This window comes from Ochotona curzoniae, unplaced genomic scaffold, assembly GCF_017591425.1.
Source record: "Ochotona curzoniae isolate NIBS_2020 unplaced genomic scaffold, NIBS_Ocur_1.0 contig_66, whole genome shotgun sequence".
Taxonomy (NCBI): Eukaryota; Metazoa; Chordata; class Mammalia; order Lagomorpha; family Ochotonidae; genus Ochotona; species Ochotona curzoniae.
The window spans coordinates 25,990,829-26,094,766 of NW_024466512.1; the positions used below are offsets into that span (position 1 = coordinate 25,990,829).

Below are 103,938 nucleotides of genomic sequence, written 5' to 3' on the forward strand. Positions count from 1 at the left end.
GGTTTATTAAAGCTAGCGATCTGATAGTTTTTATTCCATACTACTTGCAATCCTTGTCCAGTCTCCTGTCAGAAGGCTTCATGGAACTATAAAAGAATATTGAGCCTTTGCCGCACATAAATAGTATTATTCCAGCCATAAAGATAAGAGCAAAGAGAGTACAGTCAGGAATGCCAAGACCACTGGAGATGCAGCCGAATCCAGGAGGCATCCTTCCTTGAATCTTCCACCTCGGCCTGGTCATTTCTCACGCAGGATCCACTGGAGGTGGCGTGACAGGGTTCCCTCCCTGAACCCAAGCTGCAGCAGGCATCACATCCTTGGTGTTCTCATCGGAGTCCATGACACTGAAGCCTTTCCCTAGACAGACTAAGGTCTTTCACGTTTAATTTAGGTGAGAGTAAGGGGACAGGTCCTGGCAGTGTCCCCTTCTACCCTCTCCCCATGGCATTTTATCTCTACTTTCTGGTCAGACAACATCTTCTCCCCATCCTCCTGGACCACCTTGCAGACCAGGCCTTGTGATCTGGAAGGGAGGCGGAGGTGGACGCGTTCCACAGTGGCTGTTATTCCTCTCCCTCAGTCAGCACAAGGGAAAGGAGTGAGGAAGTTTTCTCCAGGTTCTCCCCATCCTGCCTAGAAAATCATGGAGTTCTGGAAAAAAAGCCTGCAAACAGACAGGACCCTTTAGTGGGAGAAATGACCCACCTAAGAACTATCAAAGCAGTCCATATACTTACATGATAGTAATTATTCCCAATTCTAATTGAAATACATAAATGCTAAGTATAAACATGTAATTTGGCCCTTTGAAAATTTTAATTATGATGAAAACATAGATTAAAAACACTAAATATATCATGATTTAAATATCCAGTATCTTTTATACAAAAAAGTCAAGTAATAAACTAAATGGTAAAAGATTTCCTCTTAAAATTCATGAGCATACTATTACTCTACAACTTCTTAATTGCATTGTGTTGCAAACTTGCTTATGTTTTCTGAAATTCTCAAGTAGCTTTCGAAACTTAGATTATTAAGATGTGGAGGTTTAAAATGACCAAAAGAAGGAAAACCTGTCTCTGAGGAAAGTTCAAGGTAGTTACTGTCAACAAGACTTTTTTCTCAGATGCGGACTATCCATTCCAATTTTAGTATATGTGCTGCCGAAACAAGCACAAGATGAGGAATATTCGTGTAAATCAACCATGATGGAAGGAATACCTCAACAGGGTGTAATTATAAAATACTCAGTTAATTGAAGTGCAAAGCATCGAAATCTGTGAAGCAGCACTGTCAGTGCCGTGGCATTATTGGGACTAAACTGTCACAAGAACTGACATTTTTATTGTCTTCCTAGCCATGAATTTAATGTAGAGCTCCGCTTAGTTTTCTTTCATACTTGTCAGAAATATTACATAGTTTGGTAGATTTTTGCACTGTTTCAGATTGATTCTTAGTTGATGTTTTTCATGTACTTATTAATTTTGTTACCTACTTTCTTATTTTATAACTTATTGTTACTGCAATGGGAATATGACATTACATGGGGTATTTATCTTTTTCACTTATCTTTCCTCATTCCTACATTACTGTATAGTCTCATAAGATGATTCTTCTTGTAGTCTAAAGACTACTTTTAACCTAAAAACTCTCTTTGTGTGTGTCTGCTAGTGATTTTTAATTTAATCTTTGTTTTCTAAATGCATTTCTATCTTCTTCTTTTAGGTTGGTTTGTGAATTTAAAGTATTATTCGGGCCTGGCATGATAGCCTAGTGGTTAAAGTCCTTGCCTTGCATGTGCCAGGATCCCATATGGGTGCTGGTTCTAATCCCAGCAGCCCTGCTTCCCATCCAGCTCCTTGCTTGTGGCCTGGGAAAGCAGTTGAGGACAGCCCAAAGCCTTGGGACCCTGCACCGCATTGGAGACCTGGAGGAAGCTCCTGGCTCCTGGCTTCAGATTGGTGCAGCACTGGCCATTGTGGCCATTTGGGGAGTGAATCATTGAACAGAACTCTTCTCTGTCTCTCCTCCTCTCTATGTATCTGACTTTCCAATAAAAATAAATAACTCTTAGAAAAAATTATTGTTCCGCTTTCTATGATTTCCATTATTTCTGTTGAAAAGTAAGGTGAACATCTTATTGTTACTTTTGAAGGTAGTATCTTTTTAATCCATATTTTTGTAGATTTGAGTAAAATATCTTCAAATGTTAAGTTCTTTTTGTTTTTCGTTTGAGCTTATAGAGTTTTAAGTCATAGATTGATAACTCATTCATTTTAAAAACTGAAATACCCCATTATCCCCCATTTTCCTTCTGGGACTCCTATTATACATGTATATATTTTTTTAAAGATTTATTTTTATTTTTTTTCTATTGGAAAGGCGGATATCCAGAGAGGAGAGACAGAGAGGAAGATCTTCCGTCTGATGATTCACTCCCCAAGTGAGCGCAACGGGCCGATACTATGCCGATCCGAAGCCAGGAGCCTCTTCCAGGTCTCCCACGTGGATGCAGGTTCCCAAAGCTTTGGGCCGTCCTCGACTGCTTTCCCAGGCCACAGGCAGGGAGCTGGAGGGGAAGCGGGGCTGCTGGGATTAGAACCGGCGCCCATATGGGATCCCGGGCGTACAAGGTGAGGACCTTTAACCACTTGCGGCACCGCACTGGGCCCCATGTACATTTTTATCACTCTGCCCCTATTGTCTCTTAGATTCTTTTCTGAATTCTCCACAATTTTTTATTCTGTGGGTTTTTGTTGATGTTGATATTATTAATTAATTAATTAATTAATTAATTTTTGTAGACTTATTTGAAAAGCAGTTACAAAGCGGGTGGAGAAACAGAGAAGGAGAGATCTTTGGTCTGCTGGTTCACTCTCCAAATAGCTTCAATACCCAAGTCTGACCAGAGCCCAAGTCAAGAGGCTAAATTCCATCCAGATCTCCCATGTGAGTAACTGGGGCCCAAGCACTCGGACCATATTCTGTTCTCATCCTCTCATTTATGTCCTCTCCAAATATATGCAACAATTAGGGTTGGGCCAGGCTAAAATCAGAAGTCTAGAACTCCATCTGGGTTTCCCACATAGGTGGTAGGGACTCATGTACTTGAGCCATCACCTGCTGCCTCCCAGAGTGTAAGTTACCAGGAAGTTGGGTGAGAAAAAGGAGCCAAGACTGAAACCAGGCACTCTGAAAAAGAATGTGGCCATCTGAGGCAATGACTTAACTACTTCACCAAATGCCCAACCCTTATACCAGACCTTAACTGACAATCTATTTTTTTCAGTTGATGAAGCATATATTCTGTCGTGTATCATCTACTGTTAAATCTATCCATAGTTTAATTTATCCATAGTTTAATCTATCCATAGTTAATTTCTATTACTGTGTACTTTGCAGATGTAGGATTTGAACTTATTTACGCTGATGCTTTCCTACTTCCTTAAATTTGTTGAACTGGGCAATATTTGTTTTGTTTTATTTTTCTTCTTTAGTGGTTTAGAACAATGCTGTTTCTAACCTTTTGGGTGCATGTTTTCTTAACAAAAAACCCAAAATTTATAAGAATCCAGAATAAGCCATCACCTGTGACACCAGCCCCTCATATTGGTTTGAGACCTCGCTGCTCTGCTTTTGATCCAGCTCCTAAATTACCTGCCTAAAAAAGCAGTGGAAGATGGCCCAAATACCTAGGTGGAGACCAGGCTCATACCTCATGTTTGACTCCAATCCTCTACTTCCAATCTGGATTCCTGCTAAGGTGTCCAGAAAGGTAGCAAAGATTGCCCAAGTACTCGGGCCCTCGCCTCCCCTATGGAAAATCAGGATGGAGTATCAGGCTCCTGGATTCAGCCTAGCCCAGACCTAGCTGTTTCAGACATTTGGGGAATGAACCACAGATTGAAGATTTCTCTTTCTCTCTCTTTCTCTCTTTCTTTTTCCTCACTATCCCTCTTCTTGTCACTCTTTTTCATACATACATACACACACTCTCACTCTCACTGTCTTACTCTTTCAAAAAACATGTATTTTTTAAATTCTCAGAATTTAAAACACACCTTCATGTTTTTCAATGTCAAAATGTATGCATGTATTCACAAAAGTGTTAATTTTTCTGTAACTTAGATTTGAGGAAAAGGGAAGAATTGGAGAAAGGCTAACATTGCTTTCAGTCTGCCATCTTGATCAAATCTACTGGCTAAATTTCCAGCCACATATTGAACTCCTTTAATGTAAAACACAGACAGCTACTCATATCACATGATCTAATCCAGAAATCTCTACTTCCAAGCGATGTCATATTGAAGTATCTCAATGTAAGATATGGTCTCTCTATTATACCAGGAAGTAAAAGTGCTATGTAGTAAGCATCTCTACTTTCAAATAAAAGTAGGACTCCTGATGAAAATTATAAATACACCTCTACATTGCCATACTAGTTTCTTTACTTTTGCCTGTACTTACCATGTCATAATACATTTAAACATCAGGAAGTTAAACTTGTAGTTTTTATTAAGGAATATTCTACTGTGATAGTATGGGGAGAAATGACAAGAGGGAAAAATGGCAGGAGGGAAAGATGGGGCAGGAATAAGGGGAGGGGAGGAATGTGCCCATATACCTAAAAAACTGTATCTGGCCCAGCACAGTAGCTTAGTGGCTGAAGTCCTTGCCTTGCATATGCCGGGATCCCATATGGGTGCCAGTTTATATCCTGGCACCCCACTTCCCTTTCAGCTTCTTGCTTGTGGCCTGGGAAAGCAGTCGAGGACAGCCCAAAACCTTGGGACCCTGCATCCACGTGGGAGACCCAGAAGAGGCTCCTGGCTCCTGGCTTCAGATTGGTGCAGCTATGGCCATTGCAGTTGCTTGGGGAATGAATCAATGGACAGAAGATCTTCCTCTCTGTTTCTCCTCCTCTCTGTATATTCAACTTTCCAACAAAAATAAATAAATCTTAAAAAAAAATAATAAAAATTAAAGGACTATACAGGAAAATGCATGTCAAATGCTTCTAAATGTGCCCAGCATATGATAAGCACTGAACAATATTTGGCTGTTGTCACACACACACACAAAAAAAGACTGGGTCTCCATATTCAAATTGGCATCTGCATAACACATGCATAAATTTTACTCTCTTCAAAATCATCTTTCAGATTTTAATGTTATATCTCAAAAATCTTAAGAGCATTAGAAAGATTGCCACAAATACATAACAGCAACATAAATCATGTTTCTGCTTAAGTATAGAGATTGAAAGAAAATTCTAACTTTTCTAAAATATCTTAATGTGCTTAAATTAAAAATAAGAAAAAGAAACTGTGAAGTATTTATTTCTTATCATGCAATTCTGATATTACTTCAAAAGATTAAACAGATCAACATGAACAAATTCAGGAATAATTTAACAGTGACTGAGTCAGTTTAAACTACAAACTTTGCAATCCAAAATAATCTCTTCTTAGATATACAATAGAAATTGTACTGCAAGAAATATAATCCTGAAATTAATCAAAGAAAATAATCTTTGATTTTTCTTTTATATTTTCAGATATTTAACTCACATCTAACACGGTCTACTCACTGTTGAAGGTGTGGGGATGCATCTGTAAACAAGACAAAACAAATCCCTGCTTTGTAGAGTTTATTCTAAAATACATGCAAGTAGAATGACCAAACTTGCCTTTTCCCATAGAAAATAACAATAAAACAGGTAAGCACTTTAATATCAGATACAAAAATGCATCTCTGATGTCATTTCACTCTCCTGACACATAAAAAATGTTAAAGAATATTCAGAACATAGAGATGTGCTTAGCTACCAACTTCAAAACATTGGAAAAATCAAGATCTTGTTGAAGAGTGGGAGTTAAGTCAAATATCCTAACACTCACCTGCTTAAGTGATTCACTAAGAAAGGTTACACTTTAGGGGAATACACATTTTAGGTAATTCTAAAGAAGATTCTGATAACCCAGAAAGAATCTGAATCTATACCCCAACACTAAGCAATCGAAATAACTGTAGGGAAGATACGAGGTCTGACAGGAACAAGTCCTTCGACTCTGATTTAAAATTTTTAAATTAAATAGCCTCTCAGCCATGCCAGACATATTCCATGTAGCAATAGCCTTGCACAGCCTGCACGGACGTGCCATCACAAAGACACGTGCAAAGCTAGAAAACTGCTGCATGCCACCTGCTGCTCCAAGAATCAGACGCCCATCGCTCCAGGACAAAACCAAGTGCCCTTAGAGTGGGCTTCAGATAGGCGGTTCCTAAGAGAAAACGAGTTTTCTCCGCTCTTCCATGGCAGCTCTCACCCCTGAGTCTGTTTTTCTCTTCCTGGAAATATTATTTTTCTTCCTCCGTTTTCCTTCCTATCTCCTCACATGTCCCCTTTTCCCAGTCTTCATTTCTCTCCTTTTACTACTCTTCCTTGCATCCATAACGTAGTCCATCTTTAATAATTTTGAAACATTTATGCAAGCTTTGACATTTTTCTCAGCGTTAAATTATTTTGGGGTTCAGATTTAGAGGAGCCGTTTGCTCCCGTAAGGGAATCCTCTCTGACAGCATTATGCTTTCGCAGAAAGGGTTTCTCACCGTGAGAATCCGCGGTGGAAAAGATGTGCAGCCCCAGCTCCAGCCTCTGCTGCTTGCATCGGCCCAGGGCGGGTTCCTTCGCCCTCGAGGCCTGAGCCGCTGCCCCGAGCGCCTACTGTCACCTAGTGGACACAGGCCGCCAGGCTCCCTACACCCGGCCTGGTTGCCAGGCGACGGAGGCTGTGCCCGGGCGGGCGCCCCGAGGACGACGCTCGCTGAAGGATACGGAAAGAGCTGAAAGAACTCGCTTCCTATTGGCTGGGGACGGCTGGGCGAGCGCCCTGAGCCAATGAGCAAGAGCATGCGGATGACGTGGGACGCCAGGCGACCCCTCCCACCCATGCTGTAGCAACGCGCCTGGAGACCGCGGTGGTTCTCGTAGGACCCCCTCGGCCGTCTCGATTGCCCTATGTGCACCCGGCAGCTCGCGCTTCTGCAGGCGTTCTTCCTGATGCTCCCCCAGGGCGGCCAGCCTCAGCCCTCTTCCTTCCCGTCTGAGGCAGTGCCCACATCTTGGGTCCCGGCGACAGGCACGCCGGGCGAGACCGTCCAGTCCTCCTCTGCGGGGACTGCGGCGTCCCCGGCCGGGCCTGAGATCTCTACGACGAGTTCCACCCTGGCGACCCCTTCGGCGCCTGGGAATAAGACCGTGGACCTCTTCCCAGGTGAGGGCAGGATGGTGGGGTGATACTAACTGAACAAAGTATAGAAATGGCCACGAAGCGAGGTGTGGGGCTCTCGAAAGAGGCTGGGGGGAGTCGTGGTCCTCATCCTGCTCGCCTTGCGTTCTGTTGTGCTTCCCTAGTCTTGCCGATCTGTATCTGTGACTTGACCCCTGGCACCTGCGATGTGAACTGCTGCTGCGATCGGGACTGCTACCTTCTGCACCCGAGGGCCGTGTTCTCCTTCTGCCTTCCCGGCAGTGTCAGGTGAGCCGCGGGACGCAGCGTGACTCCTGAAGGAGCTTGGGGGTCCACAGAGGGCAACAGCTGGGCGTTAGTTAGCCTACCTGGCCCTTGTCCCCACTTCCGCTACTAGTGTGCTCGCTTCTTTTTTTCCAGCTGCGCCCTTTGTTTTCCTATTCTCTAGAGCTGAGTTGTCCAGAACAGGACCTGCGTGTTGCCCATCAGCTCTTCAAGAGCTTGTCTCTGACAGGTGACTGACATCTTGGTCCCCCTTTGGCCTTGTAAACATCTTCTCCATCCTCTCTCATAGGTCTTCAAACTGGGTGTGTATAGACAACTCCCTTATCTTCAGGAGTAATTCTCCATTTCCTTCAAGAGTTGTCTTGGATTCAAATGGAATCCGCCAGTTTTGTGTCCTTGTGAACAACAGTGAGTAGACACATGTTGGCTGTACTTGTATAAGGTTTATTGCAAACTAGCTTTCTCTTTGGCCTAACCTTCCCCCTTTTCTTTTGTTAACCTTTTATTTTTTGTGCTTTGAGAGTATCTCATTTTCCCTCTACTATCATCCCTTTCTTGCCCTTGCTGTGTGTTATTAGGGACATCTTTGCAATTTCTTGGTCTGCATTTGGACCAGAGAACTCATGCAGCACTTTAGTTTTGATACTTACAGTCACTCTGCTTGGCTCATGGAAGCCAGAGATCCCAGAGCCCGCACTTGCCCCCTTTTCCTTTGAGGTAAATGTTCTGTCAGGTGGTGGCAGCAGATTCAGAGTGTGAAGCTTTCAGATGAACCATCAGTACCGTCTGATTCAGAGCAGTGGTTTTCACTAACGTGCCTGCACATCACACTGAGATCCTGTAACCATGCAGGTCTGACTGTGCTGATCTGGGGACCTCCCCAGTGATTCAGGCACCTCACGATGAGTAGTCTGAAGGTCCCAGCATTGAATGATGCACTGACTTCAGGCTCTGGGAGAAGCCTGAAAATTAAGATAATTAGGATGATATTCAAATCATCACAGAGGCTAAAGGTCAAGCCTATATCCTGTGGGATCTTCACTAGTTTGCAGTGATGCAGGTCTTAATGATGCAAAGAATGAAACTGGCATGGAGCAGTTTCTGCTGGGTTCCATCTTCAAAGGGTAGGAAAGCCTGGTGTGGCAATGCTGAGTGCCGTCCTTCATCTGTCAAGCAGGAGACAGCACCAGGTTCTGTTGCTGGACCTCCTGGTGCAGAAGGGCCCTAAAGAGATGGTAGAAGAGCATGGGCAGATTCATGCAGGTCGATAACAAAACTATAGGGTTGTTACAGCACATACCTTTTGGAGTACCTGAAGTCTTGAATATAAGAATTGAAAGGTGAAAGGAATAAAATACAACAATCCATATAGTTGATCGAATTTTAGCTCATCTTAAATAGTGATTCAATTAACAGCAAATGAGTTAGAAGGTGATAGAAATCAGGATTGTTATTCCTGGAGTGCTGAATGAGAACCTTCTGGGACAGCGTTCTGTAGCTTCATTTGTGTGATATTGATAACAGTAGATACATTACTTGACATACTTTGAGCTCATTCTTTAGTGCTTACACACTTTATGTATATAATACTTTAAATTTTAAAAATTGTTAGTTATTTGGCATGTCTGGTAGTTAAAAATAAATGTTCATCTTGATCTAAATCCTCTTTCTTTTAAAAAAAAATTAGCAAAATTGAACTATTTCCAGAAGCTACAAAAGGTCAATGCGTCCAACTTTGAGGCCCTGGCTACAGAATTCGGAGGGGACTCCTTCCCTTCAACAGCCCCAACCCAGGCACCGCTACCTTTTTACAAGGTGAGCCTGGGGAAGGCGGTGGGATTGTTCAGTTGGGCTTCTCTCCTCACTGTATACAATTGCCCAGAGCATATCTGTGGTAACACCCTACAAGGTAGCCTTTCGTCAGCTCTGTTGGAGGGCAGCACTGTCCACATGAAAGCTATTAGCCTTCATTTGCACTTTTTTCTCAGGTGTGGTTCATTCTAGTCCCACTGTGAATAAATATCCCCACTGTCTTATGCAGGCTGGGGACCCTGTTCTGACGTACTTCCCCAAGTGGTCTGCAGTAAGTTTGCTGAGGCAGCCTGCAGAAGTTGGAGCTGGAGGACTCTGTGCTGAGAGCAATCCTGCAGGTGAGTCAAGGCCAGAAACAGCAGCCTTCTGTCCAATTTAATGCAAACTGTTTCATTTACTCTCTTGATTACTTGTGTTCTAAGGTTTCCTAGAGAGTAGAAGTACAACCTGCACTCGTTTCTTCAAGAACCTGGCAGGTAGTTGCACCTTGGATCCAGCCCTCGATGCTGCCTCTTACTATAACTTCACAGTCTTGAAGGTAAGTGTCTCTTCTCACTCTCTCTGTCACCACTGTGGATTTGAAGTCAACCCTGGGTTGTGGAAGGAACACGAAACGGGAAGTTAGACTCAAGAGCTACATAAAAGGTCTTAGAAACACCTAAGGTTTCCTAGGTTTCCTATCATTTGAAAAGAAGATGACAGAATTGGGAATACAGACCCCAGATAAGAACTTATCACCCTCCTGATTAATGGAATTGACTTGGGGGAACAGAAGGCTGGCCCCTCACTATTCACCAGACTTCGTGCTTTGTCTATTACATAGAGCTCTGCCCCTCCCCCTCTCCCCCCAGCCAGCTCCACTCTTTGTCATTTTAGTGTAAAGGGTCAAGCAGAAGACAGGAAATATATCACTCTAATGTATTTTTTTTTAATACCAAAGCCTATGAGTAGTAATACAAACCACAAGATCCTGGTGATTTTGTGACAAGTATATGCACACTTTTGTCTCTCTTGTGTTATTCCAGGTTCCAAGAGGTATGACTGATCTGCAGAATATGAAGGTATGACATGGTTTATCAGGAAAAAGAAGAAAGAATATTTGACCTCTTTACATCTGAGAAAATTTCAGTCTAGATTATAATGGTGAGATAAATGTAAGCATGGTGTATCACAGTTAAATATGGGTCTAAAACATGGTTTCCTAAGTGTGTTCTATGTCATTAACAGCCTCTTAGGATAATCAGAATCCTGAAGAGTTTGGAAAACATTGGGGTAAATAAACACTGTATTGAGGGTGGTCTTCTTGGAGTCTTTAAGTTCCTAAAGAGAGTTGCTAATTTTTATGAGGGGAGGATTGAATACGTTATTTCTAAAAATTTACTTAGGCTATGGAAGCCTTCTTCTGTATCCAACATTGTTGGATGTAAATATCTTGAGAAGTGCTGATTTAGAATGACTTGAATTTTAGTTGTAGGCTGGAAACAAGAAGGACAGGGGAGGGAGGACCGCAGGGAAAGCAACCCCTCCTGTAGCTGGCAGAGAGCAGCGCAGCCTTCCCTTGGAGCTGACTCGCCTCTTTCCTGTGCTAGTTCCAGGTGCCGGTAACACTGGCCTCTCAGGCTGACCCTCCTTTCTTGGCTGGCAACACTTGTCAGAATGTCGTTTCCCAGGTAGGGATGCCAAACTCCGGTTGTGGACTGCAGGCTGTGTGTCAGCATAGCCCAAAGAACCTCATCCTCCGTGAAGTGGGAGCCTGACCCCACCAGAATTTTGCATAACCTAGAGTCTGACACTTCAGGAGTTGAGCCCATTGTCTTCTTCCCTGCCATGTTTCTGTCATTTCCGTTGTATTGTCCCCTACTATTTCAGGTTCACTATTTCTGACTTCTTCAATCTGCTGCTGATTCTTACTGGCTGACCAGTAAGAATTCTTCCTGCTGGGCCAGTATCTAAAGACTTTAGCTTATTGGCTAAAGTCTTTGCCTTGCATGCGCCAGGATCCCATATGGAAACTGATTCTAATCCCAGCAGCCCTGCTTCCCATCCAGCTCCCTGCTTGTGGCCTGGGAAAGCAGTCAAGCATGACCCAAAGCCTTGGGTCCCTGCATCTGCTTGGGAGACCCTAAAGAGGCTCCTGGCTTTGGATTGGCTCAGTTCTGGCTGTTGCAGCCTCTTGGGCAGTGAATCAGCAGATGGAAGATCTTCCTCTCTGTCTTTCCTTCTCTCTGTATATCTGACTCTCCAATAAGGTCTTAAAAAAAAATACCCCTGCTGACAATATTTTTTGTTGACAGTAAAATTGAAATGAATTAGCTTCTGTTGCTTGTTCTTTCAATCTCACCTAAAGAAGTTAGAATTTCTTACAGATTGATAATAAATTTATGGTTACCTTCAGTTGCTTGTGTGTCATGTACCCCAAGAAATTATTCCTATTTATCTTCAGACATTGGGTGAGAGTCAGCCAAGTTTCCATCACCTCAGCTTCTGCTTTTACTCGTTTTCCTCTGTCCACAATCAGATTTCTTCTTCCCTTTCAGTTCTTATCATAAGCCCATCTTTCAGAAAGCTCCATCCAGTGTTTTTTCACATGGAATTGTAATGTGAAGTCAACATTATGTTCTCATGGTATTTACATTTGACATTTTAAGGATTATATTTGACTTTCCTCCATTCTAATAAAACTCTTAAAGAAGATAATCTTCTGTTTTAAGCATAATCAGCCTAGTAATTTATTAATTGATTCTTGTTTTGCATTTCAGGTCATCTATGACATAGAGACCAATGGGACTTTTGGAATACAGAGAGTCACTGTCAGCTTTGGTCAAACCAACTTGACTGTGGAGCCAGGAGCTTCCCTACAGCAACACTTCATCATTCGTTTCAAGGTTAGAACCCTTCTCCTAATTGGGGATCAGAAGGAAAAGAAAGACCACCTTAGAAATGGTTTCTGGGCTTCTGTAATACATGCTACATTGTCTCTGATTCTGTATTTGGCATCCTACAAAGCAAGACTTCAGTTGTACAACTGTTTTTTGCAGTAGTTGCTTTGAGTCTTAAATTCCTCCAACATACAACATAAATTCTCTAGTTTTTCTCACATCTTTGTGCATTCAGTATTTTATTCATCTCCAAATTCCAAATTCTCTTCCAATTTACAGTCTTGATCACCCCCTGTTCCCTTTGATTTCTTCTTTCCTTTTTTGAACCCAGCAGAGTTCTTCTCGATGTTAGCTTCAGGCCATCAGCCAAGCCCTGTGTGTCTCAGAGGTCATCTCTGCAACATCTGTAGTTAATTAAAATATATATATTTTTAAATTACATGTAATGGCCTTGATTTCAGCAACATTGAATATAGCCCTAAATTGGCGGTATTTTTAAAATAACACTTTAAATGTATTTTTCTTATTTAAAAGGCAGAGAGACAGATCTTCCAGCCCCTGGTTCAGTCACCAGCTGCCTATTACAGTGATGTCTGCGTCAGACCAAAGCCAAGAGTCCAGAACTCAGTCCATGTCTTCGCCTTGAGTGGCAAAGACTCAAGAACGTGAGCCAGCACCCGCTGCCTTGCTGGGATATGCATAAGCAGGAAGCTAGCTCAGAACCAGGCACTCCTGTAAAGGATGCAGGCACCACAAGTGGCACCCTCCCCTGATGTTTGAAGAACAAATCATTAGTAAATGTTTGGTTACAAATCATTAGTAAATGCAGCATATGATGGATTTCAACATTTTAGTGATTAGGAAAAGTGAAATACTGAAGTAAAATCTTCTACAAAATGTTTTACCTGCCAAGAGTCCAGATTGTTCGTTGTAGCTCACTGGGTTGCCTGAAGTAGGGTACGAAGCACAGTAGTGAAGCAAAGTGCCTCATGCTTTGCTCCAGAACTGACTTTCCTTCACTCTTGCTTCAGGCTTCTCAACAAAACACCGCTGCTGCTCCGCCTGGACCCAGAAGCGGGAATCCTGGCTTTATTGTTGGGAAACCGCTGTTGGCTTTAACTGGTGATATAAGTCACTCAGTATCCTTTTTTGTTGTTGTTTTGTTTTGCTTTTGTTTTGTTTTGTTTCTAGGGGGCCTGTTAACAGTCTAAGAGGAAAAGCTGCAGCATTTAACCTTTTGAGTTTCCAGTTCTTAAGCTTTCCTCCTTTATTAGGTATTTAGCACTTTCTTTACCAGGCTACTAATATAATAGTGTCTCAAATGTTGATGAAAGACCTTAATGTTAGACTGGCCACAGGTGAGGTCTGGATTGACTTTTGTTGGTTTAATGGTATATGATGAATGATTTTACAAAAAATGCTCCTTGTTCCTGTGCTTTTTAGTCACTACAGGGCAAAAAATTGTGATTGAACCACATCCTGATATTACTCAGGTATAGAGTGTTAAGGGAATGAGGAGGCATGAGTTTCCCAGTCCTTCTTACTTGTTTTTCAGTTCTGATCTCCTTGATAATCACCTTTCTACCTCAGATGACTCTCTTACAGAGCCAGGGTAATGGAATGTGCTCTATTAAGAGACATGAAGTACAGTTTGGAGTGAATGCAATATCTGGATGTAAGCTCAAGTAAGTCTTGGCTTCCATGTAACCTCCCACATTTTTGTCTCTGCTTGTAGGGAAAATGCTCATACGGTAATGTTTGTTTTGAACCGACAGCTCAGAAAGCTCCTTAGGAGTAGTCTCTTAACACCCTTGCTGAGAGTTTTCTGACAGTCCTCAGCACTTAGCAAGGGTGGTTTCCTCCATTCGGCTTCATCTTTTCATTGCTAATGAGCGGATTCATATACTGATGTGCTTACGTTATTATGTCCACTCTGGACTCCAGCTTGCCTCGTGTTAACTTACAGGCTGTCGAGGGTGGGCTGCCCCGGCCTGCAGCGGGAGATTTATCAGGCTCTTCACGGACAGCCACGAGCGGAGTACGTTGCCATCTTTGGTAATGCAGACCCGGCCCAGAGAGGAGGCTGGACCAAGATCCTCAGGAGGAACTGCAGTCTTTCAGTAAGGAGAGTTACTCTCTGACTATGACTGATTTTACCCCATAGTGAATTACCGGGAATAAGGTTAAAGCCATCCTGTTTGCACACATAACGTGGGTCATAGAAGGAAGGGTATAAGTAAATAATCATGTCCACTTGAAATAATTATCTCAGGCTCGGCTTACACATAACTCATGCTTCTTACTTGGTTAAAGAAAAAGAAAAAGAAAAAAATGAGAAACTCAAGAGATTGTGGTTCAGAGTCACCCTATTTTTTCAAATATTCTCTCATTTGAATATTTTGTCAGCACAGATTTCATAATTATACTCATTACTACACTCTTCAATGTTACTCTCTCTGTTACAAAAATTTGGTTGTATATTTAAATAAAAATACATGAACAGCTGCTTAAAAATGGAAACTTTATATATCATCCCTGCATCTTGCAATTAGTCCTGCAAAAGTATATCTGTTTATACCAGAAACTTTCTTTTTTTATAACTATTTTTTAAAGATTTATTTATTTTTATTGGAAAATCAGATATACACAGAGGAGGAGAGACAGAGAGGAAGGAAGATCCTCTGTCTGCTGATTCATTCCTCAAGCAGCCGCAGCAGCCAGAGCTGAGCTTATCCAAAGTCAGGAGCCAGGAGCTTCCTCTGGGTTTCCCACATGGCTGCAGGATTCCAAGGCTTTGGGCCATCCTCAGCTTCTTTCCCAGGCTACAAGCAGGGAGCTGGATGGAAAGCAGGACTGCCGGGATTAGAACCTGCGCCTGTGGGGGATCCCGCCACGTTGAAGGCAAGGACTTTAGCTGCTAGGCCATGGCACTGGGCCCTATAACTATTTTTTTAAAGATTTACTTTTATTGGAAAGTCGTATATACAGAGAGGGGAAACAGAAAGGAAGATCTTCTGTCCACTGAAATACTCCCCAGTCTGAAGCCAGAGGCTTCTTCCTGGTCTCCCACGCTGGTGCAGGGTCCTAAAGCTTTGGGCCGTCTTCGACTATCTTTCCAAGCCACAAGCAGGGAGCTGAATGGGAAGCAAGACCACCGGGATTAGAACCGGTGCCTATATGGGATTCTGACATATGCAAGACGAGGACTTTAACCACTATGGCTACTATGCAGGACCCATATAACTAATTATTAAAGATTTATTTTTGTTTGAAATACAGATTTACAGAGATTTGCTGGTTCCCAAACAACTACAACAATGGGAGCTAAGCCAATCCAAAGCTAGGAGCTTCTTCCGGATTCCCCACTCAAGTGCAGGGTCCCAGGGCCCTGTGCCATCCTCCTCTGCTTTCCTGAGCCACAAACAGGAAGCTGGGTGGAAAGTGGAACAGTGACACAGTGGAATAGTGCTCATATGAGATGCTGGCACTTGAAGATAGAGAATTGGTATATTGAGCCATGGCACTAGCCCCATATTTTAGAAACTCATGGCTCCCTGATGCCTTCAAAACAGACTACATGAAGCAGGCATTCCCCTTGCTGGTTAAGATGCCCACATCTCATGAGAGTGCCTGGGTTTGATTTCCAGCTCTGGCTTCTGATTCCAGCTATCTTCCAATGCAGGACAGTCTCTCTCTTTTTTTTCCCTCTACCTTTCAAATAACATGAAAACAGTTTTAAAAAACAAATATGACCATTTAATATGTGGTAACTGTGGGCAGCCATTGAGCAATTGAAACATTTGCTTCTTCTTTACCCTGCTCAGGCTGTGAACTGCACTTCTTGCTGTACCATACCAGTTGCCTTGGAGATCCAGGTGTTGTGGGCTTACGTAGGCCTTCTGTCCAATCCACAAGCTCATGTGTCCAGAGCCCGATTCCTGTACCAGTGCCAGACAATACAGGTAAGTCACAGTGCATAAAGGACTCTTGCAAAGCCTAAAGTTTCAGACAGTCAAATTATGTTACCAGTCAATGTTTGTTTAAAGTGAGCTGACACAATTAACTTTATCCTCTCTTGTCTGTTACTGAAACTAATCTGATGACAGTTTCTACTTTTTGCTAGATTTTAAAGAAACTTCCTGATATAAAATTATAGGATCGGTTAACTTGTTTTAAATAATCCTACCTCTGTTACCATATTGTGGATTCAGCTCCAGAAAACAGTTTCTGAAAATGTGTGTTGAATGTGACTGTCACATAATTAGCAAATATCTCTGAACATGCTAATTGTGATTAAAGTAATTGCTGTGACTAGTTTGTAGTCATCAATTCTTGGTTGTATGTGCTGTACTAATTAAATGCTTTCAATCTGTAGTAAGCATTTAAACATACTGTTGTATTTAGTGTACCCCTTCAGATTGCTTTGGCATCTGCCTTGCTTTTAGAACCTAACTCTTTAGTTGTTTAGAAACATGGTATTTTCATTTTACTTAGAAATTACTAAGTCCTACTAAAATGGATTGTGTGTAACTTGTATCTAAGTTTATTAACTTCTTTTTAACTAAGGAGTTTTAAGTTTTCTTGTTTGTTTTTTAAGCTAATTTGAAGAGGAAGGCAGATAGCAGAACACAGAGGGAGAGGAGAGGGGCTCTCCCATATCTGGTTCACCCCCACCAATGCATTGCCACCAAAGCAAGCTGGGAACTCAATTCAGGGAACCCAGTCACAGAGGCCATCACTGCTACTTACAGAGTCTGCATTTCTGAGTTCCTGTGTTGTCTAGAACATACACAGAAAGATGCCCCCAGGATTGTTCTTTGATTGTCTTAGACATTGAAGCCACCTGGTACCCCTTTCTTGTCTAGGTATTTTAAACAGTCCCTTTTGTATTACATAGCAGAGGTTAGCTTTCCGCTTCCTACCACCATGCATACATGTACCACCATACAGTCATGTAGTCTGACTGGCCTAAGAGGGTGGCAGAATTTTATCTGTCTTATCCATAACTAAATGATGAAGGAAAAGTTAGTTGTATTGCACTTACTGAGAGGTGATAAGATGTATATAAAACTGTGTTCCTTTATTTAGTATGTGGAAAGGAATTTGCAAAGGTCATTTTGAGTATGCAAAAATTTTTACTCCGTTAAAGCTCATCTCCATTAAAGATGCCATGTGTCCATGTCAAATGCAAACATTGCTTTCTTTAGTCATTTTTATCATCTGTATGGAAAACTTTTTTAATCTCTTTGATCTTCAATGGAAAATTTCCTCCTAAAATCACATACATTGTCTTTTTTAGGATTTGTTTGTTTATCTGTTTGAAAATCAAAATTACAGAGAAAGGGAGAAGCAGAGAGAGATCATTCATCTGCTAGTTCGTTCCCCCAATGGACACAATGGCCAGGGCTGGACCAGGCTGGAGCCAGGAACTTCATTCAGGGCTCCCATGTGGGTGCAGCAGCCCAAGCCCTTAGACCATCTTCCCTTGCTTTCTGTAGCACACTAGTAGAGAGCTGGTCTGAAAGAGGAGCTGCCAACAGTTGAACCCATACCCATATGGGATGGTGGTGCTGCAGATGGAAGCTTAAACCACTCTGCCACACTCCTAAACATAGTTCTGTTTGTCTTTATGCATTTATCATTATTTTATCTTTTCTGGTTCATATCACAAGTACTCCACTTCCCATTCACCTCCCTGCTTGTGGCCTGGGAAAGCAGTCTAGGACGGCCCAGTCTTGGGACCCTGCCACCTGTGTGGCAGACCCAGAAGAAGCTCCTGGCTCCTGGCTTTGGATAAGCTCAGCTCCAGCCATTGTGGCCACTTGGGGAGTGAACCAGTGGATGGAGGATCTTTTTGTATCTCCTCCTCACTGTAAATCTGACTTTCCAATAAAAATGAATAAATCTAAAAAATAGATATAAAATGAAATAATAATAAAATAAATCTTGAAAAATGAAAAGGCAGACTAGTTTGGGAAAAAATATTTCTCAATATATTATCTGATAAAAAGCCTGTATAGAATATAAAAATTATTTCAATAACTAAGTAGTATAAGGACAAAAACTAAAAAATGAGTAAAAGATTTTAATGTCACAAACAGAGATAAATGGCCAATAAACATAAAACATATTCAACATAATTAACCATTAGAGATATTCCATTGAAACCCACAGAATATTACTACATGCCTGTAGAATAGCTAAAGTCAAAGACTCACAACTATGTTCCAAGAATGTTGAATTCACAAATGTTATTATTAAGAAGGAAAAATGTTCACAACCTCTTGGTCTTAAATTTTTAACACTGCGTCTTCCTTCTGACCCAACAATTTTACATTTATTTATCCCAGAAGAATTAAAACATACTCCCCAGAAAGATGTGTATAAGAAAATGTGTAACAATCTTTTGATAATGTCAAAAAAATGAAAAACAACCCAAATACATATCATCGGGAAAATAGAAAATGACAATGTATTTACATGATGGAATTCAACTCAGCAGTTAAACATATAATAAATTATTGCCACGCAAAACAGGAAAGATCCCAAAAATATTCATCTTGAGTGGAAGAAGCCAAACACACACACACACACACATTATAAGATTTCATTTGTGAAATACAAGAACAAGCAAAACTCATTATTACTGATAAAAGTCAGAAAATGATCACTGTGGGTGAGGGACAGAGAACAGTCTGGAAAGGGACCCAAAGGGACTCTTGAGATGATAGACATAGTCCAGGTCTAGGTTTGTATTGGCAAAGAGCATATATAGCTCTCAAAACTCATTGAACTAAACATGCTAGGTGTGTATATGCTATTGTTTATAAATTATACCCTTAATAAAAATATTAAAACCAAGAAAAAAGATGCACAAAAGTAAGAGGGCAAGCCACTGAAGATATATTTAGAATGCATATATTTGAGAAAGTTCTTATATAAAGAACATAGATCAATAATGTGTTACACACGTGAGCGAAAGATTAATTTGCTGATGTGTGTACTCTGAATACATCCATAAAAATGTAAGTCTAAAGGATACCGGTCACAACTTTTTAACAATATGAAATTAATATGAAATAATTGAACATTGTGATTACTGGGTTAGGCTTTTGGCCTAGCAGTCAACATGGTACGTGTGCCTGGGTTTGAGTCCCTGTTCCAGTTCCCAGTTTCCCCTCCCTGGGAGGCAGCAGGTAAAGGCTGTAGTCGCTGGGTCCCTGCCACCTACACAAGAGACATGGACTCAGTTCCCAGTTCCCAGACCTCTTTCTATCCGTCACTTGCTCCGTTGCTGTGTTTCTTGCTGTGTCTATGTCAATTTCTTCATCTTGAATAAAAAATTTAACACTGCACTGTAACTGTAAAGATGTAATAGAATATGTGCATATTTCCTATGGCTGTAGCCGAAGTCTAATCAGAATGTATGTATTACTAACAAAGTAAATCTTATTTGCGGATATAGGATTTTTGCTCCATTATAAACTGAACTGGAGCAAATAAATGCCTGAAATATTATGAAGTTTTATAGTAGAATTCTTGGTGGTAATTTCTAAAGTAAACATAAAGTAGTATAGCTTATAGTAGAAATAAATTAAGTCAACCATACATAACAGGACTAGATTAGTAGAAAAGCAGTGTGCTGACTTGGCAATGGATCTTTTGTCTTGATGAAGACAACAAGATGACTGGGCTGTGAAGGCACTTTTTTCAAGGTACTTCTTGCTGTGCATGCTAAACAATGAACTCTCTAATTTTGCCTATACGTAAGGTTAAAACTGCAAACATAAAAACTTTAGATGTCAGATTTTTAATGTTGAACATAACTCAAAGACTTCATTTAGATACAAAACAGCAACAACAACAAAAGACTTATTTGCCTTATTTGAAAGTTAGTGTTAGAGGGAGAAAGCAGTTTCCATTCACTGGTTCACTCCCCAGATAGCCACATTGGCTGATGATGGACCAGCTGAAGCTGGAAGCCAGAAGCTTCTCCCAGCTGTCCCATGTAGGTGCAGTTGCCCAAAGACTTGGGCCATCCTTCACTGCCCAGGTCATAAGCAGGGAACTGGACTGGAACTAAAACTAGCCAGGACATGAACTGACACCCATGTAGGATGCTGGCCGTGCAGGCAGAGGTTTGGCTTCATATGCCACCACCACACTAGCCCCCAAAACTTCATTCTTCGTGTGATACTAAAACTCAAATTCTTTTTTTTTTTAAAGATTTATTTTTATTATTTTTTTTTATTGGAAAGGCGGATATACAGAGAGGAGAGACAGGGAGGAAGATCCTCCATCCGATGATTCACTCCCCAAGTGAGCACAACAGCCGATACTATGCCGATCCGAAGCCAGGAGCCTCCTCCGGATCTCCCACGCGGGTGCAGGGTCCCAAAGCTTTGGGCCGTCCTCGACTGCTTTCCCGGGCCACAGGCAGGGAGCTGGAAGGGAAGCGGGGCTGCCGGGATCAGAACCGGCGCCCATATGGGATCCCGGGCGAGGACCTTAACCACTGTGCCACCGCGCCGGGCCCTAAAACTCAAATTCTAAAATGAGTCAGTGACATTTAATATTATCCAGTGACTTGATAAGTCCAATTTAAAGCCTTTTAACGGGAGTATCTAGTAACCTACCTTTGTTTCAAACCCCCTCACAATTATGGAGACAGATAAATGAATAAATATTTCCTATGAAATAAGTATGTGTCTGAATGAATGAAATATACCTTCTAGGTATCTTAATTACAGTGTGGCCAGGAAGGATCAAAGATCAAATGGACCAATGGTCACCAATCCACTTGATAGCCATCACATATGTTCCTTGAGATTTTTCAGCTGTTATTATATAGGTCCATATCTCCAAAAGTACCTTTCCTTCTTTGTCCTTTCCCACTAAAATCCTGACTTAGTCTGGGCCATCTTCTATGCCTAGAATGACGTATAGATGGGTGAACAAGATGTAACTATCATCCCTGGAAGAGGAGAGGCAATTCTGAAGTGAAGTTGGAGCAGCTCTAAGCATTGCTATAGAAATTCACCAGGAGGCACTGGTGTCCTAAACCTGGCTGGGTCCCGAGGGCTCTGGAAAGTAGGAAGAATTCAGAAGAATGACAGGTGGCACAGGGAGAAGTTGGGGGGAAGGTCAGAGATGCTAGGTAGTGTTTCATTTGGGCATTCCACCAGGGCCTTTCACATTTCCTACATGATACTCTGTGGACTAGGCCTAAGTGTGATTTTGCGTTTTGCAGTTCCCTTGTATTTATCCCTCCTCCCATTTTTGATGGAGATTCCCTAAGGCTTTCTTCCTTTTCTGTTTTCCTGATGCCAGCCCAATGCCTTAAGGGACAAAAAACCAGGCTCCTAAGTTGTTGAAGCTAGAAAACCCTCCTTATAGTTCAGTTCCCCTCATGGTAAATAGTTGTAAAAGGTATCAGATTATTTCATAATTCTGTGAATTAACCAGGCAATACTACACGTGTTTTTTAAAGTTTTAAAAACAAATATGAGAAAAGAGAATCTGCTTAAATATACAGTACCATATCCCCCACCCTCCTCATCTCCAAAAATGTTTGTGCCTTCTTAATTCATGCCGTTTTCTTCTGTGTTTACTTTGACATCCAAGCAATGTGTGTAGTTAGATCCCAAATCATCATTTTCAGAGGGAATGCAGTGACTTCCTGTTGTTAGAAGGGTTACTATCAGCAAAATTATGTTCCCAGAGCCTGTTGCGGACTGGCCAAAGACCCCAGCAGCGCCTGTGTGTATCATGGTGAACAAAGGTGAACTGCGAACATCTTCATTTCAGGTTTCACAAGAGAGTTATGAATGGTCAAAGTATCGTCAAGTTTGCTTAGTGAGCACAGTGGGGGTTCATTCAGATAAGCCTGATTCCAGTATCTTCAAACTATGACCATAATACCAAAAGCCTGTTTCTTAGATCAGATTCTGGAGCCAGCCCCACAAAATCCCTTCTCTTGGCAACGCCTGTTCAGTTTGACTTTAATTGCTGAGTGGTTAGGGGTGGCTGTGAGTTTGATTGCAGATTTTCTAAATCTAGATAACTGAGATCTTTGGGTTTTTTTCTCCACTGAAATTTCTGCAATTTATTTTTTTTTAAAGATTTATTTTATTTTCATTGGAAAGGCAGATTTACAGAGAGGAGAGACAGAGAGGAAGATCTTCCATCCGATGATTTCACTCCCCAAGTGAGCGCAACGGCCGATGCTATGCCGATCCGAAGCCAGGATCCAGGAAATTCTTCCGGGTGCAGGGTCCCAAAGCTTTGGGCCGTCGTTGACTGCTTTCCCAGGCCACAAGCAGGGAGCTGGATGGGAAGCAGGGCCGCCAGGATTAGAACCGGCGCCCAAATAGGATCCTGGGCATGCAAGGCGAGGACCTTAACCACTTGCGCCACCATGCCGGGCCCAATTTCTGCAATTTAAAAAGAGTAGAATTCATCCACCCCTTGTACTGGTGGTAGATATGCACTGTAATGTTTGAGAGCCTGGAGCCTTCTGAGAACTGATAGGTTTGAGCTGCCAACCACATAAACAGCAGCAGTTCTATCGTCTGGCTTGGTATCAGACAGCTCCCCAGCGAAGGAAAGCTAGAGTTGGTCTTAGGGAGAGGTAACTATTCACAGTTCTGGCATCTTGGACTATTGCTAAGAAACTTGTTTCCTTGACTCATTCAGAAAGAACTACATAGCCAAGAAAAAAAAGTGTGCATTGCTTAGAACAATTTGGTTTTGGCTTTTCTTTAGGGAAAATGAAAGTCAAGTTGGAAAGCCATATAACAGATACTGAGTACTAACCGACTGTCATTTGCTTTCTTCCTGCAGGATTCCGAACAACTAATGGAAGTTTCTTTGACAACTCTTGTGAATTTTGTGGACATTACCCAGAAGCCAGAACCTCCAAGGGGCCAGCCCAGAGTGGACTGGAAATTACCATTTGACTTCTTTTTTCCTTTCAAAGTAGCATTCAGCAGAGGAGTACACTTACAAAAAGGTTCAGGGCCCCTCAGCCTTATTCTGTGCCTGTTACTACTTGGAGTTCTCAGCTTAGAAACTAAGTGAAGGACGAGATTAATTTGATTTCAGTTTTCCCTATGGGAAGCTCTGAAACAGCCTGCTAATCCTGGCTCAGTAGAGCCTCACCCACTCATGATGAGGAGAGGACATTTGGGATAATAGAGCTGAAGGCTGCTTTCTGTATGAAAGTAATCAAAATGCTCCATCCATCATAGCTGTCTATGGAGGGCTCTGCAGGCTACCAGCTATACATCAGTCTCTACTTCTCAGAGAAGGCAGGGAGCCATCCTCAGCCCACCCAGTTGGGTTATACCCAACTAAAGGCTTACAGGACCTTTATCCACCTGCTCACAGGCACAGTCAAACCCAGCAGACAGGAGAACGTGCTCGTGCTGTCACCCAGATTGAACCCAGAAATGACTGCCTTCTGGGTGCCCAAGGAACTGTTCGGGTGGAACACTGTTGGCTATATAATCTGTCTGGTTCCTTTGCCAACGTCTGGCCACACTGTTTGCCCAGCCATGAGTGAGGAAAGCAGTTCTTCTTGCTCAGTTTCCACCATGAATGTGGAACCCCAGCTCCCTTTTCTACCAGCAAATGACCCTCCACCTATTCATCTCTGTTCTTTCTTTTCTTTATTTTAATTATGCAAAATAAAACTGATTGAAAACTTTGTTGCACTAATTCCAGGAGCACAGAAGTTAACTGACTGCCATCTTTTGGTTATTTTTTTTAAGTGTGTGAAGTTTTTTGTTTTTATTTTGTTTATTATAAGTAACACAATAGCATTCTGATCAAGGAATCTAAGTTCTCTTCCTGTGAGAATCACTGTGAAAACAACAATGTTGTGGTAGTGCCATTAGTAGTGATTTCAGCATTAAATCTACATCTCAGCCTAAGGTAATTGCCTTGTCTAACTAGCCAATTCAAAACTTTAGCTTGCAGGTGTTAGAAAAAACAGCAAAAATAAACAAACAAAAAAACTGCCTCTTTAAAAAAAATTTATTTGAAAGGAAGAGTTACAGAGAGAAAAATATCTTCAACCTACTTGTTCACTTCCCAAATAGCCACAACAGTGGGACTGGTTCAGGCTAAGGCCTGGAGCCTAGAACCCCATCCAGGTCTTCCATGTAAGTGCGCTCACTTGGGGAGTGAATCATTGGACGGAAGAACTTCCTCTCTGTGTCTCCTCTCTGTATATCTGCCTTTCCAATAAAAATAAAATAAATCTTTAAAAAAAAAAAGATTCTTAGTCTCCAATTGCTCCAAAGCCATTATGTGCATTTAACATAAGTAATACTATTCCTCAAGTATAATATACTTATAAAAGTATCATTTTAAATAAGTGTGACATGTTTTAAGTATATTCAGTAATGCAAGTCACTATATTCCAGAATGTTTTCAGTATTCTAGAAAGAATGCCATGTACATCAGTAGTCACCTTCAACCTCCCTTTTCCCTCCAGTTCCTAGCAGTCACTAATGCCTTCTTAGATATCCCTCTACTGAACAGCTCATATAAATGGAATCATACAACATGTAACTTTGTGTCTGGCTTTTTAAATTTAGGGTAATCTTGTCAGGTTTCACACCTGTTGTAGTATTAATCAGTACTTTACTCCTTTTTATAGCTGTATCACATCCAGCACATTGAATTCCATATTATATTACTTGGCAGTTGATAGACATTTGGATTGTTCCCATATGTTTGGTTTTTATTAGTAATGCTGTTAGAAACATTCCTGTAGAAGTTTTTGCATAGACTTCTCTTGGGAATACACATTGGAGTGGAATGGCTGTGTCAGGAGTGTATGAGGGTTCCAGTTTCTCCACATACTATCCATCAGTTGCTGCTGCCTTTTTAATTTTGGTCATGCTAATGGGTATGAAAAGATCTCTTGTAATTGTGCCTTTACAAATTGAGATCTCATCCCAGAAATCAGCAAGTCTGTTCTTTGTTGGAGTATCCCCCTCTCCCCCATTCATTTCCTGTCTGATTACAAATGTTTAACACACTTCAGATAAGATTTTATTATCATCTTATTTTCAGTCACTCTTCTTAGACCTTCAAAAATTATTCTTTCCATGCCTAATGAACACATTAGGTTCTCCACTTATTTTTCTTTGAAATCAAAAAAGCCATCAGTAGAACAATGTCTTATTTCATTTTCTTTATGCATACAAGGAAGTTTAGCCATTTGACCTACTGCACAAAATGTCCCTATTGTAATCATGTGTTCAATTTAAAGAGCACATTTTTTTAAGATTGATTTTATTTATTTGAGAGGCAGAGAAGTAAGGAGAAAGAGATCTGATTGACTCTCCAGATGGCTGTCCCCGCCACCACTAGGCTAGGCCAAAGACAGTCTGGAACGCCATCCTGGTCTCCCGAATGGGTGGCAGGGATTCAATTGTGCGAGTCAACTTCCGCAGACTTCTCAAACTCATCAGCCAAGAGCCGAATCAGAAGTGGAGCAGCCAGGTCTCAAACCAGCATCATAGGGGATGCCAGCCACACATGTGGCAACTTAACCCATGTACTACAACATGGGCCCTAAAAAGCAAGTTTAATTTAAAAAGGATATGTATGATTTGAGTAGAATGAAATTAGAATTCTACTCAAACTGCTACAGGTATGTGAAAACAGGTACTCTCAAATACTGTCAATATGGTATAAATTGGCGGAAGTATCAAGAAAAGGGCAGGTGGTTATTAGATATGTATCAGAAACCTTAAAATTTGCCATAAAATGGCTCAACTATTCCAGTTACTGGACATTATCCAAAGAGCAGAAATGTCTGCTAAGCTATGGTATGTGCATAGATTGGAATGTTGTACAGCCATCAGAAATTGTACAGACCTTGCCACTACTGCTGTGGAAGCACTTTTCATGATCTTGTTTAAAGGGAACAAAATAGTATAAATAGTGCATACACCCTGTGCTTCTGGTTTTATGAAACATTTATGTATATGTACTGAAGTAACCAAAAGTCTTGGAAGGCTAAATGTCAAAAATGAGGCTTTTCAGGCTGGCATTGTGGTATAGCACATAAAGCCTCCACCTGTATTGCTGGCACTCCATATCTGCTGCTCTACTTCTCTTTCAGCTCCCCACTGATGGCCTGGGAAAAGCAGTGCAAGAGAGCCCAGTGTTTGGGCACCTGACAACCACATGGAATACCTGCAAAAAGTTCCTGCCTTCTGGCTTCAGGCTGGCCCAGCCTTGGCCATTGCAGCCACCTGGGAGTGAACCAGTGAAGGGAAGATGTCTCTATGTCTGTAGGCCCCAGTCTCCCAAGGGTTAACTCCATAGCTTAGCTTGTTTCTCAAGGTGTAACAGGATGGGCAATGTTGGCCTGATACATTTAGCCCCTAGCTTGACAGCAAGTTCCCTCTTCCCTGCCTCCCCTGTTTTAAGATGCCCTCGGGGGAGCTTAGGTGTTGCTTGAGCATTGGGAAAATATTGGGAGGAGCTAAGCAGACTAAAAAAGATGTGGATTGACTTTGAATAAATGGCATTCTCTTTATAAGAATGACCCACTGTGTGTTGTCTATTTTTTAACCCTAGTCCCTCCGCTCAGCTGGGGGGGGGGGTGCGTAATGCAATGACCGGGCATTGCCAACATATGTCTGTCTGTCTCTACTGCTCTGTAACTCTAATTTTCTGCTTGTTGTATCCTGTTGAGCATCCTAGGTTTGTTGTTTAAAGTAATAGTGCCCAATTGCAAGTTACAACATAATCTGTAATATTTTATAAAAATGCTGACTCCTATGCCCCACCCCTAGACACTCCAGGCCTTGGAAGTGGAGGGTGTGAGTAGGGGGGGTGCATTCTAAGAATCTGTGTCTATTTTTTGTTTTTTAAAGCTTTCTTAGTGCTTCTGACATATAGCTTGGATTATGAAACTATTAAATGGTGTTGCTTAGTGCTATTGAAATTGGTTTCATTTAAACATTTGTGCCACCACTTGCCAACTCAAGAATATAGCCACCTTTCCTCTAAGCATTCTCAACATTCCAGCTTCTGCAGAAGGGGCCAGTGGGCCCAGCCTCCATGCTCATGTTCCATGCTGACCCTCCACCTCTTCCAGAGCTGACTGAACCAGAAAGTCCTGCATTATGCTAGGCTGTTGAAGACAACTGATTAGGAGAGGACAATGGGGAGCCTGGCCAGTGTGAAAGCCAAAGCCAACTGCAGCCCTGTCCAGGCACTCCCTAATCCTCCAGTTTAGATAACAGATGGGAGTTCCCACAGCCTCAAGTTTAGATAACGGATCAAAGAGAGTTGCCAGTTAGAAAAACATTGTTTACCAGTAAACTCCCTCATGCTGTTAACATGTAAGTTACTTCCTGCCTCTAACCTGCCTTCCTTTTGCCTACATGACCCTCAGTCTTTAAAAGTGCTTTGCTGTTAATAAACCTTGGTTGTTGACCATCAGTCAGTATGATTATCAGCTCCATGCACAAAGTCCCTTACTGCTGGACAGCAAACACTAGGCCAGCAAGATTTTGACTCTTGGGAATTTGAAAGTAAGACTAAAACTAGATGTCAGCCAGGAGCAAATCCCAAGAAGAAATGTTCAGGGTTGGGGAGACTTTTCCACCAAATGTTCACTAATAGAAAAATCCTTTTCTAAGATATTAGAAAAAGAAGCAGATGAGCACAGATTAAGTGTGAACAAGCTATTTGAAGATGGAGGGCAGTCAATGTCCACCACTCTCCAGTTCCTTCTCCCTCCCATCTCCCTTTGAGACCCAATTTTGCCTCCTGCCTTTGGAGACTGTCACTCCTTCCAGTCAATTCCCTTGTCTGCATGAACTTCTGTTAAACAACATGCAACTAAGGTAACCCTAACTAAAGACAGCATCTATAGAAGTAGTTGTTGACTATTTTCGCCACAAACCCAACATGCCAGACACAGCAAGCAAGGCACAGGAGAGGTCCTTTATTTCAGCAGGGAGAAAGCAGAGAGATAGAGACAGACTAAACAGCAGAGTAAAGAGGGAAAAAAAAGGGAAGAGGTATCTTTATTACCTCGAGGTAGGTATGGGGAATACAAGATCAGGGATTGGCAGCTGCAGCTGTAGATGGACACCAGGGATAAATGCCTCCAGGGATTGGTGCAGCAGGGTCATCAGGTATGGGCATCATAAAGTGCAGGGATTGACGGAGAGCAGTTTAACCCAAAGGTCAAGAAGCTTACTTAGGCAAGTGGCCTAGGGGGCCAAGACCTAGGAGATTTACGGTAGCACTGGGTAAGCAGCTGTTCAAGGTATTTGAGTTAGTGCTGGGTCCAGTCTTTGGGCCACTGTTCCAGTCACTCCTTGCATTAGTCCTTAACTGTGCATGTGTAAGACTAACTCTAAACGTTCCATTTACCATGTGACTTTCTGTTCACTTTGTCTTGCTCCCATCTGCTGAGACAGAGTTTAAATCTCTCTAGTGAAGAAACAATCCCATTTGTTTATGGCGACTGAATTACTTCCGTATTGTTCCCCTTTCAGGTAGTCAGTGTGTCTGCTATCTTTCTGTTTTGCTTCCCAGCCCCACTGCTGCAACCTTTTTTTCCCAACCAGCATTTCTCACTCTTGCCTTTCCATTAGGATAGCCAAAACTCCAGCTCCTACCCTTCTTGACTGACATGACAACGATCACACCATTCCAGAACATTAGAAGTCACAGTTCTCTGTCTGCAGCTAACAAAATTAAAAACCTTCCACACACCACAGAAACCTTTTGACAAAGCAGAATCCTGGCCTGCCCTGCTGTGTGGCACCTGCACTGTCTGAGGCCTCTGCAAATCCAAATCCCTCTTCTTCATAGGAGGCTGCTTTCAATCATTCAAGACACATCTCAAATGACAATTGGCCTTTTAAATTTTTTCCTTTTTTTTTTTTTTTAAGATTTAACTTTTATTGTAAAGTCAGATATACAGAGAGGAAAAGAGACAGAAAGGAAGATCTTCAGTCTGATGATTCACCCCAAAGCAGCCACAACAACTGGAGCTGACCCAAAGCCAGGAGCCTCTTTCAGGTCTCCCACATGGGTGCAGGGTCCCAAGGCTTTGGGCCATCCTTGACTGTTTTCACAGGCCACAAACAGGGAGATGGATGGGAAGCAGGGCTGCCAGGCCATATGGGGATCCTGGTGTGTGCAAGGTGAGGACTTCAGCTGCTAGGCCACCATGCCTTGACCCCTCCCCACTTTTTATTGGAAAGGTCAATTTACAAAGAGAAGGAGAGAAAGAGAGAAAGAACTTCCATCTGCTGGTTCACTGCCCAAATGGCAAAAATGGCTGGAGCTCAGCTGATCTGAAGCTAGGAGCCAGGAACCTTCTCCAGGTCTCCCACACAGGTGCAGGTTACTAAGGCCTTGGGCTATCTCCTGCCACAAGCAGGGAGCTGGTGGGAAATGGAGCAGCCAGGACACAGACTGCTGCCCATATGAGATCCCAGCATGTACAAGGTAAGGATTTTAGCCATTGAGCCATTGTGCTGGGCTGGACAACTGGCCTTTTAATGCCACTGTGTCATCTCCGAGCAATCCCTCTTCTAGCATGTATCCCACTCTGTTGTATTGCTCATATACCCGTAATAGTATGAGCCCAGCCAGGGAGAGGATGATGGTTTCCTTTACATGCAGCTGTCAGCCATAGCAAGTGCCAGAGCAGAACATTACAGACTGAGTGGCTTACAGACATTTATTTCTCACAGTTTTGGAAGCCAGGAAGTGAAAGATGAAGACCCAGGCATCTGGTGATGACTTTCCTCCGTCCCCACCTTGGTAGAATGCAGAGAACAAGTTGGATGTCCTCCAAGGAGAGGCCAATCCGCGGGCACAAGTCGTCTTCCAGCAGCACAAACCCGGACGCTGTTGCCCGGAGGAGTCAGTTTCCAGTACATGGGTTTGGGGCGATGCATTCGGACTAGTGCAGGAGCCAATGGCTAATGGGGTGGGAGGCATGAACACACAGGCTGGAGAGCGTCCTCAGGGACACAGGACAAGTTCTGTCCCCTGCGTCCAAATCCAGTACTGCCTATGCCCAACCCTCGCCTGCTGCACAGCCCTGCAAGTTCATGCAGAGTTCTCTGGGCTTTCATGTTTAAGGCTAGATCTGCATTCACTTTTGGAATAATTCCAACTGTCAGGAAATACATTTTAGAAGGCAACGTCCTTACTGTCGCCTGGGCTGAAGGAGCGCTGGACTAGGATTGGGGGGAAGGGGGAAGATTCCAAATGACTAGGGGGAAAACCATTTAGCCAGTTGGCAGGGAGGAGGGGTGCTGTGGACCGGTCCAACACGCTGACTTTGGAGGTCTGCCCGGGGGGGGGGGGGGGGTCAGGCTCCTTTCCTGCCTCCCCGGAAAGCTCGACCTCCCCGGGGGAGGGTCGGCTCCTAGACACCCTCCAACACCCTAGGCCCCCAGCCTACGCGGATGCTCGCCGGCGCCTCCAGCCCCGCCTCCCCGAGTGGGCCCGGGCCTGAGGGCGGGACCCGCCACGTGGAGGCGCAGCCCGGATTCTGGGAAGCCGCCTACGCCGTTGGCGCAGCGCAGCCCCAGACCGGCCCCTCGCCCCCACGTCAACAGCGGAGGCTCGGCGGCCCGGATTTACTCTGTCGTGGCTGACGCAACGCCTTCGTGCGGGACGTAGACGGAAGAGAGAGGCGAGTGAGCTGGCGCCAGAACCAACCCGGCGTGGACAGTGTCGGACTGCTGGGCCGGGGGCGGCGGCGGCGAGGCAGGTACGCGGCGAGCAGCCGGGAAGGAGGGCGAGGCGCCGGTGCTGCCTTCCACAGAGGGGCTGAGGGGGCGCGGGCAGAAGCCCTCGGTGGGCTTGGGTGCTGGCCTCCAGGGCCGTGAGGTAGCGCCCAGGCGCGCTTCCGTCCCGACCTTGCTGGCGGCCCTTGGGGACGTCCTGGAGAGCGACAGAGCCTCCTCAGACTCCCGCAGGCTGCTCCTCGGCCTGGAAACAGCCTGCAGCCTGCGCACCTGCCCTCGCGGTGGAGGTGGTACAGGTGCACGCTGCTTTGTAACCGACCACAGGGCGGGTGTTGGGCATCGGTTCATCCTACTGAAAGCCAGGCTTCTTCGTAGCCAGGGCCTTGGCTGTGACCACCTTTTGCAGTGTGGCATATGGCATGTGATAGAAGGTGCCTTTCTGTGCATCATGGGCATCTACAGTGCCCACCACCAGCACAGCTTCTCCTCCTGCGCAGGTCAGTCAGTGCCCCTTGGGCTCCCAGGTGGTGAGGACGAGCTTTCTCAGCGCTCTAGATTGGTGAGCCCATGTGCTGCGTGTGTTCCTGGGGTTTGCTGGGACCGAGCAAAGTTCAGCTGTCTGGCTAACTCAAGAAGATAAGAACCTTCTGCACAGAAGGGGTGAGGAGATGCTTGTCCAGTCCAAACAGGGAAACTTGCGGCAGCTGATGATACTCCGTCTAGACACACACACACACACACACACACACACACACACACACACACACACACACACACACACACACACACACACACACACACACACACACACACACACACACACACACACACACACACACACACACACACACACACACACACACACACACACACACACACACACACACACACACCCTTTGCTCCTGGGGATCGGCCACCTTGTGTTTGAGGGTAATAAACTGGCGGGGCCAAGGGTCTGGTGCCCTGGGACAGTGGTCTGCACCTCCGGAGCTCTCAGGGCCAAGAGGCACAGAAGGAGAGCTCGCTTGGCTCAGCTCCGCATCAGCCTACCTTGTAGTGAACCTTAAATGCTTAGGGCTTGCTTAGATAAGAGACCTGTGAACAGTGGCTAGCTACGCATGTGAGTATACTCATCTTGTGATTATAGCCTTGGGAGTCTGGGCGTGAGTGCTGCGTCCTGAAGGAAATAAATAGCAAAGGAGGAGAATGACTGACACGCATCCAGCATCGGTTGTACCCAAGCACTTTCAGTGCATTCTCTCATTTAATTCTCACAGTAATCACACAAAGGCTTCACTGCTGGTATCCCTGATTCGCAAGTGAGGAAACTAAGGCTAAAATTAAGTAGCCCTCTTTAAGACACATGGCTAGCAAGGACAAAGCCAAAACCCAAATTGATCCCACTCCAGAGTCAGTTTTCCCCTTCCTGTTTGCCATGCTGTCGATGGGGGGAGTGAGCTAGTTAAAAGCTGACCTGTAGGACCATGTCTGACCAGAAAGGCTGCAGTTGCCAGACAAAATTTCATGGAGGAGGTGAAACCAGAATGCTGGGGTCTGTGCAGTGGGTGTGGATGACAGGAAGGTGTGTGGAGAACTGTTCCCCTGCAGGCAAGGCCACAAGGAATTTCCCGCTGCATGACAGGGCCCACAGATGTCTCTGCAACCACCTGAAGGCAGTCCCACCTCCCTTTGCATGGACACCCCACCACCCCACTGAGAATTCTGTAATCTCTTTAAGCATTGTTTGCCATTGCAGGGTTGGTTTTTTACTATCAATGTGAGCCTGGAAGTTGATGTTGCAAAAGGGCCTTTTGCTATTCATGCTGTCTCTGTCTCTGCTGCCCCCCCCACCATCCTCAGTCTTTAGCTCCCTCCTTCTGTGATGCATTTCCTCCCTTAACTGATTCAAGATTAAGTTGTAGAATGAGGATTGTAGTGGGAATGTGTTACTGATTGATATGCGCTGCCTGTTGAGAACAGGGTCAGGATGGATAACATCCTGCTTTAAGGTGAAACAAATGGCAGAGCTATCCTTAGAAACACCCACTTGACTGTGAGGTAAAAAGTCAGTGCAAGAGCTTGTCTGCTTCTGTGTAAATAAAGGGGACAGCTTTCCACGCATTGTCCATTATGATCATGAAATCGCAGTGGTCCATTTCTTTTCTCTCTACACCTACTCTATGCACCCTTCTTGTTCCAAACTCGGCTGGAGCTGGACTCCATCGCTAGACTTAGTATTACTATTTGCTCACCTTAGTCGCTGGCTCTTTTCTAGGTATGCTGAAGAATCCACATGTAAATAATTGCTTAGCGATCACTACTGGAGGAATTTATATAACAAACCACAAACACAGACTGTAGGCTTGGAACATCCTCAAGTTGTGCAAAAGCTGCGCTCAGCAGAGGCATCATTGCACACTCCACTGCCTACCAAGTTTTGCATGCCTGCTGCCACGTGGTTTACAGCGATACTCCCTGCCTATGCTGCTCCTGTTGCAGGATTTTTGACTTTGAGTATGGCAGCAACCTCAAATTCTTGTCTCGCAGGAAAGAAGAATTTTCCTGCGGACACAGTTTAGTTTTTTTTTTTTTTTTTAAAGATTTATTTTTATTATTTTTTCATTGGAAAGGCGGATATACAGAGAGGAGAGACAGAGAGGAAGATCTTCCGTCCAATGATTCACTCCCCAAGTGAGCGCCACGGCTGATGCTATGCCAATCCAAAGCCAGGAGCCTCTTCCGGGTCTCCCACGTGGGTGCAGGTTCCCAAAGCTTTGGGCTGTCCTCGACTGCTTTCCCAGGCCACAGGCAGGGAGCTGGAAGGGAAGCGGGGCTGCTGGGATTAGAACCGGCGCCCATATGGGATCCCGGGCGTGCAAGGCGAGGACCTTTAACCACTTGCGCCACCGCGCCGGGCCCCACAGTTTAGTTTTAACGCAAGATTTATTAGAAAAGCTGAGAAGAGAAGACTCCCGTCCTAGTGACGGGAGGGGGTTTTGAGATAGAAAGGACCCTTACCTCCTGCCATAGTGGCAGGAGGAAAAGTAAAAAAGAACCCTAGTGCTCTGTCATAGTGGCAGGAGGAAAATGAGAACCCTAGTCCTCTGCCATGGTGGCAGGAGGACAAGAAGCCGAACCCGTATTAAAGGTGGGGAATGCACCTTTTAAAGGTTTCCCTCAGATGTTTCTCCATGAACAAAGAAAATTCCTGATTTCCATGGTACCTGGCCTTGGGACAAAAGGTCACAGAGATACCAGACATAGGACATTCCAGGCCTTAGGCTGATGTATATTACTTCTTCCTGCTCTCCTTTTTAATGATAAAGAGATCAGCCTGAGGCCCTCCCACAATGGCCAGAGGTGATGGCCAATACTTCAGGTGGGGAATTGATATGCTAATAGCACCCCTGTCCCTTGGAAGAAATGTGCTCTGGTGAATCCAAGACATGGTGGGGAAATTCTCTTTTACTTGGGGACCCAGAATACCCTAACTGCCTACTACCTGCTCTAACGCCTCTCTCACTCCCATTTCTCTGCCTTTTGGAGTAATGCATGCCATCCCTGGCTTTCGTCACTTCTTCTTTTACAGTATGATTTTAGTAGGATTACAATTATAAATTGTTCTCAGAGTAAATATGGCAAGGAGCCCTCTACAGTGTTGTGAGATCAAATGATCTTTTCTTTGCCTAAAACCTCAGGTTTGACCCAGAGTGGGAAATACCTAGAACCATCATGTTCTCAATGGTGAGGCTTCTAGCCATGTTCTCATCCTCACTGGGATGTGCACAGGAGCACTTGACAGTGGAGCAAAAGAAAATGAACTGCCTCAGATTTTTCCTGATTTGCTTCTCTAAAATACATTTTGCAGATAATTTTGACCAGTGACCGCGTCTCAGCATGTTGAGTCAAGTTTATCGCTCTGGGTTCAAGCCCTTCAACCAGCGTCTTCTGCCCTGGGCCCAGTCCACAGCTGTTTCCAGATCTAGTAGGTACCATAGGAAACATAAGGATGGGGGGAACTTTGATGGTGTGTGTATTTCAGTAGATTTTTCTTTCTTTTTTATCTTTTTGAAGATGTATTTATTGTTATTGGGAAGTCAGATATACAGAAAGGAGGAGAGACAGAGGAAGATCTTCCATCTGCTGATTCACTCCCCAAGTTGCCACAACAGCTGGAGCTGTGCCAATCCAAAGCCAGGAGCCTGGAGCCTCTTCTGGATCTCCCACATGGGTACAGGGTCCCAAGGCTTTGGGCCGTGCTCTACTACTTTCCCAGGCCACAAGCAGGGAGCTGGATGGGAAGCAGGGCAGCCAGGATATGAGCCAGCACCCATATGGAATCCTGGCACATGCAAGGCAAAGACTTTGGCCGCTATGTTACTGCACTGGGCAAGGTTTTAAAAGGGGCCCAGTTTGTCGAGGTGGGCAGTTAACCCCACAGTTAATACTCTCATATTCCACATCAGAGTACCTGGATTGGAGTCTCAGCTCCAGCTCTTTGCTCCACTTCAGACCCTAGAAGCCAGCAGAGATGGCTCAGTCATTGGGGCGCCACCACCCACTCAGGAGAGCCAAAGTGCAGACATGGCTCTGGGATTCAGCTCCGGCCATTGTAGGCATCGGGGAGTGAATGAGAGCTCCTTTTCTCTGTCTCTCAAGCAAATAAAAAAAGATTTTTTTAAATGTGTCTTAGTAGAATTGGACAAAAGCAGGAGGCAGCCTTCTACTGAAATATTTGTCAACAAGGTATTCTCCAGTCTTTTCCCCCACCCTCCAATTTTCGTAGACTATGTTTCATTATTGTTTATTATTGTTTTTGTAGTTAGGTGTTCAATTTTAATAATAATTCTCTTGCAGCGAATTCATACAGAGATACCCCGTGCTCTTCGTGTGGTTTCACAAGCTGTGTCAGTCAGGGCCGTTGTCATGGATAGGATCAGGACACAGAGCATCTGCATCAAACCAGTCTCTCTCATGCTTTGCTTCTATGTCCATCCCCTCTTCCCTGTCCTAGCTACAGTAATCAATTCTGCATTTTTATCATTTTATCCATCCAACAGTGTTCTATACATGAATCTACACTATGTGACTTTAATTCTGCCTGATTCTCCACCCGGTTCCTTTTTATTACTGAGTACTACCTAATGCGGGGTGGGCCTGTCAGTATAACTACTTGCCCATTGAAGCATGTCTGGGCTTTGGTCCATTTGTTGGCAACTGTGAATAAGACTAAACTTTCAAACACAGCTTTTTGTAAACAGAGTTTTCAGCTTTCTGGGATGAATACTCTGGAGTGCAGTTGTTGAGTCTGGGGGTAATCATATAATTTCTATAAGAAGTTATTTTTGTGGGCCTGGCACTGTAGCATAGTGGTTAAAGACCTCACCTTACATCCACAGGGATCCCCTATGGGTACCAGTTCATGTCCCAGCTGTTCTTCTTCCCATCCAGCTCCCTTGTGTCCTGAGAAGGCAGTCAAGGATGGCCCAAAATCTTGGGACCCTGCACCTGAGTGGGAGACCTGAAAGAGGCTCCTGGCCTCTGGCTTCAGTTTGGCTTGGATTCAGCCATTGCAGTCACTTGGGGAGTGAGTCAGTGGATGGAAGATCTTCCTCTCTGTCTCTCCTCATCACTGTATATCTGCCTTTCAAATAAAAATTAATAGATCTTTCAAAATATTTTTGTAAGGTGACTGTACCACTTTATATTCCCTCCAACAGTGTGGGATGCTCTACTTCCTCAGCATCTTCACCAGTATTTGATGCTGTACATGCAGATTTTTTTTTTTAACAACAGTTTTTTTATTGGACTATAATTTATAGGTCTGATAGTTCACCATTCCAAAGTGTACAATTTAGGCATTTTTAACACAGTGCATCCATCACCACCATGTAATTCCAGAACATTTGCATCACCCTCAAAAGAAATTCCCCACTCATTAGCAGTCACTTTCCAGGCCCCTCTCTCCCCAAGCCCCTGGCAACCACAAATCTACTTTCTGTTTCTCTGGATTTACCTGTTCTGGATGTTTCACATAAATGGAATCCTATAATATGTGATCTTTTATGACTTTTTTATAATTTAGCATGATGTTTTCAAGATTCATCTAGGTACTTAATTTTTTTATATAATTATATTTATTTTAAACATTTTTTTAAGGAGCAGGAAGGAACAGAAGTAGAGCTTCCAACTTCTGGTTCATTTCCCAAGATGCCTGCAGTGGCTGGAGCTGGGCTCGGCCACAGCCAGGTGCTGGGGACTCAATCTGTGTCTCTCACATGGAGGACAGGAGCCCAGTTACTTAAGCCATTATTGCTTTTTCCCAGGGTCTGCATTAGCAGGAAGCTGGAATGAGGAAACAGAGTCAGAATCAAACCCAGCTATTCTGGTGTGAGACATGGAGCTTAACTGACACACCTTCTGCCAAGTTCCTTTTCCTTGCTAAGCAATATTCCAGTATGAAATCATGCCACATGTTGCTTGCCCATTCAGCTCAGATTTCTTTTAAATCTGACAGCTATTTGGCGACTTACCTTGTAACTTTTTTTTTTATATAAGATTTACTTTTATTTTTATTGGAAAGTCAGATATACAGAGAGGAGAGAGAGAGAGGAAGATCTTCCATCCACTGACTCTCTCCCCACAAGTGACTGCAACGGTCAAAGCTGAGACAATCCAGAGCCAGGAGCCCTTCCAGGTCTCCCACGCAGGTGCAGGATCCTAAGGCCTTGGCCTGTCCTCAACTGCTTTCCCAGGCCACAAGCAGGCAGCTGGATGGCAAGCAGGGCTGCTGGTGCCCATATGGGATCCTGGCACATGCAAGACAAGGACTTTAGCCACTAGGCTACTACGTTAGGCCCCCCTTGTTTCTCTAAAGAATATTTGTTTATATATTTGAAAGGAAAACAAGAGGAAAGAGAGATCTTCCATCATTAGTTTGTTTCCAAAAATGGCTGTAACAAACAGGTTTAAATCATGCCGAAGCCAGGAGCCAGGAAATCCAGCCAGGTTGTCCTGGTGGGGACAGGGGCCCGAGTACTTAGGCCATCTTCCTCTTCCCAGGCACATTCACAGGAAATGGATTGAAAGCTGGGACGTAAGCTAGCATTCAGACATAGGATTCTACATTGCAAGCAGCAGGTTAGTGCACTGTGTGCCACAGTGTTGTCCCCTGCATTGTGACTTTAGCTTGCTTTTCAATCAGAGCTAATAATGTGGAACTGCATCCTGTGCACCTGTTTGCCATCTGTATATCCTCTTTGGTGAAATGTCTGTTCATGATTTTTACTCATTTGTAACTTCTGATGTTTTCTACTTTTGAAGTTTAAGGATTCTTCATATCTTCTAAATACTAGTCCTTTGTCAGCTTATATTATTTGCAAATATTTTCTCCTAATATATGGGCTTATCATTGCATTCTCTCTTTTTTAAGATTTATTTATTTTTTTATTCAAAAGTCAGATTTACAGAGAGAAGGAGAGACAGAGAGAAGGATCTTTCATTTGCTGCTTCACTGCCCAGGTGGCCACAGTGACTGCAGCTGAGTCAATCTGAAACCAAGAACTAGGAGCTCCTTTCTGCTCTCCCATGTCGGTGCAGGGTCCTAAGGTTTTGGGCTGTCCTCAACTGCTTTCCTAGGACACAAGCATGGAGCTGGATGGGAAATGGAGCAGCTGGGATATCAACTGGCTCCCGTATGGGATCCTGACACATGTAAGACAAGGAGCTAGCCACTGAGCCATGGTACTGGGCCCTAGTTGACTGATTTTTAGAGTATACTTTTAGGATCAAGTCTAGGAACTTTGTGTATAGCCCTCATCCCTGAAGGTTCTCTGTGTTTGATTCTGTTTTGTAGTTTCTTCCTTTCCATTTAACGCTGTGACATATTTTAAATTCTTTATAAAGTAGATATAGTTTCATTCTTTTGCCTGTCATCAGTTGCTCCACTCGTTGGAGAGCTGTTCATGGCATTTTGAGTTGGCCAACTCCTTGATTCACTGAATTCTTAGCAGTGTCTATCTTCAAGCCTCTCTGTGAGCCGACTTACCTACTCTGCTTATCTAATTATGATTATCACCACCCAGAAAAATCTATTTTCCATTAATTTAAAGAATAATGTAAGCAAAAGGCTGGAATGTGAAGATCCAGAGCCTGGGTACCTTGGGTTTGGAAACTAACTCTGCTGCTTACTAATTAAATAACTTAGTGGTCTGAAACAACAGCTATCTGTTTAGGTCACACATCTGTGAGCCAGGTTTTGGACTGGGCTCACTTACAGTGTATCTGTGTCCGTGTCAGCTGTCAGATTGACTCAGGGCTGAATTCTGGGGAACAGGTGCCCTCCACTGGGAAGATTGCCATTGTTCCCTCTGGCTTCCTGCCCCCAGCAGGCTTTCCTTGGCTTTACATAACTTCAGGGTTCCCGAAACAGCAAGCATAGAAACTACAGGGACTCCTAAGAGGTGGGGTCAGGATTTATACACTATGCTGCTTACATTGTTGCACTCAAGTCACAGATCCAAGGGTTTGGAAACTTCCCCCATTGCTGGGAGCAGCAGCCAAGTATCTTATCCGATTTTATAATCTCATAATATTGGTGAATTACTCAATTTCTCTGGGTCCCATTGTCCTTGGTTATAAAACAAGAATTAGGACCCGATGCAATAGCCTAGTGGCCAAAGTCCTTGCACGCCTTGCAATGTCCAGCATCTCATATGAGTACCAGTTCTAATCCCAGTGGCCCATTTCCCATCCAGCTCCCTGCTTGTGTCCTGGGAAAGCCTAGGATGGCCTAAAGCCTTGGGACCCTGCACTCGTGTAGGAGACCAGGAAGAAGCTCCAGGCTGCTGGCTTCAGATCAGCTCAGCACTGGCCATTGCAGCCACTTGGGGAGTGAACCAATGGATGGAAGATCTTCCTCTCTGTCTCTCCTCCTCTCTGTATATCTGCCTTTTAATAAAAATAAATACATCTTTTAAAAACACAAGAATTAATATTGATAACTCATAGTAATATCTAGCACATGAGGCTTAACTCAGAAGAATTGAGGTCAGATGAAAATGGCGGCTGACGCTTTATAATGCCGCTTGTTGAACGTCCGCTTGGTAGCAGTACTTGTTTGTGCATTGTGTGTTGACCCGTGCCATCCCCCGTGATAACCTGCTGTGACAGGCACGATAAGGGCAGGTAGCTGGAGGATCTGAAGTTCCAGCTCAGGCAGCCAGGCTCCAGAGCCCATACCTTAACCCTCTGGCAGCTTCTGCCTCTACATACATGGTGAGTGTCCCTAGTAGTACTGCTAGTGTTGGTATATTTTTTTCCTCATTCACAGGAAGTACTTTCTGATGTGGCATCTAGATTTTTACATTTTTGTATCCAGACTTTTTCTGGAGCCTGTGTCTTGTGTTCAAGGAACATGGTGAGCAGAAGAGTAGGAAAAAGAAAGGCAAAGTGAGAAGACTTGGCAGCGGACACAGATGGAGATGGAAGGCCAGGAAGAGAGGGAGAACTCGGCATCATTGCCCTTTCTTGTCCAGGCTTGAAACAGCCTCAACGACTGCTGAGATGAGGACCCTGCTGCTTGTCCCTTGGAGTATCGTCTGTGCGGTGGCACTTGTGACAGTGGAGTGAAACCCCAGCACACCATGCCGGCAACTGTGTGCTGTCATGAAACTCGTTATCTCCCTGCTGCCTACAAGGGTTTTCCTAGGGACTTAGTTTATAAAAGTTTCGTAGAATAATAGGCTGGGTCTCTGCCTGCAGTGTTGACATCAGCTTGAGTCCCAGCTGCTCCACTTCTGATCCAGCTCTCTGTTTATAGCCTGGGAAGGCAGCAGAGAATGGCTCAAGTCCTTAGGACTCTGTACCCATGTGGGAGACTCCGAAGAAGCTCCAGGCTTCTGGCTTTGGCCTGACTCTTCTCCAACCTTTATGGCCATTTTGGGAGCAAACTAGAGATGGACAATCTCTCTCTCCTCTCTGTGACTCTGCGCTTTAAATTAAAATCTGAAGAAAAAGAAAGTTGAGAGAGGAATAGTTGAGAAGCCTTGAGTTTTTCTAACCATCAAGAACTTTTTAGTCCTCAGTGTGAATTTTGACAAGTAGAGCATACTGTGGAACGTTTAAAATACTCCCCAAAGGGGCTGGCTTTGTGGCACAGCAGGTGCAGCCACCGACTTAAGTTCCTGTTTGAATCCTGGCCACTCCACTTCCAGTGCAGCTCCCTGCTAATGTGCCTAGAGAATCGGCAAAGGATGATGCAGGTGTTGGCCCCCACACCCATGCGAGCAGCCTAATGCAGTTCCAGGCTCCTGGTATAAGCCTGACCCAGTTCTGACCATCACAGCCATTTGGGGAGTGAACCTAGGGATGAAAAGGTGACTTCTCTCTTCTCTCTCTCTAACTGTGCCTTTCAAATAGATAAAATCTTTTTTCTTTTGAGCCCGGCGCGATGGCGCAGTGGTTAAGGTCCTCGCCTTGCACGCTCAGGATCCCATATGGGCGCCGGTTCTATCCCAGCAGCCCCGCTTCCCTTCCAGCTCCCTGCCTGTGGCCTGGGAAAGCAGTCGAGGACGGCCCAAGGCTTTGGGACCCTGCACCCACGTGGGAGACCCGGAAGAGGCTCCTGGCTTCGGACCAGCATAGCATCGGCCCGTTGCGCTCACTTGGGGAGTGAATCATTGGACGGAAGATCTTCCTCTCTGTCTCTCCTCTCTGTATATCTGCCTTTCCAATAAATAAATAATAAAAATAAATCTTTTTAAAAAAATATATTTTTTTAATTAATTTTTTTTTATTGTAAAGTCAGATATACAGAGAGGAAAGACAGAGAAGATCTTCTGTCCAATGATTCACTCCCCAAGTGGCCACAACAGCTAGAGCTGAGCTGATCTGAAGCCAGGAGCCTGGAGTTTCTTCTGGGTCTCCCACATGGGTGCAGGGTCCCAAGGCTTTAAGCTACCCTCGACTGCTTTCCCAGGCCACAAGCAGGGAGCCAGATGGGAAGCAGGCCCACTAGGACACAAACCGGCACCCTTATGCAATCCAGGCACTTGCAAGGCAAGGACTTTAGCCACCTAGGCTACTGCACCAGGCCCTCAATTAAATAAATTGTTTGAAACAAAATACCCTAAGAAAGTCAGGGTCAACGTGAGAGAGTCAAAGGCATTGGTCATTAAGAAACTCAGAAAGCCCCAAAGCTGAGCCCAGACCTCCCGGGACTTGACCTAGTTGGTACCTACTTGTTGGTAGATCTGACCTCCTCATGAAGCTTGACAGTCCTTGTCAACTACTGTGACCCAGCTGCTCACAGCCCAGCCAGAGTGACCCTTGGGCTGTGGTTGGTTTTTGCCACTTGATCACTTGGACTGTCATGCTGGCCTCGTCCTGTGTCCCTGAGGTGCCCTCTCGGGCTGCCCCACCCTCCCAGGACAGGACAGGCCTGTGGAAAGGACAGACATGTGGTCCACAGCCCTGATCACTGAGAGCTGCCGAAGGGATAGGTGATATTGGGGTCATTCTGAGATGTGTGGACAGCCTTTCGTAAGCTAGGTGCAAGCCACATGGAGTCAGTCTCCCTTGCCAGCATCTGTCCATCAGGTCTGCACCTGGGCAGTGTGGACTTGACTGCATGTCCTGCATATGGTAATATCCCTGAGGACTGTGTTGATGCACCTAGAGAGGGAGAGATCCTGTGCCCACCAGCAAGCAGTCCTGCGGTCCTGCGGTCCCTAGGACTCTCCCCAGCTGGAAGGGAAGGTCCTCCCAGGGTGCCAGGCCCCGGCTGTGTCCCGCTCAGTGGTCTCTGAGCATCTTTGCCCCCAAACCAGCAAGCCTAGTGTGTATCTGCACAGACAGGAAACAACAGCCACTTAGATAAAATGGTTATTTAAAAAGAAAGAACCCATAACTGCTTTGTCAAAAACCTGTCGGGGTTTTTTTTTTTTTTGCCAAGATTTGTGTGTAAAGAAGGCAAGAAGGGAGAACACACCATGCTCTTCCTGTGCAAGAGAGCTTCTGCCTGCCTCCCCCACCACTGATACAGGATGGAAAAAAGGAATAGAAGCCAGATCGTGGTTAGGGGAGGGAACCAGTGGCCGAGAGACAGAGGCAGCAGGTCCAGGAAATATGTAACTAACACCTGGACCACAGGGATTCTGGTCAAGTTAGTTTCTCTGTAATAGCAGAGTTATGAAAACCATGCCTGCCCGAAGGTGACTGGACTGATTGTTCCAGCAATCCACTCAAATATCTGTCATTTCTCTCTGATGCCACTGAGGATCCATGGGAGGAAGCTGCCAGAAATTTAGTCCTCCTGAAGATTGGCGCCCCAGCAGGAAAGTAGCCAGTCCAGGGCTACTGGAACAGCTCTGAGAAGTCCTTAGGGGCTACACTCCTTCCTTGGGCTTCACTGCTCCTGATGCGGTTTCTTTGCAGTCCAAAATTGATGAAGAAGATGATGATGATTTATTTGTGAGACAGACGCAGAGCACTCCCATGCACTGGTTCATTCTTCAGATGCCTGCAGCAGCACCAGACCAAGGACTGGAGCCGTAAGCCAGGAACCCCTTCCAGGTCTGCCACGTGGAAAGCGGAAGCCCTGTGGCCTGTTTGAGCTCCAGCCTTCTTGTTCTTGTTCCTTGCAACAGGGCAACTGAAGGGAAGAAGGAAGCATGCCTCCTTGTAAAGAAGTTCCTGGAAACCCAGCCTTAGCTTTTCACGCGGATCTCTGTAACAAGGAGTTAGTCCTGTGGCCGTGTCAGCTGAGTGCTGGGACATGAAGGCTGGGACCTGTGGTCTGATTGGCAGCAGCGTCCCCAGCTGAAACCCTGGGGATCTGATCATTTGTGAGGATGGATGACAGCCGGGGGGATGTGTGTGTGACAGTACAACGGACCTCATCTCTTACCTTCAGCTATTACGGTTGTGGTGTTTGGCATTATGTAGATATAATTCACATCTTTGGTGAATAATTTTTTTTTCCACCTTGAAATCTTTCATTGCATTGTAAGAAAAAGAATCAGGGAAGAATTGCTCAGGGGAGGTGTCCAAAAGGAAAGAAACATGCAGCTCCAACATTTCTTCCCTTCAGAATATCTTCTTTTACCCTCACTCCAGACATCTTAATTCATGCCTCCATGTCAGATAGTGACTTATTTTGTTGTTGTTATTAAGTGTCTCTACAAGCACATGTTTTTTTCTGATTGTGAAACACTGCATTTTTATCATATAAATTTGGGAAAATTAAGAAAGAACAGAGAAGAACTTAAAAAAAAAATCACCTTAAAATGCCATCAGTAGGGCCCGGCAGCATGGCCTTGTGGCTAAAGTCCTTGCCTTGAATGCGCCAGGATCCCATATGGGCACTGGTTCTGGTCCTGGCAGCTCCACTTCCCATCTAGCTCCCTGCTTGTGGCCTAGGAAAGGCCTAGGAAAGCCTTGGGACCTGGCATCTGCATGGGAGACCCAGAGGAGGTTTCTGACTCCTGACTTCAGATCAGCTCAGCTCTAGCTGTTGCGGTCACTTGGGGAGTGAATCATTGGATGAAAGATTTTCCTCTCTATCTCTCCTCCTCTGTGTATATCTGACTTTACAATAATAATAAATGCATCTTAGAAAAAAAATATTTATGGGTCCGGCATTGGTGGTTCCGTGGCTAAATTCTTGCTTTGCACCCGCTGGGATCCCATACAGGTGCCAGTTCTTGTTTCAGCTGCTCCACTTCCCAACTGCTACCTGTCTGCAGCCTGAGAAACCAGTAAAGGAAAGTCCAAAGCCTTGGGAACCTGCACTCACAATGTGGGAGACCCAAAAGAAGCTCCTGCTTCTGCCTTTGGATTGGCTCAGCTCTGGCCGTTGCAGCCACTTAGGGAGTGAACCAGCGGACAGAAGATCTTTCTTCTCTCCTCCCTGTAAGTCTGTTTTCCAATAAAAATTAATCTTTAAAAAAGATTTATTTTTGTTGGAAAGACAGAGCTATAGAGAGGATAGAAATCTTCCATCTGTTGGTTCACTTCCCATATTGACTGACTGACAGAGCTGGGCTCATCTGAAGCCAGGAGCCAGGAGTTTCTTCTAGGTGTTCCATGTGGGTACAGAGAGTCAAGGAAGGAAGCCATTTGCACATTAGCAAGGAAATGGGTCAGAAGTGGAGCAGCTACAGCTTGAACACCCAGATGTTCTGCCTATACCACAAGCAGCAGCCTTATCCAAATTGCCACAGGAAAGAAATCATTTTATATTTTCCTCATCTTTTTGTAGCCCTTTAGACATGTAAATGAGACTAACATGAACATTTTCCTAAGTTATTAAAAATTTTAAAAATGAAAATTTATCTTTTTCCCTAATTTCTAGCCATTTACTCTGCTTCTGGGTCCTATAACCTAATGGTGAACCGGCTTCTGATACTTCTCTTTGCCCACTTCCAATTTATTCCCTAAATATCTGAACATGGAATTATCTGAGCAAAAGATGTAATGGTTAAAGCTTTTGTTACATTTTATCAGCATACCTTTAGGCAAGTTTCTTTCATTTTTACTCTTCATCAGCTGTGTTTGGGTTATGTGTGGTATAAATGCCATACAGTATAAGAATTGGAATGTGCTAGACAGATCTTTTGGTAGACTGGTTTCATACAGTTAATAATAAAGCTTTTTTTTTTTTTGTAACTAAACTGGTTAGTTTTGTGTATACATCTTTATTTAAAAGTTGTATTGTGTATTTTTTTCTTGTATTTGTCTTTGGGGACTACAGATCGTGTCCAGCCTTCAGCTATCAGACATGTTCGTTCTTGGAGCAACATCCCCTTCATCACTGTACCTCTCAGTCGAGCACATGGAAAATCCTTTGCCCACCGCAGTGAGCTGAAACATGCCAAGAGAATTGTGGTGAAGCTTGGCAGTGCCGTGGTGACCCGGGGGGATGAGTGTGGCCTGGCACTGGGGCGGCTGGCTTCTATTGTTGAGCAGGTAATTACCAAAATTATGCTGAAGTAAAATGGAGCTTTCACTGTATTAGTTCAGGCTTCTTAACTTATAAAAGTAGTGTTGTTTTGAGGGTGATAGATTTAACCCAATCTGAATTTTTTTTTTCACAGTGTAGATGCTAGTAAAAGAATAAAGGATTTTCAAAGCTGAGAGGATTGAAAATGAAAGAATGGGAAAAGATACTCCATGCCAAAGGAAATTGAAGTAAACGGGAGTCACTGTAGATAGATATAGTCACTGTAGATATAAACAGACAGCCATCTATATAGTATATTGTTCGCTGTCCACTTGGTCCACAGAGCCGATAATATCACGTGTGGACTACTGACTGACTGATGGCCTATAGATGAAGTTTATTAGTGGCATCAGACTTACAGACTGAGGGGCACATAGGATAAGGGGGAGGTGTTGAACTTGTCTAGGGACCCATCAGTTGTTTCCACACCCTTGTTTGGAACTCTTGTTTTATATATCCCACCAAGTATTCTCATTCAAGTGCTATTCACTCAGCTGTTCTCATACAAATGTTATCCTATCAATTGTAATCCTGTGCTCACCTACCTTCTAGAATCACAGTGTCCTACAGTATATTATTTGTGTGTGTATGTGTGTGTGTTTGTAAAACAAAAGACATTTTCAGGTAAAAACTGTTAAAAAGAGAGGTCACTATATAATGATCAAGGGCTCAGTAAACAAGATATGGCTGTCATGAATGTGTATGCACCTAATGCCAGAGTACCTAGTTTTACAAAACAAATGTTAATGGATCTAAAAGCAAACATAAACAGTAATTTTAGGCTATGTCAACAGTCTGCTTCTGTCAATAGACAAATCAGCCAGACCGAAAAACAGAAACAGCAGTTAATTTGAACGATTAGACCGAATGGACCTAACCGGCATTTACAGATTACCCCATCCCGTAGCCACAGAACGCGTTTTCGTCAGCATGTGGAACATCCCTGAGGATAGACCAAATACTGGGCCATGAGATCATAAGATGTGTGACTTATGATCACAATGGAATAAAGCCAGAATGTAACAGTCAGCACAGTGACTTGTCAATGTCCTTCCTGCATGGCAGGTGTCGGTGTTGCAGAACCAAGGCCGAGAGATGATGCTAGTGACCAGCGGAGCCGTTGCCTTTGGCAAGCAGCGCTTGCGCCATGAGATCCTTCTGTCTCAGAGTGTGCGGCAGGCCCTGCACTCGGGGCAGAACCAGCTGAAGGAGATGGTGAGTGCTGTCTCTCCACACCATGTGACAGGTCCTCAGATCATCTTCCCTCAGTCCTAACCACACCATAAATGATTGGTATTTTGCAGGCAATTCCAGTCTTAGAGGCACGAGCCTGTGCAGCTGCCGGGCAGAGTGGCCTGATGGCCTTGTATGAGGCCATGTTCACCCAATACAGCATCTGTGCTGCCCAGGTGAGATGCGGGGGTTCACCAATGGCTGTAGGACTTGTGAGGAGAGTTCTTAAGCAACTAGGGACTTAGGAATAGGACTGGAGTCAGATCGCCACCGATACTTCTGACAATGGAAAATGTTGGGTGTCTTCACTTCATCACCCCTTGGCTTCAGGTGTGGTTCCATATAAATATAAATATAAATAATAAATATAAATATATGCAATTACTAAGTTAATATACATTTTAGTAATTGCAGATAGAAGACCATTATCAGTGTTATTTGAAGCTCTCTAACAAGTTGTTTAGAAATTAAAGACTTAAACAAGCACCTTGACTTATTTTTTTCTTCACAGACAGGAAGCTGATTTGTGGCTCAGCAGGTTGCCCTCATCCAAACAGACTTTTCTTATTTGGGGGCCACATCTCTTTCCTCTGCAGTCAGATCCCCTTGTTCACGAAGCTTCTATAGCAACAGGTCTTTCCCAGGGCCTTTAGACCTCCTGTGTCTGTGTGTTTGCTTTCATTGTGTGACCCTTAACCAGTGTTTGTCGGGGCCTGTGTGTTCACTTTGACCAGTCCTGTTTCCGGCAGAGCTAAACATTTCTGAGAAGGAGGTCATGGTCTTTCCTTATCTTCCCTGATACCATCAGTTTTTTTATTCTCCATTCCAGCAGCTGGCACAGACAAGCTCCAGAAGGTTTCTGTCAAGTGACTGAGTGCTGTCTTTGCCTCAGCTCTGTTACAACTCTGTCTTCCTCCCCTACGTGTCCTGTGTCATTAGGGCTGCTGCTTGGCTGCCATGTGCTTCTCAATCGCTGTTGCCAGTCCCTGGCTGGGGCCTTAACTAGAGCACTCGTGGTTCAGCACCACAGGGATTTCATGAAAATCAGGGTTCACTATTACTTAGTTTCTTGACATCAACCCAATGTACTTTTGTCTCTGACTGAACATTATCTAACACTGATTAGTGCAGGAAAGCAGAACTGCTTATTGGCCTCCATAGCCAGCTCTACCTTGGAGTTCCTTATGCTGATGCCCTCCCTGGACCGATGTAATGTCCTGTCTTTTACAGCTTGGGAACTAGCTTTTACTGCATGGAACTAGCAGTATAATCTCTCAAACACAATGCTTGTTAATTCTAGCAGTGATCAGCTTCCAGATCAAAATGGTGATAATATAAACTGATTCCGTTTTTCCTAATATGTATTTCCAAGAAGCATAAGCCATCCGTTTACTCACACACCAATCATTTAAGTGGCTGTTATGGCCCAACCTCTAATCATGCTCAGATGTAGAGATACGAGTAATTAATGGGTAATCACTGGTCCCCTTTAGTATCCCCTGAAGTTTTCTTAGTTTTTGTAAATAGATGAGATTTTGGTGGCTCTTTGAGAATTAAAGGATTTTACAAGAAGTCTTCAACTTCTTTAATGAGTTTTCCAGGTGATTATAACTCCTTTAATTTCTGAAAGAATTGGGTAAGTGACCAAAGAAATTTATCTCCTTCTGATATATGTGGAATCTCGGAAGTCTAAAATTGAACTCCCCTGCTCTTGGCTTCCTTGTATGCCATTCTGTGGAGGCTGATTCTGTTCTTCCTTCCTGCATTTTCCATATTCATCTTTATAGATTTTGGTGACCAATTTGGATTTCCACGATGAGCAGAAGCGCCGGAACCTCAATGGGACACTACATGAGCTCCTCCGAATGAACATCGTTCCTATTGTCAACACAAACGATGCTGTGGTCCCCCCAGCTGAGCCCAACAGCGATCTGCAGGGGGTAAATGTGGGTGAAGTATCCGTAAGGTTAAGCATGCTGAAGACACTAACACCACGCTGTGCTGCATGTACTAACACAAGCTCGGCATTGGCACAGGGAGGCGATGGGGAGAGAAGCTGGCATGTTGGAGCAGGGGCTGCATAAGCTGCTCTAAGGTCAGGGAGCCTCATTCAACGGGGTGAGGTGCTGTCATGGTGTAAGGTGGCACTGTGAGCATGGCTTGTATGTTCCAGCGGGTAGAAGGCTTCCTGTTTGGGGAAGAGGTTAGTTACCTGTAGATATTCTGTATTGCAGATAGAGGGGGCCTTAAGTGAGAGCTGTCATCCACATGTTTGGGGTCATTGGTTTTACCTGCTGAAGAACTGCTGCATGCTTCCATGACTCTGTTTGCACTGCATAGCTCACTCACTCAGGGCTTTTACTTGCATTCTAGGTTATTAGTGTTAAAGATAATGATAGCTTGGCTGCACGTCTGGCCGTGGAAATGAAAACCGACCTCTTGATTGTTCTTTCAGATGTAGAAGGTACAAAGTAATGCTTTTTCCCTTTATGTATGTATGTATGTGTGTGAGCACATGACTGTCCCTCTGTCTTTCTGATCTTTTTTATTTTTTCACTGTGGGTCATTTTCTGTATATGTGTATGTGTGTGTGTGTGTGTGCATTTGTGTGCTTATTTTCTAGACTCTGTGGTCTGAGAAGCGATTTTTATGACTCAGAGGGTGGGCAAACATAGGAGATGCAGTTCAAATGGAGAAATGTTATTTTCCAGGTGCTTTCAGTTTGGCTTCTTTTTTTTTCCCTAATGCCTTTATTGAAACATAACTCACATACTGTACAATTCAACTATTTAAGATTTGCAGTTCATTGACTTTTCATATATTCATACAGTTGTACAACCCTAGCCATAATCAACTGTGGAACATCTTTATCATTTCAACAAGAAGCCTCATGCTTACTCCGTTCTTCTTCCTGAACTTCCCAGCCACAGGCAGTCTACAGTCAGCTTCCTGCCTTGATAGTTTTTCCTGTTCTGTGTATCAATGGAATCATGAATTATGTAATCCTCTGGGGCTGACTTCTCTGATTTAGCATGTTTGAATAGCATGCTATGCATGCATCAATACTGCATTTTTTTTAAATGGCAAGAAAATATCTCACTCTGAACATTTTTGTTTGTCCATTCATCATCTGAAAGACATTTGGGCTCTTCCATGTGATATTGCTATGAACATTCACGTACAAGTTTTTGTGTGGATACGTGTTTTAATTCACCTAAGAGTAGAATTCTGAGTCATGGGTAACTATTTAAAAATGTTAAGAACTACCAGACTCTTTTCCAAAGCAGCTGCATCATTTTACATTCCCACTAGCAGTGGATGAGGGTTTTAATGTGACCACATCCTTGCCAACACTTACCACTTTGTTTGAAAGTCAGAGTTACAGAGTGAAACCAAAAGATCTTCTATCCATTGGTTTCCTCCATAGTTGATTGCAAAAGCTGGAACTAGTCCAAGCTGAAGCCAGGAACCAGGAGCTTTTTCTAAGCCTCGCATGTAGCTAGCAAGGGGCCCAAGCACCTGGGCCATCCTCCACCTCTTTTCCTTGGCCATTATCAGGGAGCAAGATCAGAAGTGGAGCATCTGGGACACAAACTGGTATCCATATGGGATGCTGGCATTGCAGGTGGTGGTTTTACCTGCCATGCCGCAGTGCCAATCTTTTACTTTGTTTTTAATGCAAATATCAAGGTCAATTGTTTAGATTGACACCACTGTAGAAAATCTAGGCCATATGCTACCATATTCTTTTTGTGAAGATTTATTTATTTTTATTGGGAAGTCATATTTACAGAAAGGAGAGACAGAGAGAAAGATCTTCCATCTGCTGGTTCACTCCCCAAGTGGCTGCAAAGTCCAGAGCTGAGCCAGTCTGAAGCCAGGAGCTTCTTCTGGGTCTGCCACACAGGTGCAGGATCCTAAGGCTTTGGGCCATCCTCTGCTGCTTTCCAGGCCACAATCAGGGAGGTGGAAGGGAAGTGGAGCAGCCAGGATATGAACTGGTGCCCATATGGAATCCTGGTGCATGGATGGTGAGAACTTTAGTCACTAGGCTACTGCACAAAGCCTTGGCTACCATATTCTTTTATGAGGGCTATTGAAAATGTTCATGGAAAATATGTATTACAGAAAGCTGTGTATAATGCTTCTCAGCCTTTTGGCTAAGATCAAGTGTACAAAACTGTGTATGAGTATTAAAATTCGGGGGGCAGGCATTTGGCACAATGGGTTAGATTGCCATTGGGATGTGTACATCGATATTGAGTGTCTGATTCAAGTACTAACCACTTCTCATCTAGCTTCCTTTTAATGCTCATCCTGGGAGGCGGAAGATAATAGCTCAAGGAGTTAGTTACCTGCCAGCCACAGGGAGACCTGGGTGGAGTTCCAGGATCCTGGCTTCAGCCTGGCCCAGCCCGGTTGTTGTGAGCATTTGGGTAGCGAATCAGAAGATGAAAGATCTCTCTGCCTTTCAAACAAAATGAAATAGATAAAAATTAAGAACAAATTTTGACCACCTAACAAACTTCCGTTTTAATTCTATTTTGCATGAAAGAGAAAAAGAAATCTTTCATTTACTAGTTCGCTCCCCACTCTCCAGATCCCCTTCAATAGACAGGATTGGAATAGAGTGGGACCAGGAGACTCAGTGCGGATTTTCAGCCTAGGTGGCAGGGACCCCAGTGCTTGAACCACCAGCAGCTACCTCCCAGGGTGCACCTTAGTGGGAAGCTGGAATCCAAGGTGGAGCCAGCGCTCGAACCCAAGCACTCTGATATGGGATCCAGGTTCTCAAGCTGCATGTGTAACACCTCACCTGATGCCTCTACAGAAACCTGACACACCTTTGTGTGCTTTTGATTCCTCTCTGCTTCCCCTTTGCTCAGTGCCCCTCTGACTCCACTCAGACTCTACACTCTCCTTACTTTCTCAGGTTCTTCTCCTTTCATTTTGGCCCATATAGTGTGTGGTAGCTGTGTCCTGAGTAAGTCCAACCTCCAGCATCCCCAACATGCTGTTATACATTTCTAGGATATTGTAGGAACTCTGTTTGATGCATGGTCTAGGCCCACAGCAGGTTAATATGGACACGGAATTTTAATTTTGCACTAAAACAGTGTGACATAGTGACAAAGGCTGCTTACCAGAGCCAAGGATAAATACAGAAAAATTAACCTTCTGTCCACATTGAAGTTCAGATAGCAGTAGCCAGAAGAAGTCTAGGTACCCTGTATGTCTGCTGTCCTTTGAAGTCTCAGCATCAGAGTAGCTAACATGAACTGTGAGGAAGGCATTTGGCTAATCAGCAGGCTCTTACTGAATCTCTGTGAACAGATAGTGTGAGAGGTGCTTTATGAGTGTCCATTTATTCAGTCTGTGTAGCAGTCCTGCAAAGTAAGCTGGTGAGCCCTGCATACAAGTGAAGCTATTCTAAATGAAGGTCAAATCAGTTACATGGAACATATGAAGTCACACAGCAAGTTCTTGCCAGAAAGCAGTTTCACATCTAAGTCTATTCAGCTAAAGAAAAGGACAGCCCTCCTTCCATTCAGTACTGCCTGGCAAGGCAAAGGATATGAGTTTGCGAGATCTATATGTAAAACCCTGTGTGAGCTAGATGCAGGTATACCAAGTAGATGCAGCTTTACATGCCAAACTTGGTCATTGGCAGGTTTGTTCTCTTACTGCTGATTACCTAGTTTTCGATTGAGTGTTGACCTTCAGAATAATGTTAGGATTTTAAAAATTCACTCACTAAGCTGCTGTAAGGGTAATAGAATGGCCAGAGGCCCGGAATTCTAAGAACCCCTACACATCCCTATGGAAGGGCTGGCTTAATTGAACCTCGAGCAGCCTCAGCCTCCTATGTGAGCTGTCATCTCCCAGCTCTGTGCCCTGCAGAACTGTGGCGCGCTGGCTGAGGTGACCTGATGCAGAGAGGCCATCTTCACCTCCTGGTGGTTGCTGCTCGGGTTTGGCTTGTATTTCCCTCTGCTGCACACTGACTTTCCCCCTCCCCCAGGGAGGTCATGTGTGTAGCACAACTGTTAATGAAAGATTGAGAGTGATAGCCAAGTGACAATCGCAGGGAAAACAATCATTCCAGACCGAAAATGTCAATGCCTCAACTGTCCTGCAGCTGGCTCCCGGCCCCAGCAGGGCTTCCCTGGCTGTGTCCCCCTTAGGTCTTGATTGGACTCCACCTTCCCAGAGCCCCCTCTCACTGCCCTCTATTCCCTCTCCAAGGCTCCTGCTTGCTTTTGTTCACTGCAAAGTGGTGAGGATTTTTCCTCCTGATCTGTCTGCACATGTTTCATGTCAGTTACAAAAGGCATGTGGCTTCATGTGATAAGTTCAGACTGATTGCTCAGAGTGTGAGTTCCCCTACTGATTCAGTATCTCCTTAGCCAGTCAGTCAGAAAGTGGGGAGCATATAGGAGTACCTGATTCAACAATCCACCCAGTTTGCAAACAATAGTAGTAAATAATAGTATGTGGCTGCTGTACTCTTCCTTCCATAGCCACTCTTGTTTTTCAGTTCTGCGTTTAAGATGCAACATCATAAGTAGCAGTGGCAGAGGTGGGGACAACCTGCAGCCAACTCTGGGCTGATCCATTGTGACAAGCGTAGGCCATGGTCTTATTTGGGAATTGCTTGGTTATTAAGCTCATCGTTTCAATATTCATTTATTAAGGTGAATACCTTGGAGCTGGTTTTGGGTATGAGTTACTTGCACACATCCCTTTCTTCTCCAGCAAGAGCAAGTGATAATGTAGCAGAGTCCACCCAGATGAGTAAAGCCCAGCATGACTGGCAGCTGCTGGGGGGGGCTCTTTCTTGGGGAACATGCACTTCTGTCACAGCAGTAAGGTGACTCTTGTCTATTGCCTAGGCCTCTTTGACAGCCCACCGGGGTCGGATGATGCAAAGCTCATTGATATATTTTATCCTGGAGATCAGCAGTCTGTGACATTTGGAACCAAGTCTAGAGTGGGAATGGGTGGCATGGAAGCAAAGGTAAGAACTGGGATCCTTAACTGCTGTAGCAATTGCCAGTCCCCAATGTGTTTTATCCTTTTTATTTTGTGGTGGAGCGCTAGCTCTTTGGATACGACGCACCTGCACACTTAAATATATATGTGTCTAAATGCAAACCTAAGGAGTTTTATGTACATGTATTTGTCATATCTGCCTATTTGTTTTTACTTGATGCTATGTAAAGAGTATATTTATTTTGTAAATTCCTCAAGGACAAGGTTGATTTATTTTTTGTAAATTATACATCCTCTAATATTGTCAGCCCAAATATTACTCGAAATTTTTAAAGAATTTCTTTCCCATTAGCTGTTCTCATAAGTTAGACTTTCAAGATATGTTATCATTCACAGCAATAGTGGAGATGAGGTCAGAAGTTGTTAAAATTACTCAGGTTCAGCGTATGGTCAAATGTCAGGCTGTTCAGGGAACTGTTTCTAAACTGAAGTGCGGTGAGCACAGAAGCTCTGAGTCCTGTGCTAGAGTGTTAAAGAACTCAGTGATAAGAAGGGGTTGACGAGCTTAACATGGGCAGCACTCTCCAGGAGAAGGCTGTGGAGGGTGTGTGTGTGTGTGTGTGTGTGTGTGTGAAGCACATAGCAGAGAAGGCTGTGCAGGGTGCCTGGGTGTGTGGGGAAGGCAGGGGAGAAGGGTGCAGCATGCTCCAGGTGAAGGCTAAGGAATGTGCCTGCTGTGTGTGTGGATGTGTATGCATGCATGTGCCAGGTGTGTGTGTGTGTGTGTGCATGTGTGCTCACATGAGTGTGTACATGTGCTGGGTATGTGCCTGTGTGTGCATGCACACATGCCTTGGGTGTATGTATCTGAGGGGAAAGGTGCAGCACATTCCAGGAGAAGGCTGTGGAGGATGTGTGGGTTTTCATAGTCTCTGAGCTATTGGAAACATCGTGCTTGCTGCACATCAAATTGCATGATGTATCGCTAGGTCTGAATCTCACCTATCACCATAGGTGAAGGCAGCCCTCTGGGCTTTGCAAGGTGGCACTTCTGTTGTTATTGCCAATGGAACCCACCCAAAGGTATCTGGACATGTCATCACTGACATCGTGGAAGGAAAGAAAGTTGGCACCTTCTTTTCAGAAGTAAAACCTGCAGGTAAGTAGTCCTAAGGTCCCAGAGCCTGGGAATGTGAGCTGGTGACACCCTGGTCCAGGAGGGACTGAAGACAGAACTCTCAAATGTGGGTTACAATGATGTGCTGATGCTGTGAGATTCAGTATTGTCTTGAATGCTATATGCAAAACTGGATATTGCTTTGCTCTTATAAAATTCCCATCTGGCCTGCTTAGTGAGGCCTGCAGTTCTGTCCACAGTCACTTGGTTAAAAAATGTGAGCATCTGCAGTGGACATTTGGTCATTTGGATAAGACACCTGCATCCCACATCAGAATGTCTAGGCTTGATTCCTGGTTCTGGGTCCTAATTCCAGATTCTTGGTTATGGTGACCCTGGAAGGCAGCAGGTGGTAGCTCAAATAGTTTAACTATGCAAGAGACCTGGATTGAGTTCCCAGCTGTGGCCCAGCCTTGGCTGTTGTAAGCATTTGAACAGAGAGCTAGCATATGGGAGCTCTCTCTTGCTCCTAGAAAAAATATCAGCATCCATTTCTTCACGAAGTGCTTGCTATTCCTATGTTGGATGCCAGGTATTAATAAGCACTAGAGCACCTAAGATTTAGTATGTGCTCCCCACAATTCATGAGGGGTAGCATTCCCCTGTAGGCTGCATTCAGAAATGGGAGCACATTAGGAAGTATAAGCCAGAGTAGAACTGAGAAACTTGCTGGGAGATGTAAAGTACAGTTGATCTTCCAAATCCACAGGTTCCATGTCCGCAGATCAGTCCACAGCAGGTTGAAAATATTCAAAGAAGTAATACATCTGTACCAAGCATTTACAGACTTTTTCTTGACATGATGTTCCTAAACAAGAAGGTATTTTACAACTATTTACTCAGCACATGTGTTGTTAGGTGTCATGAGTACCCTAGAGATGGTTCAAGTATGCTGGGAGGATGTGTAGGTTGAATGCAAAGATTGCACTACTTTACATAAAGAACCTGAGCATCTGGATTTGGGAACCTCAGAGACTCCTGGAACCAATCCCCAGGCTGGTGTCTGGGCTACTGTAGAAATACAGATCTGTGTTTATGCCTGAGTTAACCTGGCATATGCTTTTGCCACTTTGTTGGTTAGAGTAATCCCTGAATCTGAGACAATCACATCAAGAGACTAAGCTTTCCTTCTATATATGTAATGAACCTGTATATGTGCAAGGATAGGATAGAACTAGGCTCATGTGGTGTGATGTTTATACCTGTTCTCACAGGCCCCACTGTTGAGCAGCAGGGAGAAATGGCTCGATCTGGAGGAAGAATGTTGGCCACTTTGGAACCTGAGCAGGTAATCCTGACAGTTTTATATGTAACTTTCAGGGCAAGAGGACCAGTGCAATGGCATAGCAGGCTATCCTCCTCCTGTGGTATTGGCATCCCATGTGGGCACTGGCTCATGTTCCAGCTGCTCTGCTTCCAATCTAGCTCCCTACTTTTGGGCTGGGAAAGAAGAGCAAGGTGGCCCTGGTCCTTGTGCCCCTGCACACACATGGGAAGTTCCTAGCTCCTGGCTTCCAATCAGCTCAGATCTGGCTGTTGCAGCCATTTAGGTAGCAAACCGAAGGATGAAAGACTTACCTGGGAAATAAACTACCTAGGGAAATTTAAAATGTAAAGATGTGTTCATGACACAGAGTGCTGGCCCTATGTCACAGGCAGGTTATATAATTCATGCTACCCCTACCCCAGCACTCAGCTATGACTCACTAATTGCAGTAACAGGAGTAGATTTAAAAAAAAAAAAAGAAGAAGAAAAATAGGAAGAAACTAATGGAGGCTGACAATGAGAGAGGAAGGAAAAAATAAGGAGAACCAAGTAGTGATGATCTTGGATTCAGGATCTGAGAAGGATTTGGTACTGTCAGCAGAGTAAATGTAAAAACCTGCATGTGTTCTTCTCAGGTTAGCATATCTGTGTGTTTTTTCAATGGTTCGCCTTTCTTCTAGCGAGCAGAAATTATCCATCATCTGGCTGACCTGTTGACCGACCAGCGTGATGAAATCCTGTTGGCCAACAAAAAGGACTTGGAGGAGGCAGAAGGTAAAGACCAGACCATTTAGATTAGATGTCCTGGAGAACTTCTGTTGTTTTCATTATTTGTTTTGCTAATAATAGTGCTCGTCTGCCAAAAGACAAGCTTGTTGCAGAGAAATTTTATATTGCTATAATTTGTTGGTAGCTGGTGTTAGCTTCAGACTGCATATACTAACCTCTCTTTCTATACTCATACCTCTTCCTCCACCACCCTCCACCCAGATGCTTTAGAACAGCTGCCACTGGGGTTTTTCCATTTCCTACAGGTCATAAGCTCTTTCTGTGGCTACTTCAGGACAAGCAGAGAAATCCAAGAAGAACCCCATTGCTTTAGACATTCAGCTAACAGCAGCTTCATTGAGTGGGGTCTTCTGTGTGACCAGGTATTGCAGGAAGTACTTTCCAGGCAGCATCTCCTTTAATCTTCACCAAACAGTGAGGGAGCTGCATTTCCTAGCTCCATTTCCCAGAGGACACTGAAGCTCAGAGAAGTTGTCATTTGCCTGAATTCTGTGGCCAGTGATGAGCCCCGCATTCCAACCCAGAAAGGACAATACATAAGGAAGAGAAGCAGGAATTGCTGGAGCAGCTATTTGGAAAGGGAGTGGCAGAGGGGCTGTCTCAGTTGGCTGCCCAGCATGAGATCTTTGTGCATCAGCACCAAGTGTGTATGCAGGTGCTCATGCAGAATCACTGAGAAGGCAGAACTCGTCTTGCAGGGAGCTCAGAATGCAGAATCTGCAAGCTCCTAACTCACCTCTCCTTTTTCATCACTGTAAAATACTGGAGTTGCTCTTACGGACATTTGAACTTCCTTTTCTCTGAAATAAATATCCCTCAGCTTTCTCTTCCAGGTTAGTGTATTTCTTTCAGAGGAGTCTTCTGGGGTGTTCTGTGTTACTGTGATTCCTGAAAACATTTTTAAAATGTTTGTTTTTATTTACTTGGAAGTCAGAGAGAATGAAGGATCTTCCCTCCACTGGTTCCCTCCCCAAATGTCTGCATTGACCAAGACTGGGCTTTGTCAAAACAAGGAGCCCAGAATCTTATCCAGGTCTCCCACATGGGTGGCAAGGGTCCAAGCACCTGGGTCATCAAACACTAACTTCCCCAGAACATTAGCAGGAAGATGGATGGAAAGCTGAAGTTTGAGGGAACTGGAACCTGCATTCTGATGTGGGATGTAAATATGTAATTCATTGTGCACTAATGTCTGAAACATTTTGAACCATTGTTTAGAACTTCCTCTAGAGTAGATACCTGGTCTTTGAATTTGTTACCATTGGAAAATCATAAAATAGTTCTTGAGGACTAGATAATGTCCAATTATTTTTTATTTTTTTTTAAGATTTATTTATTTTAAAAACTTTATTTTTATTAGAAAGTCAGAGATATACAGAGAAGAGGAGAGACAGAAAGATCTTCCATCTGATAATTCACTGCCTAAGTGGCCACAGTGGCCACAGCTGCACCAATCCGAAGCCAGGAGCCTGGAACCTCTTTCAGGTCTCCCACGTGGGTAAAGGGTCCCAAGGCTTTGGACCATCCTTGACTGATTTCCCAGGCCACAAGCAGGGAGCTGGATGGGAAGCAGGGCCACTAGGACACAAATCGGTGCCCTTATGGGATCCTGCCACATGCAAGGTGAGAACTTTAGCCACTAGGCTACTGTGCCAGGCCCTATCCATTTATTTTATCTATGTAAAAGAGTTGAAACTCACAGAGACTAAAGCCATTGCTCATGCTCATAGCTTGTTGGTGGCAGAACTCCTAATCTAAGTTGCACCTGCCTAGAAACAATGGCACAAAGTCCGGGGTGTTCATGAACATGGTACTCTTCCTTCTGGAAACTTATTCCAAGCAAATATTTCAAAAGAAGAAAACAGCTCTGTGTGAAAATAGATTCTTGGGCAAGGCAGTTTATTGCACAGAAAATCTCACAGCAGCCTTAATGTCTGATAACATGGGTGTGGCTAAGTGCAGCAAACCTGTATGAATTCAGCGGAATATTTTTCAGTAGTTAGAAATGATTTTTACATTGTGGAAAACACACTTGCATAGTGGAGTGAAGAGCTATAATGTAGTATTTAACATGCACAATTAAAACCTGGTTTCTAGCACATGAGGAAAAGTAAAGAAAATGAATTAATTCATATAATTTGTAGAATAGTGGCATAATTTTTCTTTAATATAAGATTAGTTCTTGACATCCAGAGTGAAAAATCCTTTCGTTTATCTTGCTGAATATGAGTATTAAAAAGAAAGGAAAAGTTTTTGTGATTTCATCTTAGTTTTGACTGTCATAATAATTTGTGGTGGGCCTGACGTGGTGGCCTAGCAGCTAAAGTCCTCACCTTGAACATTCCAGGATCCCATATGGGCACTGGTTCTAATCCCAGCAGCCCTGCTTCCCATCCAGCTCCCTGCTTGCGGTCTGGGAAAGCAGTCAAGGACAGCCCAAAGTCTTGGGACCCGGAAGAGCTCCTGGCTCCTGGCATCGAATCAGTGCAATTTTGACCATTGTGGTCACTTGGGGAGTGAATCATTAGACAGAAAATCTACCTTTCTCTTCCCTCATCTCTATATATCTGACTTTGCAATAAAAATAGATAAATCTTTAAAAGTAAGAAGAATAATTTGTAGTATGTGATTCCAAATGGTTTTTCTACATTTATGTGCAAGTATTTGTATGATTATACAAATGTCATTCAAAGACATGGCAAATGTATGAGTAAATGACTGTACATATGGAACATATTAACATGTACCTCATTTATATGAGAATATCTTAGCACATATTCTCATATCTAAAGAAAATCTAGTTCATGAACCTAACATTTTTTCAGAAGAAAACATCTGTTATGACTGTCATTATAAGAAGATAAAGTAACACCAAAAGGTAAAATAGAGGTTAGGCTGTTTTAGATGCCTGGTGCCTCCCTGTGCACATGTGTACACGGTATTCGTAACATCCAGGAAGTCATGCATGCTGTCTTGCAGTTTTTCACAAATTCTGTCCTAGTCACCTTTCCATATTATCAAACGTAGGTAGCTGTACAGGTTTGCACTGCTGTGGCGTAGCCTCCTGCCTCCGTTCTTGGGTAACATCAGGCTCCTTCTCGTTATGAAATGCTCTAGTTTGGGTACAAGCAGACCTCCTCACACAAATGATCGACTTCTGGCTCTGAGCTGGCACCGGCAGTGTGTTGCACACAGCTTTGCCATGCTGGCATGCTGTGCCGTACTGCCCCCAGTCCCACCACCACCCCAGGAAAGCTCTAGAAATAACCCTACATTGTCTTCCGGAGGCACCTCAGTTCCGTGTCCCTGTCTGACACAGTGCCACATGGTCAGTAACACATCAAGATGTTCACGTTGGAGTCTGTGGCCTGCCCAGGTCCGCTGCTTCATCCTGTGTGTTCCCCCCTCTCAGGGCGGCTCGCAGCCCCACTGCTGAAGCGTCTCAGCCTCTCCACATCAAAGCTCAACAGCCTGGCCATCGGACTGCGACAGATTGCAGCCTCCTCTCAAGACAGCGTGGGCCGTGTCCTGCGCCGGACCCGAGTTGCCAAAAACCTGGAACTAGAGCAAGTGACTGTCCCCATTGGAGTCCTCCTGGTGATCTTTGAATCTCGCCCTGACTGTCTACCTCAGGTGGGTGTGAATAAGGGCCTGCTGCAGGAGGGCAGGGCTGGGGTTCAGAACTGGAGGGAAGTCTCCAAGAGACAAAGAAAAAAGACCAGAAAGAGGGAGGGAGACAGAGAGGTAATTTACGTTCTTGGTTCTTCCAGGTATACAGAGTAGGTCTTGCAATGTTCATTGAAGAAACTGAACTTAAGGAAGTTAGTATTCCTGTCACACTCATCAGAGTGGGGCTGGGACTGGAGCCTAGATCTACCTGCCACACGGAGTGCATACCTGAGCATGTGCTACGCTTCACTCTCTGGCCTCCAGGCCCTGCTAGCCATCTACAGAGCTGTTTTTCTGATAGCCGACTTAACCCACATATGAAAGACCCCTTTGTCATCCGTGTCCCCAGAGGCTTCCTACACATGTGTGTGTTAGGAAAAAGCTTTCAGTAGTCAGTGAAAACCGTGATGCAGCCCTCTTTAAGGAGGTCAACATGTTCCAGGCTTGTGTTCGAGAACCAGGCTGAGAAAAACAAGATGACATCAGGGGTGGAGGGTGGCTTTGCTTTGTTGTCCTAAATTCTCCCAGAATTCTGAGACTGTTCCCCTGCTTAGACTGTCCAGAAATAAGATACCAGCTCTTTCTTTGCAGGAGCTCTAAAGTTTAAAAAGGATATATGTAGTATTTATAAACATACTGATTTTTTATTTGAGAGGCAGAGAGAACTCCTCTCCCCTGGTTTACCCCCCAAATACCATAATGGTTGGGGCTGGGCAAGACCAAAACCAGGAACTGAAAACTCAATCCGAGTCACCTTTGTGGATAGTAGGAACTCGGTCATTTGAGCCGTCATCTGCTTGTGGCCTCCCAAGGTCAACATTAGCAGGAAGTTGGAGTAAGGAGCCAGAGCCAGGTATCAAACTCAGACCTGTAACATCTAAGCTGAATGTTCATGTCCAGACATTCTGCTCTATTTCAAAACAAGAAGCTGACTGCTCTGCCTCTTTCTCCCCAAACCTCCCTGTGCTTGCCCAGCAGGTTCTGCAAAGGTTAGCAGGAGCTCTGGGCTTCCCAGTTGTTAGCAGCAGAAAAATCCGAGGGCTAGACTCAGCTGTGGGGACAGGTGCCGCCCAGCTCCATCCCAAGTCACGGAGAGCAATGCTGTCCCACAGAGGCAGCTGGGTGCCCTGTTCTCTGCCATGGGCAGGATATGGAGAGAGGCTGCATAACCCTGACCACTGAGCTCCAGTTACCTTGTTACCAGTGTTAAGAAAACCATGCCCTTGAGTTCCTAAGTTCTAAGTGATTCTGTTCTGGTATCAACTCATCCTGTAAGCTGTGTGAGCTTGGGGAGTTCCCAACCTCTTTGACCTTCAGTGTCTTCATCTGTAAAGATGAAGATGAAATGGGTGCTTAATTCACTCGGGTGCTGTGAAGATGAAGCAGTCAGATAAAGTATAAAGTGTTCACATGTCTCTGTTTTTTCTCCCCTTTGATCCACTGCTGTCCCCTTTGATCTGCAGGTGGCAGCCTTGGCTATTGCAAGTGGTAATGGCTTGTTACTCAAAGGAGGAAAGGAAGCCGCACACAGCAACCGGATTCTTCACCTCCTCACCCAGGAGGCCCTCTCTATCCATGGAGTCAAGGAAGCCGTACAGCTCGTAGGTCACTGAGAATGAGCCCGAACAGGCCTGAAGGGGCTGGGTCAGGTCTTGGGGAGTTGGCAGCAAAGCTCAGGTCACATGTGGCCACTGTACATCAGCAGAAAGGCACGACTGGAGTGGTGGCAGGTCCTTTGAGCTGCAAATGTTCAGTCACTGTGCAGAGCCAGATGGGCAGCTGGGGGCTTAGGAAGGCCACCCCATTCAGCCACACCCTGGCACTACCGAGCAGCAGGAATGTAAGGTAGATCTATTTTTTAGGGTGGCTGAAGAAGCCGGGCTATAGCATGAGTCCTGTATTCTCCTTGGGGACAGAATGATTACACATAAATAGGATGAGATAAATTTTAAGAAAGCATGTCCTGTGCCATCAGCATGTGAAGTACAAGACCATGCTGTTCCCACTGTGGCTATTATTCTGTTCCTTTATTTTAACTGACCACCATCTCATTCTCCTCACGTGTCAAATCTGACAAGTAACAGCTGTGATTTGTTGATGACATCAATAACCAATGTACCTTGCGTCTGTTTAATTCTTACTTCACCCCTACAAAGAAAATACCAGTAAATTATTAGACCCGTCTTCTGGATCGGGAAAAATAAACTAGCTCATTCGGTCACGTAGTTTGTTGAGAATTGGACCTAAGCCAATCCAGATCCTTTCCTTTTTTCATTGGGGCCCACTTGTTCCATCATACCAACGTCACTTGGCTCCTAACAAGATCCTGAAAACCTGCTGCATCATGTGCTTAAAGATGAGAACTTGAGATTCTTTTCCTTGGCAGTGTAGTTGTAGTGGGAAGAGCACAGACTTGAAGGATTCAAATCCAGCTCTACCATGTTATACCTGCTTCTGCTGCTGTGCAGCCTTCATGATCCCTGTGCCCAGGTGTAACCTACAGTGCCCTTAACTTCCTCGGTAGCACTTTGTGCCACGTCTGGATTTCTGAAGTGATCTGCCCTGTGTAATGACTGTGAGTGCCCCTGTCTTGTCATCCCAGCTGTTCTCTGAGCTCCGTGAAGGCAAACAGTGTGTGGTGCACCACACCAGGTATGCGGAGCTTGGTTAGCGTTAGCTGGGTGAATTTCTGACACCCAGTATCACTGATTTAGTCCTGTTTTTTAGAGGAAGTTTCACAGTGCCCAATCTAGTTCTCAGTCCGTGCAGGAAAGGAGACTGTTCCCATTACTTTGTATGCCCGGAGATGTCTTCCATATCTTTTCTTCCCGGCTCAGGTGAACACAAGAGAAGAAGTGGAAGACCTCTGCCGCCTGGACAAAATAATAGACCTCATCATCCCACGCGGCTCTTCCCAGCTGGTCAGAGACATCCAGAAGGCTGCCAAGGGCATCCCGGTGATGGGGCACAGTGAAGGGATCTGTCACATGTATGTGGACTCAGAGGCCAGTGTGGATAAGGTCACCAGACTGGGTGAGCTATGTAGCAAAGATAAAGGATTTCTTAAATCCCCTGTGACTCCAGATCATGTGATGGAAGCTACGTCTCTGCTATTTCTCCCACAGTGAGAGACTCCAAGTGTGAGTACCCTGCTGCCTGCAATGCCCTGGAGACCTTGCTAATCCACCGCGACCTGCTGAGAACACCCCTCTTTGACCAGATCATTGATATGCTGAGAGTGGAGCAGGTGAGACACATCCTCTGGTCTCTGACTACCAGGGCCAGCTCCCATGCCCTTTAAGGCAATTTAACAAATGCTATTTCTGTGTATCTGCTGTGTGCCAGGTTCTGTGCTGAGTCCAGAGGTAAGAAAAGCATGCATACCTTACCATGCCCTCTGGCCACACGTGACACGCAGGGCTTTACGGCAGAGTGGAATGTGTGACACAGGGATCAGAGCTGATGCCGACCATGTGGCAGCCTGCTGAATGGGCTGTTCTTGCAGGCTTTCACCCAGGCAACAACATTGAAAGTTTTTATTTCTGAGCACACATTCTTTTTTGGATTTTAGTGGCCTGTTCAGAAATGTTTTCAACCCAAAATGTATACGCATTCATACCCTCAATGAAACAGTTTTTAATTACCAGTATTGTTGTAGTCCATACGGTATTAATGGGGACACAGTCTGCATAGTATCCTCTCTGGATTGTGCTCCTGCCGTGACTTTTATGTTGTAAACAGGCCACAGATAGTACATTTCAGATATAAATTTATGCTCTGTCCATCCTAAATTCATGATTGCAAGAAAATAGATGCTCTGAAGGCAAAACTTTATGCACAGGTGCATTTTAAGTGTGTGTCTCCTCCCTTCTGTCCTGTGTCCGGAAAGGGAGGCTCCAGTCAGCAAATAAATGTGGCACAATCTCCAAGAGCACCTGAAAAAATTAGGGGCTGATGCTGTGGCACAAGGCTCAAGCCACTGCTCTGCAACATGGGCTTTCTTTATTGGAGTGCTGATTCAAGTCCCCAAGGGGTCCAGGCATGAACCCTGTGCTGGGGGGTAGGGTGGGTTCTCAGGGAACAAGGAGGCGTAAGTGGGAAGTGCTCTGTGACTGGGACCCTCAGAGATCAGCCACAGGGTCTTTAACATTTCTCCAGCCAGGAATGGAACTGGTATGAGAGCTGAGAGCTAATAGGAACCCAGGAATAGGACCATAGTGATAAATCACTACAATTTGATGGTCTCAAAAACCCCATCAAGTACTGCCTGTCTCTAAGACTTCTCCAAAGTGTGGGGAATGAAAAATGCTCCCATGACACCTCCTCCTCTCTGTATGGTTCCTGTGCCTGTGTCTACGTGCTCATGAGATGGTCACAGTCAAGCAGTCATGCTGGTAAAACACCAGAGGTCCAGGGCTCATGTCTGTAGCCCAAAAATGCCCAGCACATTCTTGCATTCAAAGGCCTGCTTCAGTCTCTGGGCTGGGGTTTTGCAGGCTCACACTGGGACATGCAGGCTCTTCTTGCTGTTGGATCCTAAGCTTTTTTCTTGTTTTGTTTTTTAACTTTTTCCATTTTTTTAATTATATTTTTGACAATCTTTGCATAGTTAATTATGGTAAAAAAAAAAAAAAGTAACAAGGGCTACAGGAAAATGGGTAAGACTATTATTTCCATATTGTTTCTTTCATGTATCTGAGGTAAAGGGGGATTTTAAGGGAGAAGCCTCCCCCCAGTCTCCCACCCACCCCAGTTCCCGATGTGGGGCATGCTCCAAGGGTCTTGCTCAAGTGGTTTTGATAGTTCAACAGTTATGAATTGCTGCCAATCTCACCACTCCAAGCATGATGCAGTCGTTGGAGAATCCACTGATTGACGTAGTCCCATCATAGAGTCTCCGTTTGCCCAATTTTTCACTGCCAACATAGAGCTGAAGTGGCTGATTGACTTGTTCTGTCCTCTGTCTTTTCATGGTTAGGGTTCTGAGACCGGCAGTTCGATTGGGGGGATCCCCAAAGAAACTTTGAGGTGTTCCCAGACCAGATTCTTGTATGTACTAGCAAGTACAGGACCGGGCACAGTCTATCGCCCTGATCAGCTGGTGGTTGCAACTGCTGAGTTGGTTCTGTTTCCAGCCCTGTCTTCCACTGGAACCAATGGGTGTTGCAGTCCAGCCTGGTTCTGTCCAGCACATACTTGGCCCTCACATAAACCAGTGGGAGCTGCAGCCTAGTTGGAGCGACCCACAATAACCCCCACCAGGCCTGCCCACTGCCCTGGTTTGCCTGTATGTGTAGCAGACTAGTCCAGTCTGTCCCATATCCCATGCAGCTCTCATACATGTCAGTGGGTATTAAAGCCTAGTTCCATCTAACCAACTCAACTATCCAGCCTTCACGGATGTTGTTGAGTGCCTCCATCTAGCCACCCAGCCCCTGTCCTAGTTTTCGTGCCCTCCTGTGGGAGTGGCAACCCAAGAGGGAGGAGCCTACTGTTTCCCTCTCAGGCCATTCCCACCCCCGGATTATGCACTCTCCAGGTTGTTCTGTGGTTTAACTTGCCAGAATTAGCCCCCAGTGCCAACTTCTGCCAGCTGATGCTGTGGCTAAGCCCAAACAACCCTCACCCACTCTAACTGTAGTTTGTTCCAGTAGGAACAATCGCCCCAGCCTGGCTTTACCCTGATCTAGTCCACATGAGGCCCACAGGTGTTATAGTCCTGCCTAGTCTGGTCTGCCCCTATCCCAGCCCATGCTCTCCAGCGGGAGTAGCTGTCCAGCAAGGGAACCCCCCCCCCCACCGCCATATTCCCCCTGCTGGCTCTGCCCCCTCCCTTCCTTGTTCTCATACTTGCTGATTGGGCACTGTGGTCCCTTCCAATACAGACAACCTCACATTGGCATTCCATATTGTACACTAGTCTTTGTTGCAACCGAACCTGGCTCGACCCACACTATTTTGGTGCTTGGATTTGCCAGTGGATGACGTGGACTGATTCAGCCTGGTCTGCACCTGACCCATGCCAAATGTATGCCAGTGGGAAACTTTCCATGGCCTATTCTGGGCTGTTTCCTATCATGCTTCTTGCGCTTACCTGCAGGGACTGTGTCCTGCCAGAGAAGTTGCCCAGACTCCTCCATCAGAACCTCTCCCAATGCCATATTTTGCACATACCAGTGGGTCCAGGAGCCAGCCCTACTCAGTTCACCTCTTGTCCTAGCAGGAACAGTGGCTTTTCCTAACTGGCCTTCAACCCAGTCTGATTCTTGCTGTTGGATGTTTCAACCCAGCCACAGCTCGTCCATACCCACATACAACTCACACATGGCTCAGTAGGGGTTGAGACCTAGCCTAGTCTGTCCCACATCTATCCTGGTCCTCCTAGAACACCAGAAGCTGTTGGAGTCTGGCCTGGTTTGGTATGTCCTCTCCCAGTCCACACTTGTGCCAAGAAAGACTACAACTGTTTTCTGATCAGAATGCCGCCTCCATTCCAGCCTATGCGCCCTTTGGTGAGAACCTCAACCCAGTTAGAGTGTCTCCTTAGCTCCCCAACCAGGCCCGTTCCCAGCCATAGATCACGCGCATGCCAGTGGTTGCTCTGACAGCTTGGCACAACCCCTCCCCTGTCCCAACCACTGCCTTAGACACTGTGGCTTAGCATCCCTGGCTCACGCAGACCAGTAGGTGCAAGATTCTATTTTGGCATTACCTGTACTCCATCCTGGTTTCTGATTTTTACTTATGGGCTAAGGTTTGTTCAGTCCTGCCCGGTACATCCCATTCCATTACCAACTCACACATTGGCCAGCTGTTGCTACTTTGCCCAGCTTGTCCTACTCCCAGGTTTGGACCACATGTTCACCAGCAGGAGCTATGACTCACCAGGGGAGTTTCCCAAGTTCCTCCACTTGATCCACTCCCAGATCCAGTTCTCATACATGCCATTGGGTTTTAGGCCAGTGCCCAGCATAGTCTGGCCTTCCATTTGGCCTTGTATGGGCTGGTGAAAGTTGCAGCCCGGCCCACCCCACACCCTATTCAGAATGCACATTCGGGAGCTGCTGCCTTGACCAGTCCAGACTGTTGTCAGTTCCTTAACCTGTGATTGATGGCAGGCTCCTTAGTCACACCTAGCTTAGTCCATTACCACCCCATCTCTTGAATTAGCCAGTGGGGCTAGAATTTCCACAGGGTTTGGCCCACACATCCCCCCATAGAATCAACCCCCAGATGGTTCTCTGGCTTGCTGGTTAATGTCGTGGCCCTGCCTAATGTGACTGGTCTCCTGATCCATGATCATGTCAGGTAATAGGATATGATCCTGCTAGTCAAGCCCCGTGTCTTAGGTTTTGCATGGACTGATGTTCAGTGGTTAGCATTGTTCAGTGATTACAAGTTCTTCAAAGGAAGTTACTCTGTCGTTGGGAATCTTCTTTTTTCTTGTTTTTGACGTGGTTGCCCTGGACTTCCTCTGTTTAGGTGAAAATTCATGCGGGCCCCAAGTTTGCATCCTATTTGACCTTCAGCCCCTCAGAAGTCAAGTCACTCCGAACTGAATATGGAGACCTAGAATTGTGCATTGAAGTGGTGGACAGTGTCCAGGAGGCCATCGACCACATCCACAAGTACGGCAGCTCCCACACAGATGTGATCGTCACCGAAAACGGTCAGTGTCCACTTGCCTCCGCCAGATGGTGTCTGCATTCCCTGCTTTGATGTCCAGGTGGTCCGCCTCCTCCCAGCACCTCTGGGCCAGCGGGAAAGCACAGTGTGAATAACCTGCTGCTTATGCCTAGGACCACGTATACCAGATGCTTGGCTGAGTGCCCTCACAGTCACTGTCACAGCTGCCCCAACGGGGGTGGTGGGATGGGATGATCAGCTCCACAGGCATTGTCATCTCTTCCATGCAAGAATCCTCCTGGGTAACTGGAATAAATCCGTACTGCAGCAGAAGCCAAAACCCAGGGTTAAGTTAAGGGTGAAACCAGTTCTGCAAATCCATTCATTTGCTTCCCCAAGAAATGTGTTGAAAGATACTTCTGGGGGTCAGGCACTTGAGGCCCAGCAATGAAGGAAGCCAGCATAGCTCTCTGGATAGACTTAGCATCAGTTTGTTAGGGAATCATAGCAGTGGCACCAATAGCATCAGCCAACCAGGACTATACTCTTAGTGTGTGCAAGGTATCGCAGGTATACAAACTCCCATGGACCAACCTGTTTTTTCTTAATCCTGTGAACCAAGCGATGTCATCAGCCCCTTTTTACTCGGGGATTACAGAAGGATTCAGACAGCTCATTATGCAGCTGGTGGACATGGAGTTGGAGATGGAGCTCAAGCCTGGACACTCTGACTTCAGAGCCTATAAAACAGGAGTGTGAATGGCCACCCTGGCACAGGGACATAGCCTGCCTCAGAGAGTCGGATGTCCACACTTTGCACAACACTTGGACTGGTGGATCCAGTTAGCCTACGTCCCCTCCTGTCTTTCATCAATTTTCTTATTTAATCTGTGAGCACAGCTTGGGAGAGGCTCCAAAGGGATCCAGATCTGGCCCAGATCTGTCACCAGTGAAAGTTAATGGGGGCAGGGGTGTGCCCCAGGGAGTCTTCCTTAGCCCATTTCTCTTTTACCTTGCAGAGAAAACAGCAGAGTTCTTCCTCCAGCATGTGGACAGTGCCTGTGTGTTCTGGAATGCCAGCACCCGTTTCTCTGATGGCTATCGCTTCGGACTAGGTAAAAAGACTGCTCAGGGGAGAAGGGCATCTCTGTTGAACCCTCTGTGGTCCAGGGAGGGTAGTGAGGCAAAGACCCTCACCTTTATCCTCACATGCTTGGTCCAGATAAGTAGGGGTTATCTGAGCTACCTACCGTGAGAATCGTGCTCCAGCTATCAGACAGGGAGTTGTTTTACATGTGCGTTTCCGTGGAGGTGCAGACAAGTGAAAGAGCTTGCACCTCCAACTTCTGGATTGCTCCCACTGCCATATGGGCAGACCATGCTTGTCTCCATGCATACACTGTAGCAGGTGCATGGCCCAGGCCCACAAGAATGCTATTACTGCAGATTTATTCCTTTAGAGCCACAGCCAGGTTGCCTCAGGGATAGAAAACCACTAAGCAAGAATAGGACAGAAAGTCCTATGGACCAGCATTGGGACCAGTGTGGAGGCATAGGGAATAAAACCACCATTCCAGCTGGCTCCACTTCCAATCCAGCTCCCTGCTAATGGCCTAGGAAAACACCAGAAGATAGTCCAAGTGCCTGGACCCCTGCTACCTATATCAAAGACTCAGAACAAACTCCTGACTTTGGCCTTGCTGACTGCTCGCCTTTGCAGCCATATTAAGAGTGAACCAGTGAATAGAAGATTGATCTCTCTCTCTTTAACTCTGACTTTCAAATAAAGACATTAATATTGAAAAAAAACCAAAATTCCAACATAACAGAAATGAGGCACTAAAAATAGGAATGGCTAAAAGTAAGTAAAACTCCCTGCAATAACTTTTAACAATTCATGAAAACTATTTTTCCAGGTAGAAAAAATTCAGAGGAATTACAATTTTAATAGGAAGTAATTATTGAACATTCAGCTCCCATGTGGGACACCTGTGTGACAGACAACAGTTTAACCCACTGTGCCATAATGCCCACACCTTGGCATTTCGATTTGATTATTGCATCACTTAATTGATCTTTGTTCTCTATGGCCTTGAAAAGGAAAAAAAATTTTTTAAAGTGTTTATTTTCATTTGCAAAGAAATCATCCTACTGCCGGCTCACTCCTCAAATTCCCACAGCAAAGCTAAGTCAGGCAAAGCCAGGAGCTGGGTACTCCATCAAGTTCACCCATGTGTGTAGCAGGGGCCCAAGCCCGGAACCATGGTCTCCTGACCCTCAGGATGCATTAGCAGGAAGCTGGATGAAAACTGGAGCAGTGGGACTCAATCATTTCAGTAGGGGGTGCAGGGTCCCAAGTGGAAATTCAGCCCACTGTGGCACATTGTCTGCCTGAAATCATACTTTATAGGGCCGAGGTGCACACTAGTCGGCTGAAAATTTGGGATGGAAGAGAAACAAAGGGCAAACCATGGCTGAGTTACATTCCTGTGAAATGGCGTTCATGACCATGGCAGATGAGCAGCTACCAGGCTTCTGGTGCTATACTAAGTACATTGCAAGCATTTTCTCACACCTACAACATGGATTCCATGATTGTCCTCACCTTCCAAATGGGGGAAAAGAAAAAACAATGCATGAGAGATAAAATTAGATGCCATGTCCAAAACCCTTTGGTTTCTTTGCGCTAGAGCCAGAGTTTGAATTCCAGGAGCCTCATGATCCTTGCCTGTCATTATGTGCATGCCCTCAGGTCTCTGCACTTGCTTCTCTCTCTGGCTGCAGCACCTCGTACCTGGTCTCTGCCGCCAGCTCCTCAGCATTCAGGCGCCAGCCACTGGTACCTCTCCAGGGAGGCCCTCCGTGAGCCTAGCATATCCGTAGCTGCCCATGTAGTCTTTGTCACAGCCCTTTCCCTGCACTCAAGCAGCGCTTGAAACTGTTCATTTAGCTGTCCTCCAACTATCTGACCCCCAGAGTATCAGACCCACCTCCTAATCACCTCTGGGTCATCAGTGTATCGCCAGGACCCAGAGCAGTGCCTCATACATGGTACATGCTCAGGGCAGCTGTATTGGATCAAGAGACCCTGCCTCCACCATTCACAAGTCAGCGTGCTGAGTCAGTCCTAGGAAAACACCTGCTGACCCCTTCCTGTCACCAGGAGCAAGAGAAAGGGGGAAGCAAACAGTAACCCTTTCCAACATTCAGTTACTGTCTCATGAGTGCTATGTGCTAGGCCTTCTGGCTTCCTAGTTAAAGAGTGTTTGAGGATATGAAGCCCCCATACCAAACATTGTTGTACACCTCAAATGCACCAAAATGTCCATACACGGCACACAGTAGGCCGGAGACAGCATTTCCAGCATTGTCAGAATGGAAACCAGTGTGTGTATTATGTTTGCGAAGAGGGTGCATCAGGCTCTGTAGTGTCCACAGAGGCTCCTGCCAGGGACCAAGGGCCTCTAGCAGGCTGAGAGAGGAAGGGACAGGGGTCGACAGAGGCTGTCACGTGCCAAATATGGAGCCCTGTGGCTGTTGGCAGGTGGGTGGGGAGCAGAGGCCGGGAAAGCCGCATTTTGATCCTTGCTCTCTCGCAGGAGCTGAAGTGGGCATCAGCACCTCTCGGATCCACGCCCGGGGACCAGTGGGGCTTGAGGGACTGCTGACCACCAAGTGGCTGCTACGTGGGCAGGACCATGTGGTCTCAGACTTCTCAGAGCATGGAACCCTGAAATATCTTCACGAGAACCTCCCCGTTCCCCAGCGAAACACCAACTGAAACAAGCTAGGGAAACCCAACCATGGTCCCAGGGGAACCTGAACTTGTCTTGGTCATCTCAGGGGAGAAGTCAAACACTGACTCTCATCCAGCTCTCGCAAGGACCCTGCAGTTGGAAAATCCACCTACGTGCTCTGGGCTTCATTTGACAATCCTTGTCTTGAATTCCAGCTCACCTCTTCTGTTTTGTTGTTGTTGTTTTGTTTTGTTTTAATAATTCCTGCGAATTGAGACTTGGCTTTGCCCAGCCCGGTTCCGTGGATGATAGAAACCCAAGGCTGGACTTGCCTGCACATAAAAGGCAAAGGAAAATCGCAGCTGCTTTTTCGTATGGCCTCAGTGAGGTAACATCTCCCTGGGCATTCAGTCGGTACCAGAGCCCTTCTTTCCTAAGAAGACCATTCACATTTCACATCCTTTCTTTTACATGCCGTCATCCTCAGAAAGGAAGAGTTGGCAGCTTGGGAAAGAGACATCCTTCTTTAAAGCATTCTTATCAGAGGCGATCACAAAAGCAGTCAGCCTTGTCTCCGCCGGGAAGAGGTGGGTCTGTGTTTGTGGAGAGGAGGAGCAGTCCAGCTGCCTGTGGCTGTCACACTTCAGGAGAGTGTGATGCCCCCAGACCCTGAGCAGCAGCCAACAGCAGGTGCAGGACTCAGGGTGTTCACCCACCAAGAATGAAAGCAATGCATGATCCTTTTGTATGAATTAGTCTGTCAACCTAGCCATTGCTTCTTCCTAATTAGAGGATTATTTTAATACTTTTGGATTCTTCTCTCTTTTTTTTTTTTTTTAGAAATAAAGTTCTTAGGAAAAAGCAGGTCAATGGAAGTTTTCTCCCTTATGTGTTATCATCCCCTTTATCCTTCTTACTCTTGTACGACCCTGCTGCCCCCATCCGTAGGCACGGTCTGTTCTCCAGATGCGGCCAGGGAAGACCATATGCCTTGGCAGTGCATGAAGGTTCCCAGGGGGAGGGATTCGGGCTGGGAGAGAGGAGAAGAGAGCAGGACAGGAAACCCCTGAGCTTCCATAGTGGGCACAGTGAAGGTCCGAAAGTGGAGGATATGTGCCACAAGAGCATGCTGCTTCTATATTGTGTCCCAAGGCAGTCAGCCAGGTGGCCAGAGGCCCCAGGCACTGGCCCCAAATCTCTTGGGATGTAGCTAACTCCATTCTCCCAGCTCTTCTGCTTGTCTTGTTGCCTTGAGATCACCTGACGGCTGTTACCCTCCCCCACGGAGCTTCTCCTTGGGGTCCCCTCTTCCTGGCAGTCTGAAATTGAGAGCTCTTACCTCTGGAGGCCCTTGCAAAGCAGTGAGCACCTCTATGCTTCCCCTTGTGCTCCAAGGACATCTCATGAACCCCAGAAATCAGTGTCACATGGAGCTTGTGCCCAAGTTGTTTGCAGACACTGTCTCTCATCCAGACCCTTATGGAATGGCAAGCCACCCTGCCTACCCTGGCCTCTGAGTGGGGTCCTGGCATAGCTTGCCTGAAAGGGCAGTAAGCAAAGTGACTGGAGCAAGAGTCGGAAATAGAAAGTGATCCAAGACAGCCAGAGCCCTCGGAGAAGACTGGGAGGAAGGGCAAAGCAGGCAGACTTGGATCTGATGCCTGAGAGAAGCGCACCGTAGGAGCAACCAGTGGATGGAAAGTCCATGTGGGGACTGATGCAAGCTGATATCCCCTGAAGGTGCAGAGAAACAGGTTTGGGGAACAAGGAGTATGTCCACTTGGGGCAGAAGGTTCATGCTGCTCAACAGGAAGCTGTTATGGTGTCAACAGCTGGCATTGGTCTAATCCTCATTGGAGCCACAGTTCTTCAGGCATGGGATATGAGTGAGTCTAACCTAGCAAATACAGGTAAAGCTCAGCCATCCATCAAGGCCCATTTCACATATGCAGAAACCTCAGCCTTAGTCTCTACAGGAACCATGGGCCATCCATGTTCTCTGGTGTTTGTGTTTTTGGTTTTTTTACCCCCACCAAAAGAGGAGATCCCTAAGAGGGAACCAGAATGCAGCCACTTATACAGCCCACCTTGGCAGTCTGCTAACCCTCGCTGGCTTTTCCCAGTTTCAGAGGTGATATAGTTCTGGCACAAAGCAAACACTGAATAAGGAGAGATGGTTTCCTGCAGTGATTCTCCAGTTACTCAGTGTGTGCTTGGTTCTGTGTTCTGTAAGAAACCGGAAGTGTCTGCTATTCCTCCTGACATAATCTTAGGAGCCAGATTTTCTCATATCAGCCATGTCTGATCAGCAGAAGCCTAGCCTTGCACTGTACATGAACAATGAGAAGAGTCAAGTCTGATCCCACCTGGCTTTTGGTTGTGGCTGCAGCAATCAAGAACCTAACTTGAGCCTGAAGAAAAGAAGGGGAGTCCAGGTGAGTGGCGTCACCTGCCTAAAAGAAGAAAGTTGCTGCTGGAGTGGCTGCAGGCGAGCAAGGCTGCCGGCCATGGGGTGGGAGCCAACAAGAGACTGGGTCCCTCAAGCACTGCTGTGGTAGATTATAAAACAGGTGTAGTGTGTGTCCTCTTCTCAGTTGGGTAGTCATCTAAATCTCCAAGCAAACAAAGGCTTAGTGTGTTTGGACAAGGCATCTGGAAATCTAGTCTGGCAGAAGTTTGAAATCTGCTAATCCAGTCCGACTCTTAAGCATACCTGGAGCAAAATATTTCTGAGTAGCACTTGGTGTCCTGTTATGAACAGCATCTCAGAGCAGCAGCAATCGCAAGAGATGTTTTCAGGTACAAACAACAGAAACCTTAGGTCAAACTAACAGGAGAAAATGTATGCTATTTGCCTGCATGACCATGAAGTCCAGAGGTGTGGTTCAGGCAAGTCCTGACCAGGACTCTGGCTCTGTTTCACTGCAGATCTCTGCAACTTCAGAATTGCCTCCAGAGCTTATTCACATGACTGCTAGTTCCACAGATCTGGGAATAGAGCTGAGAATTTTTGTTTCCTTTATTGTGTTTGGCAGTAAATATGATTTATTGTTGCTTGTTACAAGGAGACGACCACAGAAGAGTGGAGGCGCTCAGTGAAGAAGTGCCTGCCACTTGTCTCGAGGACCAAGATTGGGGATGTATTTGACCCCACAGCCATCACAAATGAGCCACTTTGCAGCCACTAGATCTTCAAAATCCACCTTCATTAGACTTGGTAAAGCCCTGTTTCTTTGAGATGGATCTTCTGGCAACCAAAGAACTTGAACTTTCTCCTTGTTCTGCAGCTTGTTGGACGGACATGATGGCCTGGCCAATGTGAACACTGGCCATTGTTTATTGCAGCTTTCTAAGTGCATTGCCCCTGTCCCTACCACCACCTCAGTCTGGAGTCTATATTAGGAAGAGAATGAGGGCAGAAGGGTTTGTCTGCTGTAAAGGGCTGTCCCTGAGGTCCCCTAGGACAACATGTAAAGGCAACAGACCATGTACAGCACCAAGGAGTCTGCTGTTTGCATTTTCACTTTCAGTAAGTTTCCACATACTGCTTCTGCCCCCACCACCATTTTTCTGGAGGCTGTATGTTGGGACCCACAGCTCAGGATATCCGCTGACATTAGCCGACATTGTGATTGGGATGTTGAGTGGGATCAAAAAACTGTTTCCTCCTTTCCCCCATTAGGCAAAAATCCCAAGCTCTACTGCTATTAAAGTGGCCTAGATCAGTCCTTGTAGTTAGCATAAATGAAGAGTAGTGCTGCAAGTAATAGGAAATCCAAAAGACTAGGGCTTGAACTTGACAGGAGTTAGTTTTTCTCTCATATAAAAAAGTGTAGAGGAAAGCAGCCCCAAGGCTAGTCAGGCTGCTTTTGATTTTTGCTCCTCTACATCAGAATTATATATGCATATATATATATATATACATGATTTTTTATATATATGATTTCTATTGGTGAGGGAGAAGGGTAGTTGGATTGGATAGAAAATTTATTTTCAGTCATGGAACTGAGTGCGGAATCCTTTCACCTAAACAATGTGGTTGCTATACAGTGAGGGAGGAGTGCAGGAGAAGCCAGAGGACAGCCACCTGCCCCAGTACACTGACAAACAAGTAGTGGGAGGCAGTTGTGACAATATGCACTCTGAGGACTTGTGCCGCCATCTGTACCAGCCCTGGCCTGGCTCTCCCAGCTCTGCCACTGATGAGTCCTGTAACCTTGGGCAACTAACTTGAACATCTGTGCTTTAATGTTTGCATCCATCTTGGGTCACCTTTCCATTTAGATAGAAGAATGTGTCCATCACTAAATTGCAAATGAGCTAAACAAGTCGTTTTTCCTGTCTGACACCCACAGCTGTCCAAGTCTGGTAGACATTTGAAAATTAAGCCCAAAATCTCTGACACACTTCTTGAGACACACACACACACACACACACACACACACACACACACTCTCTCTCTCTCTCTCTCTCTCTCTCCATCTAGAAGTTACCAGATCTGTTGGCCTCAGCTTCATTATAGCAAAATACTGGAGGGGCAAGTAAGGTATACAAGACTCCACAGACCTGCTGACCCAAAATGTCAGGGTAGGGCAGGAATAGGAATTGTTTAGTCATTCATGGATTCCTCACCCCACTTCTGCCATTGCGAGTCACCTGGCAGTTTTCTTTCTCTCCCATTCAGAAGTAAGTAGCCCAAGACTGGCAAAATGATTTCCTGATGCAATCAGGAACAGATATGGTCCTGATTTTCACCTGGCATCCTTGCTGTGCCATTTCCGTTGTACACTGATGGTTGTTCCACCTTTGCACCCGTGACTCATCTCTGTTCCAGATAGGTGTGGTGCAGCTGACCCAAGACACATTTCCTGAAGTCCCAACTACCGGCTTCCACTAGCACCCCATCAGGGAGAACTGCTTCATGTGCACACCTGGAAAGCTAGCTGCAAGGGAGCTGGGAAATATAGTTTTATTTTCAGCACATTCTGGCATGAACGAAAGTCTTGATCTTCATAAGGAAGAGGAGAGGATAAATATTGGGTAAGCATCCAGCAAGCAGTGTTTATCACAGTACTCCTAACAACGTTTGAAGAGTAGATTTTTCTTGGAAGATCTGACTACTTCTTTTAGCTGATGGATGGTTTTGTACTGCAGGTTTTGTGGGAGAGAGCTGAATTACTGTATGAGAGATGGAGAAAAGACAAAATCTCTGGACAATTCTGAAAAGAACAGAGTCATGGGCAGTGCCACTGCAGGTCAGGATATAGACTGAAGATCAGCAGAAAGGCTGCAGAAAGCTTAACCAGCAAAGAGTGAAAAAGCTCTCTGCTTTGAAATGATGGCTCATTAGGGTTGTTACGGTCTGAATGTGACCTTCTCCCCAAATTCACATTAAAGACTTAACCCCCAGGTGGTGGTATGTTGAGAATAAACTTAAGGGAGATAATTCAGTTAGAGGAGGTTGTGAGGTTAATGCCCTCTTGATGAGATTAGCATCTTTATAAGAAGAGACAGCAGAGGCTGGGTTGGGTTGGTCAGCAATACCTGCCAGCATGAGCTGGAACTGGGAGCAGATCGGACTGGGCTTGGCTATATCACCTGCTGCCATATGCCAAGGTGAGATGAACCATGCTAGACTGCGCAGCAGCACCCACCAGCACATGTAAGACCCAGGTTTGGGGGGGTGCAATTCCAGTAGGGCATATGTGGGGACTCGCCTGCTGGACCATTGCTCCTACTGGTGAGCATGAAAGCTGGGAGTGGGAGCAGACCAAGCTGGGCTGGGCTACATTACCTATTGGTCTGCATATGAAGTAGATTGGGGGAGAGCCAGGCTAGACTAACTGAGTGTAGCCACTGGTGCAGGCATGAGCCAGAGTAAGGGCAAGCTAGTTGGGCTTTGCCACAGCATCAGCTGGAAAATGCTGGGACTGGGAGCAAGTCCTGTTTTGCTAGACTCGAGAACCACCTGGAGAGTGCAAGATGCGGGGTAGGGAGTGGGTCCTGTAGGAAAACTGTGGACTCCTCTCTGATGAGCTGCAGCTTTCACTAGTGAGCACAAGAAACAGGACTTGTAGTGGGCCTGGCTAGATAGGCAATGGCACCTGCTGGCATGAGTGAGTGGATGGTGGAATGGTTGGGTTGAGTTAGGCTTTAATGCCCAATGATATGCACAAGAGCTGTGCATATCATTGCTGGGACAGACCAGACCAGTCCAATGCACATGCTGGCAGGCACAGGAACCAAGGCTGGGGGCTGGCCCAGAGGAGGTTATTGGAAGTCACTCTGACTGGGCTACAGCTCCCGATGGTGAAGTGGGGGCCAAGTGTATAGTGGGTATTATTGGGCTGGGCTGTGGCACCCATTGCTTTGTGTAGAAGACAGAGCTGGAAATAGATCTGACCTAGCAATTGCAATTCTCAGTGATGAGTGTGTAGGCTGATGTTGGTGACAGAATGAGCCAGACCCCGTATTGACGGACACACACAGGAGTATAGGCTGGGATCACCTCAGATGATATTTTCTTTTTTGAGGATCTCCCCAACTGAACTGCTGGACTCAGAACTCCAACCATGGGGAGAGTGGCAGGACCTGGGATCTGACCATGGAGTGCATGTATCTGAGTGGGGTCTTGTTAGTTACTGAGGAGGGTGTAGTGGACAGCATACCCAAATGCACATTGAGGAGTTGGCAGTCCATTGTAGCTTGTAAGGACATCTGGTGCCATAGCAGAGGAAGGAGGGCAGAACAAATCTGTCAACTACCCCAGTGAAGTTTGACCACAAATTTCTGAGCGAATGGAGACTGAGGTGGACTGTGTTCGCCAGTGGGACTTGGAAGGATTTCCTCAACCTTGGATCTGCAAGATCAACAGCATGTCAGAACTATTGAAACCACTTGAACAGAACGCTCAGAACATGCTCCACATTAGGGACCCTGGGATATCACTGGGTGGCCATTCCCTATCCCTGGGTGCTGGGGGAGTTGGGAAGCTAGGTCTGGCTTCTCTCCTTGTCTCTCCCCTACCTCCAGATACAGGAGGAAGATCAGGAAGGTGTGGAAATAGTGGTCTCACCTGCTTTCCCCAGTCCTTATCCCTTCCCACCCTAGTCAACTCTGTAAACATTATCACAAATAAAATTTAAAAAAAGAGATTGAGCCATGCGTGGTAGCCTAACAGCTAAAGTCCTCACCTTGAAAGCACTGGGATCCCATATAGGCACTGGTTCTAATCCTGGAAGCCGTGCTTCCCATCCAGCTGCCTGCTTGTGGCCTGGGAAAGCAGTTGAGGATGGCCTAAAGCCTTGGAACCCTGCACCCATGTGGGAGACCTGGAAGAAGCTCCTGGCTCCTGGCTCCTGGCTCCTGGCTCTGGATTAGCACAGCACCAGCTGTTGCGGTCAGTTGTGAATCATTGGACAGAAGATCTTTCTGTCTCTCTTCCTCTTTGTATATCTGACTTTGTGATAAAAATAAAATAAATCTTTAAGAGACAGAGAGAAAGAGACAGCAGAGGGCCTGACATGATGGCTCAATTGGCCAATCCTCCACCTTCAAGCACCGGCAAACCAGTTCAGGCCCCAGCTGCTCTACTTTTCAATCCAGCTCCCTGCTGGTGGCCTGGGATGGCCCAAGTCCTGGGGCTCCTATACCCACATGAGAGATCCAGAAGAAGCTCCTGGATCCTGGCTTTGGGTGGCTCAGCTCTGGCTTTTGTGGCCATCTGGAGAGTGAACCAGCAGACAGATATTTCCCAGTCTCTCCTTGCTGTAAATTTACCTTTCAAATAAAAATAAATCTTTTCTAAAAAAAGAGAGAAAGACAACAGAGAGCTTGCTGTACCCCAAGTGAGAATATATCAAAACTGGGAGCTTGCTTCTCCCCAGGCTAGGATACATCTTCAGCAAGCTGGAAGCTGGGACCTCAGCAGGAATCAAATCTTGGACTTGATTTCTTAATCCCCCAGTTGTCAGCCCATGAGAAATAAAATTTCTGTTGCTGGGCACAACTCAGTAACCTAGTGGCTAAAACCTCACCTTGCACATGCTGGGATCCCATATGGCCATCGGTTCTAATCCCAGCAGACAAGCTTCCCTGATTGTGGCCTAGGAGAGCAGTGGACAACCCAAAGCCTTTGGAGCCTGCACCCACGTGGGAAACCCAGAAGAGGCTCCTGTCTTCAGATTGGTGCAGCTCTAGCCATTGTGGCCACTTGAGGAGTGAATCATCTAATGAAAGATCTTGTTCTCTTTCCAATAAAAAACAAAGTCTTGTAAAAAGAAATTTCTGGGCCCAGTGCTCAGTGGCCTAACAGCTGAAGTCCTCTCCTTGAACGCACTGGGATCCGATATGGGCACCAGTTCTAATCCCAGCAGCCCCACTTCCCCTCCAGCTGCCTGCTTGTGGCCTGGGAAAGCAGTCAAGGATGGCCCAAGGCTTTGGGACCCTGTGTGGGAGACCTGGAAGAGGCTCCTGGCTCCTGACTTTGGTTCAGCTCAGCTTCGGCTGTTGTGGCCACTTGGGGAATGAATCATCCGACAGAAGATCTTTCTGTCTCTCGTCCTCTGTATGTCTGATTTTGCAATAAAAATAAATAAATCTTTTTTTAAAAAAAGACATTGCTTTAAAATATACATATTTTTTGCGTATATGATCTATCACAGTTTACTAGTGCATGCAAACAGATGAAGGGGGACCTGTGTTTTACAAAAGGAGCATTATGACTCTGAAAAATTTGCCACAGTGTCATGGTACATAGAGCATGTGCTTGGGAGACATATGAGCTGCATTGCCATTGTGAACTTTGCAGAAATGAGTCTGATTCCATATTTGGAAAAAATACTCAACTAAAATCCATCTGACAAGGCTGTTATGTCAGGAAAGTTTAGGTAATGGCCTGGGTTCCCAGGTCATGGGAGAAGCACCACCAATGTGATTGGCTTTGCTCAGAGAGATACTGAACCCAGCTGGAAACGATAAACACGGGTCTCACTGACTACATATTGAAGCTGACTTTTTGGAAAGAGTCTGGGAGGGAGAGATCTGAGGAGTATGAGGGGTAGTGATATGAAGCTACTAGCCTAACATGGTCACTTGTGTCCTCTGAGTCCAGCTGATTTCCTGTCAACTAAGGAATGTCATCATTCCTGCCCAGTTGTGAAAGTACCCTGGAGAGCCTCTTGTCGCGGACGGTGGGTTGAGTGCTACGTCTTTTCCATTGGAACCTCTGGCCAAAATCAATGAATAACCTTGTAAATCATTCTGGATGGCATCCCCATATCAATTAGCAGAACTCTGCCTTTAGTGATAGTGAAACTGAAAGCTTCCCCCAGTGTTCAGGAAGGCCTACTGAATGGCAGATACAGAAAAGATAGTTCTCATCCCATGGTTCAACTCTCACCCTGAGAATTGCTGCTCTAACGGCCAAGACAGTTCTTAACTCCCAGGCATTGCTGCTCGTTTTACCACCCGTCCTAGGAGAAGCCATTTGACCAGCAGGAAGATACCATATTAAGTTCCCAGTGCTGAAAGCCAGGAGGACCTCTCCTACACTGAGAAGGCAGGCAAGGGGTTCTAATCCATTGGTCTCAGGATTCTTGAACGCTAGAGGGCAGTGTGATCCCATGGACCCTAGAACACCGGGCTGCCCTTCAGCAAGAACAATTCTTGCTCCTCGCCAACCCCAACTCCACTCCACCCATCTTTTTTTTTTTTAAGATCTATTTATTTTTATTGGAAAATCAGATTTACAGAGTGAAGGAGAGACAGGAAGATCTTCCATCTGCTGGTTCACTCCCCAAGTAGCCACAAAGGCCAGAGCTGAGCCTATGTGAAGCCAGGAGCCAGGAGCTTCTTTTTTCAGGTGCAGGGTTCCCAACACCCTTCACCTGGAAGCTCCCCTACTGCTTTCTCAGGCCACAAGCAGGGAGCTGGAAGGGAAGTGGAGCAGCTGGGACATGAACTGGCACTGAGGTGGGATCCTGGCACTAGCAAGGCAAACACTTTAGCCACTAGGCTACCGCTCCAGGTCCTAACACTGCACCTATCTTTATACACAGCTCTCCGAGAAGTGAGATGCTGACACTGTAACTCAGATATCCATTTTTCTAGAGAGTAACACTGACTTTTAAATTAAGAGGCAGAATTGGGGTCGGACTTGGATTCAGCACCTACTCTAAGTTCGACCTTGGCGAAGTGTCTTAAATTCTCTGAATTTTGATATTTATCTTGTACTAGGTTTGATGAGACTCTGTGCATCACTCAGCACACCATCTAGTACGTGGTAAATCTTCGGTTACTGTTAGCTGTGATTCTTTATGGTTTGGAGGAAAAGCTGTCTTCTAGTTCTGGACATTGTTCATTTGGTTAGCATCTGAGAATCACTTCCTAGGAAGTAAGGTAAGGATATCCTTTGGAAAGATCTACTTATGCTGAACGCTATTGTAAACCCTTGCATATGATGTCACACTAATTTGACTGAGGGACTTATTATCCCTGTTTGACAAGGTACAGAAACTGGGCATCAGAGAGGTTGAGTAAATCACCCCAGGTTACACAGAAAGTGATGGAAGATGAATTTAAGCCCAAGACAGAGAGGCTTCAGAGCTCTTAGCCACACCCAGGTATAGCACTGGTGTTTTCCTAGAAGCTTCTTGTACTGAGCCCAAGGGCAAGTTGTATGGCTGAAGGAAGGGGTTGCCATAGCTACCAGCTGGACCCCCTTTCAGGTAATCAGATCCTTGGTCTGCTCCAGTTTTGCAAGAGGAGCTGCTTGTCTGGAAACTCTCCTGAACACCTGCACCTGGAGGGAGCCGGCTGTGCCTTAATTATTTAGAGCATCTCTAGATACTTGATATAATGAGCAGGTGACTCTGACTTTCCCTGACATGCCTTTACTTACCCAGTACACTGTTGCTCACTCGGAGACAAGGAACCTCATCCTTCTCCCTAGTGAACAGGTGTCTGTCTTCTCCTTCATTCTCCATCCCAAAATCTGTTGGTAAAATATGGACCATTTTCCTTGGGAACTTCAAAATCATGTAGAACTGCAATGGTCAATATAACTAGTATCCTACCCAACAAATGGATAGATCAGCTTTTTCTGTTGACACAAAGTTCCTTCTCTTGTGTCCTGAATTTATAGTAGTATAAGTCAAATCTAAAGCCCAGCTTTCCAAAGTGAAAGATATTGACAAAAGTATTTGTACTATATATTTGAACTATGTGAAAGGATTAAAGTAAGCTGAGAGAGAGAAATGGATAGGCATTGTAGTTCAGCAAGTTAAGCCACTGCTTGTTTCACCCGAGTCCCATATCAGAATGTCAGTTGAGTTCTGTCCACTCCACTTCTGATCCAGCTCTTGCTAATGGGCCTTAGCATGCAGTGGATGATGGTCCAATAACTGCATCACCACCACTTCTGCAGGAAACCTGGATAAATCCCTAACTCCTGCTCTGGCCTGGTTCATCAGTGGCTATTGCAGCCATTTGGGGAGTGAGACAGCAGGTGAAAGATCTCTCTTGCTCTCTTTCTTGCCCTTTGTCACTCTGCTTTTCAAATAAATTGTGAACTAGAAAAAAAAGTGAATAAAGAAAAAAGAATGAAGGAAGGAAGGAGGGAGGAAACAAAGGAAGGAGGGAGAGAGAGAAGGAAGAAGAGGAGGAAAAAAGGAGAAAGGAAGGAAGAAAGACGGTAGGAAATGAACTGTTCTGTTGTTTTCAGGGTTGTTCTTGGTTCTCCCTATCTCCTCTGTGACCTGGTGTCCTTATCAGCATGTTTTCTGGTATTCCATTTCAATTTAACGTGAACTCAAACTGAATTGGTTGGATCCCAAGCATGTGCCTCTTGATAATGAACTATTTGAAATTTATTAGACATAAGAAAATCTTGCTGTTGAAGAATATTTCTTGATATGAGAAGAAGCTCCCTATAAAATATAGAATGGGGCCTGGCGCGGTGGCGCAAGTGGTTAAGTCCTCGCCTTGCACGCCCGGGATCCCATATGGGCGCCGGTTCTAATCCCGGCAGCCCCGCTTCCCTTCCAGCTCCCTGCTTGTGGCCTGGGAAAGCAGTCGAGGACGGCCCAAAGCTTTGGGAACCTGCACCCGCGTGGGAGACCCAGAAGAGGCTCCTGGCTTCGGATCGGCATAGTATCGGCCCGTTGCGCTCACTTGGGGAGTGAATCATCGGATGGAAGATCTTCCTCTCTGTCTCTCCTCTCTGTATATCCGCCTTTCCAATGAAAAAATAATAAAAATAAATCTTTAAAAAAATATATAGAATGAAAAAGAAACTGGACTAAAACAGTATGATTTATATTTCTCAATATATATATATATATATTTGGCTTAAAAAAGAAAATATCAAAAATATTATGAATCTACAAATGAGTTTTTTTCTATCACATTTAGAAACATTTTCTACTTTACTACTTTATTTTCTGAATGTTTTTCTTTTTTTAAATTTTCTTCCTAGGCGAAAGGATTTCACCATTGTAAAAATAAAATTAACAATGATTTTTAAACTCTAAGGAGAAGAGAATTTTTCCACCCCACCCTTCTTTTTGTAGACGTGGAATTGAAGGCTTAAGGACCCTGGGTGGCAGAGAGAGTGAAGGGGAGCTCAGACCGGAACCCAATTTGCAACCCAGCAAAGAGATGCTGGCCTTGGAGGAGAAACAGGGGCAGGGAGCTCCGAGGCCCCTCACAGTCTGTGACTTACTCCCCGTTGCTGCACTGGGTCCAGCCCCTGAGCACGCAGCCCTCCCAAAAGAAGAGAGCTGCAGCATGCCCCGCAGGGTGTCTGCTCCAGGAACTGCACCCAGTTCTGCCTTTCCTTCTCCACCTCACAAGGAAGGCTGTGTCTCTGACTCTGTGTTTCCAGATTCTGTTTCAATGCAATTAGACAGTAAATAATTCAAGTGAACAGAAACTGGCAAAGTGGTGTGTGATGTCCAAAGAGCTATCTTGTTTACTCTCTGGTGTAAACTTGAGGCTCCTCTGCAAGTCAGGAGTCCTGGGAGTAAAGGGAAGCAGGTGAACACAGAATCTCTCCTGTTTCCATTCCTCCCCTCGGCTGACACTGTCCGAGGGAGCAAGCCATCTCCCAGTTAGACTGGCTTTGGCAGACATGCTCAGCTCAGATAATGTCCTAGGTATGTCTGACACCCATCCCACAGTGGGCTTGGTGGTCAGCATCCAGCAGCATCCACTTCTCCTAGAGGTGGAGGACATGATCCAAAGTGGGGGCCTCACAAACAGCAGTGTTTCTCTTCTCTCTTCTTCAGGCAAGGAGAGGGGATACCTTTCACCAGGCCTTTGGAACTGCCTCATCATTAAAGAAGCAGTCTTAGTTAAGACTGTTTAAGTTACCTGTAACATGAACCCCCTCTGCCTTGCTCTAGAAGAACAGGATGATGTATTATATGGGCACACAGGGCTGTTCGATAAACATTCCCTGGGTGCTGCTAAGCCTCTTCTTTGGTGTGAGTGCTTCATTTCCTCCTTCTGGAGACCAGCTTCTGCCCTGAGCATGTAACAGAGTTGGTGGAAACTTCCAGATCTATTCTCCAGGCTTTGTCATGCCTTTGTCATGCCTTTGTCATGCCATGTACCAACTGTGAAAATAAAAAGGTTGTCAATCCCTGGTTTTGATGCAAAAAACAAACAAACAAACAAACATACAAAAAACCCTCTGCTTGTTCTTCCTGGACCGTCTGTCCTCACCAAAGTAAGGGATAGAGGAGGGTTATCATCTGGGTTAATCCAGCCACATCATACCTGTTTGATCTTACCATGGTGAACAATGGACACACATCCCAAGAAATTCTCCAGTGAGCAATTTCATCATTATACATGAATGGTGGATTGTCCCTGCACAAACTAAGATGGCTGTGATGTCACTAGGCAGTATAATGCTGTGGGACCATTATCACAGACGTGGTTCAACCACTGAAACATCATGATGTGTTGGTTTTTTTTTTTCCCTAAGATTTACTCTATTTTTATTGCAAAACCAGATATACAGAGGAGGAGAAACAAAGAGGAAGATCTTCCAACCAATGATGCACTCCCCAAGTGACTACAGTGGCCAGAGCTGCGCTGATCTGAAGCCAGGAGCTAGGAACCTCCTCTAAGTCTCTCATGCAGGTACAGAGTCCCAAGGCTTTGGGCCGTCCTTGACTGCTTTCCCAGGCCACAGGCAGGGAGATGGATGGGAAGTGGGGCTACCCGTATGGGATCCTGGCACATGCAAGGCAAGGACTCTAGCCACTAGGCCACTGTGCCAGGTCCATGATGTGGTTCTTGATTAAAAATAGTATTAGATTTTATCTTCTAGCTGGGATGTATTTGTAACAATAGTCCAATGCTCCTGCAGAAGTAACTAGGGAAAACAGGATATGTGACAGAAATTATATGTTTAAAGATATTGGAGAATTGTGAGAACAATGAAACCCACTGAGATAATATTCTGGAGAGGAAAGAGCTCATTCTAAATGAGCTGCTCATGTCTTTTTACATGGTGTGTGTGTGTGTGTGTGTGTGTGTGTGTGTGTGTGTGTTGGGAGTGCCTACCAACTCTAGGTATGCAAGCCAAAGATAGCACTTGGTTCAGGCAGAAGGTCTCTCTGGTGCAAAGAAAAACTAGCAGAGTTTATAATGACTAAAATGGCCTGGCATAGCATTAGAACCTAGAGTTGCTCTAAGCATATGGCCAGTTGCCCTCGTGGAACATTTGCTGAAGTCTGGGATAAAATGGGAGAGACTGGACCAGAAGTGTCTAATAACAGGGGACAATTTCCCATGGGCTCACAGGATACAGGGAACAAAGTACCATTGGAAGGAGAATTGTATCAAAGGTTAAGATATTTGCCAAATTTTGAAACTCTTGTGGGACAAGAGACCAAACAGCTAAGCTTTCATTAAACTGAAACTCACTAAGTATGTTTAAATCCATGAATTCATAATGGTGTTTAAAGTCTTGTCATCTTTGAAGGATGCCAGGGAACCAATCTATTATTTTGAAACTGTTAAATAAAAAAGCAGCATTTATTCTATCTTTCCTTTTCCAACTATATGTCAAGACAATCAAAAAGTTGATAAAGGGCGAGTTTTTTTTTTTGTAGAAATATCCCAGTAAGTAATGCAGAAGAAAGAAAACTAGGAAATGAATGAGCCTACCAGTGCTTTGCAACTCTTAATGAAGTAATGGATTGAGGCAATAGTCATCAAAGGCCACCAACATTATTTAATGCCTCCTGGTGGGGGTAGAAAAAGCTGCCTATGAAACTTGCCTGCCAAAGAATAGAAACTGAACTTCAACAAATATTTTGCTCTGTCCCCTCTTGGTTAAGATAAGAAGTATGTACATCACCTAGTCACAGTAGTTAGACCCTCCTTCATGCAAACTCTTTCCAAAACTCATTGTATGGCACATTCAAGGAAGTATGCATGCTGAATCAACTCTAAATGATATTGAAAGAAACTATTTTTATTTTAAAAATATTTATTTCTTTATTTATTTGAAAGGCAGAATTATAGAAAGAGAAACAGACAGTTAGACACAGGTAGAGATGCTTCATCCACTGATTCACTCCCTGAGTCACCTTCCTCTGTTTTCCCCAGTCACAGTAGCAGGATTGTAGCAAGAGAGCAGCTGAACATAGCCCAAGTCTGTGAGCCCCAGAATCCACATGGGAGACCCAGAAGAAGCTTCTGGCTCTGGTTCCTGGCTTCAGACTGGCTGAGCTCCAGCTATTGCAGCCTTTTGGAGAATGAACCAGCAGATGAAAGACCTGTCTTACTTTCTCATTTTCTCTCTTTGTAATGTTGTCTTTCAAATACATAAATAAGTAAAAATTTAATCCGATTAATTCATTAAATAATTAAAATTACAATCAGCCCTCAGTGTTCACAGGGGACTGGTTCTAGCACCTCCCGAAAATATGTAGATTTTTGGATACTCAAGTCCCTTGTATAAAATGATGTTAGATTTGCATGTAACCATCCTCCATCCTCTTGTACACTTTAAGTCTTGTCTAGATTATTTATAATGATACAGCATGGATATTATGTAAGCAGTTGTGATATTACTTGGTTTAGGAAATAATGACAAGGAAAAAAAGTCTGTTCAGCTTCAGGATAGACACAATTTTTTTAAATAGTTTGACTCATGGCTTATCCATGGAGGCAGAATCTGCCAATACACAGGGCCAAGCATGCTATGGCTTTGTTGTGGTTGTAATGCTCAGTGGAACCTTCTAGGAAGTTTTGGCTGAGAATCTCAAAGCGATCCAACCTTTTCATGTCACAGATGGAAATGGGGGCCCAGTGGAGAGAGTAGCACAGCCGCGTGGGGCAGAGGGGAGACTGGAAGCTGGCTCTAGTAAGTCTCCACCTAAGGACCACCTAGGGCATGTTACTGAACAGGCATAGTGTGTGGCTGACCTGGCTGCCTGTGTTGGAAGCTATCCCTGTATTATCCTATCTCTTTTAAGGACTGAGCCATGCTCTACTCTTCTAAATAGATTTGATTTGCTTGTCATCTTTTAAGACTCTTTCAAATCTGTCAGACCCATTCCTGATTGGCTTAAATTCTCAGCTTGCTGGGCCTTTATTTTTTCCTCACACAGAGTAGAACAACTGAGTTAAACAGTTAAGCATGATCTCAACTCCCAGTTCTCTGGGGGCATATTGGCCAATATCCTTCCAATCACAGCCAAAGAAGAGCACCTGGACCATAGGGGTAGGCTCACAATCAGTAGATGACTTTGGTGTCAGAATGTTCTTTCCTTTCATCAGCCCCTTTGTACATGCAAGTTGATTATTATGAAATCCTCATCTGAGCCTGTTTACCACTATTTTGGATGCTTGTCATAAACACTCCCACTGGAAATGTTCCCGTGCTAAGTGCATCTCATCAATGTTTCACCGGTAACCTCTTCTCCCTCAAAGAGATGTTCCTGTCAAAATGGCAGAACCACATCCTCTTGCCCAGCCCCCTGTCAAGCTGATAATGCAGAGCAGGCCACCTCAGTCGTCAGAGTTCTCAGAGGAAAGACTGAAACCTTTGGAAGCCCTTCTGGATGGGACTCTGGTCAGCACTGATCTCTGTTGGGAGTTCTTTGGTTTCCTTCCTGAATTTCCATCAGGGAGAAACAAAGTCCTGATTTGCTCACAGCAAGAACAAGAAGTGGCTTTCACAGCAGCCGATTGGAATGGAAAACCAGCATCAGATCCACCTCCAAAAAAGCTTTCACCTGGAAAGGGACGAAGTTTCACTTCAATGTTTACCAAAATCTGTCTTGGAAATCCACAGCTGTTTGCATAAAGCAATTAAAAAAGAAGCAACTGTAGGCAGAGTCCAGTTTTGTCATTTCTATTCTAAAAAATCTGCAATGTCACAGATTTTTTTTTTAAAGATTTATTTTATTTTTATTGGAAAGGCGGATATACAGAGAGCAGAGATAGAGAGGAAGATCTTCCGTCTGATGATTCACTCCCCAAGTGAGCACAACGGGTCGATGCTATGCCAATCCGAAGCCAGGAGACTCTTCCGGGTCTCCCACGTGGGTGCAGGGTCCCAAAGCCTTGGGCCGTCCTCGACTGCTTTCCCGGGCCACAGGCAGGGAGCTGGAAGGGAAGCGGGGCTGCCGGGATTAGAACCAGCGCCCATATGGGATCCTGAGCGTGCAAGGTGAGGACCTTAACCACTTGCGCCACCGCGCCGGGCCCTGTCACAGATTTTTTTAAGAGCAGAGTAAAAGGATTAACTGTTTGCATTGTGATAGGCTCCATCATCACCAGCCTACTCACATGACCTCAATTCCTTTTTCTGTTATTGCAGTGTACCTCTTGATTTCAGTGCTCTGTATCCCACCCAGAAACTCATTCATTTGAAAGGCAGCATTGCTAAGAGACAGGGACAGAGAGATGGAGATATCTTCCATCCACTGGTTCACTGCCCCAAGGCTGCAATGGCTGGGGCCATGACATGCCAGAGCCAGGAGCTTCCTCTGAATCTCCTACATAAGTGTCTGTCCCAAGGACTTGGATCATCCTCCACTGTTTCCCAAGTGCATTAGCAGGGAACTGGATCAGAAGTGGAGCAGCTGGGATTCTAACAAATGCCCATATGGGATGCCAGCATCATAGGCAGTAGCTTCACTTTAATCTAAATGGATCAAAACTAGCTAACACAAAGCATGGAACACAATTATAATTAATGACAAAATATAAATGGTGTTCCTGCTAAAGTCATAAACAAGGTAGACAACTGTCATTGCAGTGGAGAGCTTTACCATCACAGTAGGAAGAAAAGACACAGACAAGAAAGAGCCCCGCTCTCGCTGTTCCCCCCTCTCCTCACTACTGCTGACTTCCCTACATGCCCGGATTTGTATCTCTGTCTTTGGCAAGAAGTAGATGGGCAATGGGCCTAGAGCTTAAGATGCTTGTGTGGTAAGAGCAGTAGCATTGACTGATTTTACTTTTATCATTTGATAATTTCCTCTCAGCTATCTGCTGGAGTCAAGGTGGGAGGCAGGACAGGCAAAGAGGAATAAAGAAAAAAATATATTACTAATTACCAGACCATAATGAAAGACAGAGTGTAAAAGACTGTAAGTAAACAAGAATGAGTTTGGAAAGGACAAGTGAAAGACAGAAAGGCAACGTGTTAGATGTGTGTATAAGCAGCAAGGGGTCAGAGTGACGAAGAGGAAATGAGCCATAACTCACGTGGAAGCCTTATCGAGACTGGAAGAGCACAGCCGTCTGAGATGAGATTGAGTTAATGAGAAGATGTGACTTGAGAGGGAGTGGCTTGCAGGAACCTGAACAATTGTTAGAGGAAAGGTCTGGGCAAGCTCGGAATCCTTATGGATGGATCAGAGGCTCTGATAAGGGAGATACATCCGTTGTACCACATCTCTGTCCTGTGGGCTCTCTTTAGTTTTCCCACTGTACAGACATGCTTTCCCATGTTTGTTCACTCCAGAACCCCAGCAGGATAATCTCTAGTTTCAGTCCTCCAAGTTCTTACGTGGTTTACCCCAGTTTATTCTCCAAGATGAAACCTCCAAGAACCTCAGGGGGCCACCAACAACTGTTCAGGATGGTGTGGAAGGCATTGCTCTGTGTTGCACAGAGTAAGGATCAGACTCCTGAATCTGCTGATGCCAGTGGCTCTAAAATCCCTATCAAATGTGGATCCTTTTGGGGGAGCTGGTGGATGAGAGAAAGTTAGGGGGGCACATTTGGTATCTGAGGGATTGAAATAGAAGCAACCAGCTACTGAGTTCTTCCAGAAATGAGGCCAGTTAGTACAAATGACAGGGAAGAGGATCACAGACCTTCAGTGAAAGCCTGAACACTCACCTCCTTGTCTTTAGGAGGAATGAGGTTTCTGGTGCAGTTTTCAACCTTGAGCTTCCCAGAAGAGTCGGGCTGAGCATTGGACTGTGCCTGAAGTGCAGGCTTCTTGGCTTCTTCTTTTTCTCAGTATGTTCTGCTGTCCTGTCCAGCCTCCTCCATCTCCTTACCAGTTTCTGCAGGGGCACTTTTGAAATAGAACACCTGCCCGTGGATCCTTGGATCCAAGTCATATTCTGGAAATTCAGCCAAAGATAGGAAGAAAGTCATGATCTGATGTTCCTTTTTAGCAGGTGCCCTAATTCCGAAGGGTGGGCGGGAGGGGTAGTCTGTAGGTTTGTTGGGAGCTGGAGGAGGGATGAAAGCCAATGATGATGGTGGGAAGAGGCAAGACCTAGGAACTATTTTGAAAATACAATCAGCAAGGTTTGCCTGGGAGAGATGGTAAAGAGAGGGAAGAATCCAGATGTCTCCTAGATTAGAACGTGATATGTAAGGACATTAGAGAGAGAAAGGTCATTGTTAGATGGGAAATAGGCCATACAGCCACTTGAAAAATCCTCTGGCAATGGCTGGATTAAGCAGCCAAGCAAAACGTAGGAATTAGAAATGTTACACATGAGAACAAACATATAGACTGGCAGGAAGCCTGTAAAAATTATTCAAGTTGCCCAGATTCCTTGGGCGTAACCTAATGAGATGTTTCCATTTTGTGCTTCCACAGTTCCCCACCCACTTGAATCCAGGTCCTGCTGGCATTGTGAAATATGCGAGGCCTTTCTCTAGGGGAAAACTGTGTAGGTGAGCATCACGCTGACCTTCCTGGCATGCTGTCTTGGGCTGTTGGTGACTGAGTTCCTTGCTTTTTTTTAACGTACAAATGTTGAGCTCTGTATCCTCATTATTATTACTAAAAAAATTAACATACTTTAAAAAAAGATTTATTTATTTTTATTGCAAAGTCAGACATACAGAGAGGAGGAGAAACAGAAAGATCTTCTGTCCAACAATTTACTCCCCAAGTGACTGCATTGGCCGATGCTGAGCCATTCCAAAACCAGGAGCCAGGAACCTCCTCTGGGTCTCCCATGCAGGTGCAGGATCCCAAGGCTTTGGGGCGTCCTTGATTGCTTTCCCAGGCCACAAGCAGGGAGCTGGATGGGAAGCAGATCAACTGTCGGGACTAGAACCGACACCCATATGGGATCCTGGTGCATTCAAGGCAAGGACTTTAGCCACTAGGCCACCATGCCAGGCCCTATTATTAAAATTTATCAAGCATTCACTGGCAGGTACTTTGCTCAGCACTTTGCTTATATAATCTCACTGAACATTACAACAATCTTTAAAGTGGTGGTTTTGCATCCTTTTGGAGGCTGAAATGCTCACAGCTTTGCCCAAAGTCAAACAGCCTGAGAGTGGTGCACCTCCCATAGCAAAACCCGCCTTCTCTACCACTACGATAACTCCACCACTACAGAAAGAGCAAATGCTCTTGGAAAAGGCTCCAGGCTTCCTGGTGAGCCTGGAGAGGCCAGCAGCCCTGGGCTCTCACTTTCTCTCCTCCTGGGCATGTTCACTGCCTTCTGCTTCCCTCCCAGTTGGCATAGCACCTAGCCAGCTCTGTTCTACCTCCTAGGCTCCCTCTCATCACCGTGTTCAATTGTTTGGCCCCTAATGAGCAACACCAGCCCTTAAGAAGTCAGCACCCCCTGCAGTTCAGGGATTTCCTTGTCTGTAACCTAGAAGCACCTTGTTTGAGATTGTATCAGTTCATGGTCCTCGAGTGCCTGTTTCCTGCTAGGTTCTCTGACATTGGGGGAGGATGGTGGTCAACCTTTTCCCTAACTGTCAAGAACTCAGTGAGTATCATGGGTTTAGAATTCTATTCCCAATATGTAGCTCTGCATAGCCAATTTGCTGGAGGTTTCAAGGGTCTTATCTGGTTTAGGAGAGGATCCTGAAGGTTGGAAAAGTTTCCTGCCACATGTGAAACTGGCCTGAATGTCTAACAGTTCAGGCTTCAGCAAGTCCCCTGTCTAATGCTTCACCCCAAAACACATTCTTACAGATCTGAAAGCGAACAGGAATCCCGAATCATGTGGGTTTCATACTATACTGTAAAATAAAAGACCAAAAGCAGTTACCATATTTTGCACACTCTGATCTCCTTTATGTTATCTGTGGTATATGATGTGCATGATTAATGATGATCCTTCCAAAATAGTGAAATATCTAATGATTTCTGTTTTATTCATTCTGGCTGGCTTTAGATTTTTGATTTAAAAAGTAATGTATTCAGAAACCTATCTGGAAGGGCTATACCCTGCATGATTCCAATACATGACATTTTAGAAAAGGCAGAACTATGGTGCCAGTTGTTGCCAAGTGATTAGTGGATGGAAGAGCACAGAGGAGTTTTAGAGTGGTGGAATAATTCCTTATGATATTCTAACGGTGCACCCACGTTGCCTTACACATATGGAAATCCACAGGATGTATAACAGAGCAGTGGACCCTGGCACAAACTATGGGCCAATTAATAATAAGGCATCAATATTGGCCCATCAACTATGCCAAACGGACCACACTAATACAAGATAAAAAGGAAAATGGGTGTGAGGTTGGTAGGAAGGGTTGAAAAGAAGTTCGCTATACGTTCTGTACAATTTTCCTGTAAACCTAAGATTTCTCTTAATATTTCAAATACACAAGAAAATACAGAGAATCTGATGAATGCACTTATTCTTTCACCATATAGATTTACAAAATCTTAAGATTTTCTTCATTTGTTTTAGATATTTCTAAAAGAAATAATGAGGGGGCAGGCTCCATGGGACAGTAGGCTAAGCCTCTGCCTGCAGTGCTAGTATCCCATGTGGGTGCCGGCTTATGTCCTGGCTGCTCCACTTTCTTTCCAGCTCCAGGCTTATGGCCTGGGAAAGCAGTGGAAGATGGCTCAAGTCCCTGAACCCATGTCAGGGATTCAGAAGAAGCTTCTGGCTCTTGGCTTCACTCTGCTGTTGTGGTTATTTGGGGAGTGAACCAGCAGATGGAAAATCTCTCTTTCTTAAAAAATAAATCTTTTTTAAAAAAGAAACAATTAATTACAGACACAAAGTCGCTTTATATTCTTCCTAATTTCAACTTCTTTCCTCCTTTTCCAGAGAAAATTCCTTCTATCTGTGAACACTTTCTATAGCCTGTTGACATAAACCAGATGTGTATTATTGTTCTATGTTTTTTAACTTCTGTATGTCAGTCAATTATATTTTGAGTTTGCAAGTTACCTTTTGCTAACTTCAGATGAGCAATTATTTCTGTTGATTTGTGAAGTTCCAGCTTATTAGTTTTAACTGCTATATAGCATTTCATTGTATGAGTACCCCATAATAGAAGTTTTAAGTACTATTTGGGGATATGTCTTAAATAATAGTGAGGAACTACTCATGATAATAAGTGAAAGATATAGAATGTTAGTTGTGCTATGACGTGAAATACATGCATATAAGGTAAAATGCCCCAACATGGAAATAAAGGCTAGCAATGCTATTTCTGGATTGTGGGATTATGGATAATTGTGGGGTGCAAGAGAGATCACACCAGACATGTCTAAGGTTTATTAAGGAGTCTTTATTAACCAAGTTTGGTGATAATAGAGCACAATAACAAATCACAAGTCCATACAGCAATCTACCCAATCATAATCCAACCAAACATAATCCAACCAAACATAATCCCAAGAGGAACTAATAGTCATTATTCTTAAATCCATCCATTTAGCTGAAGACCTATGTCCCAACTTCCCCAACAATATAAGTCATCCTAAGAGACATGCAATGAATAACCTGGACACATTTCCAAAGCTGCAGACATTCACCTTTCCCTGGCTTCTCTGTCCACATTCCACTACTGCTAGGCCTCAAACCACCCCCCCCCCCCCGCCCCGGGAACTCCTGACAGCACACAAACCAGAAACAACATTATTATAACCATTACCCCATCTAAGCAGCACACAGGGACCATGCTCAGGGGATTACCTTTCCTGGGTCAGCCAAGAGTCAAGGTGCCAGAGTAATGGAAGCACCTGGCCAGAAAGAGAGTGAGTCGCTGCTTCATGGGCCTTTTAAAGGGGTTTGTGAGGGGAATGGTTACACGACAATGCTTACAGTTGATAGGTCAGTCACAGGTGGGCAGGAGCGAATACCTAAGTGTTGTGGGCTAAGGAGTTGATTAGTGCTCATTGGGATGGGCAGGAACAGGAACTGGGCTTGTAGCTAAAAATGCCTAGACTAATTGGACTTGTCTGCATCCAATATCCTGGCTAAATTAGGATGTGGGGGAAGTGGTTGAGGATGGAATTATCATTCCATTGCTGTTAGGACCCACCTTCAGGACAGAGGGTAGGGGACACAGCCAAATTTCATTTGCCCACTGTCCATGGGTGCTGGCTATCACTGGCTGCACCCCATAATATAATTTTCTTTATTTGCTATTTCCTAAACTTTGTGCAATGAAATTGATCATTTTTTAAAAATGTGAACAAAAGCAGCATGGTAGTGAAACTAGATTGAGCCATTTAATCTGTGAAATTGTAACTTTCTTGTTCATTTGATTAGCCATCTCCCTCACCAATTTGCAGATCATCCCACCTGCTTTGCCAAGGCATGTTGCAGGGACAGCAGCTGGCCCTGCAGCTCCGTGTCCCAGTGGCTGCCTATACCTTGCCAGTCCCTATGGTACACTGGATGAGTTTGTGGGGCCTGATACCCGCAATGCAATTACAGGATTGGCGGTAATTATATCTGCAGTGATATTATGGGGTTGGATATAAATATTCTTGTTACACGTGAGCAGAGTTTATTTCTGTTCACAGTTTCCCATCTGGCTGCAGTACACCCTTTCCTAGCCGAGAGGAGGGAAGGACACCATGTAAGCCAGAAGCAAACAAGAGTTGGATGGGAGATTTTAATTTAACAGCTTAAAGAAAGTCATCTCTCGGGCCGGCGCAGTGGCGCAAGTGGTTAAGGTCCTTGCCTTGCACGCCCCAGGATCCCATATGGGCGCCAGTTCTATCCCGGCAGCCCTGCTTCCCTTCCAGCTCCCTGCTTGTGGCCCGGGAAAGCAGTCGAGGACGGCCCAAAGCTTTGGGACCCTGCACCCACGTGGGAGACCCGGAAGAGGCTCCTGGCTTCGGATTGGCATAGCATTGGCTGTTGCACTCACTTGGGGAGTGAATCATCGGACGGAAGATCTTCCTCTCTGTCTCTCCTCTCTGTATATCCGCCTTTCCAATAAAAAAATAATAAAAATAAATCTTTAAAAAAGAAAAAAGTCATCTTTCGCTGTGTTGCTGAAGGGGCCATTGTGTCAGGAATCGCAGGACAGAAGCATGTTTGTATCAGGATGGATTATGGCTGATGGAGACTGGGCAGGCCGAGATCTCTGCGCTGATCTGGAATGAAGCTGGGTCAGGCTGACTCAGACCTCTCCAATCACAGTGCTCTTGTTGGTTTGAAGGGTTTTTTTTGTATAGTAGTACCCCCGTTTCCACTTTCTGCCTTCATTTCCCTCCTTGACTTAAGTTTGCCATTTCGCCTTGGCTGCCATTTGCCTGACTTGCTGTAGCATGAAACTGAACTCACAAGTGTATGTTCTTAGATGCACAGATAAGGGTTTTCCAACCTCGTTTCCTCTTGCTTTTAACACTGTGATCCCACACATCTAGGAAGGCATTTTGGACCCCCTCCTGCCCGGGACCTAGCACCCCAGCAGATGCCCAGTTCTAGCACAGTTACTGACCCTCAGAAATTAGTCAGTCTTGATTGAATAAATGAATGAGTCACCTCCTGCAATCCAGCCCTCAGTACCTCCCACCTGGACTGTTGCAGTGAGCTCTCAGTTGGTTTTTCTGCCTCCATTTCCTCCTGCTGGTCCTTAAGTACCACCTCCATCACACTACTCTCCCATCTAGAAAACTTTGATGACTCTTCACTGGCTACCATGAATAATTCAAAATTATAAACCTAGCCATCAAGAGCACTGCATTTCCAGCCCCGTCTTAGATGTGAGATCTGTGACTAGAGCTGCTCACATCCCTAAATCCTTTGCTCCATCCTCAGACACCTAACACGTAACCGTCTATCTCCATGACTGCACGCAGGCCTTTCCCTCAGTCTGGCCTGACATTCCCATTTCTGTCCTCAAAAATGTCACATCTCCCTTCTCCCCTGAAATTTTCTCAGGCCATTCCAGCGCTGATTTCTTCCTCTGGCCTAGGACTTTTTGTCTATGCAGTTGTTAGATAATTAATCATGTTCTACCTTGTGGCATCTTTTATCTTGTTGCGATGATCTTAACTTGTTAAAATCTCTTGTGCTGCTGCTGTCCTCACTCTCTAACTAGGTCATAGGCTCCTGCAGGGGACACTGTCTTGCCTTGGGGACAGATTGCTTGGATGGTTTGGTGCTTTATCTGTCCCCTCCTGCTGCCCATGACATGTGATCCAGGTCAATCAGTCGCAGGATCCAATTTCCTTGTCACCTTGATTATGCCTTCTTGCGGCCCCTGACCCCAACTGATCTATCACTTTACTCACCGTGGTCCATGACCCTAGATTTCCTCACCACAGTTTTTTCCTAGTACTTTTCTAACTAAAGCTTATGAGAAAAGGCAACTTACCTCTGCATTTTCAGAAGTAGCAAGGTGTGAGGTTAGGACCACCAAGTGGTCAGAGAAAAAATAAAACATCTGATGACAGCTCTTGGGGCCCAGGTCAAACTGTACCTGGAACCAGCTATACCCTTCATATTTTATTACCAAACAAATGAATTTATTTTTTATTTTTTTCAATGCAGTAGCTCAAATTTTTGTTATTTCACATGGCAGAGGCCAATGCACTTAGAAGAAAGAGACAGGCTTCTTTGCTTATCTAACGGCTTATAAGCAATTCATTACTTTATGCATTTTTACAAAAATGTGAGAGAAACATGTTAGACAACTTTGAAAATATATTAAAGTTTAAAAAAAAAAAAGAATCTCTTCTATGTCCCTACCGCTGAAAACTACTACTGTCTGCATTTGGCCTGCTTTTTCTTTTTATCATCTGTACACTTTTTTTTAAGATTTATTTATTTTTATTGCAAAGTCAGATATATAGAGAACAAGATCTTCTGTCCGATGATTCACTCCCCAAGTGACTGCAACAGCCAGAGTTGTGCAGATCCGAAGCCAGGAGCCAGGAACCTCCTCTGGGTCTCCCATGCAGGTGCAGGGTCCCGAGGCTTTGGGCCATCCTCGATTACTTTCCCAGGTCACAAGCAGGGAGCTGAATGGGAAGCGGATCAGCTGGGATCAGACCTAGCGCCCATATGGGATCCTAGCGTGTTCAACGCAAGGACTTTAAAAAGCTGCTAGGCACACTTTTTATACAGCCATATCTTTGTACCACATGTTCACTTTTTTGTTTTCCCTCTGATCATGCTATTGTAGCTACTTCAGTGTTCACCATTTTGGGAACTAGTCTTTGAAGTTGTTCAAATTTTTTCCTTAACAAATATTCTCTTTATTTTTCTTCCTTTTGAAGCAGAGGGAAAAAGCACGTGCATGTGTGGAGGTTGAGAGGTTTGAGGCAAAGAGGAAAGAGGGACCAAGAAGAATATGTGCCGTGGAAGAGAAAGAAAAGGAAGCAGAGATGACCCTCACCTACCTTCTTACAGCCTCTATTGTTTCCTGCCTGCTTCCACAGAGATGTGAGGTACTGTTGTCCTTGTGGCCCTAAAACAGCTCTGCCACTCTTTCCAGTGGGGAGTGCAGCAGCGGCTCCAGCGGCTCCATGAGCCTGTGTCCCTGAGGCTAAGCCAGAACCGGCTTCTGCAGGCTGCAATTCAAGATGACCAATTTGCAATCCTAGCAAAGTCAATCTATTGGAAACTAATGAGGCACAAATAGTTCATGCACTTTGAGGCTGATCTGCCAAATGGGATAAACAGGGCTCGATCAGCAGGGAAAAATCAATGATGCAAAAATGCATTTCAATCTAGCATTATTTCCTCCTGGGATGGCCACGACATCACATTCTATTGTTTTGATGCCTCTGTGGCAATTCCTGTTTAAGCTTCTGTAGGCCAGAGCAGGAAGACTCCCTCTCCCGGGGTTTCATGCTTTCAGAGAGCGGGAAAAGCCAAGATTTGGTAGCTAGGACTGGCTGGACAGCCAATATGTGTAAGAAGTGAAAACTTCATGTTTTGGATGCTAATGCCATTGTCAATGTTTCTAAACTATCCTCTGTAATAGGTGATGTAATTAGCAAATAACATGATTAAGAACTTCTAAGAGAACAAATCCCAAAAGTGTCATGTTATGAATTCACATGTGTATACACAAAACAGAGTAATATTTTTTTTAATCCTGTAGCTCTCCCTTAAATTTATACTTGCAAGATAGGATGATTTGGAAAGTCTTGATGTGCAAAAAAAATCTTTTTGAATGATCTTCATTAAAATTTGCTTATATTTTAAATTTCTCTACATGAAAAATTATTTTAGAAATAAGACCATGGAGTGGGTGCTTGGTGCAGTGGTTGTCACATAGAATACCCACATTCTATATCCAAGCCCGGGTCAAGTTCCTGCTCTCTGATTCTGATTTAGCTTCCTGCTGATGCGTATCATGGGAGGCAGCAGGTGTTGGTTCAAATGCATATTTACTTTAAGGGGAACCCAGATTGAGTTCTGAACTCTTGTCTTTGGCTTGGCCCAGCCCTGTTTGTTACAAGTCTTTGGGGGAGTGATCCTGTGGATGGAAGGCCTCTCTACTTTTCAAATAAAAAGTAAAAATAAATGATTTTTTAAAAAAGGTCATATGATACATAATGACCCTGCAACATAAAAAATTGTAACAGTGGTGCCTGGCACAGTAGCCTAGTGGCTAAGGTCCTTGCCTTACATGTACCAGGATCCCATATGGGCGCCGGTTCTAATCCTGGAGGCCCTACTTCCCATCCAGCTTCCTGCTTGTGACCTGGGAAAGCAGTCGAAGATGGCCCAAAGCCTTGGGACCCTGATCCGGGCTCCTGGCTTCAGCTCGGTGCAGCTCCGGCTGTTGTGGCCGCTTAGGGAGTGAATCAATAGATGGAAGATCTTCCTCTCTATTTCTCCTTCTCTGTATATCTGCCTTTCCAATAAAAATAAGCCAAATCTTTAAAAAAATTATGAGAGTAGAACTGCCTATTTCAAACTGGCCTTTTCCTCCACAGTGTTGTTTCTTCAGAGTGTCAAGTTCCGATAACTCCCTGTGTGTGTGGAAGCCCACCCAGCCCATGGGAGGTCTGACTAGAATGGAATATTTGGCTTAGATAAATTAGGAAAAGACCAGGAAATATTAAATCTGTTCTTGGTTAGAAGGTTCTGCAGGAACTGGGTCCTGACAAGGAATTGAGCGCAACAGGCCTGATGAGCCAGCCAGGTTCAAGGCACCACTGGGGGTAAACAGTCACCCAAGATCCTGTGTTGTCATCAGATAAACCCAAAGGTCACTAGAAATCCCAGGGCACAGGCTGAGACCCAAGGCTCAGACCAAGTCCCACAGCAGAGGCCTGGAGAAATGTATACAGATCTGATATAGTTGATTCTGTCCTTTAGAACAAAGACTAGATCAATTTATGTCAGTTCTAGGGCCCTGTAGAATAGTCAGTATTTATTGAATAAAAGAGTGAAGATTTAACTTATTCTTAGTTATCTTTCTAGTCTAAGTCTAGATAATTAAAAAAAATTCCTTATCTGAAAGGGAGAGTGACAGAGAAAGAGACACACACAGAAATAGAGAGATATACAGAGAGAACACTTCCATCTGCTGGTTTACTCTCCAAATGGCCACAATGACTAAAACTGTGTTGGGCCAGGCCAAAGTGGCAGAGGCCCAAATATCTGGACCATCATCCAATGATTTCCCAGGAACATTATCAGGGAGCTGGATGAGAAATAAAACAGCTGGAAGGTGAACTGGCACTCTAATATGGGGTGCTAGATTTACAAGAAAGGCTTAAGCTGTGGGCCCCTTAACTTAGATATCATTATAACTGCAGGAGGGCTTTGCTAATGAACACCTTCTGTTCATTCTCTGCACCTGGATAAACGAATGCCACTAAGGCCCTGACACTCAATAGTAGGAGGACAATCCAGGCTTTTTTGGAAAGATTTATTTATTTTTATTGGAAAGTCAGATATACAGAGAGGAGGAGAGACAGAGAGGAAGATCTTCCGTCTGATGATTCACTCCCTAAGTGGCCACAACAGCCAGTGCTGCGCCAATCCAAAGCCAGGAGCCAGGAACTTCTTTCCGGGTCTCCTACGTGGGTGCAGGGTCCCAAGGCCCCGGGCCATCCTCGACTGCTTTCCCAGGCCACAAGCAGGGAGCTGGATGGGAAGTGGAGCTGCCGGGATTAGAACCGGCATGCATATGGGATCCTGGCATGTTCAAGGCAAGAACCTGAACCATTACGCTATCATGCTGGGCCCCAAAATAAATAAGTCTTTAAAAAAAAAGCCACAGTGAGATACCTCATCATACCCACCTGAGATGGTTATCATAGAAATGGTGAGCAATGACAAAGATATGCAAGACTATGAAGAAGCTGGCAACCTTCATCTTTTGCTGGTGTGAAAATACAATAATACATCTTACTTGGAAAACAATCTGGAAGTTCTTCACAAAAGTCAACAGAGAATTACCATTTGACTCAGCAGTTCCAGTCCTGTGTGTAAATACAAGAGAACTAAAAACGTATCCACACAAAGTCTTATACAGAGCAACGTTATTCATAATGTCCAAGAAGTGGAAATAATGCAAAACTATCAACTATTGACTGGATAAACAAATCATGGCATATCCAGACGAAGGAATATTCTTCAGTCATGAAAGGAGGGACAGTACAGATGCATGCAACAATAGGGATAAATCTTGAAAACAATATTTTAAATGAAAGAAGCCAGATGCAAAGGGCAGCATAGTGTATGATTATGTTTATAGAGAGAAACTCCAAAAGAGGCAAATCTATGGAGAAAGGGTATTACTAATTGCCAGGATGAGAGAGAGAGAAGAGGTGGGAATGATTTTCAACAGGTGCAGGATTTCTTTTCGTGGTGATGGTGATGACAATGTTCTGGAATTAGTAGTGATGATTACACCATCTTGTGAATCTAATAGAATCCATTGGATTGTGAGTAATCTATCAATATCTTGCGATTGACGATGTATTTATCAGTCTTTGCCATCAGATTGTCCATATCTTGAGGTTAGGTTCTGGCCTCATTTTCTGATTCTGTAGCATTGAGTAGAGGACCTAGAACAGAGTAGGCACATGATATTGACTGATTTGAAATTTCTCCTTCTGCACTCCCAGGATCACCTGTCTGGCTTTGCTTCCCACCCTCCACAGAGAGCTTGGGTGTTTGAAGCCCTAGTTTGTCCAGACACAGTGTCCTCTGGAACCAGAGAGCAGTCTCATACATCTAGGCTTCACCAGCAGCCCATAGTTTGAAGACCAATTGGTTGAATTGCATCTTTTGACCTAGCAAGCCTCATCTGGGAACCATGAGTTCAGGTGGATGGCTAGCACAGACTTTTCAGGGTTCATTACTTTCTTCCTGTTGAATTCACCTGTTTCTCTAGAGGTGTCAGCTTGGGCTGAGAACCTGGGTTTAGTTTGCTTTCTGGTTCTGCCCTTCTTCCTCAAGGTCAAACAAGGAAATTCTTGGTTCTTTTGACCTACTTACTGATAGACAGACACACACACACATATACAGAGAGATAGAGGATAGATAGAGAGAGAAATCTTTCATTTGTTGGTTTACTTTCTCAAGTCCCTCAACAATTATGACTGATCCAGGCTAAATCTGGGAGTCAGAAACTCAACCAGGGTCTCCCACATTGTGCATGTATTAGCAGGAAGCTGGAACTTGAACCCAGATGCTTTAATACTTTGATATGGAGTAGAGATGTCCTAGTTGTCTCTCATGACTTCATGAACACCTGCCTCGCTGGTTGACTTTTTGGCTTTGTTAAGGTTATATTAGTTTAGTGGGGCTAA

The 103,938-nt window shown here is 44.9% G+C and overlaps 2 protein-coding genes and 1 non-coding gene across 5 annotated transcripts; 2 read left to right on the plus strand and 1 right to left on the minus strand.

The window, feature by feature from the left end:
• Window positions 1–6,959: 6,959 nt before the first annotated feature.
• TCTN3 (tectonic family member 3) lies at window positions 6,960–23,929 on the plus strand. Of its 2 annotated transcripts, XM_040992409.1 has the most exons (14): window positions 6,960–7,280; window positions 7,421–7,544; window positions 7,831–7,949; window positions 9,229–9,356; window positions 9,583–9,691; window positions 9,776–9,891; window positions 10,379–10,414; window positions 10,943–11,023; window positions 12,113–12,238; window positions 13,264–13,371; window positions 13,823–13,917; window positions 14,199–14,352; window positions 16,057–16,194; window positions 23,075–23,929. In XM_040992409.1, the coding sequence occupies exons 1-14, from the start codon at window positions 7,025–7,027 to the stop codon at window positions 23,309–23,311; spliced, it is 1,827 nt and encodes a 608-aa protein (XP_040848343.1). In that variant the 5' UTR covers window positions 6,960–7,024; the 3' UTR covers window positions 23,312–23,929. The 2 variants fall into 2 exon arrangements, with proteins under 2 accessions (XP_040848343.1, XP_040848344.1); XM_040992410.1 differs by lacking the exons at window positions 9,229–9,356; window positions 9,583–9,691; window positions 10,943–11,023; window positions 12,113–12,238.
• A 6,989-nt stretch (window positions 23,930–30,918) lies between these two features.
• Window positions 30,919–73,437, plus strand: ALDH18A1 (aldehyde dehydrogenase 18 family member A1). Of its 2 annotated transcripts, none has more exons than XM_040992411.1 (18): window positions 30,919–31,010; window positions 34,856–34,972; window positions 45,740–45,954; window positions 47,054–47,203; window positions 47,293–47,397; window positions 49,009–49,167; window positions 49,595–49,685; window positions 54,115–54,239; window positions 55,229–55,373; window positions 56,606–56,679; window positions 57,339–57,432; window positions 60,860–61,080; window positions 62,580–62,717; window positions 63,954–64,149; window positions 64,242–64,363; window positions 68,599–68,785; window positions 69,762–69,857; window positions 72,342–73,437. In XM_040992411.1, the coding sequence occupies exons 2-18, from the start codon at window positions 34,885–34,887 to the stop codon at window positions 72,521–72,523; spliced, it is 2,388 nt and encodes a 795-aa protein (XP_040848345.1). In that variant the 5' UTR covers window positions 30,919–31,010; window positions 34,856–34,884; the 3' UTR covers window positions 72,524–73,437. The 2 variants fall into 2 exon arrangements, with proteins under 2 accessions (XP_040848345.1, XP_040848346.1); XM_040992412.1 differs by having other exon boundaries at window positions 49,009–49,161.
• A 2,482-nt stretch (window positions 73,438–75,919) lies between these two features.
• Window positions 75,920–76,055, minus strand: LOC121164420. Its single transcript, XR_005885089.1, has one exon. It is a non-coding gene; the product is annotated as a small nucleolar RNA SNORA70 (small nucleolar RNA).
• Between the last annotated feature and the right edge of the window lie 27,883 nt (window positions 76,056–103,938).

What these genes read in the sequence shown, in the direction of transcription:
- TCTN3 (XM_040992409.1), top strand. Translation starts at nt 7,025, where the DNA reads ATGTGCACCCGGCAGCTCGCGCTTCTGCAGGCGTTCTTCCTGATGCTC. An exon ending in TGCTGAGAGCAATCCTGCAG is followed by an intron (nt 9,692 to 9,775) that starts GTGAGTCAAGGC and finishes TTGTGTTCTAAG; the next exon opens with GTTTCCTAGAGAGTAGAAGT. An exon ending in CTGGTGATATAAGTCACTCA is followed by an intron (nt 13,372 to 13,822) that starts GTATCCTTTTTT and finishes TTTCTACCTCAG; the next exon opens with ATGACTCTCTTACAGAGCCA.
- ALDH18A1 (XM_040992411.1), top strand. Translation starts at nt 34,885, where the DNA reads ATGTTGAGTCAAGTTTATCGCTCTGGGTTCAAGCCCTTCAACCAGCGT. An exon ending in CACAGCTGTTTCCAGATCTA is followed by an intron (nt 34,973 to 45,739) that starts GTAGGTACCATA and finishes TGGGGACTACAG; the next exon opens with ATCGTGTCCAGCCTTCAGCT. An exon ending in TGGCTTCTATTGTTGAGCAG is followed by an intron (nt 45,955 to 47,053) that starts GTAATTACCAAA and finishes CCTGCATGGCAG; the next exon opens with GTGTCGGTGTTGCAGAACCA.